This window comes from Metopolophium dirhodum, chromosome 4, assembly GCF_019925205.1.
Source record: "Metopolophium dirhodum isolate CAU chromosome 4, ASM1992520v1, whole genome shotgun sequence".
Classification (NCBI taxonomy): domain Eukaryota; kingdom Metazoa; phylum Arthropoda; class Insecta; order Hemiptera; family Aphididae; genus Metopolophium; species Metopolophium dirhodum.
Genome location: NC_083563.1, coordinates 15,463,782 through 15,607,960, shown reverse-complemented (window position 1 = coordinate 15,607,960; position 144,179 = coordinate 15,463,782). Strand labels below are relative to the sequence as shown.

Here is a 144,179-nt window from a genome sequence, read left to right as displayed (position 1 = left end):
CCAGGTGCAATATATTTGAACAAGTTGACGGTGGACAAGTTTTATTTATTACATGTTAGAATGCGTATAAACTTGAGTGCTCGGCAAAGTTCAGAGAGATAAATAATTGTCATGTGGTGTAGTGGTTACTTGTGTAAGACAACTTTGCTGTATTTGATATTACAGTTTTCGTGAGATTAACAACTCTCGTTACTCGCACCTACTTATATTTTGTTTGATACATTTCACATTTCACGATACAATATAATAGTACGATAACCAAATATTTTAAAAATTCCGGCTTTGACGGTTTTCGTAGTAGATATGTATTACAGTTGATATTAAATTCATTTTATGGCAAAATTTAAAATCATAATAAAAAAAAAACATAAAACAACACAATATAATTTTGGTTCTTTAAAATGTTAAACGTCTACTGATTTACTATATCAAATGCCTTTATGCAACTCCACTAACGTATCGTAATACCGCACCATTCTTGGAGAATTGGATCAAAGACCAATTGAAAACATTCCACTCAAGGCTCAACTCAACTCAACTTTCCAGAATAAAATTGGGTAAAAAAACGAAAAACAGCCGATTGAAACCACACCTCTTTCTAGATATCCTGCGGGTGTCTCTTTTTTAAAATTAATGAATTCATATAAAAGACATTGTAAAAACACAAACATAATAATATGTCGAAACAATTAAAATATTATTTAAAAAAATATAGGAGTGCCCAAGTTGATGCATGATAATAAACAAAGACTTTTGTTTTTAAAAAAAGAAGTAATTTTCGTGTTTACCTACTGTTGTATTTAAAGCAAACCAATTTAAATCGAGTTGACAACTTATGATTTATAAAGTAGGTAGTAAAGTGGTGTAATGCTGCAGTCGGATGTTGAGTATGTCATTGTCAGAAACCTGCAACTAAACAATATTAAGTGTACCATTATATAGTTATGTTACTAGAAATCCGTTTCTGTAGTAATTTACTCTCGCGAAACCAGGTAGGTATGTGTGTAGTTTTATGACGCAAAGAAAAAAAATATATATCGAAACGTTTGCGTACAGCAAGAGGCAGGATTTTAGCGGAAAATTGAAAAATTTGACACTGGAACTCACGGGCTATGGATATTGTTTCGTATACGGTGCCATTCTGGATACGTCTACTCTTACGTACCTATAATATAAAACACGCGCCGAGTCGTATTGTTTTGATTAGACTAATATATCACGTGTCAAAAAAAAATATACATTATAATATATCGTTATGTTTCTCTATTTTGTCGTTCGTTAAACAAAATAAATATTTTTCTCGTTTTCCGAGGTTTGTATTTCTCACGGCCATGTGGTCTAAACGAATAATAATTTCAGTAGAGTAACCAGTTGAATATTATAATGTACTCGGCAGGTACTCTTATTACATTTACAGTTGTACTTGCTCATAATTATATGTCTATATTTAAAAAAAAAAAAAAACTATTTAAACTAATAGAAAATGGAATTATCAAAAAAAAAAATCACGAATTACAAATATTTCGGAAAGAAAATTGTATGCAGTTTGTGAGACTGTTTGGAATACTTGAGTTGAACGTTCAATGCTGGTCAGTGCGTTCATATTTGACAGTATAATTTATAATTTTATATAATTTGTATAATTTTATTTATTAAATAACTCTTTAGTATGCATATATATCTGGGTTGTTCATAAAATAATATTTACTGAGTATAAATATAAAATAATAGTTAATTTTCTAAATATTTATTTCTGAGACGACACAATTATAAAATAAAAATTATCACACAAAACATTGCACAGTTAGATACTGTACATCGAAATTACAAAGTATTGTATCTCAACATATTAACTATATTAGTGGCTACCTACTATTTATTGTATTATTTGGCTGCAAGTCGTGTATACTAACTACAAAAAAAGTTTTGTTTTTTCTATTTGAAATTCTAAAAATAATTAAAAACTATTTCACTTATAACTATGTATAAATGATACTTATATTATAAACTTACCTTTATTATATTCCAGAGTTTATTGAAATGTGAAACATTCTATTTTTGCATATTCTTTGATCCCGATGGCTAAGTTAATTTTCAACGATGGAACATTAAGTCAATTAAAAACTATCATATTAATAAAAATAACAAAATACGTTTTGGATAATACCTACCATTCTACATATTTACGACGAATTAATATTAACCTTACATTTTTTGTGAGCGGGTTACAGGTGGTACCTATATAGAATAGTATGACGTAAGATTTGGCAGGTAAATTAAAAATTTGGTATTTTTTTTAACGTAGATAGGTTTTAGGACAGGATACAATTTTTAAACCGTTTTTGCAACAAAATTTGATTATTGCCATAAAAACGCAAATCAACAATAATAATAATAAAAAAAAATTCAATTCCTAACAAAATGTAGTAGGTATACCACTGGATATTTTTCCTCTACACCATACCCACAAACATATCTACGATTTATCAATTTTCCTTGCTGAAGAAAAATTTCTAGCAGCATGCTACTTATAAAATAATATTAAATAAACGACTTATTTTCTTAATAACACAAATCACAATACTTAATGTTGATTTCCGATGGTTGATTCTTCAAGCCGATGTATAGAAATTATATCAGACGCATTCAAAACTCGTTGAACACGACAATCGTTGATGTCGAGATAGATGATAATCTAATTTTAAGAGATGAAGTGAGGATTTATTTACTTAAGTTTAATTTATTTCTAATCCACCAATATTTTTTAAGTTTTTTTTTTAACAACTCAAAACCTATAATGCATAACGTATAATGCGCACATATGTTTACAGAAGTACGATTTTAAGTCCTGAGGCTGAGAAAAAAGCTATATTGAATTTAAACGATACATTATACTTTCCACAATATTATTTTAATAGGTAATAACCCATTTTTCTGTATGTAAACATTGAGCTCATCTAAACGCCGCCACTGTATAATAGGTAAATAACACACAGTATTTCGGACTTAAGTTAAAATGTAAGTGTATTTATACACGTTAAGAATAACAATTAACAGGAGTGCAATATAATACATTTTAATAGCAAGGACAATTTGTTGTCGGATATAAAAAAATAATTGGATTATATATTAAAGTTATAGGCAATTAATGATACGGTGTATTATAAATATTTATTAGATGAAAATTTCAGAAAAATACAAACATGATTTACTTTAAACCTAATCGTATTTTTATGATTTATAATCATCTAAAATAATAGATCATTAAAAATTTAAAATTTTTATCTTAAAATTAACCAAGAAATTTAAAGTTGATTTTAATTTTTGGAAGACTACTGAAGAAACTAAAACTTGATTTACAGCCACCGCAGCCACCACAGCCACCACAGCATGGCGCCGAAGAAGCCATTTGGACATACATGAATAATATCTAAAATAATTTTAAAAAATAAATTTATTATAAGAACATTAAAAGTATATTTTTTTTATATATTGAAACACAGGGGCAGTGGCTTCGATGATAGAGGGGGTAAAAAACTTTATTTGATTATACCTGACCCCCCCCCCCCCCCCCCAATGTCATAGTCCTGGCTACGCCACTGCTCACTACAAAGTGGTACATGCAACACGCTTTGCTATGTAGTTGGTTGGTATGTAAAGAGTGCAACTAGTCATTAAATTAGTCACTGCAATGGATTAAAATTTGATTCGATTTAATTATTTGATACATCGTTGCAGATACGATAAATGATTCTGAGAAAAAAACAGTTAATTAGCCTATATTCTAAGGATATTTTAGTATATAATTATATTGCTGTAAGTAATTTATTTTTCTATTACTAATATGGCAAGTTTAGTTTGAATCAATTTTTATCGAAAACAAATAGCATAAATTATGTAATAATTATTATAATATTACCGGCTGTTATGAATGTATTAAGTCAATTCAAACGTACCGTAGAACGGGTTTGAAAAGCTTCGTCAAACAATTATTTGCTTATAATGTATCAATTTAATATTTTGAAAATGGTATAATGTATAAAGAAAATAATAACTTATGTATCAAAAGAGTGTTTCATATTTTTTAGTAAAATATTTTTTGAAAAGTAACAACATAATAAAAACTGTTGTTGAATAAAGTTGTTATGCGTTTGGGTGCTTGGACTATTTTTTAATTATTTCCCCCCATTATTATGAAATTTTTTGGGGATTCTATTTCTTTTCGCCTCCATTTACTCCAAATGTACCAACTAGATCCAATTTGATACCAGGACTATACAATTTGAAGCATTTTTCTATGATAAAGCGTTTTAAGACTCACATTTATTTTTGTCTTTTTTTGTGAATCTAAAAATATAAAAAATTCAAGTCAAAATTAAATTAAAAAAATCAAAATCTTTTTCCATTCTTTAACTATTCTTCTATGACATCTACTATAAAGTACTATTTAATACAGTTAGTGGTTAACCAATATGCTGGTGTAATCGTTGAACAATTTATGCCAATAAAATATAACATCCTGTGCTGTTCGTTAAACAATTATTATACAAATCCGTTAACAATAAAATACCACTAAGCCTACACGATCACAAATAACATCTTTACGAACCCATTCTACAATACTAGCGTATAATATTCACACCTGATCTCCAGACCTAACCATTAGTGAACACAATTCCGTGCCTCAGAGGGTTATTGTATATATATATATAGGTAACAGTAATGGCAATCGACGATCTTGACGCAGTCGCGGTGACAAGGCGCGTCATGCGTATAAATACCATACGCAATCGATGTCGACTAATTCCGATCATTACAATCATCATACCGAACAACTGGGTGATTAGTGATAACCATACCGGCAGGAAGTAATGTGCTGACATTGTGTGAAAAGAGATTGTTTTATTACCGTTCTAACGCTAGAAAATTCGTATTCATAACTTTTAATAATTAAGCCAGACAAAAAAAAAATCCAATTCTACAAAAACATCATCAAAAAAATATAAAAATCAGGTCATTAATATTCAACATAATTGTAGTTAGTAAAAATAAAAATAGTCGATTATGTAAAATGTTTTCAAATCTATTATCATAATTCAGTTTGATTATGTAGAGTTTGACCAAGCTCTTGATCAAAGTGTGGTTTTTTTCAGCAACCGCAGCCACCACAACAGCCACAACAGTCACATCCGCAACCATGACCACAGCAGCCGCACCCGCACGGTGCCGACATTGATGTTTGGACGTACATCATTAATATCTAAAACGATAAATAATTGTATATGTACGAATAACGATTCTGAACAGAGACTGTCTGTCTAGAAATCTAAGTGATATTTTATTAAATATTTAGATTGCTTATTAGTAAATTATTGTAATACTAGTAATACGATAGGTTGAACTAATTTAAGACAAACACAAATCCTTTTTGATGAGTGTACTGAAAGATGACACCTCAGAGTGGTCTTTGTGGTATATACAAATATAATAGTAAAATAAAAATTGTACTAGGAGATATGAACGCAAAAATAGGAAAAGAGAGATCATTTAGATTTTAGATCAACTATTTGTATCTACAGTTTACATGACATAATGACAATGGAACAAAAGTAGTAGATTTGACCTTAGGAAAAGATCTTAGAGTTAAAAGAACAATGTTCCCGCATAAGGACGTACATACTAAAATGTGGATGTCACCAGACTGTAGATACTCAAATCAAATAAATCATAATATAATGGTTAGTGAGAGATCCGCTTAAACACAACGAATGTAAAAACATACAGTAGATCTGACTGTTTCTCAGTTTACTTGCTAGTAGTAAGCAACCTCGGGGAAGCTAAAAGCGATGAGTATGAAAGTAAGCCCTGGAATTGTCATATATGATATAGATAAACTCGTGGATAATAGGAAATGTAGAGAATTTCAAGAAAATATGAAGGAAATGACACGAAAAGTACACTCAAATCCCAAAATAATTGATGACTAATAGAAAATAATTAAAGATACCCTTGGAAAGGTGTCAGAGAAAGTGTTAGAAAAAGCCCGTAGAGTTAATAAGCAATGGTTTAAAATACTTAATATGCCAAGAAGCACTAGTTAAAAGAAAAATAGCAAGAAAAAATGGCTAAATGATGATGAAAATGTTTAAAATAAAGAATCAATAGAGTAAAAGAAAAACTCATAACAATATAAGATGCGAAAAGAGAAAGTATATTATTCTATTATAAAATAAGCAGAACAAGCATACAGGTCGCACAAGACGTGACAGCTATACCACAAATTGAATATTTTTAGAGGCAAGATTAATTTCTGAAAAATTATTATGGAAACCTAGTGATGACCCAAGAAAAATAATGAAGAAGTAAGCAGAGTATTTTTAAAATCTATTTTGTGAAGAACAAGTAGATATATTTACATATTATAGATACAACGGAGTACGAACCCAATGATGATCCCTGCCCAGCCCCATCAAAAGAGAAAATTGTGCAACAAATTAAAAAGAAATTCGAAAACAACAAGTCACCAGACGATATTCAAAGGGAAATATTAAAGCCTGCAGATAGCTCCATAATAGAGAGTATCTACTATTAATAAAAGAAGAATGGGGAAAAAAAACATTACAGGTGGTTTGGGGAATGCCATATATATATTATGCCTGGTTCGTAAAAAAGGCGAGAAGAAAGTCTGCAATAACTAAAGAGGAATAGCGCTGCTAGATACAACATTTAAGATACTATTTAAGCAAAACAGATCAATGACGGACCAAATCTTTATAACCAGGGAATTATCCCAGAAGAGTTAGGAATACAATAAGGAACTCCATATTTATAATACATTGTAGATTTTCAAAAGGCGTATGACAATATAGATACAACTAGCATAAGTGAGATACGAAAACATTTTAAATTCCCAAGGGTAATGGTACTTCGTTGTCGAAACCTTAACAGATATTACAAAATAATTATAATTATAATTATTTCACATATTATACCTAATATTGTATAGTGTTATTAAATTATAAGTTAGTACAAATGAACCGTAGAAGGGTATGAATAAGTTTGTAGGATAAATAGCTTAAAATATGAATGTAAATACTTTGAATATTGCGTTGTGTATAGCATATAATATTAAACATGAGCGTGTAAAGTTTCAATCCTACAAATATGGTTTATTAAATAACAAAAAATAATTGAAATCATTATTTTTCCTTTGATATCAAATGTCGACAAAAATGTTATAGGTACATATTCAACATATTTAACATTTATATTTTTGAATTTCATGATTTCTTTCGAAAACATTTTGATTCCAAATGCGTATAAAAATATTGTGCCTATTTATTTTCAGTATTTTTGAATAGTTATAAAAACAACTATTGTGGGATCTTGTACTATATTTTCGAGCATTTTTTCTTATAACATACAAATGTTTATCAACACGTCTTATAAAAACTAAAACAATGCAAAAATGTCAAGGGCCTATAAATAGCTTAAAGTTAGTCTAAATATTTTGAAAATATCATTGTGTACCTATAGAAAATGATAAATAAAGCCAAAGTGAAATGAATCAAGTTTTTACGGTTAATACTTTTGAATAATTACAAAAGAACAAAAACAAACATCATTGTAAATCCAATAAATTCGTCGCTCCTCTTAAAATCTAAAAAAAAATCAAATAGGAAACTATTTTATTATAATAATAAGATGGCTATTGATGGTTATAGAAAATAAATAGGCATATATATGTAGGTTTTAGGTTTAAGATGTCCTGAATCTCAATGAAAGTTTATGCAACAGATTTTAAATATCTTTATTGATAGGTAATATATTTCGGATTGAAAATCTTGACACCGATGAGTTTTGAGTATAACGTAATGATAAACATATTATTTTAGAAAATGTAAAAAAATTGAATGAAAATTAAGTAGGTAATTTTGTAATAAACACTATTATCAAAAATATTTTTTTCTATGCTATTTACTGTTTTAGTGTCGAAGGATAGGTAGACAGAGAAAAGAATAAACAGGACAAATAGATAAACAATCGAAACTACCGGCTTAAAACAATCAACAATATGTGTGAGCGATTATATTATATTATGTGAGCGAGTGATACGACAGGGAAAGAGGGTAGAGTTTGAACCGTGTTCGGTTTTTTATCAGGGTATAAGGGGCAGGGTTAAGTACAACTATGCGTGCATAATGAAGAAATAAATAAACTAACATCGTTGTGAGTTGTGAGTATATTTTACGTGTTCAATGATATTTCGTTCTTCGCGTGAAATGCATTGTTTTGTGGCGCCTTCGTCTGTTCCGTAAGACTTTTCAGTTGTTCTAAATTGTTCAAAATACTATATTATGTATATAATATATTTTATATTATTACCGAATGACACGGGCTACGAAGACGCTATTGGACCTTATCCGCACTGACACCTCCGCCACAGCGTTTTATTGCTTACAACTCGATCATTATATTCAGTGTCAAACATAATATTGTGGAACACGACCGGCGGCGTGTCGCATTAACATTTTCGATTCCTCTGGGACGGCGTCGGGTGCCGGCGGCCGGTCACCGACAAGTCTCCGACACTGGGCGTGCGTGACATATGGGAATAATTCATGAGCCTTTAATTATGTTTTTCCATTAAACAAGCCATTTTATTATTATTTAATTTTTTTCACACGCCACGCACGTAGTATTATTTATATAATAATATAATTTATAGACGGGACGCGCGTGCTCGAATGACCGATGGTCGTCGGCGGATTTATTATAAATGCCCATTAGAACAGAGATTCCCAAACTACGGGTCGCAATTATGTTTGGTGTGCGTCGTGGAAAGCTTTGAAATATACATTTATTTTTATAGCATAACATAGTAATATTTATTATTAGATTACTATAAAATATAATATATTATATAAAAATGTGTGTACAAAATACGAGTATAATATGATACAGTGTTTTCCGTGTATCTGTATCGTGCAGATAAATGTACATTTGTGACTTTGGTCTAAATGCAATTTAGTTCCCATCTGATTATTGAATTGTTTCATCACTATCCGCGAGGATTACGAGTGTACCAGTGACGTGTCACCAAAATGTGGTCATACTAACAGTTATCTCAAACCTAGCGATTATCAATGAAACAACAACAAAAGAATTTTCCATAATGGGTAGTATCATAAAAAGTTTGGGAACCTTGTCGACTAGAATATACTTTGATGCAGTGTGATACCTACCTCACGATTATTTATTTAATTCTATTTCGTTAATTTTTCATTTTTTTCGCAGTTCTGACCTTATTCGTTTTTACTGTTTAGGTAAATTGAATCACGAATAAAAACAATTGTATTATATTTGTTTATCTGAGTTGCTTCGGACTGCGACTGAGACTAGGTTTGCTGCTTTTCGTTTTCGGAATGGTACTCAGTTTACCTACAACTTTACCTAACTCGTAGAAGTTTTCAAAATGTTTCCAAAATATTCCAGAAACATTTCTATAATTTCCCAAATGCGGTCCTGATTGAATATGATTATTTAATGAACAAGTAACGTTTAATAATGTCTTTAAAAATACTGCCTACATTTGATAAATTAATGTTCTGAAATAGAGCCAGCAGATGTATGGTTTATTTTTAAAGTAATATATATTGTACCATATTTTATTAGGCGACAAGTTTCTTGATAATTTTAATTTTACATCCATCAATAATCATAATACGATTTTTAATACACATTTTCATTTTGTATTTTACCCATGTTTTATGTTTGTGGAAGGAGAGATGGGTTCATACTCTTAACTCGTCTAGACTTATGAGAACGCGTGTCTCGGTAAGACGGCCAACAGTATAAGGCTCCAAACAAACAAAATGAACAGATCTGCTAGCAACGGCAAACGGCCACGACTCGCGCCCACCAACGAACACAAACAAACAAACGAACAAACACTAGTTATCGTTAATGTAAATTATATGTTATATGTGTGCGTGCGTGTGTTTGTTATCGTACGCTGCAGAACTCACCAGGGCCGCGGCGACCAGCGTCCACTTCCGGATGTCGGTGACGCCAACGTGTCGGTCCATATCACTTCCGTCCACCACGGTTGCTGTACAGGCTTCGTGTGTGCACACCTTATATCTTACGGGCGCATAAGTATGCGATATGTGCACGGAACAATACAGGTGATGTGCCCGACGACCTTGAGCCACCGGATATGTATAATGTCCCGGAGCGTATGCACGCGCGCGTTTTATACCCGCGACAGATGAACGGGCTTGCGGCGCGTGCATCAACAACACTGTCGCGTCAATAACACCAATGCCAATATTGACGCAATCACTGTAGGCTGTCGAAATCGGATTCGGGTCGCGAAGTGTCACGTCATTATCGACTTTGGGCAGATGGATGGGTTAGGTAGGCCCGGGCGGTGTTCAAATCCCGGACTTAACCCATCGGATCGAAACGTCCGTCTGACATCGGTAAATCCACCGCAACAGATAGGTACAACGAATTATAACATTATGTTAAGTTATGAATGTAGCAGAAATATTCCACGTAGAGTTATTATAATTTTGAATTATTTCAGTACTGAAATCTTCACGGAATTCGAAATATTTAAATTACACTATAATAAAGATATTTTTTATGTATTTTCGTAGCACGTGTATAATCAGTAAAATGTACCTACAATGCATTTTAATAAAGCCCATATATAATATTTTTATGAGGAAAATCAATTCGATTTATATAATATCTATTTATATTTCATGCCTACATAAAATAAAATTATAATAATATATTTTAAATTTATTATTACTATAAATTGTGGAGCGTTATTGTATGAAGGTCACGATATCGGATATCACATACCGTTACACACACATTACACGCATATAAAATCATACCGATTTAAATCCAATGCAAGTGTATAATATTTGCATATAGTTATGACAATGTATTGAGTGTAATATTGTAATTTGGAAACTGTTCAACGTAAAAAATGAATAAAAATATATATAACAACTTATATAAAAGTCAACATTTCAATTCTTAATGGGCTCCTAACTAACCACTACAAATTTTCCATGGGAAATATTTAGCCTCTGGATTAAAACATCGAATATACTTCAACACTATTAGCTTGCTTTTCCATGAGGTGTATACCTACCTATTGTATTATTATTATTTGTTTAATAGTTATTATTTAAAAGAAAAACATCACTGCACACTTGCATACTAATTACAATACATGAACGGAAAAACAGAAAGTTTAACCCAATTTCTATGCATTTTTGGAACATTTGAATTCGTGCGGGTCATTTGTTAGTTTATGTGTTATGATACACTCATAATAACGGTTGTCAAGGAAAAATAATTCTTATATAATTTTAAGTTTTTTTCTTAAATTTAATTCTAATTTAGTTTTAATAATTTATAAATACATATTAGTAATAGGTTAACATTGGTAATCGCTTTAATATTTTAAAACGGGACACTAATGAAACCTTTATATTAGTAAATATAATTAAGTATACCTAATTATTTACGGAAGTCCTAAAGACAAAAGTGTCACAAAATACTACAGGTACGTTCGTAGTATACGGAATGTTGACAAATTAGATTTTATTAGGTTGTTAAAATAATTTGTAACCTTGTTTTTGTCCACCCTGCTGTCCTATCGATTCATTGGATACGTTGGCTACCAGTACAAATATTTATTAAATATTATAATTAGTACAGGTCTAAAGTATTATAATACATAATTCAACATCAAATAAAATTATATTATTTCAGCACCCGGAAATTGGAATCAATTAATATTGATAAGATGAAACAAACAAAATGTACAACAATTGATGACGGTGTACTCGAAAAATAAATTGAATATAAATTGAATAATAATTATACTAATTATTATTATTAGCCAATACCCAGAAACATATTTCTAACCTACATTTTTGATATATCAACACTCAATAATTTAAAAACATCGAACTGAGTATAATTAATTTATAACTAATTTGTTCTAACATTTTTATAAATTTAAGATATAGGTATAAATATAGAGCATAGACAATAGACATAATAATTATGAGACAAATCTACATCATTTTACTTGTAGGTTTATAAATGTTTATTTTTTAGTGTAAAATACATTTTATTTACATTTAACACTCTTATAACTACAACTCCCGTAAGAATATGACTACATAAAGAATTTGATTTTAAGTGTTACTGTCAATAGTTATATTTTATCTAACGTAATGCTTCACAATATATTGATCTAAAGATGTGTACGTTACAATGTATAACTGTTGATACTATTATTATGTTTTAGTAAAACACTTTCGTAAACATTGATTTAACTCGTTTTGTACGAGACAATCATCAAAATAATAATTTTAAATTATCAAAATGACGAATCCAACTTAAATATTCGAAAAAAAAGCGTTTGTCCTTCTCATTGCACTTTAAATGTGCATAATATAAAATATCATCCTAGAGTGACTACCCAAATAAATACACGTACTTCGATTTGATTTCGATATTTACTGTTAAATAATAAATTGATCTCTCAAATTATTGACGAACGATAAACGAAAAACATTAGTCATGCATTTATTCCCCACCTGCGCAATCAGTGGTTTAAATAAACATGTCCGATTGAAACGAACACGTGTGTCGATCCTTTTCGGCGACGGCTCGAAATCATAAAAAAAAAAGCTGTGTGCTCGAGGAGACACAACAGATTTTTTCGATCACAAACAACGAATATATGTAATACAGCCATACAGGTAGTATAGGAATGCCACGATAAATATACGAAATTAAATATTTAAAAAAGCCACGTTTTATTTGTATTTATAATGGAAACTAAAATTACGTAAATGTTGACTTTTGTCGGTGACCTTGTATTTATCACGGGCAAACTTTCCTACAGAAAAAATTGATTCGGGCATGCAAATAATTTCTATAATTTACAGTGTTATGCTATTCTTTGACATGCATTTAACTGTTGACATTTAAGAGTAGATAATACACGAGCTGTGTTGATGTTCTGGTATTAAAAAAAATATATTATAATAATATACTATAAAAATAACACTGAAATACTGCACATAAACCTTTACGATGTAAAAACATTTTCTGAAACGAAAACATCCTCTTTAAAAATTCTTAACGCTATTCGATTTGTTGATCACGTATTCACGTGTAATCGTATTTTAAAACTATGAAAACCAAATAATATTATGATCGTCGCGTTTCCAACTCTGAAGGCACAAATTAATTTTCAATGGAACTCGACATGTTTCGAAACCCGTAAATCACTTATTTTTTATACCATTAACGTGTTTACAGTATCAAAATTTCAACTCGAAGTGTTTTGCTGTGTATGATTGACCTATTTCCGTTACATATAATACCTGAATCACACTTAAGCTTTATGATGAGAAATTTTCTGATTGTTAAGAGTATACCAATATAATATACCTATATAGTATACCCATATACTATGAATACGTCATATTTTGTGGACTAAGAATACAACGTTGTGATGCTCTCCTTTAGATCATTTCAACCAGGGTTAAAATGTTTTTGTATGCATATATTATGGTCACACTAAAATGTCAATGTTATTATATATTTTTTTAAACTTATTTAATTATACTATTGTATGTAGAATAAAGGGGAGTCCTATAGTTGTAGATCTGAATAAACTGAACACGTACGTAACTAATCTGATTTTGTGTGTAAATTTTTTTTTAATTTTTCTGTAGCTGTTATATCAGTCTTCCGTTGGAAAATTTATGTAAAACGATGAAAATGTGTTTTAATTTAGATATAAATAAAACCAACATTGTTGTAATTCAAAAAAAAAAAATTAAAAGATAAATTATTGACGTCATACGAAAACAAAAATAATATATTTTCAAACAAATAACGAAGATCAAAATAAAAGTCGATAGTATATTATAGGTAACCTACAAAAAAATAAATCTATATATCGATATTTTTAATTTACACTGCCTCCGAAAACATCCAGAGGCCATTTGAGCAAAGAAAGTTCACACACCGAGATTTGAGAGGCAATTCGTGTAGGTACACCGTCATGAACATCGTCCGATGTATTCCGATAAACCGAACCTAACAGCAATCATTAACAGAGTTCAAATATTTATAAACATTTTTTTTTATTTTACGACAATTCGATTGATTTTAGCACCGCAGTGGATTTGCCACAATGCAGGTAGTACATCTGTGCGAAATTTCATATTATATACTATTAACGAATTTTAAATAATATAAGTAACTTAACGAATGTATTGACATTTTTGAGTCGTCGCTACAGTATTACGTTATACTATCATCATCGCAACTACGTCGACCTATAAATTATCGTGATCCAATATCGTATTATATACCTATTGGTATACTCTTAACCTCGTACACATGGTGGTGGGAGGTGTGTAGTGTCGAATGTGCTTAAAAACTATAGTTTAATAGTATACGTGTGGGTAGGGGTTTGGTTAATAAAGTCGCCTACAAACGATATCCACCTAACCTTTTTTAATGGTTCCAAACATGCCGTTAACAGATAGTGTACACACACGTAATAATCTACACTGGTATATTATATGACCAGCAAAAATGATATCATTACTAAATAAATATTTTAGTTTCATTTTAACGATATTGGATAAGTGTAAAAATGACGTAATAATAAACGAAAATCTTATCAAACGTGTAAAAACTATTATTAAATGCGCGCACATATGCGTTATTATGAGCATATATTTAATTAACCTTTTATGTACATCAAAACAAACTTTATCGGAGAAATAATAATACGCAATAATCCGACGTTAAATCGCATTAAAAATGTTTTTATCCCTTCATCTGATCGCTCGCGTAAAACCATAAAAGTGTTGAGTACAAATTTCCGGAAAATGTTTACGAATAGTTCGTACAACAATTTATCGCTTACGTCATCAAACAATACCAAAGCTCGTCACGAAAATATTTGAATGACGCAAAATCCCTGTGCTATATATTATTTTATTTTATAGTGTTTATTACTGCGTGTATGGAATCGTTAACATAACCCATCGGCGATCTACAACTCCATGGATACGCACTAATCAGCTCCTTCACACCGTTCATAATTTAATTGTTCAGCGGAGTACAAAGGGGTAGGTGCTGAAGCCTCCACTACCATTGCCCGTATTATTATTACTTTAAAAAAAAAATATTTATCAAGTTTCAACTGTCATCAACTAGTAAACAAGACGTAAATTCATATACGTCTTACCAGAATGAATTCATTTTTGCAAACACAATTGCATAACAATTTTTCTAAAATTATCAGTAATTTGTTGTTAAGAGTATGATCTACTTGTACGTTGTGCGAAAGACCTTGTATTCAATTTTCAAGCTTCAGCTGTTCTTCCCAATTATTTTAAAGAGAATTTCTAATTTTTAATTCTCCTAATTACCAACTATATCCAATTATCTTTCAAAAGGTTCCATCAAAGTTTATGATCAGAGCATTTTTTCTACTAGAAAAGTTGAAGAGTTTAAGTTGAACAAACATTTTTAAATTCTCACCTAAACGTCAGCAATTATTATACTGGACCGAATAAAAATAAAATTGTAACTAATTTTTGAGCCCCCTCCCCTTTCATTGTTTCCGTACACCACTGTAATTGTTCATAAATCATAATACAACCATAAATGTCTAATATCGGATTTAATAACTACTAGTGCGAGTTGTGACATACACACGTTATAGTATTCGTACTTATCAAAATTGGCGTTATCATATGTGTGACCTCAGAGGCCCAATCATCTAAATTTTAAACCAACAAAAAACAAAATGTTCGTTTCAGCAACAAAAAAAAAATTTTTGGTTTTTGAAAATTATTATGATTTTTAAGTACATAATATACATTTGGTCTTAACACAAAATAACTATTAAGTACATTATTTTAATTTTTGTAAAATGAGCCATATTTTCATTTGGAAAACAGTATCGTGATTGATGTATTAGTCTTAACAGGTTTATATTCGAAATTAAAATTAATAAATACATAACAAACTATCATATTTTTATCAAATTTAGTCACAATTTCAATATTTATTTGAAAAATATAAAATTAATCAACGCATAATTCAAAATTATTATTGTTACTCGCCAATACGATACTTTATGGTGCACACAACGCTTATTCCCGATCAAATAGTTTTGAATCAATCGATTTTTAAATAATATTATCATAACAAATTGTTAACAAATTTAAAATATTAGTTTTGATAGAAACAAAAAATTAAACCTTCTAACTTGATATATTGATTTATTGTGTAAACCTCACGTTTGGCGGCGAAGAGGGTTGGTTAGAGTTAGTGAGGGTATATTTAGTCTAGGCCTAACCATTATTGCGGCAATTTAACATTTTTTTTAGATATTATAGGAAGACCTCCTCCATTAATAAATAAAATACCCAAGTAGGTAGCTCCATTGAGAGCCCTCCTACATCGTGCCACTTTTCATGTTATGTAATCCTCTTCATCATTGTTACTTGTTGTGCTTAATTGTATAGTTGTATATTTTCTTATTAAATAAAAAAAAAAAAAAAAGAAAAGATATTATAGGTTTATTCCTCTATTCAATCGAATCCATTGGATCATGTTGAAAAAGATGCATCTAGTAGATGATAAGTTATTACTCAGAATTAAAATATTATTACAATGATCATATTATACTAACCATTCTCCCATTTCTCTGTTCCACGTCTTCCTATTTTCTATTGAGTGATATAGAGGGGGGGGGGGCAAGTGGGTATCCTTGCCCCGGGTGCTGTATTGGTTTAAAGGCGCTCAGTCACTCAGGTGCTCTTAAGCTTATGAAAAATAAAAAAGTTATGAGCATAAAAAAATTTATAAATTATACATATCTCCAAAAAATAATAATACGTATTACATAGTCATTCGTTATTTAACACGTTGAACGCAGATGTCAACTCATAGATGTCACGAGTAACTGAGCGCCCAGAACGGTGTTAACGGTGACGCTTAATTTTCGTCAGGAACAATTAATTCAGGAATTATGATGGATATAATCTGAGTTGTTTTTCTCCAAAAGGCGCTCATTCCAGTTTTTATTCATAAAGGGACGTCCCTTTATGTATTCCTGGAAAAGGAAAGTTTTGTCAAAAGTCACTTTCTTTAAACATAAAAATATACCGGCATTTTAAGAAGAACATTTTCGATACCGGAAATTGATTGATTATTTTTTCTACCTATTTTTAAATGGTATATTACATATTATCTAAATCATTTTAAAAAAAAGAAACAAAAAAAGAGCTGTCCTAAAAAATTAGAAAAATGGAAAAAGTTCGATTTGAATTGAAATCTTTCAATTTATTTTCATAAACAGAAACCAATAGCAAGCAATTTTAATACTTGTCAAATTAAATTATATATTTTTATTTAGATTTAATCAGGGTTAGGATATTTAAAACATTATGTTTTGAACTCTTGGGTTGATATTATAAAAAGGTCATTACTTATTTTTGAAATGTGCAGGTAGTAATTGAGCAAACATTGAGCTTTTTTTTTAACATTGAGTAAAGGAACATAAACAATTACCGAAAATTCATTACTTAGTACATAAATACATCTAGTTTATTCTATTATAATTACTATTCAGAAAAAATAATAACCATGAAAATTTTACCAATATTAATTCACTCGTGGTAATTGTATTGCCATATTTTTTTTCAGTTGCACATAATATTAAAATCCACAAAATCTTATCGGGGAAAATTACAAAGCGAATATATTTTATATTTTTATATGAATTCTTAATACTTTCGAGTAATTTGCATTTATATGTCAATAGTGCCTAGATTCGGCACTGTTCCTATGGACACAATACGTAAATCGGCCTATATGTACAGAATGTAAATTTTACGAATTTAAATTGTTGATTTTGTTCAGAGTACCTATTTAACTTGTTGATTATAAGATCAATTTGTTATTTGTTTAACTCATATCTGTTTGGTCTATTTCATCGTATATAATCGTTCTACCATTGTTTAATATGCAAACAATTTGCTGTTTAGGCGTTAGTAAATAAATAATTATATGATATAAACGATCATTTCAATAACGTGTCCAGTTTTCTATTAATACATTTTTCAATATTTCGACTTCGTTCATATAAATTATACTAAAAAGTATATTAAAATTCAAATATAAAATATTTATATTATGTTATCCATCCTTCTGTTTTCGGAACAAGTTCATAATATTACGTCACAGTCTATACAGGTACCTAGATACCTACCTAGATACCAGTATACTACATACCGATTTTACGTCCTCGAATCACGTTCATATCGAATTAAATAGATAAATAATATTATAATATATTATGATATAACACATATCAAAAAATTATTTTTATCAAATTAAAACTAAAAAATTGTCGGATGTACTAAAAGTCAAGTGGTTTGGGCTAGTTTGTAAGAATTGCAATGCTTTTGTGCAATTAAGCATTATGTGTGTTTTTGAGTGAATCATAAAATAAATATAATTATGATAATTTTGCATTTTCAAAAAAAATAACGTAATTTTGTTTTAATTATTACAATCGAAACGACCGAGATATTATGTTTAAACTGTTTATGGAAAACGATGGTTGAAAAATTAGGTTTTGGCAAATAAATTAGTCTACACATATTGATGTACATGAATCAGAACGCTGCTGAATGATATGGTTAGTGGACATTCGTCTAATAATAGTTTTTATACTAATAAGTAATAACCAATTATATATGCCTATAACAATTTTCGACAATCATAGAAAATCAACAATAAAGACAATAGCTTCTGTAAATAAATCGCACCTATCGTGATTTTCGACTAGCTTAATATTTGCTTTTAAATACATGTTAAAATCAAAAGACAAAATTTACATGATTAAATAAAAATGGAAAAACCCAACCAGAATAAAACATTTGACTGTTAGACTCTTTTTATTTATTTATTCTTCTTTGTGCCGAAATATTTTGCGCCCTTCTATTTACTGTTGTTTATTTATATGGTTTTATTAAAAATAAGTGCTATTAAATTTGTATTGAAATAAAACAAAGGTACACGTTTACATAAAAATAAATATATTTATATTTGATAAGCACTGTCTCATAAATTAGTAAATCAAACCAATTTATTATAATATGTATTTTGGATTTTATTAAGGTGTCAAAAGCGAGTATCTACAAAGCTACTATTATAATGGTTGATTTACAACTTTTGTACTTTGAATATTTAATTTATATATTTTCTGATTTTTCAAAATAAAAGTTTGACACAAAAATTTGCTAAAATATTATGTTTAAGACAAAAATATATTTGCTGGCTAAATTACCATTTTGCTAAAACACTGTACTGATTACTCTTGAAACTTTAACGATAATGCTAAGCTAACTTGACATGTTAGCTACTTAAGTTTTTAGTAAGTATTCTACTGTTATTATTTTAGAGTTACGACGTGTGGCTATAAAAACGAAATTTATGAAAAAAAATCTTAAAAACTATCGATTCACTGAGATTTAAGAAGTAAAAACATTATATTCTACGTAATTAAGTATCCTTACGGATTACGGTGAATCATTAGTTCTTAGACGGCAAGTAAAAACGAATAGTATCTCCATCCTCCAAAATTTGACGCGTAAAAACATTATAAGTAATTTCAGTATCTAAAATGTAACACTGTAACTACCCACTATACAATTCCGATTAAATATACTAAGCCGAGTCCGCCATAAAATATTCGGCTTTTGCCTTTGACCAAGTGGATAAGTACCTATCTAGTCTAAAAGTCTACACGCTTTAGCCGTTATATAGTGGCTGGAACGAAAAATACAAGTACGTCCGACCAAATGTGGCGTCAAACTATAATATTATATTATAGTCAACAATTCGCGTAGGCAGCTGTGTACTTATAATATCTTAATCGCGATATCCTGCAGGGACTACGATATAAATGTTTTCAAAAGAGTGGAGAGCTAAGCAATCTATCCTATTTACCTGGGTATCCCTTCACCGCTAATCAGATGTCCATGATGGTTATTACAATAATATGGTGTATAATACTGGGCCGCCCCACAAGACAAGTGCATCGTCCATCACCTACATATTCATCGGGACATCTTCTCGAATAATAAATTTAAAAAATAATGCACAACGTTTAAGTCGAACATGTAGGTGATGGACAATGCACTTTTCTTGGCATTTTGGCATCGTGGCATTGCACCGGTGCAGCGTTTAAAATAATACCACACTGACTAGTTTGTTTAGTTCAAATGTCTACGACATGACCTAATTTATTAAATACAAATACGAACGTGTGAGTTTCAAAAGGCTCATCTTTTCGAAACGTGTGAAGTGTATGCGCATAATTTGATCGTAAAAAATTCACTGCACAACGATCAATCGCAACGTATTATAGAACGACAATTGATCACAAAGGCCAATTTATCGTAAAATTATTTATCAATTATGGCGTGTCAATGCCAATTTTCAACCAAATATCCTACCGATTGCTTAGAACTAAGGTGAAGACTAAATAAGTAAAAATGTATTAATCACTGTCACTTAATGCATGACCCCGTTTCAAAAAAGAAACCGAAATTAATCCTAAAAAAACCTTTACGTAAAATTAATAGTACGTGTTAAATAAACTTTTCGATGAGGTTTGTTGATTTTTCTTGTCAGCCACATTTACCACGACCTCAGGAAAGTCATCATTATTGACGTTGTCAATTTTTAATTTTGTTTGACTTAATTAATTTCATATGCACGTGTCATTTACACTGTACAATCAATAATTATGCATTTTCTAAGCTTTTAAGTATTGGAGTGAATTATGTCTTTTGTAAATCCGTCAAATTGACATTATATTATATAGCTAATACACAAATATAATATTTTTATTCAAATGTCAAAGTCTTCTTGTTAGTTAAATTCCTCATCGCGAATAATGGGCTGGCGTTTTTTTTTTTCAAATAAATAAATCAACAAAACAAAATGCTGATTATATACATTTTGAAAAGTAAGATTGAATACGACCGAGAATGAAAAACTTACACATTGAGGGTGATTAAAAATGAAATTAATTTAAGTCAAATTGTTATTTATTCGTGAGCTTAATCGATGTGTCGAAACGCCAGTTACTTAAACTGTTTAATCAATCGAAAAATATGGTTAACTTAATTAAACTGATTCGAAATATATATGACACTAATTTACTCAGCCTTGTATAACCTCATAATCTGTATTTTAGTTACCTGGTACCTACTGCAGCTGAATTATATCATATTAAAGGGCGGAATATTATCTGCAATCGTTACGTGGAAATAAATCATTTTTTATTCAGTGGAAATTGATCTGCTTGTGAGTGATTATTTTTCTCGGAACAAAATAATACATATTTTCGAAAACTGCTACCACCCACTGAGCGTGTTCGGTTATTTAACGCGCGTTTCAGAGGCGCGCCCGCGTATTGGAAAAAAAGTCAATTTCTACAACTCGATTTGTATAGGATTCGAATCAGTACGGTATTATATTATATGAAAAATATTACATGTATCTCACTGAGTGGCGTATGGGTACCTACCGATTATTATTCGTCTATAAATCGTACACGTAAGTGCACCCACCGCGTTCAGTGGTGAAATCATATTTTTCCGCAAATTGTCTCCACCCAACGGCTATAATAATATCGATCCCGGTGAATACTGAAATATATGCGTACGCAACCGTATTTTTTTTTTTTTTTTGAGCACATACCTACATAATAGACCTTGATTTCGAAATCCGATTTGGAAACCCTACACTGTTTCGCGCATTGACTCGACGTGATGTTTTCGTTTGTTGTGTAATGTTATGAATTCGAACAGAGATGAAACGCGCACGAATAGCGAAATAATAACTCCGCACTGTTCGTATCTTTAAATTCCCCTCTCGAACCACGTCCGAGCAGAATTTTTTACTTCGTCGAGACTACAACTACGGTCTGTTGACACCCACGCAGCATACTATTCGTCTCGAAAACTCCGCACTAACACTGGTTTGAAATCAAAATATTACCCTTCGTATATACTTACGTATATTATTATACAAGTGATATAACATATTATTTTACTGTCGAACACATTTTATCATACTATGTAGGTTACTAGCGGGCACGGATTTAGAATAATAATATATTTTTTAAAAAAAACCCAAAAATTGTAAATTTATTAATACGGACTATCGTAACCGTGGTCGATATAATATTATTCACAACAAACGCAGACTTCAACGATTAATATTTACTGTCGTCCGTGTGTAAAAGTATAAAAAAAAATTAAAGTGCAAAATATGTAGTTTTATGTACTGTTGGCTGCGCGGACGTGGATTTAAATCGCCACAAATAATTATTAAGCTCGCGATTAAGTATTGTGCATTTCGATGTCGCTGTACTCACATACAAAGCGATAGTTATTATATTTTATTTAATGTTTTTCAGGGGTTAGAGCTTTTTAAAAATATTACATTTTTATATACAAAATGTTTATGATTAATGTTTTGATTAATATTGAAATATGTAAAACAAAACTTAGATCATTTCATTCAAAGTATTTTGAAACGTATTTTTACTATCAGTTATCTAGTTAGTGAGTTTTACTTGATAAAAATAGTAGGTGCCTATGTATTTATTTACATATAAACCATAAATCTAAATCCTTCCTAAAGCGTGTGTCAGCAACATCAGCAGTATACTATTTTGTGTATCATTTTATGGTGTTAAATACGTTTTTATTCGATATAATCGTATTATGATTTTGATTTAAACGAAGTGTAAACCGCTAATCTAAGGAATGGAGTATCTATTAAATCTACGTTTGTGTAAGCTCTTCATCCCATTGCCATTTATTTGAGATATCGGGTGCACACTAGTGGCCTTCTGAAGTCAAAAAGAACGATGATTTGTATGCGAATTGCCCGTTATAACGAGTTTATAAATCCCTCCCGATGTACCTACCCTAAATTTGATCGTAAATGAGAATGATTAATACAATATAGTGTAACACGATTGCGCTCTAAAATTTCTCACGATTGCGCTTATTTTACATTTTTACCTGCAAAAAAACTCAACAAAATTGAGATCCATGAGATGTATTATATGTTATCCTTTTAAAATTGTAACAGTTGTCAATTTTACAATACATCATTTAAATATACAGTTAGACATGGTTAACTAAAAGTTAAAGTTAAAAGTCCAAGATATCGACGATTTTGAGTTAAAAAAATTCTAGTTAACCGAGTTCGACTGTATTGACACGTGACATTATAATCATTTATCACATTTTATTTCGAAAAATATTATTATTAGAAAAAAAATGAATTTGTAGTATTTAATGTCATATATAATTAATAATTTTAAATAGTTTATTGTGTGTACTAAATACTAATAATGTCTTGATATAAAATAATTTTTTACCAAGACAACAATATTTAATTTTGCCGTCAGTCCTTTGTCTGTAAAATTACGAAGTAAAATGTGTTATTGTGAACGTAAAATTTGCCATGTTGTACGTTTTGTAAGACAGAGACAACGAATGCCCGTGGGCCGTATGGCGTCCTCTTAACAATTACATTGTTCTCAATAATTTTGGTATAAAGTTCTTTCTAGATTTAAAACACACCCATGATGTCTACAATAGTAAAATATAAAAAAATATCCATTTAACCTAAAGTTTATCATTAATCATTATTATGTAATATTATATTATGTTAAATACATGTTTACTGTAAACTTATTTTTTTATTAATAATAACACAATATAATATTATGTATATATTTGATTTATTAATTCCATCTATTTACGTAATATATTTTAGTAGCGTTTATGAACCACTACTTAATTACATAATATGGGAGGTAAATCGTGAATGTATAATTATGAAATGCATCTGATCGTCGGTGGCAACTGAAGTACCTGTATTCATTTTAATTACGATAATATAATAGGATGAGAGGCAATTCGTATATTTAAGAAGGCAACTAGTATGCACAGGATTTATCACGCCTCAGAAAATCCATATGTTTTTACACAAATGTCGGAAAAAAAATTGTCCTGCCTTTCGCCTTGGTAATCGAGAATCGTACGGGTAGCAAAAAACTACCATCGGAGTACAATCGGCAACCTCGAGTTTATTGCAGTCAAGATCCTCTGACCGTCAACCTATACGTACGAGTAGGACGACTACGTACCTACCTTCGTGACGTCGTCTATATGAAACTCACTAAATCCAATTTGAACGGTTGAATTGCCACTATTTCGAGTAAGACGTAAAAGTTTTTTTTTTATGGATTTCATCAGCCGGTGCAGGAGGAGTGCAGGCAGAACGAATAAACGACATTAATAATTCGTGGCTGGAACACAAAACTGGTGCGGTGCACGTCTGCAACACAGGTCGTGTTTACAAATCCGTCGCCGACGTCGAATTCCCAATCCCATTCGACGCCTGCAGTCGTAAAACCACAGTGCTGAACACATACTTACTTAAGTATTTTGTTTTTTACTCCGTGATGAGTTACCTACTATTGACGTGCACTTTAACAAGGCTCAAGCGCCGCAAACCGGTCGAACAGTACGAGGAAAAACCGAGGGAAATAACTCATACCACGGTGTTTCGGTTTAAGTTTTTTAATTTATTAAACAAAAAAAAGAACCGTTATCATTCAAACACTTCTAATCATAATTTTATTTATAATATTATGAACCGTAATTATAGGTAGTAAAACTAATAATCCAGATCTACAATGTGCATTTAACTATATAATACCTATAGGGTAGAATTATGATATTCGGACTCGACATCGAGTGTCGAACTGTATATAAACGAAGTATATTTATAGTGTTATTATAGGTACAGCATTAATGGTATTAATCAATAATTATTATGAGTTATAAATTACGATTAAGGTAACTATAGAGTACTCGTGTTATATAGTAATAAAGGCATTTGTTGATGTTTAAAAATTCTAATAAAAAATATTCTGTGTCTCCGTGGTGTGGTGAAATGCTCAACGAGAAAATAAAAATCACTCCTTCTTGCAGTGGTAACATGAACAGCTCAATGCAGATTTGAACACCAGTTTTCTCACGCCCTCCAGACAACGGACGTTGACTTCGACCTGAAATCAAAACGATTGGTTGAAAAATCAATACAATATCATCGGTAAGCAGTATTGATCAGAAGTACAATAATACTGAATTCGTCGCCAGCGGGAGTTGGTGGAGTGATAATTCTGTAGTGATCGTTTCAATCACACGAAAGTTATAAAACAATATTATGGTACAACGTACGTAGGCTATATTTTGAGACTAAAACTATTGATGATGTGTCCTACGAGCAGTTTAAACTAAATGTTTCCGGACACAGTTGTTAACGTCATCAACAATATTATTATTAAATTTGTAACAATTTCAATAAGATATTATTAATGATATCACGGTATTGAACTCATATAATATATGAATATGAATACACTAAACTGGATTATACGTGTATAATATTAATGCTTGGCCAAACTATTATGTCAACGCGTCTGTGTCGGCATTAGTCCAAAGACAAACTTTAGTGATTGAAATTCAATTTCCTCCACTTAGCTCTGTAAACTTTGCTGAAAACGTCTTATAATCCCCTTTAATGTAATATTATGTCGATTAATTACGTAGGTGGTGTCGCCCAGGTAACCATATACCTAAATTTCCATTAGTATTTTTTGTCTGCAAAACAAGTAATTTCATATTTATTTTAATTCGTTTACAGGCTGCCGAGGTTTGTACACAGTGTTATAACTTAAGTAAATATAATATTATGCGCGCCAAGTGAATTTTTGCATCTGATAATGGACATACGACAGCAAAGGAGTGCGATTGTAAAATGCTTTTCGACAACTCTTGATCCACCCCTTCTAGCCATACCTATCGGCTGTTATCACGAAGTTCATATAAATAGAGCACAATTAAAAAGTGGAGCCACGTCAACTAATAACGATTCTCATCGGTTATTGGCTATTGCACGATTGAAATTCTCATTCGTTGAGTTATCATGTTTGTTCGACGTGTATGCGCCGTAACATAAATAATATTTTTAATACACGAATAAAGCATGTAAACATTATGTTTTTTCCGACAGTAAAAATGTTGACTAGATAGCAACAAAGCATTGTTTACAACTTATATTATAGTTTTAAGCGTTAAAAGTGATAAAATTGTCTGTAAAAAGAGCTTTTATAGTAAAGGACACCTTGTGAAATTAATTTCGCTTCAACTCTAAACGTTGAACATCTACAGAGTATAATGTAATATTGATCTGGTTAAACGTAGATATTCTAGTAAAAAATACAAAATTTGAAGTATAGGTTACTTGAATATAGATAATAATTTAATAAACACAAAATCCGTACGACGAGAAATATAAATAAATGTATGTTTTACTACTTCAAATGATATAATAAGTAAAACAATAATTTTATCACAAAAAACGCAGTTGTGTTGAATTTATACGACTAGTTATATTATTATTATACATTTCTGATTTCTACGCTTGCAGTACAAGTATTAGTCCATTATAGAATTATTATGAGCCACAGCTGATAGATTTCCCCAAACTACAACATAATTATAATTTATGATATTATGTACCTATATATACCTATTATTATAAGCATGGCGATCGAACGACAAAAATCAATTTACATGATTAACGAACTAAAATCGGACATGGCTTCAGACCGTACGTATAGTTAAGCGCATTATGTGTGTGTACAAAAGGTGTTGATTCCGCCACTGATCGACGATATAATATGGTTAATAATAATATTATTATTATAATGTGCGGCACGTATGATATTATATTATTATACCTGTGGTGGAGCCCTAATTGAATATTAATCAGATACACTGTGTAAATGGTAATTTAACACCCCAAACGTTCAGTCTAAACACGATTGATATATTATAATAATGCTTTAAAGTATTATATTATTATATTATTATTCTCGCCACCGACTGGTGACTACTATAATACGGTGCTAAATGTTATGGTATAGATTACGCTTATAACGTGCGAATGTATAAAACGACGTAACTATAAATAATTATAAGCGATAATTGCCACATTTATAACTCATTTGAAAATATACTGTACCTAATACTTTTCAGAAATCATTTAATTTTTAAAACAATATTACGTGATTTTAAGGTTTTTAAGTAGGGAAACCTACTCTAAATATTCGACACCTCCAAACAACGAACGAGAGTGTCCGATATTTAGAGGTTTTTACTGCAATAGAATTTTTTTGATTGTTCGTGAAGCTTGATCACGAGTGATTAGGTGTAGTCATAGAAAATAACATACAAATGATTAGTTACCTACTTATAGATGGAAAGGTCTTGTATTAATCTTAAACAATAATTTATAAATTAACAAATTATGACTATAACATCTGATTATCTAAATATAACATTTTCATGAGCTCTTTGAATACATTTAAAGGGTGATTAAAATTAACGATAGTTCGTATGGACCAGCAGTACTGGATGTCGTCCATTTACAGTAGACATAATATTATCCTGTAGTACCTCTCTCGAATGAAACGGATTTTCGACGAAAATAGTCTGTGTTTTAGTATAAGTAAAGGGAACAATGATTTATGTAGCTCTTATATTAAAAGTCAGCCAACTCTTAACATAAACAACTTGACGACAACGAAAAATGTGAATGTATAGTTATCATTTTATAAGAAAAGTCAACTGATACCAAAAGTAATTAACTGAGCAGTAACTCTTATAAAGGTTTTATTGTGATACCTACAAATCATAAACTTGACAAATATCTATGTACACAAAAATAACAATATTTTGAGCTCTTTTAAAATGTAATTATTGTGGTAATGATTTTACAATGTTCTTTTACAACATTTCCATTGTAAAACTACGAACACCATCTAATTATAATTAACAAATAATATTACCTAACCTATCGAAATTATAATGAAACGTCAAGAATTATAGTGCAGCGTACCTGCAGGACAAACATCTTACAAAATGTATACGAACATAGTGCTTACGTTATTATTTGTAGGAAAAAAACAACTTTATAAAACTGATTCTCCAGTAGTGCATGAATAATAATAATTCGATAAGTTTACAAGGGAACAATTGGTGGGGGTCATGTTCACCTTCACCAAAATAAACTATCAATGGTTTCGACGAAAAACATATCCATCGTATTTATCGTAATTCGATTTTCATTTAATACTATAATAATAATATATTATTTATTATCAAATCATTAACTGATAGTTAAAAGGGTAATTTTTTTTTAACTTTTTAAGTTAACTTGTTACTTAATTGTCTAGTCAACTTATGAACTTTTCCAAGTTGATTTAAAAAGAATCCATCAAGTAAAAAATTGTTTTTTTTTTTGGTTGTATATGCAAATAAAAATAAATACAAACCAATACTATAAAAGTACAAACATTTCTGTTATTTTTCTTGATAAAATAATTTTGTATTTAGATATATTTTAGTATATTAGATAGACGTAATACTATATGACTTTAAATTGCGAATTGATATAAAACAATTAATATTTGGTAAATTATTAATAAATTGAGATGTGTGTAGTTTAAATATTTAATAAACATTTAAAAAAAAATAGGTATGTATATTATATGCGCTGAACATTATGACAAAAGTACAATAAAATTGTTTATTATAATATTTTATAAAAATTAGAAAGAATGCAGTCACTCTTTATGGGGTCCATATACCTAATAATTAAAAAAAGTAGATTAATTTATTTTAAACTGAGTTAAGTTAATATTTACATCTAAACTTCTAACTCATCGATTTAAAAGTATGATTTTTAATCTGTTTACTTCTAGCTTATCGATTTTGTGTAGGTATTTTCATAAGCCATATTTGTATATTATATCACTTGAATGTTGTGGTATGGAAAATAACAAGTGCTTACAGCGTAATATTCGGTCTACCACTAGTGCAACGACATTGACACATTGATGTAAAGAAATAAGGGTTAGGTTAGGTTAGGTTAGGTTAGGTTTTAAATTATTTCTAAATTATTATTTAATATTTTTCATGGTCAATCTGCCGGAAGCGACAACTGTATCTTATAAAAACCATAATATTTATTGGTTTTTATTAATTGTCACTAATTTTCATCCGTAGAATTCGAGACGCGTACAAATGTCGTTTAACCGTAGAAGACAATACCGCAAACAAATATTTGCCGGTTGTACAATGCGAGTCCTTAAGCGCACTTTATACGTTACGAGTTTGTGGCACTTAAAGTATCAATTACGGACTAAGATGTAATAAAGGACCGCACGCGAAATTCGTATTAAATGTTTTGGAAGACATATTAATAATAATATGTGTTTAGGTTAAATATATCTTTTTTCAACCCTACCGCAGTACCGCCTAATCGTCTCTTAGCTGTGTTCCCAGTTTCCCACTTGAGTTCAACAGTGCATAGTGGCTAATTTGTGTATACAATATAATATACAGGGTGATTTTTTTAAGCATGATCGCCCTTTTGTATGCTTAAAATAAGAATTTATTCAAATTATGATTTTTGGAATTTTTAATTACACTTTAAAACAATACAAAAAAAATCGGAAATTTTAAAATATGGTCTTTAGATATACTTTATAAGTCTAAAAATCAGAATTTGAATAAACGTAGAATTAAAAGGAACAATGGAGGTGAGCATGTTTAAACAATTTCCTTGTACAATATCTTATTAGTTATTAATCGTGTTTATATTTGTAAATTTTTTTAACACAATCTAATATTTTATAATTTCTTAATTGTTTTATTTAATAACATTTCAAATACTCATCTAGATATCTAATTTATTTTTTTATGAAATTTCCTTGCATAATGTTGTAGCGTAATTGGAAATTTTTTACTAAAAATAACTAACTTTTCTATAATATTTATATTGTATGTACCATATAAGAATATACCAACGTGTATGCCATTGTATAAGCCATAAGGTATATTTTAAAATTCAGGAAACTTTTTAAAGTTATCTATATAAAATTGTGTATTATGTTTGGGTTTTGTTTTAAAATTACTTATTAAACTTTCTGTAAAATATTTGCTCTTAAAAATGTCTCAAAAAATAAAAATAATAATATCTGAAATTTAACTTCACTGTAATATTATGAACCTGCACGGTGTGCCTGTTATGTGCCCTATTATGTGCATTTGCCATTTATGCATTAAGCGCCTTTGCGATGACATCAATCATTTCGTTCCCAATCGTACAGATAACAGTATATCAAAGTTTGTATTATATAATGTGTTTTTATTTTTTTGTTCTGGGTTGCCAAAATAAATTATGTTTGTCGAAAAAAATTAATATTTTACTACTCTTTTCATGTCTTTTCTTTAGATATGAGTATGGATTACAAAATAAATATTTTTTAGTAATTTACAGTCTATATGCATTAATACGTAATACATCAACATTTTAATATAAGTAGGTATATTTATATTTAATAACATACTGTCAAAGTATATATTTTACAAGTAAAAAAAAGGTTTTTTTAGTTTTTTATGTTTTATATTTCTTATGTTTAGTAATGACAAACATTAACCATCGGATTATACATTTTTCTAACATAAAATATTTCATTATCTAAGAAATGTTTCCATTTAACATGGGATTAAACGTTTCGACCATATTTCAATTGGTGTACACGACGAATATCTATATTACAATAATATTATATTCCTTGGCACTTAATATTATTATATCGAAAATCAAATCTCCATCCAAGGTAACGTAATCTCATATAATAATTTTAATCGATAAGCCCTAAAGGGCCTAAAGTATACCTACTCACTGATGTACCCACTCAAAAATGGCTTACCCGAAAATGAGAAAATACGCTATAGGATTATGATACTATTTTGGTAACGTATTAGTGAGGCGCTGAGGCGGTATTATAACTCAAAATACTAGTACTATCTATAATAATATCATCTGAGAAAACACTGTGATTAATGTCGACCCGTATACAGGACGGTTCATCAAAATTATCACTCGCTTATATTCTTCATATGTGCGTCTTTTTATATAGTCAGGTTTTGAATTTTCAAAAATCCTTTATTTTTTTTTTATTTTTATTATAAAGTATTCCTGATAAGGCCATCTAAACATATTGATAAAATAATTACAGAATTAACAGAATTAACAATTGATAATGCATAATAGTTTACAAACAATTTACAACAAATTACAAGAATTTACATCGATAGATATATATAATGGTACAAATAGAATAAAAAATAGAATTAATTATTTAGGTAAATTTAAAAATTATTAATTGGTGTTGGGAGAGAGCATCATGAGGACGTCCACGCTTGAGCCGTCGGAGGGTAGGCTGGTCACTGATATTGAAGTATTTTGCGCTTTTAGCATTGTTTAGTTGACCGAAAAAGTTGATTGTGAGATTTCGTATATAGGCTTTAATTGTTGGGAGTTTGAAGTCAGTGTGAAGTGTTTCGTTTCTGATGAACCAGGGTGCGTTGGATATTATATGTAATACCTTGAATTGGAAGATTTGGATTTTATTAATGTGGGTTTTAGCGCAGTTTCCCCAGATAGGGGTGGCATAGAGTATTAATGGTCGTAGAATTCGCTTGTAAAGGAGCAGGGACAAAATATATCCTTTTAAAACATAATATAATATAACAATGTATTTAAAAAATTATTTAAATCTATTATGCCTGAACGTATGTTACTGCAGGCCTGTAACTTTAATATACAAACTCCTCTTTTCAACAAAAAAATTGTATTTCTTTTGTACCGTTATAATGAAGGAGAAGATTATTTTGAAAATCATTGTAAACAACATTAATTTATTATAGTTCTAAAATTGTAAAAATTTTCCAAATATAATAAGAAAGTGGGATTACATGTAAATGAAGGAAATCTGAATACATGGTCATGGGGAGAAGAGATAGCGCGGCCGCTTTTCCATACCTGAAAGTTGGAAAGTATGAGTTCAATAAGGTTATCTTGAGGAAGATTTCGGACCAGCGGAGGACGAAGAAACAAGGGGGGGGGGGGGTGGAGAGTAAAGCAAAATGATGAACCAGAAAGTCTATTCCGGAAAGAAAATATATCAAGCATAATCAGAAACCGAACACTTCAGTGGGCTGGACATGCGTGCGAAGCCGGAATCAACTCATAAGGTTAGTCATGGACGAGAACCCTGTTGAGAAAATACCACTTAGGAGACCCAGATTGATGTGGGAAGGTGTTATAACGAAAGACGTGGAGGACTTGATTGGAAAGCACTAGCAGCTGATAGAGAAGGCCGAAGAATTGTCATATGTGGCGGGATAGTATTGATGGCCGACAAACCCAAGAAGAAGAAGATAATAATAAGAACTAGACTAAAATTTGTGTACGTCTATTTTGTATTTTATGATTAACCAGAGCACTTAAATAATATATTCTAAACCTATTGTTAGTAAGAAGGTTCTTCATAAAATTTAATAACTCCAAAATTACTCGTTTGAATTTTATTTTATTTATTATAATATCATCGTTTTTAAAAACCTCGTCTTCTTAAAAAATTTCAAGTAAAATAAGGTCTTAATGGTCTCTTGAAATTAAAGTCGTATGTGGAGGAGACGGAGCACGAAATCGCACACGTGAATATACGGATGCGGTGGTATAATATTAATACACAATTATGATTCCATTGTATTTACCGCAGCGGGCTGTCGTCATCGATAACATATTATAAACTATCACGTACCATCGGAAATAATATTATTTATAATATATTAATATTGCCATTTATCCATAGAATTATTGCATTATTTATTGGAGGGATTCGATACAAATACTTACAAAAGGCATTATAACGATATGATCTATATAAGGTACATCAAGTTGATATGTGATCAACACGCGCTGGACGGTATACGTATACGTACTATATTTAGGTTACTAGTTGAAAATGATTTGAGAATGCGCCGCCTTCCCACTATATAATAATATTATTATTATTGCTACAAAATCTTTCATTCCGGCAGTAACACGTGACGTAAATATTCGGACAAAAATACGAAATCGATTCGCACAGTGTCCATTTGATATGTGTTCCTAACCTATAAAATAGGTATAACATATATAGGCAGCGTAGAGGGGCGATATTATACCTGAACAATAAATGTAGCACGTATATCAAATACCAACGATTCGTTATACAGTCGAATTATATTAAGTTAGATATTATTAATTTTAATTGATATCTATTATCTATTCGTGTAGTATAATATTTTTTCGTTGCGTGTAAATATTGAAGTTAAATTAAAGGAAAATGTCCAAAGATGTATTCCGATATCGTATAGTTTACATAATATCTACATGTTATTCTGTGGGTTATTCAAACCATCAAACCATAGTCATTATTGTAATATTGATGCTACATTTCCTGTGTAAAACGCAAAGGGTTGATAAAAAAATAAAAATAAATAAACACAAATGTATTATTCTACCTAATATCAGTTGTAAAAGTTTAAAAGTTATAAGCTTAAATCAACTGGATGTATTTTCTTATTATTACGCGAGTAGCCGCGAGTAGATGATGTATCTTTTTTAATTTAAATATGATTTGAGTTATAGTTATACATTAATATTTTGTATCTATACGCACTAATAACATACTAAATAATATGAAATGTAATGAAACCGTTAAGGCAAGGTAGAGTAAGTTAACTCACTAAAGAATTTAAGCGAAACGAGATCACATTTTAAAGAAAACCAAGTACGAACCTACAAACTGAGTATTTCTCGGTTATCCTCATATATTTTTATGAATTATTTCATATTTTAAACAAACTTACCGAGGTAATAATTTAGCGTAGTATACTATTATAGGGACTGCGGTATAGGATATAAGTATGTTGGATTTGTATTCAAAATAATAATATCATTAATTATTATAAGTTACTATAACATAATAATATAATACACAGCATTTCAATGCGTTATATTTAGTGTGGTTTGTATGGTATCATAATATTATTGTGAGTATTCGTAACGAACGGACGGTATACCAGGAATTCGTCCTTCCCTCGACGAGTGGGTGGGCCCCGTTACCGTGGAGTGGTGGGTGATGGGGTCGGCCGTTAACGAGGTATAGCCAGCGCACGTGTCTTGATTTACTTGGAGCTATAAGTGCGATTGACGCGTGCAACGATGATAGTAATAATATTCGCCGAGGAGAAAAAATGCATACATCATATTATTATGATAAAATATAATACAGATATTGGTACCATGGTAATATATATGTACCTACCATGTCGACCAAAAAAGTGTTATGTGATTAATGTGACCTATACAGTAAACATATATTATGTATAATATAATATTTTGTTTTATTTTTCGTGACAAAATATTTCCACGTGAGAAATAACTCAATAAACTTTGACATCTCACATTATACACGTGCGCAGTTACAACAGCAGCAGGTCTTACTTATCGTGTATGAAAATAATGTTTTTGCATTTAAATTCGTTTAAATTTTTTTTTGGAACTACCTTTACTTGTAAAGAAAAAAATATTTAACGAAAACCCAAATATACTTTAGCGCTAAGTTTCCCTTTTTTATTATTATTATTGTATACGTTTATTATACTTTACTATGATATTAATTTAATTTTTTTTGATTTTTTAAATCCATTTTAATTTTTTCAATATATATATATAATTTAATAGAACGATTTATATTATAAGGGCATATAAGATAATACAATGAACTCTGCATCGAATTCCAACAGCAGTGAGTGATTGGAGGATAACCGATAACTGCAGATAAGTACGAAGTACCACTTTAAGTACCTATTATATTGCAAAAATAATTTAAGCAATTTGAAATATGTATTATATATATATAATATTTTCATGATCTCGGCGTATCATCGAGTGTACGCACAATGGACAAATAATATTTAATACATCGGAAACTTATCGATTTACGCGACGCTGCGTGTGGTCTTACATAAGTACAACAAAACTTTCGATTTTGAACGGAGAAAAATAATATTCAGATATCTGAAATATCCAAGACGTGTACTCACAAATTCATATTTTATTCCTAGCTCAATAAAATAAATCGTACACGGTACTATTAATTAATAATTATTTTAATTTAACCCAGAGTGTAAGGAACGCATCTATGTATTTTAGTGAAAGTCACTAGCTTTTATCCAACAGAATGTGAACGTGAATGAAATCCATGTTTTAAATTGGACGATTGTCAGCTTTTTCAAATTAAATACATTTTTAGTTTTTAGTATTTTTACTATAGCATGAGAAATAGGTATATGTGAAAATATTGTCTAACCAAAATACGAACTACATCCAAGTTCAAACACTAATCTTCAGTCAATTTTATTGAAACACTGTTCAGCGTATTTCTCAAATTGTCATTAGACGACTTGGTGATGACATGTTTGAATGTTTAAAATCAATTTTTTTAATGAACTTTAACGTGAACGTGTTGATTCGAAAAACCCTTGAAAAGTCTCATTTCACCCGAGATCCGGAGAATACATAAATGATATCAAAATATTTGAAAAAATTATACAAACAATACTATATTACTTACTCATAATATGGTTATAACATGTCATTTAATTTTTAAAAAACCTGCAAGCGAAAATCCGAATAGGAAGTCCACTAATTTCAAATTGAAACATTCGAATTACTATTCAGTAATAACGTTATGTCAAATTTATTATCGACTAGTCAGCGGTGGGGTGACAAACCGGAAAACGGTCGTGGGACTGACATAATAATATTATTATATTGCGCACATCCAATGGGCTGCAGGCTTTTAATTTATTACGTAAAACGACGCCAACGTCGTTTGTTATTATTTTTTTTTTCATCTACTCTTCTCGATGTCGTAAAACATTTTTTTTTTTTACGAGGCACGTTTAAGCGACCGATTATTATTTATCTCTTGACGAGGTGTCTGTCGCCAGCGCACGTTGTAACTGAATCGCGGCACCTGTTATAAATTAAATCTCTACCGTCTAACGACAATACGCGGACGACGGCCACGATAAGCGTACGAAAAACGTTTCCAGTAAAAGAACGTATACACGGTGTTTCGGGATTTATAAAAAAATAAGCTCCAAAACCAAACTCAACAGCGATTATTATTATTATTACTACCTGACGGTGGTCGTCATCTGGTATTATAGTAACATACGTGTGTGTGTGTGTGTGTGGGTGGGTGGGTGTCCGTGTATTTGTCAATTCGTAAAATATTATATTTGTTTGAACAAACGGCCCTCGGGAAATCACCCATGCGAGTTATTTCGGGTCTCTCTATCTCCCTCTCGCTCTTTTCGCATCCTTCGGCGTACCCTCGACGACGACGCTTCGGTGACCACAATGGTATATATATATAATATATATAAATGTTATTTAGTATATTTTGGCACCCACGCTTATAACTGGATCTGAAACAACAAACTGCAGCTGCACGTACGGGCTGATCGAAAAATTCACGTTACCGACCTTTGACACGTCGTAAAAATTATAGTGAATTTCCGAATCACTCTATATGATATATAACGATATTACGATATTACTGAGAGGTGTATTATCTGCGCGAGAGTTCAAAGTCTTTCGGCGTCAACGGCATAAACGAGTTAACTCCACTGGCGAACCACAATATACTCGTAGTCATGACGTAAACAGCTAGTGTTCTTTGCCGTTGGCGTTTTCTGTTCGCTAGTCTTCTTCACCATATTTTTTCGCGGCTTTACGATACAGAACAAACAAAAAAAAGGTTCCTGTAACAACGCACGAATTCTTTATTTCGCTGTATATCACAAATAGGTACTACTAGTTTGAAGTTTGGGATGTACAAGTTTACGACAAAAATATTGTCATGTCGCGCGTAATTGATGATTGTACCAGGGCATGTTTATTATAAGTCTAGAAACTAAAGGGGACATTATGCGTTAAAAGAGTACAATAATTTATGCCAAACTGCCCAAGTGACAATAATAATACTATTATTTCTTTATACAATAATATTCAATCAAATGAAAGTGCTAATGTATCTATTTTGCATATACAATGCGCCGTGTTACACATTATATGTTAATATAACCCTATTGACAAGAAAAGTCATATTATGCAAATGAATCTGAGCGGATACCTAGGTAATATTATTATAATAGTGTTTATGTGAAAGTTTGGTTTCTTAAATAAGAGTATAAGACATTATTAATATTTGTAACTGACCATAAAAATTTAAAAAATGTATCAATATTTTCACTATTTTATGTATTATAATCAAACATAAATGGTGAAATTGCAGTTCTATTGGGTCGTTAATATTTTAAATCACAACCAAACAGTTTTTGTTAAAAACTTTACTGAATAATGTAGATACGTATTGTAAATTAAATATATTTACAATATTGATCAATAGTGTCTCTTCAAGCCGTGCAAGCATTGAGAAAATTCTAAAAATGCCCATTCGTTTTAAATTAAACACTACACACAAAGGGTACATAGTGTTTTACATTTTAGAAAAGATATAGGTATTTCTTCATGCATAAAAAGTAGAGATGTAAACATTTTTTATGGGTCTTCCGAATTGAACGAATAAAAGTTTTTCATTTGATTGAAATTATTATTGTTCGCTTCATTCATAATATGTAATGTAGGTAAATCGTTTGATATAAAATTTTGCATGCGGATAATATTTTAACACTGCATATGAGGAAATTACTAAATCTCTTATCAACATTTTTATGTCTTTAGCATTCGTATTCTATTAAATATGTAATAATATATTTTACTCTCACGTCTAGAATAAAAAAATATAACATATATTTGGATGTATTTATACGACACTCGTACTTTTGAATTAAAATGTAATTATCATTATATTATATTATAAACTGACACTTTCTACCCACCTACATTTTACGTAGTAAATAGATTAGAACGTAAATGTATGAACCGATAATTTTATATGAAAAAAATATGCTCACCAACTATAATGATTTGTAACAATACAACTATATTCATATATAAAATATTATTTACCTATGATTTTGTATTACTTATTCCGTGTGTGTATGCTATACATGATACAAAACAGGAAACGCATATTAGCAAAGTTTAAGATTTGAAAAAAAACATATATGCTAAACACAATACATATATTTTTAAATCAAACGTTTATTACCGAATGCTGAAGCGTGTAATGATGCCAAATAGTTTATAATCTTTATGGCTATCGTTTCTTGTGTAAAGCGCACATACATTTTTCCAATTCAATCCGATAAAGCTGTTCACATACCGACGTATACTTACTTTGGTGTTTTATATTATAATACATCAACTTAAGTTCATGTTTATACATATGTAGATGTGCGTTTAAGCCAGTGATACCAGCAATGAAAGAGATCTTTCCCATTTATATTCATGAAACATCAAACATCATTTAACTCGATTTCCATCGAGATGACATATACTACGTTTGCATTTCAGAAACATTATAAAATGTTTTTATTTTTTGTTTGGGTACTTCAACGTGAACATTAAATTTCATGGTAATTGTACACTTGATCTGTTATTATGTAAGTCGATTTTTAAGAAAAACAAAAATTTCACAATAAATATAAATGTAAATTATTCAATATGCAAAATAAAAACTGGAAAATCGTGTATTATATTATAAGCACATAAATAGTATAACTTATAATTCTTAATAATATAGAAGCTCTAACTTATTCGTATACTTAAGTACCTATTTAATGTCATTTTTTATTCGGTTTATTAACAGAAATAAACTATTCGTTGACACTGAACACAATTTATAGAACATTTAATTTTAGAAGCTAATATACATAATAAAACAAATATAAACGTGTATTTTTTTTTCTATTGTTTGTATTCAACTAAAATATGGAATACAAAATATAAATTAAAAACTAGATAAATATTATATCACGTCCATTTGATCTACTGCGGTTAATTAACCTTATGCTTTGCTTAAAAATAAATTAACCTAACCTAACCTTAGTATAATATTATTATGTACTCGTATTTTCCAGACACTTTTTTCCTTTTCTCTGCGCCAATAATGATTCTTCTTAATTTATTGCAGTACGTAACTATCCAGCTCTAGTGAGTCACTTATGACACAGAATAAGCAAATGACGCGTAGAAATGTGCAAATGTGCGTTTGTAAATAAATAATTTTCGACGGTGGGAAAAATCGCAATTTTGTTTTTAAATTAATATTTTTTTGTAAGACTCGTCGTTGAATGTATGAAAACTCAAAAGTCATCAAAATCCTCACTGTCCGGTATGTACCGCGTTTCAAACATTAAATATGCACCTAATTTCGAATTCACAGCTACGTCGTCTGTCGACAAGATAAAATCACGTTGTGATTGGATTTTACTTTTTTGGCACCATGAAATAACCAAGTTGCGACCGAGTATAATATACCAAGAATTACCTAAAGCTCAACTTTTAAACCGATATGGTTACCAGTTTTAAACATAGTTACCACGCCCTCGAACCACAAGACACACAGTGAATCCGACCTATAAGTCTCAAGACGGAGCCGGCGTGGCCTGACGGTGCTTTAACGTTACGCTTCACGTACCTACGATGCGCATTGGATCCGCGCACGTTATTGTCATATTATTACAAGGTGACCATTATTATAATATTGTAAATTACTTACGTTCTCAGTATCCATGATGTTGCAGCACTGGCCAACGGACGTGATACGCTGGTGCGGGTTGATCATTACCGTGTCCGCCGGTGACGGCACCGCCCATGATTCGCAATACCCTCTGCACGCGTTGGTCGTGATGGGAAATTCCACGCAGTTGGGTATGCTGATCTTCCTCGTGTGACCTGTCGACGAGATGACAAAATATAATAACAATAATATAGCGATACGATGACATTTTACGTCATGTTTGTAATATTATAGTATACATTTCGGTGACCACGACTGGTTGGCATGATGGACCACCTTGGTCAGGTTGGTCGGCAAAGATTGGGCGGAGTTGTGTGAGGATATTATTATGATGATTTCAGAATTACAATGACCGTCCGGGACTATTATATTGAAAAGAATCGAATTTTGTGTTTTTATAATGTAATGTATATTTAATTATATTGTCCGCAATTTAACTTTTAATTCACGAAATGGTTCTTTCTATCGTCCGACTAGACGCTTTGGTGATGTCTTGGCACTTTAGCGTATTCTCTTAAAATCCGTTGTTTTTTTTTTTAACAACATACCGTAATACAAACAAAATATGGTATTTAATTGAATTTTAACTTCTAGTTATAAGTTTTTAACCAACACTATGAAAATTTAAAACCGTTTTATCAACGCATTAGTAAATAATTTCAACTATATAATATAACAGATTAGGTGTTATGTCGTTTACATTCACTTGATAATGACAAAGAAAAAAGTGTCCTAAACCAATTTTCTTAAAAACTATAAGACTGAATATAACTTCATCACTTTTTGTTTCCATTCACCACACTACTGTTTCTATTCACCCCATTCGACGGAATCAAAATTTATTTCCTACACTGTATACCTATTATTATGTGTTAATGCATTAAATCGAAACTTGATTTTCCGTGCTGCTCGATATCGGGGGTCGTGAAAATGAATAAACAATAATAATGGTAAGCGGTAGGTCAAAAATGGAGGATTTAAATTAACAGCGGTTAGGTCAGCGCATAAACGCCAGCGGGGAACCCCGATTAAAGATTGTTAAACCTAACAATAATATTATAATACTCGTGAATTTTAATGAAGTATATACATAATGGTTAGGCGTTAGTTAATCAGACACGCCACTAGCAAAATCCACTAGATTTTCCTATACCATTGTTGTGTTTAACTCTTAAACCCACTACACGACACACTTCGGACGGTGGTCGTGGCGGTGGTGATGGCGATGGTGGTGGAGATGAGAGGTTGGGGTTATGATGGTGGTGGTGCGTTGATATAGTCTTACGATATTTTTCAAAAGCGCACATATCATATATATATTTATTTGTATAAATATGATAATGTTGTAAATGATAGACGTCGTCGTTTATCAAACAACACGATAGTAATATTATCATATCACGTTAATGGTCCGTATACCATTTACATGATATTTGATAGTATTACATATTATTATTATCTTGATATGATCTATACGAATGCGTTTCCGAAAAAAATATTTAAAAAAATAAACCATCGTAATTTATAGCTACCGCGTATTTTTGAAAGATGGAATAAAATTTAACACACACGCTATAATAATTTTCGGTGCGTCTAAATATGATTATTTAATACAACCATTAAAATTATAAATTGTATTATTGTTTATACAACGAATTGATATAATATTTATATATCGTCTGTCGATGTTCATGTAATCGTAACACAATACATCACAGTTTTAAAATGAAACGGTTCTAAGACAAAACAATATTGTACCAATTTTCTATATATAAAAAAAAAACATTTTAAGCTTCGTTAATTTTACTCTACTGGCGAAACTGGTCATAATAATATGATGGTTTAACACCAAACAATTCTACGATATTTTCATTAATTATTTGACTTACATATTATTATAAAACATGACTATTTCTTGGTCAATCAACTAAAAATAATTAAATCTCTAAGTAACAAAAATTCTAAATGTTATGTATTATATTTAACGTAACGAAAAAAAATGAATGCGTTTCGTCTACCCGTGTTAGAACTGTGCCATTAAATTTACATGGCGAACGCTGTAGAAAAGTCGTGAAAGTGTCGTGGACACCTGTGGCAGTTACGAGGACGGCGTGCAAATGATGTTTGTCCCAGATGGTTTGAAAAAAAAACACTTATACTGCACGTGGGCGAGCTATCATTCGGATATGAGACTGATAAAAAGAAACGGAAGCAATAAATTCAAAAATTGATTGTTACAATAATATTAAGTAAGTAACTATAAAGTATTATACGAAAAAAATACACAGTTGTGAGTTGATACAGTTATAAAAGAGTAAAAAGAAACAAGAACGAATGCTAAACAGACAAGTCGTATTTATGGCGTCAACCGGCGACCCGGTCACAGGATTAAGCGTCGCGTTTAGAATAAACAAAATTAACGAGCGAGGAGGACCACGGCCGAGAGAATGACAGAAAAATGTCCACAGTTTCGCTGTTTTCGTTTCAATCACACCATTGACTATTGAGTGTATAATATTATATTGTATTACACTCAATGATCACACACTTTAATATATTATAATATTATATTTTATGCATGTGTTAGTTGGATAATTTTATTTTTAATATTTTTTTGGATATGATCTATTCTCCGTCGATAAATAAAACACATCCATCAACTTTTGATTATTAAACTGCAAAAACCTGTATTTTTAATTTACTAGTATAAACATTGAACATTGTTCTAAAAATGTATTCGAATAATTTGAAAACAATATTATTCGAATATTATTTTTTATAATTATTCGAATATATTTATAGCTATTTATATTTATTTTCATTTTTGTTAAAATTATTTATTTAGATTTTTGTTATTATTGTTTACTACTATTTATGATTGTTGTAATATTGTTACGAACTATTATCATCAAATATTATTCATATTATAATAGTATTAAATTATTATTAAAAATATATATCTATTTTTTTATTTTCTTCTATAGATCTATATTTGTTTTAAATTAAATAATATTTTTACATTTTGCCGAATAAAATGAAATTTACGATTATGTAACTTCAAATACAATGCCAACTATTGTTTATAATATGTGCCTATTTTAAATTACCAACTCTATGTTTACCCAAACAAAATGAACGAAAATTATTCGGATAATTTTTTACTCGAATAATTTTTAATTCGTATAATAATGCTTGAAAAAATCATCTGAATAATAATTTATTCGAATAAAATCCTATCTAAATAATCATCTAAATAAAATTTTATTCGAATAACTCTGCCGTGTACTAACCTACTTTGTGGCAACCTGGTTTCTGCCAAGTATTAGAACCAGTCGCCAACGGAGACGGCAGGACCGCCAAGATGAATATCAAGATCATCGCTGCGCTTTTCCACCACCGAAACTTGTCCATATCGCCGAAGTTAGACATCAGACTCGATCTGAAAACGAATAATTGTTAATCTATGTTTAATGAATTCTGAAATTTTAAAATACAAACAATTTATATAATATTTTTAAATAAATTTAAAATATTTTCTGATACGTTTCGATGAGTTTGATGACACGGGGACGTGTAATTATTATTAATAATGCAATTAATAATTACATTATCACGGTAGAATGGTAGAGTGATACAACTTTTCTGTGAATGTAATTTTTTTTTATAGATGTATGTATTATGTACCTATTTAGTTCGGTTGTTGAAGTATACATCAGAGTGTACTTCAAAAGTAGACTAGATATTCTGTGAACGTAAACCAAGAGGAAACGATTATACATGTTTTTGATAACTAGATACTATATTCTATACTTTTAAGGTACTATATTTAGTATTTACTGCGGACATGGTAACCATGAGAGAAGTCACTCAACAAAAAAGCACGGGACGTATTTTGAGTTATTCTCTTTTTAGTTTTTGTTTTCATTCATAATCAAATCAAATTATCTATAATAAAACATATAATGGCGAATCCTGCCTAAAATATACGTGATGTACGTCTAAAATATGTCTACGCCACACGGCGTTCGGGCAATTGAGAAACAGATGCATTTACACACTTCACTATAGGTTCTGACTTACACGACGACAGTAATACGAACATATTATAATATAATTGAGTATATTATCATTATTGTTTATAATATTATATACTCAATGATCACACGTATAATCATTAATCCGTGCACTCATTAATTTCCCACTATACTAATTTTTGTTTCAAACGCTCTAAATGTGAGCACTAAATTATTCAAAAATAAAAAATTAATTGCGTGGTGAAAATTAAAACGCTAGTTCTTAAAATTACATTTCTTTTTACGATAAAATCGCACTTTAATACTTTTACCGTTAAAAGTTTTAATTATGTACTCTGAAACTTCAATTCTCTTAATGGATCCTATGAAAACTAATACAAACGATAATACATCACACAATTCTAAACCAGTAAACCATAAACTGTTAAAACTAGCGCGCGCGCGCGCGCGCGTGTTTGTGTGTGTGTGTGTGTGTGTGTGTGTGTGTGTGTGTGTGTGTGTGTGTGTGTTTATAAATATGAATATTATAAATTAAATTGTCACGCTTTACGTTTTGTAACATTTCACTACGTTTTGTGTCATTCGTAAGGAACAAATTATACACTTTAAGATTCGTGATTTGTCCGTCACGTACACACGCTAAATTTAGTGCTTTGAGCAACATCATAATTCTAAAGATCACACAACAGGTAAATGAAGGGAATGGTAATAAATCACATGTTCTTTTAAAAAATTAGTATGGTAAAAATACGTAAGTTTTTAATATTTTTTCTCAATATTTAGTGCATAGATTATTGCTTATTTTATTACTTATAATTATATAACGTATTACGCCAACCATTCGTACAATAACAATACGAGTAAGTATGTAAGTCGTAAGATGATTATATGTTTACTAGAATGAGAACCAATTAATAGTATAGTCACAGCTCACTGGCTTATAGAACCGTTTGTTTATTAGAATCACAAAATAATAATGAGGAAAAACCTAAGTCAATAATATAATAGTAATGCTAAATTTACTGTATTACCGATTTGATCACATTAAGTAAAACTCACTATACCTATAGTATGTTCCATGATTATGTTAATTAAACCGTGGGCATACAATTCACCATAGCAGTATAGTCAACTGTTGAGGATATAATATAGTGACTATAGTGTACTAGAAAGGCAAATATATGGTTATTATAGCATAATCCTATATTTAATAAGCATAATATATTGTATATTCATGAAAATATCTAAAAAGTTAATATCTATTCATTATTTATTAGTCTAGGGGTTTTAACACCAAAAAACGTACTCGTTGGCGCTAACTAAAAACGTTACTAAATCGCGTGCATCATAAAAAGCATCAGCAACTAACCGAGAATACAAAATTTTATGATTACGTCGTATACTCAAAATAATTTGTAATTTTTTTATACAAATTAGAATATTTTATGACATTATATAATTGATTTTAGGTATAGTATCACCAATTTTATAATTGGTTTCCGGGCTGCAGGATGCTTAACTTTAAACTTATGTACTAGTATAATACAATTTAAGTAGATATTTCATCATTTTGAAAATTTACGTTGAGTTGATAAAAAAAAAATGTACTAGTTTCGATACAAATATTGAAATATTGAAGAAAATACCTAAACATTACAATTACACAAACAAAAAGATCATATTATTATTAGGCGTGAAATAAAAATAATCACCATATTTGTATACTTGGATTGTTTCTAGAGAACCCAAACATAAAATTTAAATTTAACAACTCCTGGAGACTTATCGTATTATATTATCTATATATATATGTATTTTCTTCATTCGTAATAAAGTTTTTTTTTTTCTTTATGGTTATTTACATGTATAAATTTAAATTTATTTCTCATTATTCCTGTTTTTTTTCATCGTCTATATAGTAGTAAAATATAAAAATAATGGTCGTCCGCCTCCGCAGTCTGTAGTCGGTTAAGGAACTTTTGTTATTTAACATCGGGAATCAAGAATTTAAATTGCAGTCACTTTAGAAGACCCTCGGACCTACCCACTCAATGGAATATAATAGTCCGGTACCTTAAAGAGTTATATAAACCATAGCGTTATGATGTAAAAAAAATATAAACATAAAAGTCTAACAAAAAAAAAAATTTGAATACAAAAAGAACTCAGAATTTTATTCAGATCATTACAGACGTGTCGAGCTGCTTATATACGATCACGCGTCCAACTACATAATCGAGCAAAATAAAAACCAAGTTCGTCCGGACTAGTTTCGACGAAATTATTATAAAACGCCATCGCTGTTGTATGGGTGCTGTCCTTTAACAGATTACTCTGTCTCGTTCGTGCCCAGCGGTGTTATCCGAAAATTACACAGACATCTAATACCCGACCAATCGTACCGAAAATAGTGTGGTTTTGTGTTAACTCCGTTTAGTGACGACAATCCACAGAACCGCACCGACCCGAGTCGGGAAGTGCGCGAGACTCCCACGATAACGCCCGAGGAAAATAAAAATCGATGCCGCACGAGTATGCCAAATATCAAATAGAAACACAGTCGAGTATCAAATTCCGCGTATTTAATTATCATCGAAAATTTGACGGCATACCTACCAATGGGTAATACGAATCGGTCTCTCAAACCCCGGTAGCGGTTGCCATAATATTATTATAATATAATATAATATCACTGCACGTGTAGGTTATATGTATATTATTATTTTGCATTGTGCACGCAAACAATATCGCCACCGCCGATGAGACGTGAAAACTTTGACGGTGCGGTGAGCTTACAATACGAGACTGCATTGCAATGCAATGCACGCACGGTATGGCTGGTTCATTTGTACAGTGCATATTATTATTATTATATTACCTGCTTCATAGACGAAACTGTAACTCTTGTATTTTTCAATGTAGGGGAATTTTCCAGCGATGAAAAATAATTTATATAGTAATATATCATACCACTATTCAGGTACTTCATTTTAATGATATTACACATTATCAAAAATTATTCCGATGAAAATTTTATTGGAGACGTGAAAGATAATATGAAGATAACTTAAGCGATCCGGAACTATGGGATAGTATCTCATTCAAGTTTTGAGTCTTCTCCTCGTCGCATTAAAAGATCGCTTATTACCTGCGTTAATAATGCGATGGAAAAAAATTCGACAATCGGATCGTCTGCATTTTAAAACGAAAAAAATATGTAAGTTCTTTTCGAATTTAATTTATTACGTTTCAACGTGTTAAGCTGCTAGCTGCTACACTGTTATTATACTATCATGATAAACTTTTTGACGAAGAAAAATACTATGTCTTTATTGGGGTTTATTTATCCACCAAAGAGCTGTATTAAAAATCATACGAAACGAACATTTTATGGAAGGCTAAATCCACAATTCACAACACGATGATTAATGACCACGTGAGTAATATATATTTCTGAATAACATGAAACACTTATAATTCGAATTCTTTTAAACTAGTGCCGTTCGTTTTGGCCCCAAAAAAAGATTTTGAAAACGTTTTAAACAATAGAAAATGACATAACATGTCTTTAGAATGAAACTCCCCAACTCCCCATTAGTAAGCTGAAAACTATAATATAAGAACCATGATTAATTATTATTCATGATAATATTCCGGAAAAAACTGAGCGTTATTATTCTTAACCTATATATTACGTAATAATCTTAACTAAAAAGTATTGTGTTCAGGATTAATTAAATATTTTGGTTTAACTGATATAATAATTCCATGCAGCTGATAAATTATTATTATTACCATCATTATTATTATTACATTTAATATTATACATGAAATATTTAAGTATACAAATAGTTTGAAATGTTGCAAATAAACAATCCTCATTTTAAAGTAGCATAATTATTCATTTTCATTTTAAAATTTTCTAATATTTACAAAATGTGAAAGACTTTAAAAAGTGTAATGGTGTTACTAAATATTCAAAAGTAGGAAATAAAAAATGTTATAAGATCTCCATTAAAAATATAATTAAAACATGCATCAAAGAGCAAACATATATAGGTAGTCTATTTATGAAGGTTTTGATGATGAAAACCGAAAATCTAAAATTTTAATTTTAAATTTACATGTATACCAATTAAATTAAGAGAACGCAAAACCCACCTGACGTGTTGTTTCTGTCTTCAAAGTACAATATAACACATATTTGAATCAATTTTGTGTTGTAAGCTTTATTAAATAGAGTTGACATATTAGTTATATGAAATCTAATTACGAAACATTGGTTTTCCCGAACACAAATTATCAATGTTCAACGTTTGTAACACTATTATAAGACGGAAGTAACACTGTGGATGTGACGTCACTTTAATGAAAATAGTTTCACATAGAAGATTAAAATAGTATATTATGTGGCAAGGGCGGGAAGTGAGCTATTTCAGTCGCAGGTGAGGGCCGCATTTCGCCCAAGACTGAAATTGCCTTCCCGCACGAGCCACACATACTATTTTTGGTCACGCCTCTGCATTCATCGATCACGGCAAAGGTAATGCAGGGATCTATGCAACAACCAGCTTATTCTACGAAAACAATTTCATAAAAGAAACGATATGGTTGTATTTATTTCAAGCATAGAGGTCATGATATGAATATAAAACGTAATCAAAAGTCTATGTTTTGTAAAGACCGCGGTATAGATTTCATTGCATGGTTGTGCAGGGGATTCGCGTGATATGCGCGCCCAGCACTTTTTGGGGATTTCCGTTTTCTCGCCCGGCACATTTTAGGATTTTCACTTTACCGCCGGCTGGACGGGAAAAGGTCGCTTTCCAATGTTTTAACGGTCATCAAAAACTAAACTCTCGGTGCATGTAGTAGAGTCTACTGCATGCGCAGTAGGGTTTCGGATTAAAAATTAAAACGATGAAACAAAACGGAACGAAACGGAACGAAAGCCCCACCGAGCATTCGCCTGCAGACTAGGTAATTATTAACTGCCGCTAAGGAATCTTCAAGTGAACTTGTTATGTAACTTATTACCAATGCGCAGCCATCCGCGAACTTTGAAATTGTTAGAAACGTATGGACGGTCAGCGACGTTTTGAGACCACTTCACCTGCAAATCCTATACATCCAAAAAATATCCTGTTATCGTTATAGATATTGACGTATCAATACTGTAGTATGTTAGTATATTATTCGTATAGCTGACTAATTAAAATTAATTAAAAATTTGCAAGAGAAACATCGGAGTGTAGAAAAACTCTTGTTAGTTGATAGTTCTATTAAAACACTGTGATATCATTATTAATAATACCTAATACTTTTAGTACTTTTACTTTTAGTATTACTATTTTGATATTATTATTAAATATAATTTGTTGTTTTTGGTACGATAATAATGTAAAAAATATAATACATATACATTTATATATCTAACTTTTGTATTAGTACTAGCACTACGTTTAAATGTCAAAATCAAATAAAGTTTAAAAAGAAAAAAAAGCAAAAAACAAATTTTTAAATTCGAGATTTAAATCCTTATTTGACCTATAACCTTATATTAATTGACCTGTAAAAACATTAAACTATCGTTGTAAATTTTACCACCACGTTTTTTTAATATATCTATACTGATATTATAAAGCTGAACATTTTATTATTTTAAACGCGCTAATTTCAGGAACTACTGGTTCGGATTAATAAATTATTTTTGTTTTAGATAGTCCATTTATCGAAGAAGACTATAGGCTATACATCATCATGCTACGACCAATAGGAGCGGAGCATCAATGAAAAATGATACATAAAAAATATTTTGAGATTTACTTTTTTGGTTTATAAATGGTTGCTATTGGTTTTAATATCAATAATAATTATAATTTGTGTATTTTAGTACAGAATTTGAACCAAGGTTTCAATGGATCAATTTTTTGAATTTTGTTGATACTTAAGAGTTAAGTTATACACTTACGTACAATCCACACAGTGTCCACGGTCTACCACAGGTAGATTGCCTACCTGATAATATACCTACTGCTCGTGAATCTCACGGACAACGCCGGTCGGATGGCTATAAATAAAATATAATATAATCCATATTATATATGTATATAATTTACACTTAAAAGACATTGATTCCCCAGCATGTTACACCCAAAAGGAGTCGAACAATCACAAAAACCTATCAAAGCATTGCCGTATCAGCTAGTATTTATGTATACATACAAACATCCAATCATCCAATCATTGTAAAAATATTTTCATAACTAAATATGTTTAACATTAAAGATGAATATTTTTTTTAAACTATGCCATTATCCATTATCAGTATACTATTATACTACTGGTACTGGACTCTATATTCTACGGAGTAGGTGGTGTCCGAGGGTCATCTAGGAAAACTGTATTTTTCATTCTTAATTCCTGATATTATTATTTCAATAATAAAAGTCCCATACACAATTACAAACTGCGAAGGCGAACAACCATTATATTCATATTTTTCCACAATAGACGCTGAAACAATCACATTGACAAATAAATTTGAATTTATACAAATGTAAATAACCATAAAGCAAAAACTTCATTCTGAACGAAGAAAATACAACTATATAGGTATAATACGATAATTCCATGGCTCAAATTCTCAGAACATTTTAAATTTACATTTTGTTTTTGTGTAATCTTGGATCGATCCAATACAAATGTCATTCTTATTTTTGTATCACGTCTAATAAGAATTTTTTTGGTAACAATGAAATTATTGTTTTTAAGTATGTTTAGGTAGGTATATTTTATTCCGTATATTACTGTGAAAATATGTAGACAGTAGACTGTAGAGAAGAGAAAAATATATATTGAAAAATAGTTTTTGTCCTTACAACTCCACAGTGTCTGATACGAGAGTGACTGATAGGGTCATCCCACCTTGGGCTATATTCTTTTACATAATTCTAATAAATTTAAATTATTGTTTATATGATTGCAATATTAAGTATCATAAGCTAGACATGTTTTCTAGCAATAGAATTTCACATAATATACATATCCCTCGAAAATATAATATATTGCTGATGTAGGTATCATAAAAATATTTTATGAACCTCCCCCCTCCCATCCCCTCAAACAGCATATCTGGATCCGCTACTTCTTTACGGCGAGTTGTAGATGAAATGGTAAAAAAAAAGTGACAATCGTAACCGACCGTGACGATATATAATATGGCTAATATTATACATGCTAGGCTGTTCAAAATATGGAGGAAAAAATATCCACGGTGGCTTACTCTTACCCCAGCCACAACTTTACAATTGTTTGCCCAGATATGGCCATATAGAAATGATACAATACGCGTGTAAAGATTATAATAAAATACCTGCGAAACGTACGAATATCCGAACGAGCGCGCAACAGGTTATCGGAGGCGTTATTTAGTTGTGACATCGCAAAATATTGTGAACCGTGCCAACTTTTTCCCAAAACGTGATGACGTAACTATATACAGTGGCGCCGACTTATAGTAACAATGATGATATTATTAAATAAAAATATTATATTATATTATTTAATATTATTTAATACATAAACGTATGTACGAAAAGTGTAAAATGTTAATAACAAACGGCTGCACGGTTCTCTAGAAGTTGCACGAATATTAAATACAAATCTCGGGTTACTAAATTAGGTGTGTTGGTACGCTCAGACTCGACAATCCAAGAAAACGCATTTTCCTTTGTAATATTATTCGTCAAACATGACTTTCATAAACTTTCAGATTAAAGTAAATATATTTTTAATTCTTATTGAAGTATGAAACAATATCGGTGCACATAACTGTTTGCCTAGTAGACTTCAATAATTTAGGGATAATTTAAAACGAATTTTTTAATAGGAATAATATAATATTAATGTATATCGATTATATTAATACCATCTACTTAAAAGCATACAAGGCCATAGCCTGAACAAATAATCAGGAGGGGTTTAAAACCATTTTATATATTTTTATAAGACAATTGAACCTCCAAAATCCCTAAATACGATCTTGCTTTAAAGTAAATAAATATATAATATTTTATGCGATTACTGGACATTACAGTGTCTACTACATACCCACATCGAAAGAAATTTGACAATAAATTATTAAAAAATAAAAAATTTCTTTAATATATAAGTTGTATATGTAAGTATGTATATTTTTCCGCGAATTAACAAAAATATTTAGTCATTGCCCGTAAAACACACGTCTAAGATTATTAAAACTTTTACCTTTTCAGAATTCGCAAGATTACGAAAATGAAAAACAATGTTAGGATTACATTTTACTGTTGAAAATATTAATACATTGCAGATTAATACTGAAATGAAAATAAATTGTTCTGGTTAAAAGCAATTAATATTTAGTATTTCATAGAGCGTTTAAGTTTTTAAATAAATAAATAGGTATAATATCACAGAACTTGTTCTGTGATAATATTGTGATTTTATACGATTTTTTAGGACAAACCACAAACACGAGGATTCGGACTAAACAATAATTAATATGTAATTTAATACAGCACGTGTCTCCCCACTTATTACTACACTGACAAAATACTTCAGAGTTCAGACTTAAGAACGAAAAAACTACAAATTTTCATTCATTCTTCTAAACATTTTGTTATTTCAAAACTATTCTTAATAAACAGGATGATACGGAAAACGAAACCCATTGTTAAAACTACTGAATTTATACGAATATAGTTACACGTTTAATGAATATTTCGAATTAAATGAAATCCAAATTACTTTCGTGTTCGGTCTAACGTGAAGAAATGTTTATCAATAATCATGTCTAGACTACTTTCACGTAATCACGTCTATATAATTTCCGTTGCGTTATTCGTATCTAAAGCATTTTCGTGAGAAAATAATACTTATGTTCAAAAATGCTGGACAAGATTTTTATTTTTTCCTTTCGAGTGAAATAAAGTATCGTTAATAAGCACATAATATTGGAAGCAATTATACAACACCGAGTATTTTTAGACTTTCATATTAAGTTACCTCTTTAAATACGAAGTCCGAAAAACATAGATTTTTACCTACCATCAGACAACGTCGAAAGCGCTAGTTTTCTAATTATTATTTTAATATTTCGTCACCGACATAATACAATATAATATTTAGATAGTACCGTAATGTTATATTAGTATAATATCGCTGATCATCGTATTATATTAAAAATTGGTATTGATTTACACTTTTGAAATTTATATTAATTTGTTAACTTATAATAATTATAATATTAATTCACTTGATACGGTTTTGTTTCATTACCGTCTGGTTTCTACGTATATTTGAAAATAAAACAATCCTTTCCATTTTATGCTTGATGATGACTTATGTGAAGTTCTGTGGTCCAATATAGGCACGTGAAGATTAGTATTCATGAAAATCTTAAGCATATTATTACCTTTATTTTGATATGACGTTTCCTAATGAAAGATACGTTCTACTCCTCAAATCGAAAAAGCGTAGTCTGTTTCAGAGGTTACGATCTTATAACACCTAAACACCTTATACATTTCACGTTAGGTAACTATATTAATAAATTAAACGTAAAAATAGCTAGAACCGATATTATAGTTTAACACTGTACGCGAATGCTTTGATACGAACTTGCGTAGGTAATAATTTATTATTTTATCTAAATATTTAATTTGTCGTGAATACTTTCAATTATTAATCTTAAAAGAAGTGGAAACAAAAGTATAAGACGTTCTTATTATTTTAAACTCTTGTATTATTTTATTTAACGACGATTTGATGTAACAAAATAGAAATAAATCCACAAGACAAATAAAGTTAAAATTAATGATTGTTGTCCATTAATAATGCTATTGTTAATGTTATCGTAAGTATATATTTATTGCATTTTTATATATTTACATATATATATATATAAAGTTGTATAAATATCGTGGGAGTTGTGTTAAAAGTTACTAAGTGACTTTTCCTCGATGTTACTATAATAAGCTGCAGAGACAAAATGTAATAATACATTCTTCATAAGACTTATGGAAATCAACGCACAACAAATGGTGCTGTGTGGTTTGTTGTGTACGAACAACTTTGGTCATACCGTTTTATTTATAAATCGTTCACCATTGTAATTTTATGTTGGAAGCTAATATATTGTGTAAACAAATTTCATTTTCAAGGACAACCAAATAACTGTTATTGCACTTCGTCCGCATATTTCAATCGAATTCACCGTTAGGTTTATTTTGCTTACTGAGGTTATGGGTACCTGATGATCTACGACTAAATAGAGCCCCACAAAGTCATACCACCATGCCGGTTTTAACATAAAACGGTTGACAACAGCTGCATACAGATAGTCGGTGGTCATGGCTAATTATGACTTCTATCTACTGCATAATATGTTACCATGATGTGCAACAATAATGGTTATAACTGTGTGGGTACTGGGTACTTACCCCGTTCCAGCTACAATATAACTACCACACGAAAAGCTAATAAATATAATATATATATTTTTTCAAAATGTACCCCGTTGAACTGTAATTATATTCGTCGAAGGAAAAACAAAGACCACAGAGTACGTTTCGAAATCGGATAAGATGCAGGAGACCCGACTACCATTTCTGTAATATTGTATTCGACGAACATTATTCCATAAATTATTATGTTCTATTCCTATTACAATAGTATATATAATATTACAACGGGTTGGCAATCTCCGAGATTCGGTCGATCGACATTCGAGTTCGTCGACACGTCGAGTATATATACGCGCCGGACGACATGTCGAATTGGATAATATTATAATAATATACGGGAAGGAAATAAAATGTCACCGTTAAAATATAGTAGGTACCTATGCGAACTGCTAAACGAAAAACGGCGGAGTTGAGGGAATATTATATCCCTAGACGTGCCACATGTGTATAATAACATGTATATTAAAATATTATTATATTATATGGTGGCATAAAAACCGCTTGACATCAACCCCGAGCACTTTGTTCGAAGGATCATTTCAATTTTTGATATGTGTTTGAGTCTGCATGCGCGATATATTTGACGAAAATATGTTATGGAAATGATTATTGTTTACTTTGAATTCAATGCACACGCCTAAAATACTATGTGTTAAATATATTAAGTATAAGTATATTGTAAAAAAGATGATGACGCTATAAGAAGTATACACAGCTATATATTATAATATTTTATACTGTGATTTGTAAAAATTCAAAAACCGCCGAAAATGGTCGAAACGGTTTTCAATGATTCGTCTGTTTTCGTGAAAACTTCATTATACCACAACTTCATTAAATTATTTTACATTTCAAGCAATAATTTTTTCAACAGTTAACATCATTTCTATTTCGATATGTGTTTGAGTCTGCGTATGGGATATTTGACTAAAATATGTTATGAAAATATAATAAACCATAGATTTTTCTCCAACAAATTGGTTACAATTATTAAAGAGTCGTGTACACCTATGATGAAAAGTCGGTGCACCCAGTTAAGCCGTTGGGACGCTTTTTGTTTACTTTGCATTCAATACATACGCGTACAATAATATGTATTAAATATAAGTATAACGACTGTAAACAAAGACGATGACGTTTTAGCGGGGGCTGTGAGCCCGCTTGTCCAGCGCTATATGAAGTATACACAACCATATATTTTATATTGTGATTTGTGACGCGCGGAAAATTCGAAAAACGCCGAAGAACGGCCGAAACAGTTTTCACCGAAAACAAACATTCATCTGTGTTTGTGCCAACTTCATTTCACCGCAAGTTTTTAAATTACTTTACATTTCGTGCAATAATTTTTGCAACAGTTAACTGTATTTATTTCAAATTTATGCGTAAACACTTTCAAGGCATGAATATATAATGCCATCATGGCGGCTAGCTCGGGTCATATTTTAATTTTACATGCCTATATTTTCCGATGTATATTATTATTCACATTTTAATTTTCTTGCATTTGTTGCAGTCATTAAAATATAGCTGTGACAATTTATATTATCATTGTTGATTAAAGTTTATAACAAAAATATTTTCAACTAAATAATAATATGTTTACATAAAATATCCAATTAGAGTCGGAAAGTATTGAAAAGAAGAATTCAAAGATGCTTATGTTAACACTTACTTTGAACTCGATGGAAATAAAAAAATAATGAGTTAGCGTATTGAATATTTTATAAGACAAAAGCCATACCAAACGAGTAAATTGTGCGATAAAAATGAAGACCAAACACATTCTAAATTTCCCGTACGTTAAATTAGTTTTGTTACATAAAACAAATTCAAAATAAAATAATTTAATGTAACAAGAGCGCAAAGAATAAGAGAGGTAATAGAAATGTTTTTACACAATCGTCGTACTTAAATTACATTTTATTGACATTCTGCGGATTAACTGAATACAAAAACGTATAAATATTAAATAGTCATGGAAAGTTGATACTGCTGAGTTTGAAGGCAAACGTTCTGCTTTACTCACTTCTCAGCACTCGGCATAATAGACAGTATAAATTCTTTGGCTGCTTCTCAAATAATTCGAAAGCTAAGATTTCAAGTATTGGGAAACATTTTTAAAAAGGGAATGGGTAGAAATAATTGCCAAAGATTTGATTTCACCACACAAGAAAAAACCTACAGTGGATCTTACCGAATTGAGGTTAATTTTGACATTCGTTAAAATATCGAAAATCATTTAAATTACTTATACCAGTTAGCAATATTATAATAATTATGATAAGTCATATAAAAATTGTCCATATGCACACAGCACGTCATGTAAGTTGAAACAAACAATACTTTTCTTATTATTAAAATATTGTATTTATTTGGTATTCAACGAATAACAAATATTGTTATTACTTTATGTTAAAAATATGATTTGAATTTTTAACTAGACGAATAAAATAAGTATACAACTAATAAAATTGTGTTTTATATTAGCGTATAACATACCTATATATATATTTTTTTAATCATACAATCTATACAATTATGGTACAACAAGATTATATTATAATTATATATATTACATTATATGCTTAGGTTATGAGCGATACCTCGAAGATACTCTAAACATTTTTTACTTGTGTTTTCGGGAATAATTTATTTTTATTTTTCGAAAACATTACATTTTTTTAAACGTATAATGTATACTAATATAGCTATAATAATGTAGCTTTGTATGTCAAAGTCCAACATAATATATGATTGGTTCCATTATGCGTTGGGTAATAAAAATATAATGCTAGTCATATAATAATTGTCATACTTATAAAATATAAAATATGTTTACATACATAACTTTACTCTCGCGTGTCTTGTGTGCACATATCTACTTTGGGTATATTAATATTGATAATTTCGATATTTATTGGCATTCGTCTATTTCAAATTTAGACGTGACATATTATTATATTTTTATTTTTAGTCGTTTTATTTCTCATAACACCGCAACTATATGCGCTTCTTTGCCAACATGCTTTAAACTGTCAAATAGTATTATTTGCCTTGTTTTCCATGACGATCTCTTCTATTATAATATTATGAGAGAGTTTTATGATCGCAGCGTATAAAACATTTCATCACATTTTATCGTATATGATGGGCGTAGGCGTCTACTATATTTATTTCGTTGCCAATTTATCTTAATAAATGCATTTGGTATTACGCCGAATGTTTTTTTATTCATCAAAATAATTTTATGATTTTATCACACTCATAATTTAAATCATTAGAAGAGATTAAATCGTTTTTAGATTTTGATATTGTATTATCGTGGTAATTATAAAAATTCCGTCAGTAGGGAAAAATAAAGGTAAAACTTCAACACGAATTCGAAGTATAATAAAACACAAGAACCGTTTAAATTTAAAATTAACACGTCATGTATCATATAATAGATTGTTCACTGTTTTTGTAGGTACAGTAAAATTGTCATTGTGTAGGTGTTTATTCGGTCGTATCTGGGCTTCAGACGACAACATCATTTCACTAGCCCCAAAAAGTATAATATACATGAAAAATAAAACACAACATCAAAAGGCGAGCAAAAAAATATGTCTTTTACGAATCGCTTACTTTTAACTCTTGTAGAGTACCCACAATGCACTTCAACACCCTGTGATTATTAGATCATCTGATCATGCTAAGCCCAACTGGACTACCTGTTCATATTTTTTTTTGGTTCCGGAAATGCAGATATTTACTACCTAAGCTTATATTTTATAGTTAAATTTATATGAATTCGTTAATGCGAATTCGAGTTAATTTTATTTCAATATTTCATCAGTCGTATTAAATAATAATTAATGAACGTTTCTACATCAACTCAATGCGAATTAAAAATTTCGATTGAATGATTGGTTCACTCCTAAATTATCTTATTCTAATCATGTGTATAACGAATGACGATTTCACATGGTACTATATTGTTTATCCACTACTACATTCATATATTCATATATAATGTTAGTTATAATTCGAAAAATCTGAATTCTTCATTAGACATACTAATTTATATATTATATACTATTACATAAAAATTTAAAAAAAAAAATTTGTTTTCCAAATATGAAAAAAAAAATAATATCTCTTAAGTTTAAAAATCGTCGCGATTATAGTAAAGTTATTTAAAATACAATGTAATTTGGTTCATATGTTAAACCGATATAATACGATAATGTACCTAATTTAAATTTTTAAGCAATACTGTTTATTATGTCATCAAAACACGCGAAAACGAATATTTACTATTACATATTACCATTGATGGACTTAATTATAGTAACGTAGTATCGAAAGTAACGCATTACTGTTCATCGTCACAATTCAATTTCAATGTTTTTGGAAAACGTTATAATAACTTGCACTGTACTTTATTTAATTAACTTTTCTTGAAATGAATTTTTTTCTTTTTCACATCTTAATTTATTTGACTATATTTGAGTGACACGTAAAGTTCTTTATTACATTTTTATTTAAGGAACGAGTAAAGTAACTGTATTACTTTTAATTATAAGTAACGAGTACTTAACGTAATTTAATTACCTACATGTTTTCAAAAGTAACATAGATGCCCACACTAGCTATCAGTTATCACCTATCATAATACATATTGAAATATGCATTTATTTACAATATGAATAGACAATCGCTATTTATATTTATAATTATGCACTTTTTTACATACAATTTATTTCATAATAATATAATAAGTTTTCGTCTTGTCGTCTTGATCACGACACCAAATTATCGTGTAGAACGTGTGTCCGAACAAAAACATACATCGAAATGTCCGTGAACTTCAACGTGGTTCTTCGTACCCGGTTATAATCTCAATTTGTAATATTTAATTTTTATTCGCTAGGTTATAGATGTAGAACATGATGGGCATTGAAGTTTCACCGGGACCAACATAGAAGTGGTTCATAATATTACTTACTGATATGTATGTACCTTTAACGGATTCAAACGGTAATATTTCGAACTAGCATTATAAACCATTAGTGTTATGAGAATATTTATTTCTATCCAGAATCACTAAAGCCGAGATGAGAAAATAATTAGCGTCCATAGCGTTAAAAGCATAACGTAAAATTGTACATGTGAGAAAATAGTAGATTTTTCGAAGTTACGACGATTATTACTATTTTATTTTTAATAATTTATATGAGCGAGTACGATTTTAATCTACAGAGAGTCTGAAGTACCTAACTACACACGCTGTTGAGTGAATGGCCAACGATGTGAGATCCGTCATCGTACCTCGCTGTCTAAGGTTCGCCCCACATTTTTTTTTTTTATTTAGTTCTACTCCATTTTGTGTTTTATGAACAAGTAAGTTACGGAAGCGTGAGTTGAACCACCTGCGTGTCACGATGTAATATTATATTCCAAATAACAATGTATCTATTATACGATTAAAAGCCATTTTTTCTTTTATTTTTATTCCGCATTATGTATGTAATATTACCATACTTGTTGCAACAATAACTAACCATTAATCAACGAAATAAATAATAACATACTATAGGAATTTTCTCCAAGGCTGAAGTCTAAAAAATTAATATCGCCATTCATGTTGATTTTAAACGTTAAACTTTCCTCGTCATATTATTATACTTAATGTTTTTCTTTTGATCACGTCGTCACAGCCAAGTCGGTGAATTCGATTTTTACTTTTTTAATTTTATCCGCTTAAATATTTTTTTATTTCCCTCTTCGCCTTTAATATTCATGTTATGCAAACGACACGAATTATGCGTTGATTGGTTTTTGAAAATTCTTGCGAATTGATTTCACCACAATGTTGTTAAATTTTAAAAATAAAATTCAAATGCGTATTAATTAGTTTCAAACTACCTATATTCAAATATATACTTCCCGGTTGAGGGTAAATATTATGCTATCATAAATAATTAATATAGGCCATGGGCGGTACTTTTTTTCGCAAGTAGGCTAAAATAGTTCGCCCTTCAATTTCCTGCAAGTTATATGGGTGGTTGGTCATGCTGTAATAATCCTATTAATATCAAAGTTTCACATATAATTTATACAAGGGTGGCTGTAAAACTCGTGTTATGTATAGAAATTTAAAAAAAAGTATCTTACTCACGTCAAATCGTTAAAAATCTAAACTGTCGACAATTTAAAATCATATATCCATACAAATGCCAATTAACAAACACCACACGTACCCATGTGCTGATATAGATTCCAATCACCAACCAAATAATTAAATGATAATTATTGGATTTTATTTCTGGTAACACGTTTATCAATTTATAATAATTTGGGTAGAATTGTGTTCCATTTTTGTTGAAATAAAACATAGATACGTTTAACACAATTAACGATGTATTACAGAGTTCCATTTTTTTAGATTTTTCCTAATATTTTTTACACTGCCAACAAGGCAATAACTATCGAAACCTGGTTCCCACAAAATTGATTTTGGTATTTTATCGTGATATATACTCGGAAAATAGTTAATAGCTATATCCATCAAATGGAAACCAAGTCTAATTGGTACTCTTAGGAAATCGTATACTTATATTCAGTAGTTTTCTTAAGCGTAATGAAAAACTATCAAAAGGCGAAAACTGTTGACAGCAAACATAACATTTTGACGAATCTAACCACTTGTTAGATTTCTAAACATAACTTTTTATTTTTTCCACCTTACATCCCCCGTTGTGTTCATCAGAACATGGTTATCACGGACCATGTCCTACATGGTTAAGATTGTTTGTTTGTATTAAGATTTTATAACCACAGCTCTGTAAAATTTAAATTCAAACTATAGCTAATATTGAAAAATATCAAAATATAAGTATTTCATATAGGTTCAAAGCAGCCAATATTAAAAAAATATGTACTAAAATACAAAAGTTACCAAAAAATTATTTTTAGATTGTATAATAATATGGAATTATAGTTTATTGCATTGCATAGAAATACTTTTAAAAACCACAAATTTAACATGCTCGTAGAGTGAGCTTTCCTTACTAGTTTTTCTAATATAATGATTTATTATTGTTATAAATGTATATTTATATAAATAATAAATCACTATCATGCGTCTAGGTAAGTGAAACAAAAGAAGTGCGTAACATCCCCTATTTCTATTATTAATTTTAAATTGGATTTTCCTACCAAATAATTGGTTCACAAAAAAAATGATTTCGGTTAAAGGTTTTCATCACTAATAAAAATACCATATAAATAATAAATTAATTAACTAGTGTATGCCTAGTTATGTAAAATATTATTATAAATTAAAAATGAAACACAAATTTAAGCCTATAATTGAAAATAATTTATGCATAGGCTTCGTAATTATTATTTTGCTTAAAAAATTAAAACATAATGAAACATATTTTATTCTTTAATTAGATATAAAAGTAAAATTGCATTATACTAATGACGACTGAGTCTAATTACAGTTTCCTATTACATAGTCATATTTCCAACGGTCGGACGAGATAAATCATAGTTATAACTAAAAAAATGTATTACTTGATGAAATATATACGCCGTGAACAAAATTATTTCGAAATTTGAAACTGAAACTACTAAAATTGGAATTTCTTAGTAACATTTATTAATTAAAACCATTAATATTGACGCTCGCATGTTTAGTTGTGTATAGGTATCAATATTAAAGTACTGAATTGTTTTGTTGTATAATAAATTAGCGTCAAAACTAAACATTCAACTTCACGAATGTGTTCAACGAGTATATAAGCGTCTTATCAACGCCTAACGATACCTTATAGCTTGAGCATTATTTATGCGATAACTGTTCAATTATTTCAATAGGACTACAATATTTTTTATGGCTTACAGGTTAAGAAGATACTCTTGACGAAAGCTATTATAGATACGTACAAAACAGTAATATTATTGCTGTTGATAAATTCATAAAAGATTAAAGATATTTATGAATATTTAATATATTCAGCCATTCATGTAGCGTAATTTGTATTGAATGAATATGAACGGTGATGATAAATTATAAGTTTTCTTATGTTTCTCCGAATAAAATTGATCACATTATAAACCGTAAATACATCCGTACACAAAAAAAATAAATCCCAAAGATATTCCTATACTTTAAATTGGCTTTACTCCAAGCTGCAATAAAATAAAATAATTTTATATGGTATTATTCATAGATAGAATATTATAAAAGTCGGATTGATCAAGTGTATTACTTAGAAGTTATTTCCGAGTATAACAGTTTATAGGACTCAATAACCCATTTTATATGACGTGGTTGTATATATATATGTTACTTTTAGTTCTTTTCATTAAATATATTTTTTTTTTACTACAGAGGTTATAAGCTTAAATTAGGTTGACATTGTATTAATATTAAGTATAATAATAATAAACAGTCTGTAATCCGTACTCGTATACAATAATTTATTGTACGTATTTACGACGAGTGAGACAAAATATCGACTTAATCAAGAAGTATAAACTTTGTTAAAAAAACCTCTCCACAAAGTATATTATAAAAAATAAAAACTAATTTGACTTAAAACTAACACGGATAAATACTTCTGTTCACATTATTATGAAACTGTAAATATTGATTAATTTAGTTAAGAGTGTTCGTCCTACTACAATATTGAATAAAGTTAACTCCCAAGTACAATAAGTACATTATGTGTTAAACAATTCGATAACTAAATAATATGACTTGGCCTTGTAAAAAAGTTTATAGGTCAATACAAACTTATTTAATTTATAAATATTTAAAAATATATAATCTACTTTTTTATTTGGTCATAACTAGCCAAAACAAGGGCATGGATGTGGGGCCCGCATAGGTCTTTTTTTAAATTTTATAAAATAGTGTTCTTAGTGTTAGAACGTTACGAGGAAACATAAAAAAATGCATAGGGTTTTTGTAAATTTGTATTTCGTCACATCCAATAGACGCACTAAATGGCATACTATTTCACTAATGAATCAGCAATCAATAATCTTACATTAATTTCATAAATATAATTATTACAAGAATAAAATTTAACCAACTGACCGTTCCGATAACAACACAGCAACGATAACGCCCGCTTGCCAGTGTGTCTAATAGTACATTTTACTACATTAGAAAAAGTTTTGAGAAATAATAATATAATGCACGGGTCGGTTTTATACTAAAATACTATCAATTTTTTTTTTTTTTTATTGAACTTAATTTTGGTGACTGTGGCCATTAGCTGTTGTAGGGGATTATGAACCATGGTTGGTAAGGTTGGTAAGGTAAGGCGTTGTTACGGTAGGTAAACAAACACGTGTATGTCGGATAAGGTTTTTGCTTCTACGAACCCGAGTGGTCAACCATCCAGGAGGCTTATTTACGGATACTATCAGTCGTATTCCGCGACTGGTAGCAGCCAACTCGCCAAGCCAAGCCACGTTTTCAATTTTGTATTACCGTGGACAATGGATATACCTATCAAATACATATTCCTTTTAGTGCTGAAGAAGTAGTTGACGAAGTAACTATAAGAAAAAAGAAAATTATATTTTGTATTATAATTGTTTAATCTTTGATTGTTTGAGGTTTTGAAATAAAATGTTATATTATATTACCAATATTTTATTATTTATTCTTTTAATGTGCAGGTACTTAAGTTTACAACTTTTTTTTCTTACCCCCAATACAAAAATAAATTATGTATACATACCCTACTGGCTAAAAATAAATTTTCATGTGACATTAAAAATGATTAATTTATTGGAAATTTTATGATCCACTATTATTAATTTCTGTTGTACTTTTAAATTTATTTGTAATTGATATCTGAAGTTTTTACTTTATACCTATTTAAAACGTCGTCGCAAATATTTGCATGCCCTCAAATTATGGATAATTTTATAGTACCTGTACTAAATACTCTACAATGATGAAGTTAATATACCTGTGTCAATTGTTTGTTCATTTCCATGGTTTAAACACATCAAACGGTGTTATAAAGTTGTTATCCATCTATCTAGTTACATTATTATGACTATTTTAGATGTGTTTAATGGGATAACACAGAGTTATTTTTTGATACGTTACTATCGTTGGTTATTTATCAATATATTACTTATAATGCCATAGGTATGAATTCCTTGGATTTGTAACAAAGGTGGCAAATCTGTTCTTTACTTTCGATGAAGTATCGTTTGCCGCCGATGTTCCAAGTCACACGTTGGTCACGACACAAAGCCTCAATTTTTTTAAGAGTCCGTTGAGCGGACCTGCGATGTCGATATAACCATTACGAGTGATGAATGAGAAATGGTTCGCCAGTAACAACTTCCGGTGAAAAAGCGGGGAGGGATAGAAATCGTAGGTGAACACAGTTGATTTGCCGAAAGTGATAAAATCGGAAGACCACCGACTTATCCTCCGTTAGTCTTCAGCTGTTTGGTCATCGGTATCAGCAATTACGCCAAAACAGAGTAATACGATTAATCATCAGGTTTGAGATCGGTCGACAAGACGTTATGAATCTGTTATACTAACTGTAACGAACATGGGTGATAAGGATATGTTATTAATCCCGAACCTGTTTGGCTCTAAACAAATATGTTTTAATATAATATTATACTTAATGGGGAAAATTTGATTTTTAATTTATTGCCATTTACTATTTTTCTGAATGAAATTGTACCTATTGAGAAATAAATATTAATACAATATTAAATAATCATTGTACAAAATAGTATTATAGTATATCATTTATATGGCATTAAAAATAAAATAATAATAAATTGTTTAGTAAGAAATAAAAAAAAATACAAGCCAATATTAATTTACCTAGTCTTAAATACTAATATATATATAACTGTGAATTTATTTATACAATGTTAAATTAATTGTTTAAATTCTATTTCAAACATATTATTATTCATGTGCTTATATTATCGTTAAAATAATATATAAATGGATTCTAAAAATATGAAAATAAAAATAACTAAATAATAATTTTAATTTGTCATTAATATTATTTTGAGCTCTTATTTTGGATATATAAAAATAGGAGGTCCAAGTCCCACAACGCCCACTCTTAGATTAAGGCGCTCAACGTAAAAGTTTAAGATTTTTAATAATTAAAAAAAAACAAACTACTTCTATATAGTAATAGAATAATAATAAAATACAGATAATTGAAGGGTCCAGTGCAACAACCTGGTATGTCCACTTTTGGAAATTTTTCAGGAGAAAAAATAAACGTTTAAATTCTTTCATATTTGTCATACATTTTATGTTTATATAGAAAACATGTAACAGTCTATTTTCTTTATTGATATTATGTATTCAAATTACAATTATGATAACACAAAAAATGTTATGATCTATAAATAGGATAAATTGATGGACTTACCAGATTTCTTGCTCATAAAGTTGATTTTTATAATTTTTAGTCAAATTAGTTTCGGGGCAAAAACCTTGTATGTCCAGACAATAAGGACATACTAGGTTCTTCCACTGAATGTAATAACAAGGTAAGTCCATTTTTGCTTATATCTCCGTATCTAATAATCGGACATACCAGTTTGTTACACCAAAATGTGTAGCTTTATTTCCTCATTAGAAAACCACAATAAAAACTTTTTTGAGAAAGTGGACATACCCGGTTGTTGCACTGGACCCTTATGTAGTACAAAAAAAATCAATTTATTATCACAAGTTACGATTAAAAATTAAACTCGGCCATTCCACCCTCCCTGTAGTTGTTATTATAAGTATAATGAATTTCTAATTACTAAAATATAGATGAACATTTTATATTTTTCTTACCTATAAAATTATGTTTTGTTTTAAATTTTATCGAGCTACAAACTTAAAATAACCCCAATAATGTACTTGATAAAAAAAAATAGTCTAATTCGATTTTCGATAAATTGTATCAAATATAATAAATAAAATTTAATTAGTTGCCGCGTTAAAATAAAAACAAGCAAACAAGTCAATAATATTTCTATGGACCGTTTCGGCTGGTCACGCAAACACGCATGTAGTGATATTGCATAACCAACGCGCCGTCATACATTTTAAGACCCTCGAGGACAATAAAAATATAATAATATATACCTGCTGCCACTAATATATATATAGACTGCCCCACACTAATATTGATAGTGTAAAGGCAAGGACAGCATAAAAAGGCACATCGAAACTTAGTATACAAACAGATTTTTTAATTTCGACAGAAACTTTGATTTAAAACTTAACGCAAACGACGACAACATTAATTGTCAAGCGTTGTAAACAAAAATACATCCTAAACGATGTATTTGTAATAAAAGCGCCAACACCAAAATCAATTTGCTTCGCTAAAGAAATTAATTCTCATTTAATCAAAACGATATGGATTATGGAAATGTTAATTAAGATTCGATTTCACTAGTAATCAAATAGCGCAAATGACAATCAAACCTAACTGTAATCCCACTAGCTATTCATGTAAAAATAAAGCATTAATATTAGTGTTATGATTAGAGCGTTGTGAACACGTGCCGCTTGCATATAATATCATTAATGTAATTCACAAATAACCTTCTCAATAATGTTAGGACCGGTACCTATCATTACTTTCAATTGTTACTCCGAGATAGTTATGACTTATGAGTATTTATAACGTCAATGGTGGTATATACAAAAGGACTTACATTGTACGTTAAGATTACCCATCGTTCACAAAACGTCACAACACTGTATAATCAGTCCTTGATACAATTCAATTGTATGTCGCATGTATATCATTATAGTTGTATTAAAGTTTTGTTATAATCATAAATTTCCATGATATTATCTATTACCTATACTAAAGGGTAAATACTTAAATCTTAAGTCTATTTAAGTTTCGATTTTTACAATAAATATGACTATCTTTCATGTTACGTTTTTACGTCGAATATTCAAACCGATATCTTCAATTTTTGGTATCATGAACTATGATATAATGTCAGGGGTTATGTGATTACCAGGGCCATATTTGTGTAAGGACATAATAATACGTATTTGTCCCAATCAAAAAAGGGGCCCACCGATAACAGGCAAACTAAATTAGTTGTATACTTATTCATCGTAATTTGGAGAGAAACAACATTTTGGGCGATAACAAAAATGAGATTAAAATGTTATAATAAACATTAAATTCATATTTTATTATTTATTTATTTATTTGTTCGGCTAATATAATTAAAGTCCATAGAAATAAGATACTGAAATTAAATACTAAACGCACATTTTATCATGTTTCAATGATACGAATTGGTTCATTAGATGTTTAAAATAATAACAACATCGACGGTATAGTGATTAGCAGTGGGTTTCCTTGCGGTAGTTATTTTTAGAAAAATGGTAAATAATATTTGAATAAATATTATGTTTCTTTTGTAAAATTATGTTTACAGCGTTATCTATGGGTGTGTCGTAAATTCGAATGTATAAAATCGAAAGAAAACATCGTGACTTATATAGCTATAATATGTCCCATGGTCATAATATGTATATGTGTATCTATATTATAGAACATTATATTTTATTTTATTCCTTACTAAATACGTGTACAAAGACAGCGGACTTAAAAGTCCCATTGGTCGGCAAAAAGTATTGTTGAATTTAGTTGTCCCCGTGTAATTGGGAGAGTTACTTGAACTTGTTCATAATGACGTATATGACGGTTTAATGTATTTTCCTGTTCTCCTGTCTATTATTTCTGTAGCATTGGTTAAGTGATTTTTTATGGATTTAACTAGAATTTGTATTGTATTAAATTATATTGTACATCATCATATTACCATGAATGTAAAAGCATTTTTTGTATCCGATAAATCTTAATCAGATGGTATAAATATGTGCCTAATACGGTGTCTACGAAAAACGATAACGTCGATAACCACTGATTAGAATTCACGTGGTATGGTATATTTGGATTTTGCTTGGCTTTATAGGTAAATTATGAATTACAATGCTTTTTCCCCGAATTATAACTATGTCCATACATTACCCATAACTCAAGTCAGAACATAATAAAATATTGTATCAATAAGCTATTGTCTTACGTGGTGCACTGACGTATATATACCGCGAGGCATGAGTCAGTGAGTCATATTATACTAACATCTATTTGTCAGTTTAATCATAATTTAAAATATCAGAATAATGTTTGACTGATTCAAAAAAAAAATATTTAAAAAAAAAACGTGTCGACGGCATAACTACTTGGTAGTTTACATACATTTATGGTTATAACTAATTCATCTACAAGCGCACAATCGCCAATTAGTAATTATAAACTTTTAATAACAATTTATTACAAATTATTTCAAAAATGATGACTAGAGGTCGAGAGATATGCGTATTTGTTCAGAAATTAAATAGAATAAATCATTTTAGTAAATGGATTAAGATTTAAGAAGAAAAGCGCATATTTTGATTTTTTTTTTTAAATACACAACAAGTTGCTGAAAGTCATTGAAACTGTAAAATTTGTTGAATTCTATGATAATATAATAATGTTGATGCAAAATGTGCCATTGATAATACAAATGTGACTGTTGGAACTAAGGTAGGTATAGGTATGTTCGATTGATAAAAATGACATACTCAACCCAGGTTAGCCACCAAACTTAAATACATTAAAGATATGCAAATGTCACATGCGTTTCAAAATGTGAAAACATGTATACACGTTTTTCTTCAATGCCCGTCACAAACTACAACTCCATAGTGAAAGGTAATTTTCATCGTTGAAAAGAATAAAAATAATAAATTTAGATCAACAGTGAGCCGAAAATGATAATACAGCAAACCTAGCTGACTTTTGACGATATTATTGATAAGTTTTCAGAACAGAAAGCGAGAAAAATTTTGTGAACACCGCGGATTGAGGTATAATGGACTGGAAACGAGCAGCTTATCAGTGGCCACGAATATATGTACAAAAGACAAAGTGTGTGTGTGTGGGGGGGGGGGGGGGGGGGGGGTCGCAATTGGGACCCAGAGTTAACAACGCCATCTGTAAAACACGGACATAAGATACAAAATGTGAAGCCAAATAAAACCACCGGTAGCGCTGAAAACATTGGGTCCCCCCGGTGTTCTTATCTCGCGTGGAACCTTTTAGTGGCCGTCCCCCGACCCCCGCCGACCATGTCGTTTCCAGACCATTATATCTTAGTCCATGGTGAACACTGCAATACAATTTGACTTGAAAACTTTTACTTTTATAATACAAGTATTATTAAAATTAAAATATAGATTGTTTTTTTTTTTTTTTTAAAACTTGAACTTTTTAGTATGTATAATTTTATAAAATAAATAATATTTTGTTATAAAGCGTACTTAAAAATATGCCCTTGTATATTAAATAATTATATTGTTAACAATACAGTTGTATTTAATGATTCAGGGACACAACATTTAATTTGCACTTGGTAAATCAGTTATTATTCCCAACAGACATATGCGTCTTAGATCATCCACCCCACAAGTCAAACTTATATAATGTCGATTCAAAATGTAAAAAGTCGTAAGTTATAAATTATAATATATCATAGCTGAGATGTGCATATTATAGTAATATAGGATGACAGCGGCCAAATAACTGGTAGAGTTCTTTTTGGTTCTATCGTTGCGGTCGGTTAATTAAAGCTCAACGTAAACATTTACTGTTAAAACCATTCTTATACGAATAATAAGACGTGTCCAACCAAGCGTATGATAAGTAGGTACAGAAAAATTTCGGGAATATTATATCTGTATTAAAATATATAAGGGCAAAGATCGTTTTGACCGGTCGGAAAAAAATCTATATTATTTCAAAGTATACAACACGCTTGAACCAATTATTATTTAAGTAGGAAAATTATCAATCTATTTTAATAATTTTAATTATTGGATAATTGGTTTGGCACAACAACCAATTAATTATTTCGTCCATTGTTAGAAAGAGAATATGATTCAATATGATTTTTCAACATTCCAAACGGATAGGAACTCCAATATTAAGTTTAGGATAATCATTTTTGTTTATACATAATTATATTATTAAATGTTTAAACGCATGCCAATATGCGCACATTACATCAATCGATTTTACTGAAAAACGTCCTGCCTTATGGACAAGATTATAAAAATGTATAATATTATAATAATAAAATTATATTAATCCTCTCTGGTATTGAAAATTGATTTGAATATTTTTCATGGATTAGCCTCTATATATACCACCATCTAAAACTGACTATGGATTTACTCTGTTAATAATTTCGATTTCCCCGTACACTTTTCCAGTTCTGCGATTCACATATTTTCTATCCTCCAGTCTCCACTATAACTGCAAGGCAACAAATTAAGAAAATCATCCTATTCACCACTCACCACGAACAATAGAAATGGATAGGTATAGGTTCAATAAACGGTCATGTCTTGTCCAAACGATTCACGATATTGTATTCATAAAGTAATTAAGTAATTATATATATAATGGTATAATAATATAATATAATGATTAAGCCTTCAAAATCGGTTCGAATCGGCTGTAGTTTATTTTAATCAGCCAAAATAATTGGTCCTGCACTGTGATTAAAATTCTTTGCGATTCCGATAATCGTTTCTAGTGATATAATTAATACATGTACAAAGTGACACGTGAGACAACCAGCGTACGTTTAAATAATCGAAGAATAATCCATTTAATTGTTATAATGTTCGAAGTCTCGTGTGGTAATAATATAACAGAGCGTATGAGCACAGGGTGGCAGCAGCCCCCCCCCCCTCCTGCATGCGTCTCCCACAGCGCTCCGATCCGCCCACCGACCAATGGACAAAAACTTACGGAGTGATGCGTAGGTAGTATAACTCTGTATACGCGCACTGAACCGACGGGCGTATTAAATTATATATATTATGATCGTTTAGTGATATCTTCATCGTGTACGAATCTTTTAGTTTATTTTCCATGCTATTTAAATAATTTTATGACATCCATATGATATGTAAAAATGCATAACGATGTCGTCCGGTCGTATTACAGCATAGTTGTCTATGGTCCGGTCGGCTACCAACACCATACTCGATATTATCATGTTATTATATTAGAATGCTACGTATAGACGAAAGCTATAATATATACGTAGATATATATATGTAGATGGGTAAATTACAATATACGTCATACGACGATACAACTATACATATTATCATAACAATAACAATTACAACGTGTACAACAACAACAATATAACAGTGACGAAAAATGACTACTGTCACTATGTCGATTATATATATATATATATATATATATATTTCATGATAAGTACCTATACAATATTATTATCGTATCTGCATGATAACCACTTTGGTACCTAACTAATCGAAATCGTACTGTCACGAGACAATACAACAGGTTGCGAAGATTCGTGTATTTTTGATACGGAATTCCAAGCCGACCACCACTTCCGCATAGTAATACAATAAAATATTAATCAAAATGTATAATGTGGTATGCGTTTATGATTGTAACCTAATATCAAATATTATATTATAATATCTTTATAACCGCGTGTTGACATCACTCACCTCTCGTGCCCGGCGACCACTTACCGACCGACGAATTCGATTAATAAGCGAGTGGCACGTGCTTGTAGACGACGACGACGATGACGACGACTGTACCAGCGACACACTGACTGGCGTTCCCCCCGCGCTGAACACGGCACTGAACGACCCCGTGGCGAACGCGGCGTGTGGACGATCTTTCCGCCACCCGCGCCGCCCCTCCAGACATCGGTCGGTGGTTTTTTTCCGCGCCGCCTGGCGAGACAATCGCTCCAGCGTTCTTATGCGATAACAGTATCCTTGCGAGAAATAATTTTATTGCCAAACATACACAGGTAATAATACAATTACTGTGCCCGTAACAGGTACCTATTATAATAATAATATATTATAGTGTCTGTTATGTAGTGTTAATATGCTAAGCCGCTGTAGAGACCGGATCTGTTATACGTGATTATATTACGTTACCTACATTATAGTTCTTTGATATTTATAACATAAATAATATAACATGATCAGAGCTAGGATTATAAATTAGTAGAATATGGATTTAATTTTCTACAAAATAGGTATGCGATAAAAAATATAGTAAAATATATACATACAATTTTAAATAAATCGAATAAATTTATTTTTATATTTTATACACCAAAGCCAAATCGTTTTTTGTTAGTCTTACTTTTCAATAAATGTATAGCATTATTATCAATACGTTTTTACATTGTTTTTTCGTCAAAACAAAGTCACTGATTTTATGGAATTGAGAGAGTACGAAACCTGACGTGGTATTTAGCTTTTTATACTACTTTCGTTTAAATATATCATAAAATATAAATTTTATGTGTTTATACTTAAAATATGCAATAATAGGTTTGCATCATAAAAAAAATATGTAAAATAAAATATAGATGTGTAAAGAGGCGATTTCACAGCTAATTTATGAACATTGCTAACCAAATCTGTAAAGGCGCTCTTAAAAAAAATAACTGATACACATAAATCCTAGCCCTAAATATGACCTATAGAAATTCTGATTAAAAATGTTGGTTGAAAAAAAATTATCGCATATTTGATAAAATAATTTAAAACTAGATTTGCTATATTATATTGTAAGACCATAATTCAATTTTTAACTACTTATCTACTATTATCTCTTAAACATGGAGACTTGTTATACATAATATAATGCAGGTATATAAATCAAATTACCTTCAGAGGACCAGGTGTTGATGAAATTATTGGTCTCTATTTGAATGGTTCCCTTGATGGTTTAGATTCACAATTGGACCCGGTAGGTCCAACCCGGGGAGTTGCTCAAACAGGGATTTTGAGATTTCTGCTATTTGTTATAGGAGAAATAATTAGTAGAAATTAATTTTTTTTTTTTTTGTATATTGGTTGCCACTTGTAATCGGGCATATCAGGTACAAGCATGCATCAAATCGAATTTTCGTATACTACCTACCAAGGTGACTGAGTTGCACTTATATAGCCACTCATCGGAGTGTTCGCGATCCACCGCGGGTATAAATTGCCTACTTGATATGCTGTCGCACGTTGTACGTTTGTCGGATTGCCTACAAGGGTGGCTGAATTGAACTTACTGCAGCGAGTTACACACAAAAGGAGTTGAACAATCGCAATTTTTAAGAATTGTCATTTTTTACGAGCAATGACGTGCGTGAGATCAGCAATGTGTAAATAAAACTTCATTGTACAAAAAATTTGTATAGGTACTTAATCGTGAGATTATCAGTATTACATAAATACACAATATATAAATAAAACAAACATCTTTATAAAAATAAATAATAATATCTCTTAGTATACACATTAGTCATTACATAAATTCAACATATGCCGCAATATTAGAATGACAACTAAACCCATATGACTGTTTTATTATTTTGAAACTATAATAAATCGTATGGGCAATGCCCATTGGGCATAGGAAACTATGATGAAAAAAAATAACGAAACTTTAACCTCCGTATGCAGTTACTGGCTGAATATAAATAATATGAACCTAGCAAACTATGATCATAGGCTCTTGGATCATTCAAACATTTATATATTATGATTTCAGACATTTCACCCTCCCCCTCCCCCTGATGTCTCCCTGGAAGACGGGAGACTGGAGAACGGTCTTCCATGACATGGATTTTTTACTTTTTTTCTTGCATTTTAATAATACAGTTAAGATGACACGGCGTTCTGGATAGGCTATTTAGCTACATTCCACCCACCGTCGCTGACAGATGTGTACATTTTCGACTTCGCATAACTGCAGTCATATAACTCAATCATTAATTAGTGCAGACAAAATTACGAGTTACGCGCTGAGTTCTTGCATGTGTGGATTATTTGTCGTCGAAAAAAAATTTGTCCGATCGCGTAAAACTATATTGGGTATCCAGAGGTACATAAGGCCTAAACGAGCGGGACCCATGCACCGGACCCCGCGTATTGGACTCCTCGTTTGAACCCTGCACTCATGCAATTGAAAAATCCTAATTTTTCTTTAAATACAGCGATTTACCTTCATAATATACTACGAAAATAGTTTTAATTTTTATTTGACAATATTATATTATTAATTAAATGTAATCAAATTAAATTAATGTACAATTATACGAAATACTTGTACAGTCGTACAGTATACACTATGGTAATTAAAGTGAATAGTCTTCTATAGTATAGCGTACTAAGAAAATAAAACGCTGGGAGCAACAACAAGACATTTCCAATTTATAAAAATTTTCTGTTCGTATAAGTATAGTACCTAGCCACTATATAGCCAATGGCAAATAGTTAAAATCAAATTTGTATGATTTCAAAACCAAAAATAAAACTTTGAGATGTCTAATTACTTATAATATATTATATAGGTAGTACATAGTATAATATATTATATAATTGTATTAAATTACAATATCTCTGATTTTTCTGGTTTGTAGCTGTTGCACCAAACAACGCAGTTTTTTTTCTTAATAATGTGCAATTAAAAACTGATTTTTTCCAAAATATGGTGATGTCTTGTCGTTGCTCCGAGGTCTTCAAATTATATAATATAGTTATCATGACGTGAAACGATTAGGTGAGGTACCTACTTACAGTGGTAAAGGTAATAGATAAAAATATTTTACTTATGTTTACATTTTTTTTTATAGGCCCTACAAAAAGAGTTACGCCCTGGGCCCCGAAAATTTTAGGGACGGCCATGTGGGTACCATTAAAATAGACAGGTGCGACTGGGCGTTCTAAGCGTAGGTACGTGTTACGTGATATACTAATATTATACACTTACACTGTTATAATAATAACAGTTATATTAAATAAACGACGATAACAATATACATTATAATATTGTATCGTAAGAGGTAGCAGCCGTAATGAGATGTGGATACGGTATATAATGTGTATATCGTATAATATAATACAGTGTGCCAGAATCCCTAGGAGAGAATCCCACGGAAGTGTGCAGATGGATATAATATTATTATATTGTATTCACTGTGCGAATTTTACCGTCATGATTATTACACAATTATATTATTATGGCAAAATGCGCATTGTTTCGTAAAGCCAGTCTTCGAATTTATGTATATATATATTATACGCTTTAAAAGTCGATTCCAGCGATATGATGCTATTATGGAAATACAGAGTGGCTCAAAATTCGGTTTATTATTATAATATTATTGCATATTACATCGTATTGCCGAATAACGACGACGTACAATTATTATTATACGTCACGGCCGTGAAACGTGCGATTTCCGCGATGGCCCGATCGTTCGTCGCGGCACTTTAGAGATCGGATGTAACTATGTAAGCCGTATAGTCACGTGTGCGGTGCGAAATCGGTTCTTTGCAGCGATCGATGGGCGGAAGAATGGCTTTTATAATAATATTACATAGGTATGTACTTATCTCCTACCGCAGGAGTCCTACGCGTCGTACGTCATGATGTATACTTTATATGTTATGGTCGTCGACGGGACCCGCAGGCCGCGGCACACCAATTTCCGCACCAGACGAAAAACCGGAAACGCGGAACTACCTGTCATCGCGTAAAAGTATATATTATTATACACGCAGCTTCAGGTACAGTGTGTCGCAGCTATATCCGCCTATAGGGCTGTATATAACCACGCTGTGATTATTATAATATTACGAATGATAATGTATCAGCAGTCCGTTTTTAAAAATAAGGTCTTAGTGAATTTATTTTTTGATACGTAATATTATTTTAATTACATACTGTACGTACGTACATATTATAAACCTACCTATATAATATGCAACGTAACATTGCAATCTTATATTATTATATAAGCAATTATAGGCGCCATTGTTTTCCGTCGTCTCACTTATACTTGAATTTACGTATATAATGATAATGTGATACTTCAGCTAGGTACGTAGTCGTGTGCTATTCTTTTATTCATTTATCCTTTGTCGTCGTAAGTACACTATCAATCATTCAAGCACATCTAAAGAAAAACTATACGAACATTATATATTTATATAATACCTATATCAATGTGTTTTTATTAAATCTGTATTGTACAACTGTCAATTTATTTAAAATACATTTTTACGCAGTGCACAACGATAGATATTTTTAACAGAACTAGTACTAACCTAAAAATAATCAAAAGTAAGAAACACAGCTATCTCGTTATAGACTTTTCGAGAAAACACAAAAAGGGTGAGGGGCACATTTTCTTCTTCAGATCTTCTAGATTATCTGCATATCTACGAATCCTATGCACATTTCAATAATAATCCTTAAGACCTTACTAGTATTTCTTAGTCCTTACATGGGTAAACTAAATATAACAAAGAGCACTCAATCTATAACACGCTCGTCATTTTATGAATAATCATTACCTATCGTTATTGGTATAACTGATTTATATTACCTATACAATTTATATGAATCAATATAAAAAAAACTGATGAAATATTACGTTTTTTAGTTTTAACATAAATTAAATATATATTAAAATATAATATTATTATACTATTATTATAATTAAATATATATCAACCTACCTACGATTATTATTTTAATTAGATAATTATTGTTAATAAAATGCACGTTGTTATTTATTCAATACCTATTTGAGATTAAAGTAGATACGTCCTATATATATGTATACACATTTATATACTATATGTATAGATATCTAAATTAGAAATCAGAAATTGTACTGCTGCATAAAAAACTTAGTTTATAAGTAGTAATGTAGTATGTATTAGTAACTATAGACTATAGTAGTACTAACCTACGGTAGTAGGTAGTGTACTAGTGTTAGACCTTAGACGTTAGCACGATTTAAGATATACAGGTTAAACATCGACCTATAACGAATAGTGCTTTACGGTGACTGGTGAACCAACTATCTGAAACAGCTAAGGGCCCAGAATCACTAGCGCTCGTTGTGGTTTAAATATGTTAAATATATATATAATATCATGACGATATAAACCACTTACCACGGTTATCTGCTTTTGATACCAATAATACCTATATTATACAGTATTATTGAATCTTTAAATTTGTCCTCAGGCTGTGCTAGTAGTACTGGGAACAGCTGTTTCAGATAGTTCACCGATCAAATTATGGGAGTTCGATACGCAACCTGTATATCTTAAATCGTGGACGTTAGTAATAGTATTGTCGTATATACATATATCACATATAGTAATATAATATCTACTGTAGTGAGTACCTAGAAACAATCAGTAAATAGTAAATACTCATAAAAAATATAATGGCCTGCAAGTTACAACCAATAATACAGCTGAAATATGCGTTATCTGGTGGAGGGGAGCAAAGGGGAGAGAGGAAACTGTTCTTTTAGATGTTTTACTGAGGGGGAAATAGTGTCTTTTTACCTTAGGTAGGTACAGACTTTTAGTTTTACCACAGACTGCCCCCCCCCCCAATTTAACCCAGATTACGCCTATGGGCCTCAACTTGATCATACTTAATGTCATCATTTTGTACCTAGTACCTACTGTAATATAATCAATTTGATGTACAATATTATTGATCAATCATATTTTAGATTTTGAGCGGAGCGATGAATGTATTGATTTTACATGGTGTTTTTTTTCAATTTTCATTTTTTATCTATCATTGCCATTTGGGGCATTAAAACTGCTTTGGTTTTCTTCAAAAGTTCTTGTATTCTTGTACGATAGGAAAGTGAAACTAGCTGGTGCATTCGGGAGGTGAAAATTTCAAATTTCTAATAGTTTTCAAAAGCGTCAGGCAAAACAATTGATATTGGTTTTTGGTGTAACTCGAGACAAATGAATGAACATTATACATGAAATTTTCACTGAATGTTTTTATTAGCATTTTCTATACAGGATAAAAATGTTTGACTTGTTCTGAGCCGTTTATACGGACAAATTCAGTTTCCAATTTTTTTAGTTTTTTTTCTATAAATCAAGTGAATATCCAAAGCTTAAAAATTTAACACAAGACTTCTAATATATTGTTACAATAACAGTTGAAAAATATTAAAAATTCATAGTTAAAATTTTTTTTTAAGCATTTAAAGTTCGAGTTTTGACAAAAATGTTCACAAAAATGTGCAAATTATTTTGAGTAAGAAATTCCTTAAAATGTTTCTTTTAAAATGTAATACGAGATTCCTAATAAAGTTATCTACCTTAATCAGAAAAAAAATGTCTATAAGAAAGTCAAATTAAATTTTTATAAGCGTCTGAAGTTCAAATTTTTACAACATTGGATATTCATTCGATTTCTCATGTAGCAATTTATTCTCTTATTTTGTTGTAATTCAAAAACAAATAATCGTAGACACTTAAGATTACAGACACTCGTATCATGTTTATTTTATCAATTCCTATGCTTGATAAAATTTTCAAAATATTTTGACTTGTTTTGAGCTGTTAACGGACAATTTCAAATTTAATTTTTTTAAATTGTATTTATTGGGCCGAACAGCGTCAAAATTTAATACAAGGCTCCTGATAGAATGCTTAAAAAGCAGTTGAAAAATTTTAAAAATACATAGGCAGGCACAATTTTTTTTTATAAGCATATAAAGCAATGGCCCAATGATCAAGAGTGTTTGGTCTACAATTCACAGGGGCCCCCGTTTTTTGGGGGCCCCGAGATCTCATATATACGATATTTCTACTTTAATGTGTAATATACAAAATAATATCATAATAATTAAATATTAATTCAATTAACTAGCTGATCCCGCTGGCACTTCGTTGCCCGTTAAATGTAGGGGGCCCCGAGATCTCATATATACGATATTCCTACTTTAATGTGTAATATACAAAATAATATCATAATAATTAAATATTAATTCAATTAACTAGCTGATCCCGCTGGCACTTCGTTGCCCGTTAAATAACCAATTCTATATGACTCAAACTTTGTTCAATTCGTTATTTAATATTCGGTGTATGGTGTATGGTGTTCAAAATGTATCTTAACTTATCTGTTGCTCGGAATAAAAATTCTGATTCGCAGCAGTATATTATCAGGTAGGCAATCTACCTGCGGTAGATCGCAGACCCCGTGCTGTTTGTACGAAAGTGTATGATTTAACTCTAAAGTATCAAAATTGTACCAAGTTTGTCATTTTTACTTAATTCCACCTACGGAGGATTAATATAATCAATTAATACAAAAGCCTAACGCAACCATACTAAAATCCGATGAATAAAAAAAAACAAATTTAACACTTTTTAAATTAGCCTATCTTCTTTCCAGAGGTCTAATCTACACACAAACATTCATTTTTATATATAGGTACTAATATATAAAATGATAGCGTTTGTTTGTATGTTCAGAATAAACTCCGAAACTACAGAACCGATTTCGAAAATTCTTTCACCAATACAAAGCCACATTCTTTGTGAGTGTCATAGGCTAATTTAAAAAGAGAAGTGATCATCCCCGGTAGGTGCTCAAACAGGAATTTTGAGATTTACGATTTTTAATGGTTGCTATGGGTTATATGTATAGATAAAAATAATTGTATAGACGTTGTTGTTGTTTTTGGCCATGTGGTGTGCACTTGAGAGGCCATAACTCCGGAACCACTTATCCATCCCACAGCGTACAAACTTCACAGAAACCATCTACATATCAATCTTAATATGTCCTGAAATTTTTATCGAAAATGGTTTAGTGGATCTTGAGTTATAAAATGTATTCAAAATGTACACTTATTTTTTTTTTTTTTTTATTTTATAAGAAAATATACAAATATACAATTAAGCACAACAAGTAATAATGATGAAGAGGATTACATAACATGAAAAATGGCACGATGTAGGAGGGCTACCTACTTGGGTATCTTATAAATTAATGGAGGACGTCTCTAACCCATTTTCGTTTGAGTCTTCGTGGGGGGTTGTCAGGGATGTGTTGAGAAGCAAAATAACTAATGTTAGGGTTACTATGGGAGCTAAATTTTTTGTGGGGTTTTTGGTAAGCAGTTTTAGTGACTTGGATTACGTAATTTATTCTCAGGTCAGAGTGAAGGGTTTTGTTACTTACATACCAGGAGGATTTTGTAATAGTGCGAAGGCAGATGTATTGGAATGATTGTATTTTTTGAATTTTACTTGGGGCGGCGCTGCCCCATATTTGAATACCATAATACCATAGAGGAAAAATCAACATTTTGTAGATAAGGATTTTGAGTTTAAGGTTTAAATTTGATCGTAAGAGAGGACGTAGTAGATGTAATCTGGAGTTTAGTTTCTTTCTTTTGTCGAATATGTGGTCTTTCCAAGTTAACCTTTTGTCGAAAATGAGTCCTAAGTATTTAACTTGGTTGGTTTGGGGTATTATTTTTATATAAATAGATATAATAAAATCTATATATGCATTATAAAAAAAGAACCCCTTTTTTGTATGGACTAGCATATCTCAAAAAGAACTCTAATACATAATACATATTTTCACTAATACATCGGTCGAGTCAAGGGGAAGGTTTTACTAATTCTCCTCGGTAAAATTAAATGGGTGGACAAAAATAATAACAATCTATGTCTAATGTCTATATATATACAAATAAACGTTTGTCTGTATATCATTCATTGATCTCCTCCTAAAACACTAGACATTTATGGATGGTTTAGATTCATAATTAGACCCAGTTGGTTCAAAGGTTCAACCCGGAGAGGTGGTCAAACAGGTATTTTGAGTTTTCCGTTACAAATTTTTGTTTGTAAATAGTTGTTATTGTTTACCTATAGAAGAAATAATTATTAAACATTAGTATTTTAAATGTTTGCAGTTCCATTAAAGAAAGATTATTCAAAAGGTACCAGATTGTCAATGTTTAAAAAATTTGGCTACAGATTAAATCCTAAAAAAAAAATTGAAGGAGGGTGTTGGCGCCCGCAGGCAAATGCATTTTAGGAAACCAAAAAAAAATTTTGAATTAATTTAACTGTAGGAATACACATTACAAAATACAAACTAAAATGCCCAGAATCTTAAACAGAAAAAACTATTTAAAATATTTATTTAAAAATTGAAGGTGGGTGTTGGCGCCCGCAGGCAAATGCATTTTAAGAAACAAAAAAAAAATTTGAAAAAATTTAACTGTAGGAATACACATTACAAAGTACAAAATCAAATGCCCAGAAAATTAAACAGAAAAAACTATTTATAATATTTATATCATTAAACAAGAATTATTCAAGGGTACCCGATTGTCAATGTTTAAAAAATTTGGCTAGAGGTAAAGTCATAAAAAAAAATTGAAGGAGGGTGTTGGCGCCCGCAGGCAAATGCATTTTAGGAAACCAAAAAAAAATTTTGAAAAAATTTAACTGTAGGAATACACATTACAAAGTACAAACTAAAATGCCCAGAATCTTAAACAGAAAAAACTATTCAAAATATTTTGTTCATTAAAGAATGTTTATTCAAGGGTACCCGATTGTCAATGTTTAAAAAATTTGGCTAGAGGTAAAATCATAAAAAAAAATTGAAGGAGGGTGTTGGCGCCCGCAGGCAAATGCATTTTAGGAAACCAAAAAAAAATTTTAAAAAAATTTAACTGTAGGAATACACATTACAAAGTACAAACTAAAATGCCTAGAATCTTAAACAGAAAAAACTATTCAAAATATTTAGTTCATTAAATAATGATTATTCAAGGGTACCCGATTGTCAATGTTTAAAAAATTTTGCTAGAGGTTAAATCATAAAAAAAAATGAAGGAGGGTGTTGGTGCCTGCGGGCAAAAGCATTTTAGGAAACCAAAAAAGGAATTTTGAAAAAATTTAACTGTAGGAATACACATTATAAAGTACAAACTAAAATGCCCAGAATCTCAAACAGAAAAAACTATTCAAAATATTTAGTTCATTAAATAATGATTATTCAAGGGTACCAAGTTCTCAATTTTCAAGTTAATACAAAATATTCAACTTGAGTTACATTCCTAAAAAAAAAATTGAAGGAGAGTGTTGGCGCCTGCAGGCAAATGCATATTAGGAAACCAAAGAAAAAATTTGAAAAAATTAAACTTTAGGAATACACATTACAAAGTACAAACTAAAATAACCAGATTCTTAGACAAAAAGAACTATTTAAAATATTTAGTTCATTAAAGATAAGGATTATTCAAGAGGTACCAGATTGTCAATGTTTAAAAAATTTGGCTAGAGGTTAAATCCTAAAAAAAAAATTGAAGGAGGGTGTTGGCGCCCGCAGGCAAATGCATTATAGGAAACCAAAAAAAAAATTATGAATACATTTAATTGTAGGAATACACATAACAAAGTACAAACTAAAATGCCCAGAATATTAAACAGAAAAAACTATTCAAAATATTTAGTTCATTAAAGAATGATTATTCAAGGGTACCCGATTGTCACTGTTTAAATAATTTGGCTAGAGGTAAAATCATAAAAAAAAATTGAAGGAGGGTGTTGGCGCCCGCAGGCAAATGCATTTTAGGAAACCAAAAAAAAATTTTAAAAAAATTTAACTGTAGGAATACACATTACAAAGTACAAACTAAAATGCCTAGAATCTTAAACAGAAAAAATTGATTTGAGAAAACAAAAAAAAATATTTTGAAAATAATTTACAGTAGAAACACACATTACGAAGTTCAAACTAAAATGTCCCGAAACATAAACAGAAAAAAATAATCAAAATATTTAGTTCATTAAAGAATTCATTGGGGACCAAGTTATCAATTTTCAAGTCAATACATAATATTCATCTAGAGTTACAGTACTAAAAAAAAAAAAAATTGAAGGGAGATGTTGGCGCCCGCAGGCAAATAGATTTGAAAAAACAAAAAAAAAATTTGGAAAAAAGTTTAGAAAAAACTATTCAAAATATTTAGTTCATTAAAGAATTATTCAAAGGGTACCAGATTGTCAATGTTTAAAAAATTTGGCTAGAGTTAAAATAATAAAAAAAAATTTGAAGGGAGGTGTTAGCGCCTGCAGGCAAATCGATTTTAGAAAACAAAAAAAACTTAAACAGAAAAAACTATTCAAAATATTAAGTTCATTAAAGAATGATTATTCTGGGGCACCAAATTTATCAATTTTCAAGTCAATACAAAATATTCAACAAGAGTTACAGTACTAAAAAAAAAAAATTGAAGGGAGGTGTTGGCGCCCGCAGGCAAATAGATTTTTGAAAACAAAAAAAAATTTGGAGAAAATTTGACAGTATGAATACACATTACAAAGTTCAAACTAAAATGTCCCGAAACTTAAACAGAAGAAACTATCAAAATATTTAGTTCATAAAAGAATGATTATTCATGGGCACCAGATTGTCAATGTTTAAAAAGTTTGGCTAGAGTTAAAAACATAAAAAAAAAAAAATTGAAGGGAGGTGTTGGCGCCCGCAGGCAAATAGATTTTAAAAAACAAAAAAAAAATTCGGAAAAAAATTTAGAAAAAACTATTCAAAATATTTAGTTCATTAAACAATGATTATTCATGGGGCTCCAAGTTATCAATTTTCAAGTCAATACAAAATATTCAACTAGTTACAGTACTAAAAAAAAAAAATTGAAGGAGGGTGTTGGCGCCCGCAGGCAAATGCATTTTAGGAAACCAAAAAAAAATTTTGAAAAAATTTAACTGTAGGAATACACATTACAAAGTACAAACTAAAATGCCCAGAATCTTAAACAGAAAAAACTATTCAAAATATTTTGTTCATTAAAGAATGTTTATTCAAGGGTACCCGATTGTCAATGTTTAAAAAATTTGGCTAGAGGTAAAATCATAAAAAAAAATTGAAGGAGGGTGTTGGCGCCCGCAGGCAAATGCATTTTAGGAAACCAAAAAAAAATTTAAAAAAAATTTAACTGTAGGAATACACATTACAAAGTACAAACTAAAATGCCTAGAATCTTAAACAGAAAAAACTATTCAAAATATTTAGTTCATTAAATAATGATTATTCAAGGGTACCCGATTGTCAATGTTTAAAAAATTTTGCTAGAGGTTAAATCATAAAAAAAAATGAAGGAGGGTGTTGGTGCCTGCGGGCAAAAGCATTTTAGGAAACCAAAAAAGGAATTTTGAAAAAATTTAACTGTAGGAATACACATTATAAAGTACAAACTAAAATGCCCAGAATCTCAAACAGAAAAAACTATTCAAAATATTTAGTTCATTAAATAATGATTATTCAAGGGTACCAAGTTCTCAATTTTCAAGTTAATACAAAATATTCAACTTGAGTTACATTCCTAAAAAAAAAATTGAAGGAGAGTGTTGGCGCCTGCAGGCAAATGCATATTAGGAAACCAAAGAAAAAATTTGAAAAAATTAAACTTTAGGAATACACATTACAAAGTACAAACTAAAATAACCAGATTCTTAGACAAAAAGAACTATTTAAAATATTTAGTTCATTAAAGATAAGGATTATTCAAGAGGTACCAGATTGTCAATGTTTAAAAAATTTGGCTAGAGGTTAAATCCTAAAAAAAAAATTGAAGGAGGGTGTTGGCGCCCGCAGGCAAATGCATTATAGGAAACCAAAAAAAAAATTATGAATACATTTAATTGTAGGAATACACATAACAAAGTACAAACTAAAATGCCCAGAATATTAAACAGAAAAAACTATTCAAAATATTTAGTTCATTAAAGAATGATTATTCAAGGGTACCCGATTGTCACTGTTTAAATAATTTGGCTAGAGGTAAAATCATAAAAAAAAATTGAAGGAGGGTGTTGGCGCCTGCAGGCAAATGCATTTTAGGAAACCAAAGAAAAAATTTGAAAAAATTAAACTGTAGGAATACACATTACAAAGTACAAACTAAAATGCCTAGAATCTTAAACAGAAAAAACTATTCAAAATATTAAGTTCATTAAATAATGATTATTCAAGGGTACCCATTTGTCAATGTTTAAAAAATTTGGCTAGAGGTTAAATCCTAAAAAAAAAAATTGAAGGAGGGTGTTGGCGCCTGCAGAAGAAAAATACATTTCAAAGTACAAACTAAAATGCCCAGAATATTAAACAGAAAAAAATATTCAAAATATTTAGTTCATTAAAGAATTCATGGGGCACCAAGTTATCAATTTTCAAGTCAATACAAAATATTCATCTAGAGTTACAGCACTAAAAAAAAAAAAATTGAAGGGATATGTTGGCGCCCGCAGGCAAATTGATTTGAGAAAACAAAAAAAAATATTTTGAAAATAATTTACAGTAGAAACACACATTACGAAGTTCAAACTAAAATGTCCCGAAACATAAACAGAAAAAAATAATCAAAATATTTAGTTCATTAAAGAATTCATTGGGGACCAAGTTATCAATTTTCAAGTCAATACATAATATTCATCTAGAGTTACAGTACTAAAAAAAAAAAAATTGAAGGGAGATGTTGGCGCCCGCAGGCAAATAGATTTGAAAAAACAAAAAAAAAATTTGGAAAAAAGTTTAGAAAAAACTATTCAAAATATTTAGTTCATTAAAGAATTATTCAAAGGGTACCAGATTGTCAATGTTTAAAAAATTTGGCTAGAGTTAAAATAATAAAAAAAAATTTGAAGGGAGGTGTTAGCGCCTGCAGGCAAATCGATTTTAGAAAACAAAAAAAACTTAAACAGAAAAAACTATTCAAAATATTAAGTTCATTAAAGAATGATTATTCTGGGGCACCAAATTTATCAATTTTCAAGTCAATACAAAATATTCAACAAGAGTTACAGTACTAAAAAAAAAAAATTGAAGGGAGGTGTTGGCGCCCGCAGGCAAATAGATTTTTGAAAACAAAAAAAAATTTGGAGAAAATTTGACAGTATGAATACACATTACAAAGTTCAAACTAAAATGTCCCGAAACTTAAACAGAAGAAACTATCAAAATATTTAGTTCATAAAAGAATGATTATTCATGGGCACCAGATTGTCAATGTTTAAAAAGTTTGGCTAGAGTTAAAAACATAAAAAAAAAAAAATTGAAGGGAGGTGTTGGCGCCCGCAGGCAAATAGATTTTAAAAAACAAAAAAAAAATTCGGAAAAAAATTTAGAAAAAACTATTCAAAATATTTAGTTCATTAAACAATGATTATTCATGGGGCTCCAAGTTATCAATTTTCAAGTCAATACAAAATATTCAACTAGTTACAGTACTAAAAAAAAAAAATTGAAGGAGGGTGTTGGCGCCCGCAGGCAAATGCATTTTAGGAAACCAAAAAAAAATTTTGAAAAAATTTAACTGTAGGAATACACATTACAAAGTACAAACTAAAATGCCCAGAATCTTAAACAGAAAAAACTATTCAAAATATTTTGTTCATTAAAGAATGTTTATTCAAGGGTACCCGATTGTCAATGTTTAAAAAATTTGGCTAGAGGTAAAATCATAAAAAAAAATTGAAGGAGGGTGTTGGCGCCCGCAGGCAAATGCATTTTAGGAAACCAAAAAAAAATTTTAAAAAAATTTAACTGTAGGAATACACATTACAAAGTACAAACTAAAATGCCTAGAATCTTAAACAGAAAAAACTATTCAAAATATTTAGTTCATTAAATAATGATTATTCAAGGGTACCCGATTGTCAATGTTTAAAAAATTTTGCTAGAGGTTAAATCATAAAAAAAAATGAAGGAGGGTGTTGGTGCCTGCGGGCAAAAGCATTTTAGGAAACCAAAAAAGGAATTTTGAAAAAATTTAACTGTAGGAATACACATTATAAAGTACAAACTAAAATGCCCAGAATCTCAAACAGAAAAAACTATTCAAAATATTTAGTTCATTAAATAATGATTATTCAAGGGTACCAAGTTCTCAATTTTCAAGTTAATACAAAATATTCAACTTGAGTTACATTCCTAAAAAAAAAATTGAAGGAGAGTGTTGGCGCCTGCAGGCAAATGCATATTAGGAAACCAAAGAAAAAATTTGAAAAAATTAAACTTTAGGAATACACATTACAAAGTACAAACTAAAATAACCAGATTCTTAGACAAAAAGAACTATTTAAAATATTTAGTTCATTAAAGATAAGGATTATTCAAGAGGTACCAGATTGTCAATGTTTAAAAAATTTGGCTAGAGGTTAAATCCTAAAAAAAAAATTGAAGGAGGGTGTTGGCGCCCGCAGGCAAATGCATTATAGGAAACCAAAAAAAAAATTATGAATACATTTAATTGTAGGAATACACATAACAAAGTACAAACTAAAATGCCCAGAATATTAAACAGAAAAAACTATTCAAAATATTTAGTTCATTAAAGAATGATTATTCAAGGGTACCCGATTGTCACTGTTTAAATAATTTGGCTAGAGGTAAAATCATAAAAAAAAATTGAAGGAGGGTGTTGGCGCCTGCAGGCAAATGCATTTTAGGAAACCAAAGAAAAAATTTGAAAAAATTAAACTGTAGGAATACACATTACAAAGTACAAACTAAAATGCCTAGAATCTTAAACAGAAAAAACTATTCAAAATATTAAGTTCATTAAATAATGATTATTCAAGGGTACCCATTTGTCAATGTTTAAAAAATTTGGCTAGAGGTTAAATCCTAAAAAAAAAAATTGAAGGAGGGTGTTGGCGCCTGCAGAAGAAAAATACATTTCAAAGTACAAACTAAAATGCCCAGAATATTAAACAGAAAAAAATATTCAAAATATTTAGTTCATTAAAGAATTCATGGGGCACCAAGTTATCAATTTTCAAGTCAATACAAAATATTCATCTAGAGTTACAGCACTAAAAAAAAAAAAATTGAAGGGATATGTTGGCGCCCGCAGGCAAATTGATTTGAGAAAACAAAAAAAAATATTTTGAAAATAATTTACAGTAGAAACACACATTACGAAGTTCAAACTAAAATGTCCCGAAACATAAACAGAAAAAAATAATCAAAATATTTAGTTCATTAAAGAATTCATTGGGGACCAAGTTATCAATTTTCAAGTCAATACATAATATTCATCTAGAGTTACAGTACTAAAAAAAAAAAAATTGAAGGGAGATGTTGGCGCCCGCAGGCAAATAGATTTGAAAAAACAAAAAAAAAATTTGGAAAAAAGTTTAGAAAAAACTATTCAAAATATTTAGTTCATTAAAGAATTATTCAAAGGGTACCAGATTGTCAATGTTTAAAAAATTTGGCTAGAGTTAAAATAATAAAAAAAAATTTGAAGGGAGGTGTTAGCGCCTGCAGGCAAATCGATTTTAGAAAACAAAAAAAACTTAAACAGAAAAAACTATTCAAAATATTAAGTTCATTAAAGAATGATTATTCTGGGGCACCAAATTTATCAATTTTCAAGTCAATACAAAATATTCAACAAGAGTTACAGTACTAAAAAAAAAAAATTGAAGGGAGGTGTTGGCGCCCGCAGGCAAATAGATTTTTGAAAACAAAAAAAAATTTGGAGAAAATTTGACAGTATGAATACACATTACAAAGTTCAAACTAAAATGTCCCGAAACTTAAACAGAAGAAACTATCAAAATATTTAGTTCATAAAAGAATGATTATTCATGGGCACCAGATTGTCAATGTTTAAAAAGTTTGGCTAGAGTTAAAAACATAAAAAAAAAAAAATTGAAGGGAGGTGTTGGCGCCCGCAGGCAAATAGATTTTAAAAAACAAAAAAAAAATTCGGAAAAAAATTTAGAAAAAACTATTCAAAATATTTAGTTCATTAAACAATGATTATTCATGGGGCTCCAAGTTATCAATTTTCAAGTCAATACAAAATATTCAACTAGTTACAGTACTAAAAAAAAAAAATTGAAGGAGGGTGTTGGCGCCCGCAGGCAAATGCATTTTAGGAAACCAAAAAAAAATTTTGAAAAAATTTAACTGTAGGAATACACATTACAAAGTACAAACTAAAATGCCCAGAATCTTAAACAGAAAAAACTATTCAAAATATTTTGTTCATTAAAGAATGTTTATTCAAGGGTACCCGATTGTCAATGTTTAAAAAATTTGGCTAGAGGTAAAATCATAAAAAAAAATTGAAGGAGGGTGTTGGCGCCCGCAGGCAAATGCATTTTAGGAAACCAAAAAAAAATTTTAAAAAAATTTAACTGTAGGAATACACATTACAAAGTACAAACTAAAATGCCTAGAATCTTAAACAGAAAAAACTATTCAAAATATTTAGTTCATTAAATAATGATTATTCAAGGGTACCCGATTGTCAATGTTTAAAAAATTTTGCTAGAGGTTAAATCATAAAAAAAAATGAAGGAGGGTGTTGGTGCCTGCGGGCAAAAGCATTTTAGGAAACCAAAAAAGGAATTTTGAAAAAATTTAACTGTAGGAATACACATTATAAAGTACAAACTAAAATGCCCAGAATCTCAAACAGAAAAAACTATTCAAAATATTTAGTTCATTAAATAATGATTATTCAAGGGTACCAAGTTCTCAATTTTCAAGTTAATACAAAATATTCAACTTGAGTTACATTCCTAAAAAAAAAATTGAAGGAGAGTGTTGGCGCCTGCAGGCAAATGCATATTAGGAAACCAAAGAAAAAATTTGAAAAAATTAAACTTTAGGAATACACATTACAAAGTACAAACTAAAATAACCAGATTCTTAGACAAAAAGAACTATTTAAAATATTTAGTTCATTAAAGATAAGGATTATTCAAGAGGTACCAGATTGTCAATGTTTAAAAAATTTGGCTAGAGGTTAAATCCTAAAAAAAAAATTGAAGGAGGGTGTTGGCGCCCGCAGGCAAATGCATTATAGGAAACCAAAAAAAAAATTATGAATACATTTAATTGTAGGAATACACATAACAAAGTACAAACTAAAATGCCCAGAATATTAAACAGAAAAAACTATTCAAAATATTTAGTTCATTAAAGAATGATTATTCAAGGGTACCCGATTGTCACTGTTTAAATAATTTGGCTAGAGGTAAAATCATAAAAAAAAATTGAAGGAGGGTGTTGGCGCCTGCAGGCAAATGCATTTTAGGAAACCAAAGAAAAAATTTGAAAAAATTAAACTGTAGGAATACACATTACAAAGTACAAACTAAAATGCCTAGAATCTTAAACAGAAAAAACTATTCAAAATATTAAGTTCATTAAATAATGATTATTCAAGGGTACCCATTTGTCAATGTTTAAAAAATTTGGCTAGAGGTTAAATCCTAAAAAAAAAAATTGAAGGAGGGTGTTGGCGCCTGCAGAAGAAAAATACATTTCAAAGTACAAACTAAAATGCCCAGAATATTAAACAGAAAAAAATATTCAAAATATTTAGTTCATTAAAGAATTCATGGGGCACCAAGTTATCAATTTTCAAGTCAATACAAAATATTCATCTAGAGTTACAGCACTAAAAAAAAAAAAATTGAAGGGATATGTTGGCGCCCGCAGGCAAATTGATTTGAGAAAACAAAAAAAAATATTTTGAAAATAATTTACAGTAGAAACACACATTACGAAGTTCAAACTAAAATGTCCCGAAACATAAACAGAAAAAAATAATCAAAATATTTAGTTCATTAAAGAATTCATTGGGGACCAAGTTATCAATTTTCAAGTCAATACATAATATTCATCTAGAGTTACAGTACTAAAAAAAAAAAAATTGAAGGGAGATGTTGGCGCCCGCAGGCAAATAGATTTGAAAAAACAAAAAAAAAATTTGGAAAAAAGTTTAGAAAAAACTATTCAAAATATTTAGTTCATTAAAGAATTATTCAAAGGGTACCAGATTGTCAATGTTTAAAAAATTTGGCTAGAGTTAAAATAATAAAAAAAAATTTGAAGGGAGGTGTTAGCGCCTGCAGGCAAATCGATTTTAGAAAACAAAAAAAACTTAAACAGAAAAAACTATTCAAAATATTAAGTTCATTAAAGAATGATTATTCTGGGGCACCAAATTTATCAATTTTCAAGTCAATACAAAATATTCAACAAGAGTTACAGTACTAAAAAAAAAAAATTGAAGGGAGGTGTTGGCGCCCGCAGGCAAATAGATTTTTGAAAACAAAAAAAAATTTGGAGAAAATTTGACAGTATGAATACACATTACAAAGTTCAAACTAAAATGTCCCGAAACTTAAACAGAAGAAACTATCAAAATATTTAGTTCATAAAAGAATGATTATTCATGGGCACCAGATTGTCAATGTTTAAAAAGTTTGGCTAGAGTTAAAAACATAAAAAAAAAAAAATTGAAGGGAGGTGTTGGCGCCCGCAGGCAAATAGATTTTAAAAAACAAAAAAAAAATTCGGAAAAAAATTTAGAAAAAACTATTCAAAATATTTAGTTCATTAAACAATGATTATTCATGGGGCTCCAAGTTATCAATTTTCAAGTCAATACAAAATATTCAACTAGTTACAGTACTAAAAAAAAAAAATTGAAGGGAGGTGTTGGCGCCCGCAGGCAAATAGATTTAAAGAAAACAAAAAAAAATATTTTGAAAAAAATTTACAGTAGAAACACACATTACGAAGTTCAAACTAAAATTCCCCGAAACTTAAACAGAAAAAACTATTCAAAATATTTAGTTCATTAAACAATGATTATTCATGGGGCTCCAAGTTATCAATTTTCAAGTCAATACAAAATATTCAACTAGAGTTACAGTACTAAAAAAAAAAATTGAAGGGAAGTGTTGGCGCCCGCAGGCAAATAGATTTTAGAAAACAAAAAAAAATTTGGAAAAAATTTGACAGTATGAATACACATTACAAAATTCAAACTAAAATGTCCCGAAACTTAAACAGAAGAAACTATCAAAATATTTAGTACATTAAAGAATGATTTTTCATGGGGCTCAAAGTTATCAATTTTCAAGTCAATACAAAATATTCAACTAGAGTTATAGTACTAAAAAAAAAAATTGAAGGGAGGTGTTGGTGCCTGCAGGCTAATTAATATTAGAAAACAAAAAAAAAAGTTTGGAAAATTTTACTTTAACACGCTTTGTGTACTCCACACGGGTACTCAGCGTACTCCCAGGTATAGCCGGTTAATCTTGAAAAATATTTATATAAAAAAATCTACTAGAGTTCAATGAATTGAAAAAAAAATTGTTTGAGAAATCTGTGTGAAATAACACTAAACAAAAGAATACGCTGGAAGCTAAATACTGCAATACATAACTAGGTATTGTTTACATTATAATTATACGAACAGTTATTATGATCAGAGGTGTATCACCGTAATATATGTATTAGAAAATGTTTAAAAACGAATGTAATTTATTTATAAAGGATGCATAAAAATTAAATCAGAAAAAGGTCCTGCACGGACTCTATTATGTGATTGTAATTTATGAAGGACATAAAATAATGTTTAATTTAAAATAATATTGTGTTTGGCTGGGTCTACAGTCAATATTAAATAACAAACTATAAAGTCTAAATGCAAATAAAAACATAGTCAGATATCTGTTATAGTCTTTGTAAATATGTGCGGAAAAAAATTAGATTTAGTACAATGTAAAAAAATGTGGAAAGAAAACCCTGAGAATTCTTTGACAGTAGGATAATAAAACACAATACTATATATTAAATTAAAACTATTGATTTTATACATTTTCTATTTACAAAAGCTCATAAGTATTGAAAACCTTATAAAATCCTAAAAAAATTTTATTTTGTTATATTTTAAAATACATTTTATAATTTGTTGTGTTAAAAAAATCATTATTTAATGTTGGCTGTATTTAAGTTTTTAATAACTATACTGGTACAACTCTAGCTGACAGTCTTTAAGACCGTGTTAAAAACTATAATAATTAGTTAACGTCTAATTTACTGTCCTATCCTAACCTAACCTAACATAACCAAATTAATAATATTTAAATATTTTCTTTCATTGTTATGTTTACAATATCGAATACCTTTATAGTTAGTAGGAAAAGATCATCGCAAAGCTCACGACCAGTGATTGTAGTCGTCTATCATTACCATAGCTTCAACTAACCTTAGGTTTCCCAAACTAGCTTCTTATGACTAATTACATTAGGACACTTTGAATAAAAAGTTCCTGAGTTGCAGGTTGCGGAACTTATAAGTGATTGATTATCAAGTTGATCCTTAGATTGTCGACACCTTAGTTCCCCTCGAAGACCGCTGGTAAGACTATTACCATATACTATTATGTCCTATCCATTATGTTATATCTATATTATCTATGATGGAGCCATACCCAGCTCACTCGTGTAAACAATTTGAAGCACATAAAAGCGATTAACGAGTCTGTATTAATGATAATATGAAATCCCAGACCTGTCCCCCATACTCTGATATTAAGAGCCCAGCCCACCTTCATATTCTCTATGCAAAAAGTAAATTTAAGACAAATTTGTAAATCAATGCACAGTCTCTCTATTGTACTAATATTTGTGATTTCATTAATTTTCAGTATTTTGTATAATTAGTAATAATTAGTAAACCTAACCTACTGAGGCAACCTTGAGGCATTTCCTTTTAGGAAATTAATTAAATCCTCAAACATAACTCTTAATTCAAGAGTTTGTAACTAATACAATCATAATATAATATGAGTATAGTACATTACGTAATATTTTTTTATAATATTTACTGTTAGTGGAATATTAAGTTTGTATTTCTAATATAATATATGTTATGATATTTATGGACGACACTTGCACCATGGCCCCTCGATATAGTAATGTGGCGACCCGGCACATCTCTTTTAGATAAATGATTAAATACTTAATCAAGTCTTCCAATTTACTAAACATTTATGTTTTGTAGATAATTTGAAGAAAAATTTAAAATTGAAGAGAGACTGTGTGAATTAACAAAATTTGTGGTATGAAATGTTTATTTGAACACCTGTTATAATGTATTATATTGAACTTAAGTTAATTTTTTATAATGTACTATAGTAAACATTTGAACGTTTATTACAATATACGTATATTATACATAGATTTCAAGTATGATTTTTTTTAGTTTTTTTTTTGATAGTTACCTACCTCCTACAATACTAGACACTTTATTTTTATATTTTGAAGCAATATTATATGTTTTGGATTATTTAGATCTATATAAACTAAATTTCAGACCCATAGTTTAGTATTTAAAGTTTGTATGATCAAAGTCGTGGAACCAAATTTTATCAGACTCTACTAGAATGTTGTAGTTAAATTAAACTATAATATAGGTATGTGGAATAACAGTACCTAACCTTCTATTATAATTTGTTATGAATATAATATTTTAAGTAATAACTCAAATTTAGCACTTTTACGGAACTTAATACATTTTCCTAATATTTTAACAGAAATTATGAAGCTAAAAATATAGAAATACCTATATTATGTGACGGTCCATAGTTGATAGTTTTGTTTCATTTATAATAATAATGCTTTTTAATAAACTTTTTCATAAATTAATATTTATTACAGTTGGTTTTTATGATTTGTTTGAACTATTAGTACGTATTTTTTTGGGGAGATCCCTATTATTACAACACCGTTACCAATATGCGTTTTTTTTCTGGTTAGTTATAATATAATTGCATGTTTTCATGATTTCTTCGTATTTATGCTTATTTTCTTAAAATGTTTTTATATTTTCGGTTAGGTTAGGATGTCAGATTTTTAGCGCACCATTTATTTCTCTCTCCGACCCACGCACAATCATTTTAGTGTTTTCTTAATCGTACATTTGGTATGCTACGCGTGGATCAAAGATGGAAAACAAATAGTGCGCTGACATCCCAACCAGCAACAAGTTTACACGAGTGAGCTGGGTATGGCTCCATCATAGATAATAAAGATATGGATAGGACATAATATCAGCGGTCTTCGTCCTTCGAGGGGAACAATTGAGGCCAAATAAAGTATACTCATATCGAGTATCGACTATCAATATAAAGGAGCCTCAATTGCCTTCCCCTCCGGGAACGCGGCCTCAAATGTATTTAACATAGGCGTGGACTATCCATGGTGTCAACAATCAGAGGATCAACTTGATAATCAAACACTTAAGTTCGGCAACCTAGCTGCAGCAACTCAGGATCTTTTTATTCTGAAAAGTGTCCTAATGAGTCATAAGAAGGTTAGTTAGGTAAACCTATGGTTAATTGAAGCTAGTGGCCTTTGCAATTCAAGATCTTTTCCTACGTATTCGGCATTGTTAACATAACTATTCTACCTTTACACTTTTTCTTCCCCCGTCTCTCACAGCTATATACAGGATCAGCCACTCTCATTCCACACCTCCATATGATCGGTATTCTGTCTATCCATCTCTTCTTCAGTCTTCTCGCCCCTCATTTCCCACCTAAATTAACTAACTTCTATAGCCACTCTCACTATCTCTTATCATACAGTGACCGAACCACCTAAACATATTCTCTCTTGTTTTCACTACAATATGTACACTAACCTACACTACCCTTAATTAATTAATTCCTTATTCTATCCTCTTTTGTACCTTAACACCTAACTTATTATTCTCATATCTGCTACCCTCACTCCACTTACCTACCCTAACCTTACATTTCTTTTTCATCTTTCCCTTTCATACACCAAACATTCTGAAATCCTGTTGACCCATTTCCTTATCTTCGCCATATTACACACTACCTAATTCCTATTCACCCAGTCTCTAGTTACCTACAAGTAATCGTACTTGATTATCGGTGAAAATATTTAAATATCATTGAGCAAATTCCCTACTCGAAAGAATTACTTAAAAAAATATCATACCTCCCAATTTTCTAATTTTTAACACGACTTTATTGATAGCCGGAATAGTGTTATACCAGTATAATTACAATACAAATATTGAAAAATTTCGGGCAATACATCCTTTGATCAATTAACAATAATAAAAAAAAACCTACTGAGAAATAAGAAAATACATACCCCGTGACGGAATCAAAATCTGCTACGAAACTTAGTCTTCGAAGCACTGAAACGTTCACACATTTCAATCTGCTTATGATATAATATTATTCCCAGTTTGAAAATTTTCACTGACGAATACCATTTTGAAATAACACGCATCTTATGCAGTAAAATTGTCTACAATATTCTAATGACCTATGCGTTACAGTCTACAGATATTATATAAACCTACCAATAAATACCTAATATTAATTTTTATTACACAGGTCACAGAGTTTGTATTTTTAAATGTTGTATTCAAGGATTTATTAGTTTTATTTTTATACCTAACAAAAATTACATTTATTCACAAGTCAGTTTAACTCGACTACCAGAATTTAAATTAAAGAATGTGATATACCTAGGTAACCTATCGATCGATTCTAAAACAGAAACTTAACCTAGGTACAAATAATATAATAATATCAAATAGTGAAATGTGAAAATTTGAAGAAAATTTCCTATAGGTATATCCCGTAAAACCCCCAAAATAAAACGTACGTTTGAGGTGTTCTCTTAAAACCCAAATGTTTAATACCCGTATCCCGTATGCGTAGAAAATGTATGTTTCACATTTAACGAAAACTAAAACTATCGTGACGGAACGGAATTACGAAGAACGTATAAGACAAAAATAATCGTCACCAAGTGGTAGGTATAATCTGCTATGTACTTACAAATCATATTAAATAACATTAATCATTATGTATTTTCTTATTTTATTAGGTAGGTATAAAAACCTACCTTATTCCTACTTATAAAAGCATTGCCTAATCATTGATTTCAAATTTTAAAAATTATTCTACTATAACAATAAATTAACAGTTGTAGACAAAGTATTATAATTTAAGGTATTTTTCATAATATCCTAATTTTTGTACACCTATAACAACTGGATTTTAAAAACTATTCTACGTCTAGCGGGTATATAAGTTTGTCTGACAATAAATATTTACATTAGGTCTACCGCGTCAACAGAGTAGTAGGACAAAACTTACGTAATTATTTATTCTTCCGGCAAAACGCGGTCCCTTTGAGTGTATAATATTGTCTAGTGTCAGAGCTGTGCGTCTCCGCCAAGCAAAATGCAGCGCGCGTCTTCATAATATCTCCGATCCAAAAGTTCAGTCTGGAAGTATTGAGATTAATGACATTTATAAAAATAGGCACCTAGCTTAATAACCAGAATGGAACGAAATATGTGAGTACGTATAGGAATCGCTGTTCGTCTCAAACGATTGTCATTTGCCATAGATTATTTATAATTATAACCTAACCGTCCCAATCATAGAAAAAATATATATGGTCCTAACCGATGGATGATGGATATTTTTACATTATCTTCAAAAAAACATTTATTTGTTTCTACTAGACGCGAATGCGGTAAATTGAATTCAAATTTATAATATAGATAATGGTTTTTTTACTTGGTAACCATTTATTTATTACTTGGTTTATAAACAAATTCTAAATGATATAAAATAGTAATTATATAAAAATAGTTTTATTGATCCCAATATTTAAAAATAATGTTTCAAATAAAATAATAAAAAAAATTTAAGAAATACCTATTAATTAATATGTATTACCTAAATAACAAAATAACTAAAAAAATTCGTGTTTTTTTTAAAACATTTCACGTCCCCCCCCCCCCCCTTACGAAATTGTGTCACTCCTCCTTAGAGTGGTGCGCCCCTCAGGTTAAGAGCCCTTGAAATAGTGCATGTTAAAAAATCAGCCATATCCTCCCGCCCTCCCCCACCCATTGACAAAATCATTTGACTCATTTAGCTACTTTATGAATTAAGAACGATACATTGAACGTACAAAACTGTACCTACCTACATAATAGTTATCAACCTATTAACCCATCAATAATATTATATTTTTTATTGTGTACACTAATCAATTATATTTTGAGTTTCATTATAGCACATCAGTCGATCAGATGCTATTTAATATTTTAAAATAAAAAAATTCGACAGTAATTCCATATTGGCAAGTGTTGTTTTCTATAACTGAAGACTGAAGTTATAGTATCGAACATAATAGGTACGTAAAAAAATAGAAATATAAGAAAAAAATTACCTTTATTTAATTGTATTTAATTTTTTTCTAATAAGTTTTTATAAAATTGACTTTATCCCATATAAATGTTCTAATTTCATTTTTCAATTCGTTGATAATATATGAAACGAATTCTTTGCTTTGAAAGCAATGTTTTAGAAAATTCAGAAAATGCAGTTTATATTTTAATATTATAAATAATAATTTCTGATGCATTGATGCTGAAGAGTGAGGGGGTGGACAATCAGCCGAACCGAAATCTTAAACACTTAATATAAACAATTTTTCACACACGCGTCATGGTATGTAAATAAAAAAATATTTATAATTCATATTTATACCGATTTTTTACCGAAAAAATAAATTACTTTAATCTCAATATTATTTATTAGTTAACGATATCTTTGCTCAGAATCGTTTTTCGTTTGTTCGTATTGTATTTTAATAATTTATACGTGGATATATTATTATTACTAATAATTATAGTAGTTGTGTTTGTTTTATTTCATTAATTTATTTAGTACTATACCAATAAATTATATATTAATTAATAATTTTTAAAACATTGTGTTCAAAAAAAAAAAAAAAAAATGTGATTTCAATATTAGACTCTTGTAATGTACCTACCTATATTTAAAAAATAAATAAATATAATAATAACTGTTGAACTTTTAGGGACATAATAGGTAACACATTCGTGTATGTAGTATTACACTATTTATATAGGTATATTTATATACCTATACGAGTATATGAGTAGGTATATTATTCATAAGTGCGCACACGTCAGGATAGACAGTTGACCATTCCGTGAATATATTTTTATGTGTACATGGTTATACATCCCTAATCCCTATGATATAGAATATAGATATTAGGTGAACAATAGAAGTTAAGTATGTGACACTAAATTAATAGTTCCTTATAACTTATAACGTTGTATTTGGAAAAAAAATTACCAGTTATTAATTAAAATTGTATCTTATGACTATTATCAGTTATAAGTCATAACATATATTTCTATAAATTAAACCAAAATATTTATATATTCATATTAAGTACCCTGTATAGGTATGCACCTATTAATTATAATTATTCTACAAACAGGGACTGGAAAAACGACGACGGCGTTTATATCTCGCGTATTTTATACATTTCTAGTCCGGAACTAAAATATGCGCCTATAACACTTGGATAGCACATTTTTCGTGACATTAAATATTTGTTTTAAGTCTTAAAAGTAAATTTAAGCCCCAAAAGAATATAAAAACAAACTTACTTTAATTATCGACTCCTTCGGCGGAATCCGTGACGTGTGTGAACTGCGACGCCCGTGAGGAAACGCTCCAGAATACAGCCAGAACTTAGAATATTGTGATTTATGAAAAATAAAATTATACGAAACGCAGTAAGTTTTTTGCTCATATCTTCTTTGCTTATTGAAATTTTAGAATTTTTAATCGACTGTGTCTTCTGCAACGACTTTGAGATTTGCCATAGATTAAATAAATAAATGATAGGTACGTCAATATGATGAATCCACGGATATAATATAATGCAACTTTTTTATATCAAAGAGTTCCGTGTTAAGGAACAATTTGTTCATTGAAATTTGATATGACAATAAACCAAAATAGTTTATAATTTTGAATTTGAATTATAATAATATGATATAGGTATTATTTAAATTATTATTTTCGTTTATCAATTTAATTATTGATTAAGGTGGTGAATAGATATCAGAAGCACAAGAATATTTTTATAAGAGCATACCTATTGTATTTTATGAATAATTAAATAAAAATGTGATTACTGGATTTTAGAGTTAACATAAAGCCATAAACGTACACAGTAAATTCATCAAATATTATAATACCAACTATATTTTCACAATGATGTGTGTTTTTTTTTTTTAATATTTTTATTATTTTTTCTTGTGGTCTGTGTAAACGATAAGTATTCGTAATAAAGATTCAATTTTCATATATAATATTATATTATAGGCACTCAGTATGTAATTATATGTTTATTTTTAGTTTAATTTAATTGTAGGTATTTAGTAAATAATAATAGGTATACGAAATTGTGTTTTCGAATAGCAATTTATTGTTTGTATTAATACCTAGGTACACCATCATAGGGAACTAAAATTTTGTAAATGATGTACAAATGTATTTTTGGTGTTTTAGTAGGTTGCTGTAAGATCAGTTTGTGAGAATCCTTGCATTAAATTGTTAGGATTATTTGATATGAATAATTATTTTATTACATATAGGTTTATTACATATTGGTAAGTCGATCAGAAACTATATTTACACTGAATATTAATAGTAAAAAGCTATTAAAATATCTATTATTTGTATTTATTTGTTAATTATAATTAAGACTAAAATTTTAGCAGTAATCCTGTTCCTTTCACAAAATGTTTTTTTAATTATTTTTAATTTAAATTACATTTATCCCAAAGTGATCTCTGAATAATCATTCAATGATGAATTTAATAGTTACATTCTCGGTTACATTAATTGGATTATAAATTAAAATAAACTACAGTTTCCAGCTTCTACTACAACATTATTTTATATTTTATGTTTTTAATTTTTTAAACGCAGTCTGCACCTTGTGTTGGTGATTTTACACGTAATATAATAAAATTGATACTAGTGATGAGTAGGTAAGTACCTTATTGTTTAATCAAATTATTTACACGATTATTAACTAAAAAAATATCTATGAAGTATAAACATCCGCATTTCCATTAACTATAAATTCATAATTGTATAAGCTATACATGTTACATACATTTTTCGAAAAAACTATTTAAAAAAACAAGAATAATTCCTATTTGATGTCACACGGGTTGATCTAGCAACTGACTGCTACGACAACAGTGCAATTTTTTTTAAGCATAATACCTTTTGAAAACGTCCAGAAAAGAGTTTGTTTTAAGACTGTCTGTCTTGATAACAACTAATTTAATTTAGAGTGTATTGTTATATTATATTATAATGAAATTAATAATTATAGTAAAATAAATAATTGCAAGACATTTAATACCTATATCTATAGCCATCCAGGGTATAAACTACACTAAAAAAGGTGTAAGTATGCTAATAAAATATATGAGGTGTATAATGTATTTATGTATATAAAAATATAAAATATAAAGATTAATAACATTATATTGTTTTAAATACTTCGCGCAAACCTAAGGTGATACCCGGCGTATAGTATAACATGCAAAAAGGTGCGTACTAAACTTGGCGTGGTGAAACGAAGACGGTCTCGCGTATTTTATACATTGCGCTATTGGGATTAAACTTATAAATGCTTCTACGTCACCTAGTTAACAGATTGTCCGTGGCAATAAATATTTAATTTAAGTCTAAAAAGTAAATGTAAAATAGTAGGTAATAATATGAAAACAAACTTACTCGTAAACATCTACTCTTCCGGTGAAACGTAGCTAGAGTGCCGCCATCGCCGAAGAAACAGCTATCTTCATCCATCTTCATCTAATCATCTCACTCCGATGAGCTGAAACTTGAAAGTATCGAAATATTTTATGAAAATAACCTGATCAAACGAAATTTGCGAGTTTGTGTTACAACTTATCCGGTTTAACGCGAACTGTCCGTTTATATCTGTGGCCTATTATTTTTTTGTTCACTTAAATCAAAATATACAATATATTATATTTATAATACAATAGTATTGCTGAAATTATTAGAATTGTTAACCGTCGCCGACGAATTTCGACAATTGACGATTGCCATAGATATCATAAAATATATTATTTACTATGATAAATCCAAAGAACTTATATATTATTATATAAGTACTCAGTAAACCTATACGGTATATTTATAAATCGTATGTTCTTTTACAGAAATCTTTGTGATCTGCAATGCACCTATTTTGGTTTTCTATTTCAATTATAGTTTGCATGCCAACTTTAACTATACAAACTGGTCCGCAAGTTTATAGACATTCTAATACATTCTCCCGCCAGTGCCAATAGACAAAGTGTTTGAGAAGTTATATTTTTTTGGTACCTAATTAATTTACAATATGAATTATTATAAGTTACCTATGTAGGTACTTGTCCAAAACTCGACTACCTGCAAATCATTGGTTTTTATGGTATAGCCTCACGATTTTCGGTGTTTTACGCACCCGTACAACGCTTAAAGTTTACCGAGCTTAAGTATTACAAATTCATCACCTTTTAGGACAGTAAAAGTGCTTGAATTTTCTTTAACAGTAACTTTTCTGATAGGAAAGTGAATCTAGTTGGTACTATGGGGGGGTCAAAAGTAAAATTTTCCCAGTAGTTTTCAAAAGCGACGTGAAAAACAAAGGAAAAACGGGAATTTTTTACGCAAAGTGATAATAATTATAACTTAATTTTGACCCATATAAATCAAAGTGTACTGCATCGATGTAACTAAGGTTAAAATTCTCGGGAAAGGCTACAGCTCACCTAACAAAACTATTAATTAAATATAACTCATAGGGGGCTTATATCCCAATCAATATGGGATATTTGTTGGGGAGTTATATAATAATAGTTAGGGGGAGATTATCTTCTTCCCCCACCCAAAGTTGCGGCATAGGTGTGCTGAACTGCTAGAACTGTCAACTTCTTATAGGACTGTGTAACCATGTAAATTGTTTAAACATTTTATTTTTATTGTATTAGATTCTGAGCGGAGCAATATAAATGTACCTATATTGATTATACAATAATGTTTTTTTTATTTGTACCTATTTACACGATAATTAATCAAAATAATGCTTCGATTTTCACCTTCAGTATCTTGTTCGATAGGAATATGAATCTACCTAATAGGTGCGTTGGGGAGGTCAAAAATATTTTTTATGCAAAATCGGTTTTTGACAAAATCTGTTTTTGGTGTAACTATATTGTTACAATGACATTTGAAAAATATTAAAAATCCATTATAGTCACAATTTGTTTTATAAGCAATTTAAGTTCAAATGTTGACAATAAGACACATAAAACTCACGAAAATCCGGGAATGTGCAAATTATTTTGAGTTAGAAATTTATAAAAATTTTCTTTTTAAATCTAAGATTTGAAAATGTAATACAAGATTCCTTGTAAGTTTATCTACATTTATCAAAAAAAATGTCTAAAAGCAAATCAAATTAAATTTTTATGAGCATTTGAGGTTCATATTTTTATAATGGATATTCACTCGCTTTCTCAAGTATATGACGAGTAGTATATACCATATACGACAGTATATAATATAATGCATATTGGTATATAAATCCTCGTTAAAATATTATTATACAATTATAGTATACCTCTGAGTAAGTATAAAGTATAATAGTTGGTATACCAATAATAATAATAATAATAATAATGACGTTTGGAAAAATAAACGGGCCCGAAATCCAGCTGATGCCGGTCGATTATTAATGTAGTGATGGCTCGCTGGCTACTAATAAACGATGTTTGTTTTAAATCATCGTCGACGGCCCTAGGAAGAAATTCGGAATCGGCACATTTGCAATTTTATTCTGACACCTTTACGCGGACAAAAATCCTGTAAAAAATGGCTGCATCGCATAATAACGAAATGACAATCGATACAACCATCAAGCACATCTTGGGCAAGATCATCAGCAACGTCGAATACGAAATGATGGAAGAAGAACTGAGCAGATTCGACGACATCGACCAGGAACCGACCATCGGGGATCTAGAGGGACTTTTGTTCTATGCGACACGCTTCGCGGGCGACGACTACGTTCCGTACAACGTCATTCAACCGGCAGACAATTCTTGCAAAGCTGCAGGACCGGTTGAAACGATCGGGGACGATGACGTGGTGGTCGCGCCGACGGCGCAGGAAACCGCTGAAAAGGAGCGAAGTGGCGATGCGGGGGACGCCACGCCGGCCAGAGGACTTGAAGTCAGAAATAGTTTTGGGAACTTGATCGGTTGGCTGGACCCGGGGGTCAAAACAGAAACACGCGCAGCTCCGCGCAGTGGAACGGCGAGAGTTGTGTCCTCTGCGTGGAGAGGTATAACGAGAGCCGCACGCGTGTTTTGTTGTTGTCCCCCGAAGTGAAACCGTCCGAAAGTTTCCCCCCTGGCTGAGGGCAGCGGACAAGGCGAGGCGACGTGGGGTCGAGGTAATAGGTAACGTGACAGTGCACATTTAGGTGGTGATCGGCGGTAAGTCACCGAAACACGTTCTCCGGCCATCCTGCGGTAGCGCAACGGGATCGCGGACGTTGCGCGCTCGAGGTCGCCGAGACATGCGAGACCCTCTGGCGGCGCGGCGGACGCCCGGCTGCTTCGGTCCGGGAACGACGACGACACGACGACGGAGGCTAGCGGTACCGACGCCGACAACGACGCCATCCCCGACGGTACCTGCGTAGTGACGAATGCAGTGCTGTACGAAGACGACTCGTGACGGCGGCGACGGAGACCTCAGAGCTCACGGCGGGTGAGTGACGGATGACTATAATTACAGGGTAGCCAGGAACACCACGGACGTCAGCAGCGCCGGGCTCGAGGAAACGAAACGTTTCGTTGGGTTCGGCGGTGCGCGACTCCGTGGCCATCGGCTGCGGCAAACACCGCGGTGCCGACGGAGACGCCAGGGCGAAAACCACGGATAGTATCAGGACAGCGGCGATGCTGTCCACAGATTCCCCTCCCCTTTTCGCCCAGTGGTCTGATCCCGCGCCGGCCGAGTCGCAATGCCGCAGATTCCACAGCTGCACCGAGATTATAGTCTTCGTCGCTCGCTCCGAGCTCTGCAGGTCACCGTCGTCGCCGGCACAACAGTCGTCTTCAGCACCTGCAGCACCGTCAAGCAGCGCACGACATCGCGCACTAGCCTCTCGTCGCCAACCGTCGTCGCTCTCGCAGCCGTCGTGGCCGGGCTTCGCCCGCTGCTATGGTCGTCTTAGCGTCTCGAGCAAACGCGCCCGCCACCCTCGTCCGCCCCGCAGGACCATCTGTGAGAACAGTGTAGAGGTGACCAGTGGCCATATATATACTAGTTACCAATACATCATCAGCACCACCAACTCGCCATCACGTACCCCCCACATCGCCTCGTCTGGTCCGATGCCTTTTTTTTCATTTAAATTATTATTTTTTGTTTTTTGCTACTTTTTTTGTATCACATAATGTATTTCATTTTTCGGCGTTCAAAATTTTAAAGCACTAAGCATTCATTTTCTATCTTTTATGTGATTATCTAATAAAATTATTTCTTCTATACACAGTGACATGTTGTTCCTTATTTTTCGTATTAAAATAGTACGATTTTATTTATTTCAACAGAATAATGGCCCCGCTGAACATGATCGTGTTCACGTGGGACCCACAAAGAACATTAACCAAACATTTTTTTGTTACGTACCAAATCTCAATGAAATGCATTGAAGGAATTGGCCACGTGAGAGTATAAGTTTACCGGAGTGTGACATTTTTCTGCCCCAAAATGTGATAAGAGAAGAAAATTGAATTTAAGAAAATACGCACACATTATTATAAAATCAATCCATTCATCGCTCGGCTCAGAATTTAAACAATAATAATATTAACTAGGTATAGTTTTTGTTATTGTTGGTGTATGAACACCACATTTTTTTTTTGTAATACTAGGTAGGTTATACTGCGCCGACTCGTCGAAATGATTTTCGAATGAAAATACAATTTGGTATTAAAGAATCATACGGATATGGTTCAACATTTTAAAAAGAATTAATGATGTTATTAATTCGGACTTTCCACAACAAATATTAACTTAAAAAACAGTTATAAAAGACGAAAACTAAAAATAATAAAATATCTGGGTAGTTGGGTAGCTTTAGTATAAATAACGATTTATTGAGTACCTACGTAGTTTTCCAGGCGTTTTAAGAGCTTGCATCATTTTTCATATAATGCCAGCAATCGCTGTGGCAGGGGAGCAAAACAATCATTTTCCAAACTAAAACTAATAAAAAATTACTTAAGAAACGCATGTGGACGAGTGCGTTTATTGCTAGTATAGAAATTTCAAATATAGAAAAAGAACGAACTAAAAATCTAAATATTGAGAAAATAATTGACAATTTTGCCAAAGCAGTTTACCAAAAAGAGAAAAGATATTTCTTATAATAGAATATCTTAGATATTTTTGTAATAATTTTGATAGATAAATTATTTAAGATTACTTAAATGTTGTATTACTTATATGTTTAAAAAAGTGTCATTTAAACGGTTCTCAGTGTGCAATAATATAGGTAAGAAATTATTTATAGTAAAAAATTATTACTAATAATCACGTACCTATCTATTTACATTACTTAGGTAGGGCACTATAGATACTATATGTAAAGCCTTACCTAGGTACCTACTCGGTGTGAGCTTCAATACTTTTCACAATTTTCGTATCATATTTACAATATCTCATAGTCTTATGCAGTTTTATGCAAATACATTATATTATATTATTATACATTATATTATTAGCATATAATACGATAATCACAAAAAATATGCCAATGCATACAAATCTGCTAACTATTATAGGTAATAAGTGGTTATTTATTTGTATGCATTAAACAAAATAAAACAATAATTTTAATGGGAACCGATTTAAATTGGTTTGTTTGGTGGTTTTATAATTTTTTCTTCATAACTCCAATTAATGATTGACCAATATACAACTGCAAACAGTATTCAGACATTTTTAAATGTAATGTAGATTTACTTCTATAAAATATTGCTTTCAAAGTTTTAAATTCATAATAAGTAAAACAAAAAATACACCACTCTCCATTATACAGCCAAGCAAAATGAAGTAATTGAGACAATAGTAAACACAATTTTGAATTTTATTTAACTCGTATAACCAACAATTAAGTGTTTTAAATACTCAAATAATAAACTCATTATTAAACTATTTATTGTAATTCAAAACATTAAAATATTAATTGTAAAGTAGCATAATATCATTAAAAAATATAAAAATAAACTTAAATTAAATCATATAACTATATAAGTATAAATGTTCAACCTACATGAATTTACATAAGTATTCGATAGTATACAAATTATTAATTTTATTTTTGGATATAATTGCTTTTAATAGACTGCATATTTTGTAATAGCTGGTCACTGAGAGTCTGTAAATTGATCATGAAATAAAATAGCACAATATTAATATATTTAATACAAATATTCATAAAAGGTGGTACCATTTATTAAAAAATTGATTACATGATTATCTGAACCCTTGACAAATTTGTTAAGTTTGCTATTCTTTACTATAAGTTTATCAATGTTTTTAATTATAATATTTCAACTTGTGAAAACAATAATAATAATAATAATAATAATAATAAAAATCATTTAACTAACCAAACAAAGATATAACAATGATAATAATATTATTTTTTGTTCACTAAAACTATTTGTTGGACACCAGTACTTGCTTATTTAAAATGTTGTAAAGACTTTGTTAAATTAATGTTTTTTCAGATCAATATTTTTTCTATACTTTCCCAATTGGTATCTGTGATAAATTAACCCTTATCTAACTATTACAACAATCTATGTGCAATACTCACACTAAATAGGTCGGCATTTAAGGAGCACATAATCTATGGTCAACTTTTTACTCATTTTTTTATTATGACGTTATAATGGTTTGTACCAAAATGTAGTTTAATGGGAATTCTTAACAAGATAAAGCCTAATTTTTGTCTAATTTGACTGGGCTATGAATTAATTTTATACATAGAAATTATATTAAAACCATCAGTCTATGAATTCTTTCTTCCATTAAAACTTTAATCTAACAACAATGTAACTATAATATTATAGCTACAATATTATGACGGTAAAAAAATCAAATTAAATGCAGACCCGCTTAGATTGAATACTGAACATAGATTGTTGTAATAGTTAGAGAGGGTTAATTAATCACAGGTACCAATTAAGAAAATATAGAAAAAATTGAACTGAAATAAAAATCATTAATTTAACAAAGTCTTTACAACATTTTAAATAGGAAAGTACCTAGTAGTGTCCAACAAATAGATTTTGCATACAAAAAATAATATTATTATTATTTTAATTTGTATACTAAAAATAATCATACAATAAGAAAAATATTGCAGAGTTCATTGATAATTAAGTTAGTGAAACCACGTGAATTATTAATAAATAGTAAATACCGTATACCTTAACAAACTCTTTTGTTTCTTCAATGAGTTCTGCATGTTTTTTCAAAGAGTTAAAGGCTCTTGTAAAGATGTAATTCTTTTCCTCCTCCATTTCACTAATCCTGAAAAAAAATATAAAATAAGTTAAATGATATTATTATTTATTATAAACATATAGTTGGGCATTTTAAACAATCAAACTACCATACTTACTGCTGACATAAATTATTTTTTTCTTCCATTTTTATTTTAACCTTAGTATTATCGAGATTAATACTTTTCATTTCAGCTTGAATCTCATACAACCTATTTTCGTGCTCTTGTTTTTCCTAAAATAATCATTGGATAATATAATAAACTTAATTATAAAATTAATAAATATGTATAATTATAAATGGAGTTAATGTAGTAGCTAGTAACTACCAATATAATGTGACAGCCAAATAATTAGAATTATTATGCATAACCAAATAGTTTTTCAAATAATCAAATAAACCTAATACTGTTTCAAATTATCTACACAAGGTTGAATAGTTCAAATGTGATTGGACCAATTATATCGAGTTATTCAATAGTCACGGTTTTAAAGTTATTATGACTAATATATATCATCTACATTATTTTCATTAAAAAGTATGTGGTTCTTCTTCTATGCATATATAATTATTAATTGCATACATAAAATATATCTATTAAATAGGAGTACTGGGTGATCAAGGTTAGCTCAGGTTGTTTCTCAAAAATGTTAAATTTGTTTGACAATTTTATTGTATTCTAGCTAATTCTTTAATTTCTTTCCGATTGTGGATGGATTTCTAATAAATTACTCGGAGAACCTAGACAACGGACTGAGGCCATGGCATCTTCAAAGAATTCAGTATGTATAATATCGAGTATGATTTTATGGAGTAGGTAATATAAGCATTTCCCCAACAATGGCAATTTATTAGAATTAAACTTGATTGTTTATAAAGTTGATAACTAAAGTGTAATTATCGGCCATAATAATTTTTTTTGAATAGTCTTAATCTACTCAATTTGATATTTTATAACTATTATTATTTTTATAGTAGTATCAACAAGGTACTGTTGAAATAAGCATTGAAAAGTAGGAGTTGTAGATAATAACTTTCTATAGAATTTCCGAATTAAATAAATTGAGCGTGTTGTGCCTTATAAGTTAAAAACAATTTTATATTGAGCTAATTATTGGATCCTGACGATGACTCACATAAGTATTTTTTAATGGAATATTCATCAATTATCTAAAAATTCTTTGAGGACAAAATATTGTGTAAATAAATGGCTCAACTTGTTTGTTTCAGAAATTAATAAATTTATCCTTGAGCATATTAGTCGTTATACCTAACCTAGAGACTAGAAGGATTTATATGATTGTAAAATATTTAAGTTTTGCCTTCCTGCCAGTAAAGGTTTAAACACACCTATACCGCATAAGAAGATCAAAATAATAATTACCTCAAATTGACGATCAGTGATTTCTAACAAACGTTTTTTATCAGCATCACGTTCAGGATCTAATTTTTCAGCGATTTTCTTTAATTTGTTATACTCCAGCTCTGCCTAAAATCACAATATGTTTCATAGCCCATAGGTACGCGTAACAATTTTTTACCAGTATACTTATTTGTATTCAATGCATTACTTACTGAATCTAGTTCTATTCGTATAGACGCCATTTTGTGTTCAACTTCTTTCAGTTTTTCAACACTTTTGTTTTTTAAACTTTTCAGTAATTCATCAACTTCTTTTAAAGATTCTCTTATGTGCAAAGCAAGTACATTCTTATCTGCTATTGCGTTTTCAAGTTCAGGTAATACAACCATATTTTCTGCACACAGTTTATTGTACTGTACGAATAATTTGTCCAGCTAAACAATACAAAGTTAAAAGTTTATGATCAAGGAAATTACAGTAATTACATCTTAGTTGTTAGTAAACCGCATTCCATAGATGATAAAATATAAACCAGTTAATAGAAAATACAAACATTGATAAAACATAAATATAACATAATATGTTCACGAAAATAAGTATTTTCAAGTAAACAAAATATATTGTGTTTAATTATAAATTCTGAGTAAAATAAAATAGTTGCAACTAACAATTATTAAAACACAATACCAATCAGTAGCTATCATAATATAGGCAATACTTTTTGGGAAAGGTAAGTTTATTAATTTATACTAACTTTTAATCTAACATCAACAACATTTAAATCTTCAGAGTACACAATATTTGAGTATTCTTCTAAACAATTTGTTTCATAGTGTATGTCTTGTTTTAGACTAATTATATCTTCTTCAATATTTTTTTTATCATCTTGAGTAATCTGTTGACCATTAATGCAACTGTTGACCGCATTCAATTCCCTTTGTAAGTTTTCAATATCTTTTTCTAAACAATATTTCAAATAATAATATAAGTATAAAAAATATGAGTTAACAGGTTATAGTTTATTGGTCTACAACTGACATCAGTTATCATACAAATCTAAATTTATCATGGTCAACATAGAAAAGAAAACTACACTCTGACTCATATAATCGTAGGTGGCTACCAATTGTTGTCTGGTTTTGTCAGGTTAGACCTCTCAATTAAATTGGTTTTTATTGGCAGCTTTCATTTCCGACAATCAGCCGCAACTTTTCACGTGTTCATCTTAGCAAAATGTGAGATATGCCTTTGTTGAATAATAAAGTGACCCTTCCAAGAGCATGACACATTAGCCACATCCATTACCATTGCCATGCACAAAAGTCCATTGCCTGAGGTTACTCTTATATGAGACATGACATAGTATATAAATGTATTATAAGTGTATCAATAATAATAAATGAATAACTTGTAATTATTTTATTAATACACTAACTTTTTATAGTCAAACTTTAGAATAATCAAACCAAACATAAAATTGAAATACAATAAATTTGAATGTATATTTAAAGTATATTAATATATTATATATGTTTAAGCTATAAGATAATTTATTAGGTAAATACAACATTATGAATTACAACAATTAGGTTAAAAATAATTACATATTTATAAAAATATAAAACAAAAATTGAATGTGTTGCTACTATACTCAGTATCATAGATAAATAGGTTAATAGGATTGAATTTAATACCTTGAAAAATACGTTCATCTTTTTTCTTTGAAATATATTCCTGGACTTCTCCATGACAAGTTTGTAAATCTTTGATATATTTTTTTGAGTTCACAATATCTTTTTGTAATGCAGTTTTCATAGCTTTTATTTCCTAAAAACAAACATATTCAAATTATTAGATATTCCTTGAACATTTAAAAAAAATTTATATAATTTCACAAATACAGCTTATATTTTATAGTTGAATGTTTACACCTTACATCAGTATCTTCTATTAAAAATTAATATGATAATAAAAATGTAATAATACCTAATAGTTAGGTAATTGACCTTCTACCATATGTGCAGTTTCTGTATTACAAGTATGACATGCATAAAAATTTGCAGGATTCAAATTATTTAATGTGTATTGTTAAATTTGAGTTTTTTTAAGTATTATAGTAAAGTTATACTCAAAATGTTGATACTAAATTTAAAAATTAGATAAGTTAAAAATAATAACAATAACCAACCATAATATGTTGTAAAAGGTTAATAAATATGTTAAAACATTAAATTTATAATTATAATATCAATGTAACCTACTTTTTGTCACTTTAATTTTTAAATACCTTTACTTTTTATAAATATCTCTTCATTCAAATTTACTCATAGAAACAGTTTTCTTATTTTTCAAACAGCCATTTGTCAAATTCTCAATTTATGATTTTAAGCTATCTTTTACTAAAATTTAAAATGTCAATAATAATACATTTACATTTGACTTATTTATTCATCACTAATACCAATAATATACATTATCCATCTTATCCATACCTTATCGTGTTCACAAACACACAATGTTATACATTTTCTCCAAAACCATATAATTTAAATTTTGTTACATCTATATAATATAAACGTTGCCACACACTGGAGCGGTGCCAGTAAAATGAATCTAGACACAATTTATTACCACCGTCAAGACAAAATAGTTTTACTGCCACTGCTGCAGTGTGTGGCGACCTTAATAATTACTCAATGTATATTTTATAATTTAAATATTCTCCAATTTTTTATTTTTTAAGAAGTTAAGGTTGATTCACTAATTTTACTTTTGAGTTAATTTTAAAAAAAGTTGACAATATAAATATATTAAAATTGTAAATTTAAAAAAAGTTTGATGAGATTACAATTTGCAATTTTGTTTAGGAAGCTTATAATTTATTTTCCCTTACTTTCCTAGTCTGGCAATCTTTCTGGCATGGAAAACAAGAATTCAAAAAAACAATACATCAATCATGAGTTACCTAAGCTAATAAAGTTACCTCAGCTTTTTTTAGTTGTCCCTGACAAAAAAAATAAGATACAAAACTACAAGTGCATGGTTTGGTGTACCTACCTACTAAATACTTATATAACATTAACATTATTATGCCATTTCAAGTTGTATTATTGTTATAAATATTTTTTTTTAAATGAAATCTATTATTTCATCTTTTATTCATTCCATAATATTTAAGCAGTATTTACCAGCTAGACTAACACTAACTTGCCAGTTATAGCTACATACTTACTAAAAACCCTAGGAAGATTGAAAAAAACCCTATTCTCAACGACAAATTCTACTAATTTGATAGTTCTTACATCAAAGTGTGGTTAATTACCAACTATACCAAAAACAATATAATTAAAAAAACAATAAACGGAAAAAATCAAATAACGTTTGAAAGTACAACAATGATAAACATTAAAATTGTATAACGTTTAAATATCCGAAAACATAAAAACAATATATTTAATTTAAATTTAAGCCCTGAAGCAAGTCCCTTGATTTTCTATTTAATAAAATGAAGAGGTTTTTTTTTGAGTACAATAAAGTAGGTAACTGAATTATTTTCATAATATTAATGTTGTTTATTTAACTATACCTCCAATTTTTGTTCTTCAGTAAGGTCATTTAGTAAATCTAGCTCCTCTTTATAACTATTAACTTCTGCTTCTAGTTTAATCAATGCTTCCTCATCAATACCAAGTGTCTTTTCTGAATAAAATAATAAACAATATAGTATTACAATTAAAACAAAAAAAGATAAAATAACATTAACAAACTATAATTGTCCAGCAAGAGCTCTTCTTGTTTCTTCAGGAATTCTTGATCTGTTGGTTTACTAGATCCTCTACTCTCAACTTGATATGAATTTAATAAAAACGGTAAGTACATCTATAAACATAATTTGTATTTATTAAATACAAGCTAATTAAAAATGTATTGTTGTAATATATAAAATGAGCAATAAATGTTTTTTATAAAACTTGAATTATCTAAGCATTTTATCATTAAAATAAATAATAAAAAACAATTTTAGTTATATACTTACATACATTCCATTTTAAATTAATTTTAAATATTAAGTTTACTTTTAAAACTTAAAATAAGATTGTAGTAAGTACCTTAAATTCCACTGTTTGTTCATAATCTTCGTCTTCAATCTCATCCGGATCAAGGATTGTTGGGTACAATGTATCCATTACATTGAACCGATTTTGAGTTTCACATAATTCTACTAACCAAAGAAGTAAACCAACTACTTGTGGAAAGGAATGGCTAGCATTTACTATACAGACGTTAATAAAATAAAAATAAATCATTAGTATGCACCTATTTACATTTAAAGGTTCAACAAAAGAAATGAGTGGTATACCAATCATGATTAAATTATGGTTTAAACTTTAAACTTAAAAATCATAGCCATAATTAATCAAGTCCCTATTATGACTATGTACTGTGTCATTATATTTAACCAATATAAAATTACTCAAACACTGAACAAAATCATAACTTGGTAGTGTTAATTAAATAAAAATTTTATAAATAATATTTTTTTCCTTCTAAAATTAGATACCTAACGTTGAAGTATATAAGGTAAATCGTAAATGTAAATAATTAATTCATTGCATTGCTACGAGCCACCACTACTCACTCCTGCTTCAGTTATACTACATGTCTACATACAACTTTTATCTGAATAAATAGTGTATTTATAAGTTTCAATCTGTTATTGTTTTAATGGACACTTACAGCAATGGGAATAGAGTATCTATTAAACTTATGATAAAAAAATTTTAAATTTTAACATAAATTAATAACAAATATTAAGTCTATAAGCATAATAAACATTACCAGTAATAAGCCACGATTTATCCACTTTTCCTTTATAATAGTACTTTTTCATTATTTTGGGTAATTCTTCCATGTATTTGCTTTTATTTAATACTTGATTTCGGTCTAGCTTATGTAATAAATACTCGCACATATCAGTAAACATAGTAGTTGTCATTGGCTTCATACTACCATTGTTCAGAATGTGACTTGCGTTAGGAGCAGTCAAAAAATAGTTTTGAATCTACAAAATAAATAGTTAAATAGTATTAAATAAAGCTTATTTTGATTATATTTTATATAGTACTTTTAGAACTTTATAATGCCAAAGCGTATCTTAAATTTGACTCGCCGTAAAAAAAGGTCTATGGTGTATTTTTAAATATTTGAATTTTCAAGCAGTACAGATACTATATATAAGTATATAAAATATTAAAAATTTAAAAATGCTTCTCTTAAAAATTTACTAACAAAAATAACACCTCCAACACTCAACGGAAAATTGTTTTATCTTTAGATTTAATAATAGGTCAATGCATTCTAGTATTCTACTATTAAAACAAAGCTAAATGTGAACTGCTGAGCATTCTTTGCTATGTTATGTACTTGTAAGACGGAGACAATAAATGTCGTCCTCTAAAAACTTTATCTTACACTTATTTAAAGTTAGATTTTAGCACTTACAATGCCATTAGTTCAATACTTATTCAAAATATGCAAATAAGTACAGTTATCTTATGAGACAGAATAAAATGAAATATTTAATTAGTACTTTATGTATAGCTGTTTGTTGAAAGTCTTTTTCAGTCAATGGTCGCACTTCTTTTCTATTCTTAAGTACACCGCCATAGTTACTATAACGTGATTCCGAGCTTAACCTTCGATTCCTGGAAAAATATTAATTTATATTGTACGATAGGTATATTTATTAATTTAAATTTAAAACTCAGTAAATAATATAGTTACTTGTAACTAGAATTTATTCCAGGTAAATTTGGATTAAGCCCAGGTGTAACACATGGTGTAGACGCAACTAAATTAATACCAGTAATATTCATGTTAGTAGTTGAACGAATTAAAGTATTCCTCTGCTGGTTGGCTGGTTTCTTCACTGTTGATGACCATTGTTTTGGATCATGTGCGGATAAATTGTCTGATGATGCAGATCTTTTTTTTGCTGAGAATCCAGGTTTCAAGAGCATTGATTTTTTTTCCATACCTCGACTTTCTCGACGACTCAATCTATTTTTAAAACAAATTAGTCATTGTCATAATAAATTTGCTTCACAAACATGTATTGTAAAATAGTTATATTAATTAAATCAATGAATACCTTATATCATTGCCGTCAAATGAATTCTGTCGTCCAAATGTACCAAAAGTGTTTCGTCCAGCTGCTGACGAACGTCTTCCAAAAGATGCCTTCTTCATGATTTTATGTTTTTAATTCTTTGAATGTGTTCAAATCTATGGTAATACAAACAAAGAAATATAGACATTTTTATAACTTATAGTAACAATTATAACTTAATATATTACATTCTCAATAAGTATTTTATAAACAACAACATATTAAGTAAATTAATATGATAACAATAATAATAACAAATCATTTTAAAAACTGAAATGTCAATAACTATTGTATTGTAAACTATAAAATACAACTTACATCATTACAAGCTAGGTTCATAAATCATAAATACATAAATTCAAAATTGTACTACCTTTTGAACAAGATTAAAATATTCACAAATGGTAAATAGTAAATACGCAATAAATGTTGACAATACTTTTGTACATTTGAATTTTGTACTGAGTGACCATGTATTATGTAAGTATCGTCTAAACGATAAACGACTTTAAACTCTGAAATCTAAATATCTAATGGTAATCTAAACTTTGAACATCGAAGACTTGATATTTCAAAATAACCGAAAAGGTATAACCACTAACCGCAGGGCAGACAAAAAAAACGGTTATACTTTATCACATTATTATTATCACCATAACGTCCATAACTAGAAAACAAACGGTTAATAATTTAATATCAGTATAACATGGAAGAAAAATATTATATGCGTTTACGTCACGGACCAGGATATATCCATCTAGATGATTGTTGTGCCTGAAAATGGAAATTGGAATACTGAAATAACTATGAACTTTACGTACATAATTAATTGTAATTAGAATATAGAATAATATTGATCGTTAATTATTACTTAATTAATCATTAATGTTTATCATTCATCATCATTTATCAATTATTATATCAATATTTGCCCCACACCATCGAGATGTATATACTTGTGTAGTATATACATTAATTTAAATCGTGATTTCGATGGATATAATATCTTAGTCAGTGGATTACATATTACGGCCATTATAGATAATATAAGAATTAATTCTTATATTATCTATGAGATAAAACCATGGCTAAATATATTTAGCCATGGATAAAACAATTCAAAATTCAAAATTATACATGACAAAGTATCTATATGACTACCACGGACTAAGATATAAATGTATTGAATTTTGGCTTCAGTGAATAATGGATAAATTAAAATAAGTAAATTGCTATAAAGTAAATATGGCTCTCTTGCTTTGAAAATTAGCTTCAAATGTAATAATTAAATACTGTCATACTGACACATCTTTTTAGTGACTAAATGAAAAATTATATTGAATGTGGCATTCTTGGATTTTATAGAGCTATTTTGTCATTATTCAAAAGTATTAAGTAGTCATAACTCAAAATTGATTAATTTAAGTTTTTTAGAAATTTAGTTTAGCGCCCAAAATAATTTTTCAATTTTTTTTCGGAAACCTATGTATTACGAGTTGAAAACGATGGTGCAATAAGGAATTAGCGGAAATCATTAGTTTTTTAAGTTATAGCCGTACAAAGTTAAAGATTTGCGGTACACTCATTCGTACAACGCTCATTTTACTGCGCGTTGGAAACTTCTCTGTTTCACTGAAGACTGAATATCCTTTTTTTTCAATTTGGTTTTGTTTTAATGTAAATATGTAGTTTTAAGCATACTTAAAACGTCGGGAAGTCTAAATTTGGCGGTCAGACTTATTTTAAACTTGTAGCTAATTAAAATTTTTGGTATTTTCGTGTACACCCGGACCCAGCATGGCCACTCGGCCGCTGCGCTCGCTCAGATAATCAAAATCGAAAACATCCCTCAATAAGGGTCTCAGAATTATTTTTTAACCTTAATTTTTAAAACGTTGATTTAACTACCTAGGGTTTAAAAAAAAAAATTTTTAATTCTTTATAAGTGCGGTAAACAATAGGCGTTGTGCGTGTCCGTAAAACACCGAAAATAGTGAACTTCGTAAGGCTATACCATAAAAACTAATGATTTCCGGAAATTAAATTTTGCACCGTCGTTCTTGATTGGTAATACATAGGTTTCCGAAAATAAAAATTGAAAAATTCGCGTGGGTGCTAAGCACGATTTTTTTTCAGTGAGGCCCAGTAATTTTTCGATATTAATTTAAATAAAAAATATAATAAAAAAATACCGATAAATTTAACAAATATTTTTTTTTTGAAAATCCAAAATTTCTGGTCACGCCTCCAAAAAGGAGGCACTGTTTCCGTCTTACAAACTTGTAGCATGGCAAATTGTACGTTCTGAATAATCCATTTAACTCAGGTATGTATAATATAAGAGCAAATTCACCTACTACCAAATTTAAAAGGAAGAATATTATCCTTAGTGAACCTCGTTGGTTTTTTTTTAAATTTAAATTTTAAATAAGCTACCTATGAGTATTTTATAATGTCCAAATAATTTATAATTTTAAAATACTAATAGATTTTTTTTTAATTAAAATATAAAAACCAACAAGGTTCACTAGATATTATTCTTACATTTAAATTTTATAATAGGTGAATTCGCTCCAGGACCAATATTAATCATAGATTCATGACAGAGTTGAATGGATTATTCGGAACGTACAATACTAAAATTTGCCATGTTACACGTTTGTAAGACGGAGACAGCGCATGCGGGTGTGGCGCCCTCTTAAGAACTCAACAACTTCAAAACAAGCATCTGTTTTAAAGTCTACATATGGCCACACACTGCAGTGTTGATGGAAAAATTCTTTTGTCTTGGCAGTGCCAGTGCCACACTTTGGATTCATTTTACAGTCACAGTCACATTTAAGAAGGTGTGACAATTATTATTATATGTATTTAATTGTAATTGTTTCGTGTTTATTTGAAAATTCCATATAATTTAAATTGCCCATAACAATAATTATAATTTAGAAAATAATTAAATCCAATGCTTAGTATGAAACTTGAGTAAAAAATGTAAATCACTGTGTTAGTTTATAACATTGAACAATAAACAATGATTAAGTAACACAATTAATTTAATTGATGAGAATACATTTTCAATTAACTTAAGTAGTGGATAAAAATTACACCATCTTATTGATGAGTTAGCTTGAGGGGACTTGCTGAACATGACCATCATTTTGATGACCAGTTCACCTCAAAAACTTATAAGAAACACTAAAAAATCACTGACTCCATTCATCTGCTGGTACACATTCCCTAATCGGTCAGGTTGTATCTTCTCATTTGTATCTGCACGTACCATCTCTAATCTAGTAAAGTAAACAGTTAAATATATTAGTTTATCGCAATTGAAACAAATTATGTTCAAAAAAAAAAATCAAGAAATTACCAAGAGATCATATTTTATGAACTGTGGAAATTTTACTAAGTGATTATGAACAATAATCAATTGTCTGTAAAAAAAAAAAATTCATATAATAAGATTTTAAATTACAATATATAAATAAAAATAAAAAATTACAATATAAAAACAATTATACAAAAATTATAAAACAAATTATTTTTTTCATTCCAAAGTTACTCTTTAAGTGATATTGAACAATAAGCATGACGCATACCATTAAGAGGATGCTACCCATGCATTTGTTGTCTCCGTCTTACACTCGCACAATATAGCAAATTGTCGTTCACTAGTTTCAATAGTGTGCTGTTAGTTTTAATATTAGAGTGATTTGACCTATAATAATTGTTTTAGATAATAACATTATTTGTGCATAAGCATTGCCGATATTTCATTTTCAAGCCAGGTATGGGTATTTGAAATATCAAAAAATAAAAATGCTTATATCTCACTCGAAAATTAAAATATCGAATAAAAGCCAACGCTTATGAACAAATAATGTTCTTACCTAAAAGTTTTATAATAGGTCAATTCACTCTAGTATCAAAACTAACAGCACACTATTGAAACTAGTGAATGATAATTTACTATATTGTGCATGTGTAAGACGGAGACAACAAATGAATGGGTAGCGTCCTCTTAATAAAGTATACCTTTTAACCATTGAAGTATAAAATCAAGATTTACAATGATAAATTTAAACACACAACAGAATATTAGTATTTTAAGTAATAACTACTGTATACCAAGCAGTGCTTGAATTGGGGAAAAAATAGAAGGGGGATACAAAAGTTTAAAAAAAATTGCATATCTGAGTATTTAAAATATGTCTTATTGATTAAATATTCTAAATAGAAAATATAAGAAGGACTCTATTCCCCTTCAATTCAAGCACTGACACTGAGGAAATTATTTCAACTATACAACGGTTATCAGTTAGTATGGTATGTCAAAAGGCCATAGATAGACCAAGGAAATAAATCAATTATTTGTTTATAAAAAAACAAAGACGTTAATATGGGAAATGACGACATTGGCCGAAAAACTCGAAAATCCTAGTACAAAATGTGTTTTTTTACTATTTCCTTACATGATTGTGGGTATTGACAAAATTCCAATTCAATAACTTAATAGGCGCAACTAGCGTTAAAATTATGGAAGGGGGCTAACTCCTGGTAGCGCCACTGAATGGTATTCTTTCCAAATTATCGTCTTTCCTGTTAAAATATATTATTAACATAACTTACTAATCGCCGTAATCGTAATCTTCTCATTCTTTTTACTCTTGCTTGTGTTTGTTTAAATGTATAATTTTTAGCCGCTTCTTGATGCCTGCCAAAATAATAACAAATAAAAAGATATTTTAAAGTGTAAGACAATATGATATTAAAAATTGTCAATTAGAGACACGCACAACATAGACAAAACGCATCAACGCAGAATCATTTTTTCTTTGTTTATAAGTAATCTTAGAGTAAAATCACCCATTACAAAAAAGATAGAGAATAATATTTTTGAGGGAATGACATATTGATTTTATATTTTATTTTTATTTGACTTTGTATTCAACTTTTAAAATAAACAAAAAAATGTTGTAAATTTAAATTATGTTTAAATTGTTTTGAGACAATATTTAGATGATTCGATATGTCATTCCCTCAAAAATATTATTCTCTATCTTTTTTGTAATAGTTGATTTTACACTAAGATTACTTAAAAACCTAGAAAAAATGATTCTGCGTAAATGCGTTTTGTCTATGTTGCGCTTGGGCCAGAGAGAGAAAACAAATAGTGTGCTGACATCCTCTTAAAAAGAAACAATAAAATTATTCTTGCCATAGCTTGCCATAGCTATAAAATGTTTGAATAAAATATTCTGACTAATATCATTCAATAACCTATATACAAATAAAAATTCAAAATTAGGTAAAAATGCATGTTACCCAAACGATTATTCAATATTTTTATTTAGCCAAATTAAGTTGTGAACCAATTTGAAGTAGAGGTGGGAGGTAGAGGTCAAACTGTTTAAAGATCAAAAAATCAAACAAATCTAAGGTGTTTGGTTTGAATTCAAAAAAAAAACAAACCTAGTTTTTTAAAAACCAAACCAAACCAAACTTGAACAAAAAATTAAACAAACTTTGAAAAATTGTTTACCTAGTGGCCAACTATATTATTAACTAATGAAAATGAAATTACCTAATTATTTCGCTGTTATAAATACTCCGAACAGACTCTGTTCTAATTGGATCAAGACATCTTTCACCGAGAGCGTCTCTCAATAATGGTACATTCAAGTCAATTACTGGAGGATTGTGATTATGAGGAGTTCCAATTGAAATTTGTTTATCTGTCTCATCTTTATTAATTGATGCAGTACCATGACACATCCGGCGACTTGGATTTCTTTGTCGCTCACATATTAATGTTACTTTATTGACAAGTAACTTTTTTTTATAATATTTATATCCAAAATCATCTACATATATTTTTGTATTGCGTTGAATGCCGGGGAGAATTCTGTATATTATTGGTTTATTAGCAATGACTGGTAAGGTATAGTTATGGTCAACGAACGGGTATGGAACATCGTCTCTTTCTTCATCAGGCTGAATGTAATTGTGGTCAATTAAATGCTGATTTTGACTATCCATATGTATGTAACTATTTAACTTATAACCTAAACACTAAACAAATTTGAAAAATTATTAAATAAAAACATGAGTATAAAATATAATTAAATAAAAACATGAATATAAAATATTTTTTAATTCGAAGATAAAATTGATTAGTAAGATGAATTCTGAATTCTGAAGTCAAAATATTGAAATCCTATGACGGCCTACCAAACAGTATAAAAAAAAATAAAAAAATAATAAAGCAATTACTAATTGAATACCTAACAATATTTGGTTTCATACATAAACTCGGCTGAGTCAAATTTTAAATCTTAAAACTTTAACTTGGATATAATTTAATTTAAATCAATGCAAAACAAGATTTAGAAGTCTACTGTCTAGTATGATTGATTCTTAAAATCTTCTATTATCAATTAATTAATATAGATATATACCAATTATGTACCTGATGAATTAGTTTGAAGAATTATGCTATCATCCTAATAAGTACTTCATTTATGTCAGGCAAATATGTAATTCATTGTGTTTTTATATTTAATATTGTGTTTACCATTTAAAATGGGTTACAACACTAAAGTGCAAATTATTCCTTCAAAACTATCATAACCGATGCGTGATAACCAATCACATCACAACATCTGAAACAAATTTAATATAAGTTAAGTACCAAAAATTAAATATATAAATATATAAAATGAACATAATATAATAATATATAAGGTCTTTCTATGGTTTTTACTTTTTAGGCATAGAGAATTGAGGGATTGTTATTAGATAAATAATAGGTGATATGTTCACTATAATTGAGAACTTTTAAGGTGTTTTAAAATTATACTGTTTAGTATTAATGTCACAGCAAAATACTTTTAGTACATGGTTAACACTTAATTCTTACAACATAAAATCATAATACTGAAGTATAGTATACAAAAACTTTTATAATAAATTCTGAAATAAAATCAGTTGAATTTAATTTAATTTAGTAGGAATATTACTTACCATATTATGGTGAATGTGTACTTTTACTTTGAACAAAATTTGTATGATCTCGATCAAAGTTATATTAAGTACAACATATTAGACCAGACAATTTATTTTAATTGAATTTGTAGGTTTTCAATTTTCATAGCAGCAAAATACAAAAAAACAATGCATCTACATTCTACCTATCACAAACATAAATTAACTATTAGTTATTTCAAATGAGAAGGTAAGTCATCACCACCATCGGTATTTTGTGACACAAAATCAAATATAAACAATATAAAGCCTACACATTTATGTCATAAATTATGTTTTATATACTACAAAATACAAACAATTGTCACCTAAAATTATTAAAATGGTTAGTACTATAAATATATATTTAAAACTAGAGTTCTGACAATGAACAGATTATTATAATAACTGCTTAAATACTATTCTGTTCATATTTTAGTTATTTTACACTTAACAGACCACAAAAAGTCTAATGTCCGATGTCGTATGCAACCGTGCTTCTGACTACTTGATTGCTCTTATCAGCTATAACTGTTACCAGGGGCAGATCTGAAAATATCACCACAGAATAATATAATCGCGTTCATCAAATTTTATGTTGGCAGCACGAATTAAGTAAATCTTAATTCGGGGTTGGCAGAAAATTTTACGCGGCCATTTTTCGGCCTTAAATCGTAATAATTAACATTGATTATTGAACATTAGACCATTAGAGTAATTTTCTATAAATGTGTTATATTATATTTTATATATTGTATATTATTATAAATATGTTCATGACAATATTGTACTATGATCTAATCTTTCGACTCGGATACTTAGCATTTTTTTTTACTAGGTACATCGTACCTAAACTCTGGCCCACGGCGAGAGTTCGACCGTAAACCGACTGCAAAAACACGTCTGTCGCCTTTTATTACGTGGTTTATAAACAATAACATAAAAGGTAAGTACGATAAGTAAATTCTTATTTCACCAACACGTTGATCATAAAAATACTATAGATTTCCAAAAAGAAAATTCCAAAAAATCGTTTGGGAAGTAAACTACATTCGTTCCTAAAGTTTTAATGCGTATATATCACTACATAGAATTATTTAAAGAATCGGCCTCCTTAGTGCTCCTGGCGAACAATTCCCGTATTAAATACCGTCAAAATTCGACTCACTTTTCGGCGCCGAGTGTCTATAACTTATTGCTTACACCGTATTATCTACATCGTTGGCCGGTGTGTACTGGCGTACTGCCCCCACACATAAAATAAGTCAATTTCCAAAAATATCCTGTGTAAACACTAGCAGTGTTTTTTCTTATATTTGATAATTAAATTTGACTCCGTGTTCCTATACAGGCTACCTATAATAATTTATACCACTGCAGTCAACAAGATAGATGAAATTTCATTTATTCTGTAGTATTGCCAAAGACCGTCACGCAACCATATAGTATATTAGTCACATGACAACGGCTGTAGATCTATACGACTAACGAGTACAACAAAATTCATTTCAAATTTTCATTCTTTCGAAATTCGTTGTGTCTAGTGATTTATGGCCGTATTATTTTTAGTTTTTTATTACCCCAGTCGGTTACTTATTTACCTACTAGGACACTAGGTACCTATGTATTTTGTTAGTAAATAATAAATAATAATAATATATTTTATCATCATATATAAGTATATAAGAAAGAAAATAATACATATTATACAAATTAATTTTACATATGATAAAAAACTTACCAAAAAGCAAAGCTTATGCTTATTGGAGTAGGTGAGTTCATAACAATGAAAAAGTAAATTAGTGTTATACAATATATGCCTAATTACAATTAATTAAAATATAATATTTAGGTACCTATAATGCATACATGGATAATATATGTATACAAAATAATACCTACCTACTTATTATTATCCTGCAGCGCCACAGTCATGGTGCGAGCTAAGTAAAAAAAAAAATATAGCGGCTGCACGACAATGTGAATATTATCTTAAAGCAGAAGTTGCCCATTTAAACTTACTTAAAAATTGTAAATTTTGGTGTTTTTTTTAACCAGACCTAACTAATTACCTATCTACTGAGTCAATATTAATACCTAATAAATTGGAAAAAATCTAAAATATTGTGCATATGATCCTTTTGCAAAAATCATCAAAATCGTACTGTTAGAAATTAAGTTATTAAAGGAAACGTGCAAACTTTTTAATGAGAAATTGTAATGAAATCTGGAATCACGGCGGCCGCATCTCGCGTTGTGGTGCTGACTAGTTCCTCACTTCATTTCGTGTACCTATGCGACGCATTTCGTTATTGCTAGCCAAGTGTCGTAACTATGTTGTGGATTAAAAGACGATAGATCAACTTTTGACATATATGATATAGGTATATAAGAATAAGATTACATGTTTATAGAAAAGAGCAATTAAAAACATTAAAATCAATAGGTAAATAAACTTTCCGATATAAAGATTGCAGAATACCAGCATCAAAATCTTTAAAAGTTGGTTTTAATTTTGTAGTCATATGGTATCCAAATCTGGGGCCAAGCCAAACCAACCAATATAAGACCCATACAAGCTTTCCAGTCTATAAGATGTCTTAGACAAATAACTGGAGCCCCATGGTATATTACCAACGACGCATTACATAAAGATCTCCAAATCCCAACACTGCATAGGCGCAAATAGGGGGGGGGCTTTAGGGGCTAAGCCCCCCAAACACTTCAATAGCCCTCCCAAACATTTCCTACATTTTTTTTAAGCTTTATCATGGATTATGATGCAAAATTCGTGTTCGTATTTTTAAGATTACCTCGTAAATGAACAAATTTTATTTATCGTGGTATTATTTTTATTATTATTGTACATTGAAGACTTGTAGCCATAAACCATAATACCTACCAAGAACTAAGGATAATAAGTAATAAGGAATAACTAATAAGCATTCTTATTTCTTATTACGGAGTCTGTTGTTGCAGCTCATATTGATATACCATTTGGCTGTTATACTTATACGTAATATTTTATACGCCTATACGGGCTATACTAAAATAGTATCGATTTTCACAGGAGAGTTTAAACATTGCAACAGCAGTTGATGAACTATTTAAATTACATTTTCAACAATCATCTTTTCTTATTGATTATTATAAAGTACGTTGTAACTTGTATTTGAGCAATATTTATAATTATGAATTCCATTTGACAAATACTTTTTTTAAACTATTTTGTTTTGCTTGTACATTTTTGTACAGGATACTTTTGATATCAATTTTTCAAACTTGAAATGTGAAATGAATGTAATGAAAAACATGATGAACGAAGTTAATTTTGAAAATATCAAAAAACATCTAAATGAAGAAGTATTTCCTAATTTATTTAAAATTATGCAAGTGGCAATGACATTACCAGTGAGCTCGGCCACTTGTGAAAGGTCCTTTTCAACTATGAGAAGGATCAACACATATGTCCGAGCTAATATGACTCAGGGCTGATTTAGTAACTTAGCAATATTGAATATCGAAAAAGATATTAAAGTAGATACTGAAACAATATTAAACACGTTTGCTAAATCTAACCGAAGAATACAGCTCTAAAAATGTATAAGGTACATTTTTAAAATAAAAATGTGTTCTATAATTATATTATTTTGTTGTTAATTGTTGCTCTAAAGCCATACTTACAGTAATAATTCCTATTGTTTTCCTAAAATTTATGTGGTGTATAATGTATATTATATATTATAAATATAATTTTGACAACTATATTATAAGTACCTACATGAAATAGCACATTTAAAAAAAATGTTTAGTAAGTGGTATTTTCTGTCAATATTGTAATTAAGTAAGCAGTATACAATATACCTATATGTTGTATTAAACATTTTTTTGGTGTTAATTACTTGAATAAATGCTTCAATGCTTCATTTAGTAGCTAGGGCTTCAGCCCCCCCCCCCAAATCTCAAACGCTATTTGCGCCTATGCTCAACAGTCAACGAAATAGCAACTCGTCATTACAAAAAGTTTCATTCCAAACTGCACTCGAACCAAAACCCTCTAATTTCCCGCATGTCCTCTATAACCATCCCCAACAATCCTCCGAGGAGGTTAAAAAGAAAATGGCCAAGAGACGCTCTTGCCTAACGGTCTCCATATTATATGAACCCATCAAATTAAATAGTAGGTACTGTTGGACGGTTTTCCCCCCTCAAGACATTCAAGTCATTTTAATATTACCCATGTTATCAAATTTACTTATTGTACAAATTGTATAGATTGTAAATATTATGCTTAAAAAAAAAAAAAAAATTTGTAGTAATGTGAAAATAGGATGCGCTCTGCAATATATACGTATTTACAATATATATTCACTTATATAATATGATTTACTATTTGTATATATTGCGTACACATTCTAAATTACTACTTTATTATATGCATATATGTACACACACATAAGTGCATATACATATAAGGATTTAATTATATATAGTAAATTAAATAATTAGATCAGGACTTATTAAGAGGACAGATATTTGTTGTCTCCGTCTTAAAAGTGCGTAACATACGAACATACCAAAGAGGTATCAGAAGTAGTTCAGAAGTTTAAAAATTAGAGTGAATCGATTATTATGAAACTTGATGGTATTGAACATTATCTGTGTTTGCATATTGCATGTAGGTTTTTTTATGATAACTCAGTTTTTAAGTGAGTTATGAGCATTTTAAATTTACGCTTTAATACATATAGCATAACTTTTAAAAAAATTGAACTATTGTAAAAAACCCACATACAAACATAGATAATGTTCTTAACATCAAGATTCAAAATAGGTCGATTCACTTAAATTTTTAAACTAACGGAGCTAAACGTGATCTGCTGAGCATAAATTTGCGATGTTATACGCACTTGTAAGACGGAGACAACAAATGGCCATGTAGCGTCACACCCGCATGTGTTGTCTCCGTTTTACAAATGTACAACATAGCAAAAACTGTTTCGCGCGGGACAACTTTTCTCTCACCATATTTGTTGTAGAACTACCAAATTTTCATAACACGTAAAGAAGAACTTTATCTGTACAACAGCGTGCGTATTTTTTTAATAGCACTATCTAATCATTTTTTATAAGCAAATGAAATAAAAACAAATGTTTAGAAGCAAATAACTTTTATTGTATTTATGTTATCTAAAATATAGGCACGCTGTTGCATAGATAATTTTCTACATCTACACTATATTTTCAGAAATTTTGGAGTCACTACTACAAACACAGAAAGATAAAAATTATCCCGCGCAAAACAGTTTTTGGTATGTTGTACATTTGTAAGACGGAAACAACACATGCGGGTGTGACGTTCTCTTAAATCATACTTCTTTTTCAAAGAATAATTCTAGTTAAAAACTTTTTTTGAAAATTAAGAATTACATAATTGATATATAGAAAATTAATATGGTTTGGGTATCTGACAATAGTCAATAGCATAATTTTGACAGATTTTGACAGATTTGGAGTTTGGATTAACAATGATGAATTGTTATAACTTATAACTTATAATGTTATTTAAATTATTAAGACAACTACTGGGAATTAATTACTTTTTATCCCCCCCTCCCGCTCTGATATACTGTTGAAACATAGTTGAGAGTATCGAGTGTACTTTGTAAATTGTAATTGAGTAATGTATGTGTTAAATACGAATTCAATGATAAATTGATAAATCATTCATTGCATATGAAAAATAATTCTATAAGCGTAAACGGTCTGCCAGCCTAGAAAATTTTGTATTATATTTAATATATTGCTATTATTGTAATTTATTAGGTATAGTCCATAGTGGTTTTCATCCGGTGTGTCACGAATTACCATGATGTGTTACCAAAGAAATTGTTTATTTGTATTGTATGTATTCAAACTTCAAAGTATAAAATATATATGATATTTTGGCGTTATGGCGTGATGGTAAAAACTACATATAAGAAAAAACAATTTTCAAAGATTGTTTCATTGTGAATTTACATTTAGGTTTATAATTATTATAGTGTTGCTTTTTCAAAAATTACTTATTTTAAGCGTATCGCTTTTTTTATGGGTCTAAATTAGGGTGTTGTCGTAAAAATAAGGTTGTGAAACTGCACTGGTATACTATTAGTAATAGGTAGGTTAAATTAATTAATGCCAAAAATATTACATTTATCATTATCATAATCTAATATTTAATAATTATAATAAACAATAGTATATTATATTTATGTTATATTATATTATTATTTAGTATTTATTATAATACTCTTATTATTTATTAACTTTTGAGTCAATATCGACTTACCGAAGGACAAAGTAAATAGGTTCGTGAATCGTGATAAAAAAAAAGTATTTTTGGTCCTTGGATTACAACTTTATTCATCTAAAATCGTTATATCTTTTGTTTAATTATCTGATTTCGTCCAAATTTGTAATTCAAATAGATAATTATAAAAAAAAATCGTGCCTTAAATTAGTTAAATTGTATTTAAATTATAAAAATCTATAGAATTCATTGTTCAATACTATTCATACCCCTTAAATCAGGGCCTAGCACCCGAATTAACTGGATTCCCTAACACCCTTAAAAATCCCTGAAAAATCATAATATATACCCAAAACCCATATAACCCGAATAACTTTGTTTTCAAAACACCCGAATCAACCAAAATTCGAATAAAACTTTCTGGTTAACCCAGAACCCGAATAATTTTGTTTTTACAATCTTTATGTAGGTAATATCATGGCTTAAGTATATTTAAGCCTTGGGTAATATATCATTTTGTACGTATTTCGTGTGGCGAGTTCGATTCTGTAGTCAGTTGATGAATAATAATAATAAATGAACAGGATTACAGGAACAATTTTGACAATCAATCATAGGTATAAATTCAACAATTATTTTCTTGAAAATAAAATCCAATAAAATCATTAATTTATTCTCAAAAGCCCCCTTAGCCCTATCGGTATGCCACTGATTTCAGGGTATTGATTATTGAGTATTGACGTATTGTGGGCAAGTACCTATAATATTATGTATTTTTTCTCCTCGTTTACTTCTTTGTCCTTTTCGAGTTTTTCGTCTCTGTTTTGATTGTTGGATCGAGTATTAGTCCTTTATACATTTAGTAATATTTGGGTGGCAATATCCGGAAATAGAGTATAGACGTCGGTCGGCAATAATATTATACTAATATCTTCAAAATATTAATACGCGCGTGTCCGACTATAAAACGATAACGATAACGCATATAATCGCAGCTATTATTTATACTGAAGCCATGATAATATACAACTTAGTTATATCATGACTGAAACGTGATGATCGTCATTCATACAATCATACCTATACGGTAGTTGGTATAAGTATAATACATAATATATTGGTCCGGCCGTCCGCGCAACCGCAGTGGGTGTCTGCCGCGGCGCTAGTAGTTATTTTGCTGCACACACCGGCACACCGCTGCTGTGTTGATTTTTTTTAAAAAAAGTATATATTATCTTTATAGGTATACCACGACACTGTTCGGTAACAATTCAGTACACCCGAGGGCGGCGCGTGACAACAGCTGTTCGGCGTTTACATAATAATATTATTATTGTTGTTGTTGGTGTTGTTGCTGAGTCCGGCGCGAGGACCGATCTCGTTCTACTCGCACTTTGTAGACCGCACTACCGCAGTCTCACCGTGTTCGTGCAGTCCGCCCCGTGCGCCCGTCGATGCGTTATTGCATGATATAATACGGTGCATTATACCTACGTGTTTTTGGCACGTCCACCGGCAAACGTAAGTTTTTGTTTTTAATAATTAACTGCAGTACTTGCACATGAGTTTATCTGTACATGTTTATTATTGTGAATTCGTTTATAAATATTGTAGGTAATAAATTTGTGCTTTTCGTTTTTATTTGCTTGTACTTCGGCGCTCGGCAAAGAGATTAGGTACTCGAGAATCGAGATTATCATTATCGTACCACGTACGTTATTGAAATAAATTTGTATATTTTTCTCTGTCAATACTATACACTTTAAGTATGGTTTAGGTACTAGCTTGTATGCATTTTCAATTAACTAGTCATAAACTTCTGCTTACTGGTTATTTCAGTGTTTTTATATGTATACGTAATTTAAGGTGTACGAGTTTATAATATGTGACATCGGTTTTCGTTCGACCATTGAGAACCAATATCCAAGAAGTAAAAAGTAAGTATAATCAGTGGCATCACGAACATATTTTTTGGCGCCAATTGCCCCAAACAATTTTAGGGTGTAAACATATTTCTATATTTAATTAGCATTGTATTGAATAAGTAATAATGTTGGTTTTAATTCGGTGCGGTAAATTAGCATTATACAATAGGTATATTTTACTGATTTACTCTTGGAGTCGGTAAATAGGTATAAAAACGCATGCTGTATCGTTGAGTGTAACACCAGGCGTGGATACAAACCTCTCCCCCCCGTATAGGTCATAGGAGGGCTGAAGCCAAGGCCTAAGCCTTAGGTGCTTAATATATTTCAAATATTCAGTTTATTCTCGGAGCAATACTATACTTAAAACATATACTTAAAACATATATTATATTGCTTATTGACATTTAGAAGTGATTTATAATCATAAATGTTTTCATCTAACTACCCCACCCCTTTTTAATTTCTAGATCGTGCCAACTTGGAACTAGGAAAATAAAACTTGGAAGATACATAAATAATATTATACCTTACAATAATAAATACCCTATTTATAGGTTACATTAATGTTAATTGATATTGCAAAATAATATCAATATTTAATTCAAAATTAAAAAATATATATACTTACCTACTTCGGAAAGTTTTAATGTTATGTGTGGGTATGGACTATGGGTAGCTCATCTTGGTATCTACAATATATTTTGCTCTAAAGGATAACTATGTTCGTAACGTATAACAAGTCGTCGCTGATTATATTAGTACTTAATTGTTGTAGTTGCTATAAGTACTTAAAATGTTCACAAGTTAAATTATTAACCTTGATTACGATTACCCACCTACTTAATACCAAAACAGTGAAGCACCAAGCACCAATCTGAGGAATATGTTGTGTTCCGTGTATGAGTATCAGAATATAATTGCAATTTTCAAACAAACATATTAAAAAATTAATTTTTTACTTTTTATTTAGACCACGAAATGAGTTTTTTTAATTCAGTTGATTTTGAGCAGTTAAATTTGATAGGAGAAAATATGTTTGATCAACATTATACAACGTTATGATGTGAAGCTTGGATACTAATACATTAACTCTTAAGATTTTAGTGTATACTTAACGTAAATTAATTATTATTTATGGACAATCTATAGTAATTTTAAAATATTTAAATTTTAAGCGTTCCTAAAAAACTTTAAATGTTTGAACTACCCATATTTAAATATTAATTTCGAAAGGACGTCATATGTAGTCCTGCTTCCAATATACGTGAATGGTTTTATTAAACTTTTAGAACATTCCTTTTAGTTTCTACCAGTAATTGCGCATGGAAGAAAATAACGTTCATTTTAAACCCCTAAAAATCCCTCCACCCTCGTGTTCACCCAGAATTTAAAAAGGTACGTGTTTTCGCATCAAAATTATAGTAATAAAAGTTATAAAATATTATTACCCACCAAACTATACACACAATGGAAATATGCAATGACTAAACACTTTAATCTAATTTTCTATATTGTTATTTTTTTTTAAATATACCTATATGTTATATATTTTTAATCTGACTATTGACTAAATACCTAATAAATGATACAGTTTTCCATAGTAATATTATTTATTTAATAGTCTCCAATCCATTATGGATTATTGTTTATTCGGTAGATTCAAACTTTTTAACTAAGAGATTACATTTTAACAAATAATAGGAAGTACCTAATAATTTATAGGTAGGATTATATATACAAAAAAAAAAGTGAAAGTATCGGTAACCAATGTAGTCGTAGCAGTATAATATATTATACTCAACGAGGAAACAGTTTTAAAATATTGTTAGTTGCACACGCCGGAAAGGAAAGTAAAAGTGTTAGCCACGTCTTTTATACGTTGTAATATAATATTTGGAAGAAATTGACCTACCTAATATAGGTATCTATTGTAAGATATAAATAAAATATATATATTTATAGTGATTAGCGACAAACTGCAGACGATAAAAAACGAATACCCAACCGATATTCCCATCCATCATAAATCGTCTCTAACCTACCTGTAGGTTCACCCGCGATCTTCGTTTTCTAGCCCTCTAAGCTTCTAAGTTTTTAGACTAGGTGTATATAAGTCATTATTTTAATTAATTAAATCGAACGATGTAGAGGCCATTTGATTAAGAGTATAAAAACAGATAGAATAAATTAGATTATACAATGTAGGTACCTAATCGGTATTATTACTATAATTGTTTATGTTTATTTACACTTTAGACTGCTTACTGATGATAATAAATATGATAGTAATTTTTATCATTCAAATTATTTTTCGATAAATAATTATTAATCATTATTAATTTAAGACTGCACGTACAAATAATAATTTCATACCATGCTAATTTAATAACGATGATTTATTTGTATACTAACTTGGTCCGTACTTATATAATATTATTGCTGAATAACTTTGTCGGTTTGATACTTTCTGTAATCATTGCATATATGGGATTGATACTTGATGTCCGGTGTAGTTTTTCCTTATCCCGATGATATTATTGTATTTGATTTATGCGGTATACAAAAATTTTTTTTGTAGTTTTTTCTTTTATGAAGAGTGTTTTAAAAGTAATAAGTATAACCCAGTTGTTGATTAAACATGTTCTCGTGTTTTACCTTTTTAGTTTTTTATTAGCTACCCTTACAAATGTTATGAAACACTATACAAATAATACAAACATGCTATAATATATATGCTATATTTATGCAGTATACAACAATTTTTTTTGTAGTTTTTTCTTTTATGAAGAGTGTTTTAAAAGTAATAAGTATAATCCAGTTGTTGATTAAACATGTTCTAGTGTTCATACCTTTTTTTATTAGCTACCCTTACAAATGTTATGAAACACTATATAAATAATACAAACATGCTATAATATTCAGCATGACTCAATGTATTAAAAATCAATTTTGGTTAGGTATTTTTGTAACTAATTATAAAAATAAAAATGGTGGGCAAATGGATGTCGCTCTGCAGTACCTACAGTAGGTTACAAGCGGGTCACTTTAATGGATGGTGTTAAATTCTAATTCAATGATAAACGATTCTGAGCGAAGATGGTCAGTCAGCCTATGATATATTACTAAGTACCTATAGTGTATGATATTATTGTGAATACAGTTATTAATTTACTTATTTACGTGGAGCTTTGTTTTACATATTTAATCCTTAGCTATCAAAGTTGAACATTTTATAAATTTTTAGTTACTAAATAGTTTGTAAATTTTCAATTCGTTAAAATTTGAACTTTAAATGATTTAAAAAAAAACGTGCCTGTGTATTTTTTAAATATTTTTCATCTGCTATCGTAACAATATATCAGGAGCCTTGTATTAATTTTGTACAATTTTTGCCCAAACAAATACAATTATATTGATATTTATGGAAAAATTAAATATTAAATTGTCCGTAAACAGCTCAAAACGAGTCATAATATTTTCAAAACTTTATGGTCTATAGAAAATAAAAATATAAATATTCAGTGAAATGTTCATATATTTACAATTTTTCGTTTTTGAATTACAACAAAATGAGAAAATCGCTATATGAGAAATCGAGTGAATATCCAATTAAATTTAAAAAGAAAATTTTTTATGAATTTTCAACTCAAAATAGTTTGCACATTTTCGTGATTTTTCAAACTGTAAGTGCTTATAAAAAAAATTTATGATTATAGATTTTTAATATTTTTCTAATATTATATATTGTAACAATATATTAGAAATTTTGTATTTAATTTTCAAGCTTTTTTATCCAACAAATAAAATTTTATGGACATTCATAGAATAAAAAAACTAAACAAATTGGAAACAGTATTTTTAAATATTTATAATAAAGTAATTTAATTATTAATTCAATATTTTGAAGATTTTTACTGAAGCATTTTTACTATCCTAAAGGATAAGAAATACGGTAGATCCGTTTTTAAAACATTGACAATTTTGGGTGAACCTAATCAGAAAGGTTCTATAAATTAGATAATTTATCACGTCTAATCTTCGTGACTTTAACATAGCCGATTGTTAATTTGCAGGCATAAATAAGTCTTATCTAGAAAACGAATAGGTACTGTTAATTATTGTAAAATATTTAGTCAGTTCTAAATTTTAAAAGTTTGAAAAATATTTTTGGCTCTATTCCTTAAAACATAGCATGTTAGGTTAGCGAACTCATTTAACTCGCAAATTGGCAAATCAATTATTATCATAATAATATACAGAAACTGATAAGTGGTAACTACATTGCATGTTCAGAGTGTGCATTTCGGACTTCCTTACTCGTCCATGCAATTATGTACAACACGTCTGCAGACTTTCGTACAAATGTATCCGGAATTCACATTTCGCGTAAAGCAGCTCGATCTCTCTATGTTGGGGAGAGAACTCTGCGATCGACAAAATATAATCATGTTTTTTCGGTACAAATAACGCGCACCTATATTATAATATAGTTAGGTACGATTGTACGAAAAATTTCAATATGCTGGTTAAATTATATATAGTTTGGTATATATTAGAATAATTTAGTCCTCCCGAGTATTTGTCGTATTGTAATATAAGTATTGTATTATATTACCGCCACATAACAATGATAATATTAAACAGTAAAACACTAGGTTTATGCCTACTATATACATATACCTACCTATTATATATTATAAAGGTACAGTTAACTATATAGCTGTAGTTAATGGATGAATGTGTTTGAACTTTAAACCACACATCCGACACCGCAAACCGCGAGTCGTATGGCCGTTTATCCGTCGATCGCGAGTGTATGTTATCTATATTAAAAACCGGAAGTTTTCCGACGACAACAATAGAGCGTACACACAAACACATTGATGTTCACAAATGATATCGTTATACATTTATACTTACATACATATATTATATTATGTACGGACACCCATGACAATAATATTTGTATATATATTATATTATATTATATGTGTGTGTTGTCGCGTGAACTGCAGGATTGGTTTAATGAAAATGAGGAAACGTACGAGTGAATGGACGCGTGTTAATATATTTTGTATGCGATGGGTGTAAAAAAATTAATTTAAAGAACGCTTTTATCTATTTTACCTGTAACGCCTATAAAAACTTATTTTTTTTTTTGAAAGATATAAATAGATTTTCGTTTGCGCTTTGTTGAAATGCAAAACCGTATTTTCGATTTCCATTATTGCAGCCTACTGTAGGTGTCACTCTATATGTGTAACTAAAAATATAGGAATACATTATATTAACTATATTATCCGTTCACCTAAAATAAACTTTAGTGTAGGTACCTACTATGAATAATAATAATAATAGAATCTTCATGGTTATAGTATATAATATATTATATAGAAATATAATGTGTAGAATATCGATCGAACCATCGATAATCGTTTTTTAGGCACACACCTTGTTGCGCCTCGTGCACTGATAATCTATGTGATATTATATAGATATACCAATATTATTTTCTGTAGGAAACCCAATATCACAAATTCACAAAACCAGTCATTACTCACTGGCAGGCTGTAGTTGCGTGTCATAACTCATAAACCGACAGTCGTCATAATATTGAACACCGTCGTAATTATTGATTTCAGACCAATCAGATCTCGTATCGTCGTGTAGTTCTACACAACTGCCCGACATATTTTAGAGTGTCAAACGTTCATCATGTGAGTATAATATTATTTAATAAATAGCAATCCTCAGTACTCTTATAAGTATATAAATACATATATAATATATAACTGCTGTCTGTTTAAAAATATTACGTCGACCCACCTTGTAAGTTAATAACCTACGAGTGACAATAATTGCAAAAAAAAACCCGTATTAATTACAAATAACTGTTATTCATTTTAAATTTATTGTTTATTTGTTATACATTATTTTGTAAGAACGCTCTCGTATATTTTAATTCTGACTATAGGCACATTGAATAGTATTTAATGACGTTCTTATTTAATTATCAATATGCAGCTAATTTTTTTACCACATATACCTAATCATTTTATAAACAGTTTTTTTTTTGGAAATTTTAAAATTATTTTGAAATTGTCAAGACTAAAGACCAGTGGCGTGACCAGTTTATTCCCTCTCCCCCCTCCCCCCATTATCCAATAAATCCCCTTATTTGTGTCTTTGGTATTACCACCATAATTCATTTTAATGTATTATTATAGTTATAACATCCCCCATTTGAAAATGTCTGGGCACGCCACTGCCAAAGATTGAATTCCTTTAGCGGCTAATCTCCCCTAATTCTTCTCTTATATTACGTGGTTATTTTATTACGTAGTTTTAAACACACGTAATTTTCTCCCTCGCAGGACCAATCAAATGGATAAAATGAAGTGGTCCAGCATCTTCGTGGAACTGGTGCTGCTGTTGGTTAAAAGCGTTTACTACATTGGCGAGACCATTTATTACATGTTCGTACCGTTGCCCGAAAAATCATTGGCTGACGATATCGTTTTGGTAAGTGCAGATCAGATATCCACTTGGTATTAAAAAATAACCAACAATAATCTTTGCAGGGTTTCAATAATTTTGACGTACCCAATAATCATTGAAATATTAGTTTTGAATATTTTTCTTGTTATTGTTTATTTGTTTCGTGCTCTGCATTTTTTACTGTAGTATTTATATAATATGAGTATACGACAGTTGGACTATTATAGAGCAATGGTAATGACTAATGAGTAATGACTATGATTACAATAATGTTGACTATAAAATAACGATTAAAGACTTCCTCCTACGTAACGGTATAACGTACGAGTAGGTATAATATAGATCACATTTTATTTAATACTTGAACTCTAGTACAAAATACATTTAATATTTCAAAATAAATTAATTTAATTAGCCACAATCAGTTACTGTCCAAGTGTCCAGTACAATAATATGAAGAAACAACTAAAAATCATAATAATAATTGATAACATATTACAGGATAAACTATATATTGAGTTCTAAAAAAATTTCAGGTTAAAATATAAGACTTAAAAAAATTCACTTACATTGTTGCATTGTAACATTTTTAAAAATATGTATCTTAGTATACCTAATTGTAAATAACACTTTTTTAAGATTTGTATTACCTAAACGATAAATTAAATATATACATATCATTATTTTTTTTATAATAATTATATATTTTTAGAAAAATATATAATTTAAACACAAATAATATTTTATTACAATTGTTTAAGAAGTTGCTTTGTTGCATTTTTCAATGCCTTACTCATTTACGTAATAATATGTATTTGTATGTACATAGATCACAGGCACAGGACATGGAATAGGGAAATGTTTGGCGATGCAGTTCGCCGACGTGTCCGCCAAAGTGGTGTGCGTCGACATCAACGCACAGTCGAACGCGGAGACCGCAAAGGAAATCAACGCCAAGTGGAAAGGAAAAGCTTTCGCTTACACGTGAGTGTACAATGTATACATATAGTGTTTACTGATTGTAATATTTTATAAATTATATTATGGTGTCCAGATTTCTGCAGAGATAAGTATGGCTTTACTGGCGTAGCTAGAGATGGCCGGCGTTTGAGATTGCATTCTTTGGGGGTATTATAGCTAAACATAACAAGAATAATATTGTTCAAAAACTAGTTAACATAACTAATGAGTAGTGACGAAATCTCGAGGGTGGTATAGACCAGGCGTTTTCAAACATGGTCGCGGCCCAAATACGAATAATTATGATCATATATTTATGAATTATAAATGTGTCGCCAAAAAATTAGTTGTAAAAATGTTATTAATATAAGTAATATGACTTATGAGAACACATGACAATGAATATTAATGAACATTAATAGTTTCTTTTAATTTTAGTAATTTAAAAAAAATTACGTTGGGGGCGGGTGGGTATAGCTCCTTATTATTTTCAAAAATGTCACACGAAAATTGGGTAAATAGTAAATACCCTGGGTTGCCAACACACGCAAAGGTTAAGAACTACTGGTATAGACCACCTTACCCCTTGTGTTGACGCCACTGTCTGATAAGGTACTTACGCGCTTACCCTGTAGCGTCTAGAACTCGAGACGCGTCGATTAGCGTCGATCTACTATAGGTTCAGACATGGTCGGCGTCTAGACGTCATGACGCTGTGCTGTTCCACCGTTCGACGCTGCAGGGAAAACCTACCTTAAGGTACTTCTACACAGTGCACACGTCTTACGTGTAATATTTAACATCATATCAATACATCAATTTTTTATATTGCCCTATAATATAATTAATTTAATATATTTAAACAAAACAGAACACGTGTATGGATTCAAATGTCATTCAATAATATAATATTATTATATCAACAAAATTCAAAAATCGATGGTTAATATAACAAACATACTTATATTGTTTATATTTTATAGTTTTTTTTTTTTTTTTATTTGCTTTCGGTATAAACCATTACAGCACAACAATTAATATATAATACATATTTTATAGTTTATTCGTATCTTACTAAATGTGTGAATACTGGTTCAGTGGTTCTATATTATATTATATGCGTGTCGCGTGCGCACGGGGTATGTAGATGCACTTGTTTTAGAGGGCACATAAATAGTCTCAGACAACACTTGACTCTCAGTTCATAATTTTGATTGGTGGTACATGATATAGCGATATGATTTGGGTCATATGGACTTGTTTTTAAATTTACTGTGAGTGGCTCTTAGTAATTTAAGGCCTTGGGACCACCGCGGGACCTTTGTTGTAAGAAAGAGATAGCTAATAGTTTGGGATACCCATATCTTTATAGGTCATCTAAGATGCATTGATGCCTCATAGACCATTGATATACACGGGAAGCACAGGGGCATAAAACCAACCTGAGTAGATAGCTATGGTTAACAGTGATAAATTTATAAAAAAAACATCTTTACCATGAGTTAGTAATCAAGTTACTTATCTATAGTTATCCTACCGCAGTTGTTATTTCTGCGTAGTGCGCGAAGTAAAGAAAAATAAATCCAGCATAATATTATGTATTTATATGCTATGGTCATTGTTAGGGTCAATGCCTCATTGCCTCAATCTTTTACTGTGAAAAAAAAATAAAAAAAACTAATTATTTTCTAATAATAAGTAATAACTATATGTGATATGTTTATAATCTAATACCATGTACGAGGGGGTGAATCCAGAAATGTTTTATTGGCGGGTGGGGAGGGCGAAAAATTGTCTTTATACTTACGACTAAGCTGCATAAATTGTATTATAATAATAATATTACATAAAAACTTAAATCAACAAAATGTATGCTGGGCACCAGAAATTCATAAAATAAAAATTGGATCCATAATATTATATACATATTATACATAAATATATAATACAATCCTATTTTTAGTGATTTGGTATGGTGGTGGGGGGAGGTTGCCCTCCTCCCTTTGTATCCGAGCCTGCCATGTACATTAATTTTAAGAGTATTTATATAATGGGGCACATTAAATCAGCCGCATACCCTGCGAACAAAGTCTGTGCACCGTGCACGCCTATGTAGTATAATATATAGGTATAAATGTTTATACTACAATAATATTATAATATTATCATGTGTCAGAGTCAGACGTCAGACGTGTCAGACGACAGTATCTATATTAAAATATTGTAAGTATTGTGAGATTAAGACATGACATGAGTGAAATCTGTTTAGTTCTATAATTATCGAATAACAATCTTTTGATTCAATAATAGATTGCCTGATAGCGGAACTTCAAGAGTTTATATGTTATTCATGCGTAATATAAGTATATGACTCACCTTAGGTACTATAATAAACGTTATTTTCTTACATCTACGAATAATGGTTCCAAAGCGGCCTTTTATTATCACGTAAAATAAATAATATTTCATTAGTCTTATTAATGTGATTAATTATTGTTTTTTATTATACTCTAATATTTCAAATACTTTCGTCCTTCGTCAGTCGTCATACTGTAGTGTTGGTTTTACGATTTACGATATAAAAGTACAATGACTATAATAGTAGGTACCTATGTAATATGTATAATATATATAATACATACACAATACATAGTAATACGTCTGTCATCTGTGTATTATTCAAGTATAAGTGTATAACAAAGGGGTTGCTAATAAATAATTATAACTGACAGTGAAAACTAATACCCACCTGGCACCTGATAAAATTAAGACTTATATTAAACAATTTGTTATTTGTATTGTTTTGAGAGGGCGCGGGGCGCCCCGTCTCTGTTTATTTGAAAACCGTTTCTGAAGAGACTTTTGAGTACTTTTGGTGTCCTCTAGCTTCATCTGCGCAAGTGTTGACTATAATGTTTCTTCAAACAAATTATTATTATTTATTAAAGACTTTCTGGTATAATTATTTAGTAAATACTAAATATTATTTTGCAACTGGATTTTCAGATGCGACGTGTCGACGTTGGAAAAAGTCAGAGAGTTGGGCGAAAGGGTCAAGAGCGAAGTAGGCACTGTTACCATTCTGGTCAACAACGCAGGGATAATGCCATGTAAACCTCTCGAAGCTCACGACGAAGCCACAATAAGGAAAATATTCGATATCAACGTGTTTGCTCATTTCTGGGTAAGTGCCTCGAACTCGTCGGGGAAAAAAAAATAAAATAATAAAAAAAAATTAACGTCAAATATTCCTATGTCTGAATGGACATTATCTCTTTACCGACTGAGATAAATATATTTTTAATTCTAACAAATAATGCATCTAAATCACGTTTAGTATTACGCACTAAAAATTGATAGAATACATTAATTCCTATACATGATATTATAACAATATTACATATTATCAGTGGCGTAGCCAGGGGAGTTTGGGTGTTTGACCCCCCTCCAATTGACATTTTTCACATAATAAATGAATGATTTATACACGAAAACTGTAAAAAACTTGATTTAATTTATAATATACCTACTCCCCCCCCCCCATATCAAAATCCTGGCTACACCACTGCATTTTATTATCATTAACCGTTAATAGTTTATTTTTAAATTTAACGAAATTAATTTTAAATGATTAAAAAACAATACCCACCACAAAACACTAAATACACACGTGCCACAAAAAAATGTATAGCAGGTATAAGAAACTTTGTATAATATTGTATGTGTGTGTATTTTTATTAAAGCAGTTCAGCGAGTAATATAATATTCGATCCATAATAGTTATATTCCAGTAATACCGGTAATTACTGAGTAATTATATAATAAATACAAGATTGTCCAATGGGTGAAGAATTAACTTTATTTCATTAACTCGGGATTGGGAAGTATCATTTTAAAATCTTGATGATGTGTATAAAATTACAGACTTTGAGTACCTGCAGTCTGTATAGTTTTATACGGAAGTCGTGGTTCTTAAAACATTATATTAGCGATAATCAGACTGGATTTTATTATTGTCATTTTTTATTTACAGGACGTTATGTTAGACGTAGATTTTTTTGTCACGTTTTTCGTTATATATTAAACCTAGTTTTGTTTAAAATAAATAATTTAATAATTGGAATAATAGTTGATAAACCTACCCAAAGATAAAATATTATACAATTTGTAATATATATTATACATTATAAAATACTATACATACACAACAAAATATACAGCAGTAAATACTGACTATTGAGTGTTTGATAATATTAAGATTTGAGATTTGAGTGATATATGAATCCCGTGATTCCAATGTAGAACAGGAACATAACACTTGCGATTAATTATAATGAATAGTATGTATACCAATTACCAGCTAATACCTATATGTAATATGTACAATTTACATATATTGTTTATTGCTATATATATAATTAGTAATCACCTATTCACCTATTATAGACCATATTAGTATTTACATGAACTTTGAACACATTAAAACTTTCTGTTAGTAAACGTAAACAGAATTAACAGATATCGTATGCCGACATGCCCTAATTGCATATAACTAATAATTAATAATAATGATAGTCGTAATGTTACACAATAAAATATTGAAGTCAGAGTCGTGAGTACCCCCTACCGAAGATTCTGACTTATATTTGTAACACACGGGGGTGTATCCCTCAAAATAAAAATAATCAACTATGTTTGCCAAGTCCAGGTGCCAACTATTTTTTAGGCATTTACCCCAAAATTGAATACATCTTTATGTGGAGTGTGTCATTAGTTTACCGATTTAAGTATAAAAGATATAAAATTGCATTAAAAGATAGTAAGAAAAAATTATTTAGCTCTACAGTAAATTAAATGTTTACCAATTATTTCAATTAAAAGTATTAATGCATTTACTAAACTTAAGAGAATCGTATAGTTAATATATAATAAACGATTGAACCAAAATTAATAATCTGGCTATCAACATTTTCAGAAAAAAAAACCGTACAAGAATCCATTCAAAAATATATTTATAATCATTTGAAAAAATAAAATTAATTTTGCTGTTGGCACAACTGCGTGCTTAAAATTTTTA

At 29.8% G+C, this 144,179-nt stretch overlaps 4 protein-coding genes and 2 pseudogenes across 9 annotated transcripts in view; 2 read left to right on the top strand and 4 right to left on the bottom strand.

Moving 5' to 3' along the window:
• Positions 1-3,149: 3,149 nt before the first annotated feature.
• LOC132943556 (uncharacterized) lies at positions 3,150-18,403 on the bottom strand (annotated as a pseudogene).
• Positions 18,404-24,748: 6,345 nt separating this feature from the next.
• Positions 24,749-72,259, bottom strand: LOC132943117 (thyrostimulin alpha-2 subunit). Its single transcript, XM_061011941.1, has 4 exons — positions 72,121-72,259; positions 43,228-43,376; positions 39,917-40,092; positions 24,749-25,255 (listed from the first exon to the last, which is right to left on the bottom strand). Exons 2-4 carry the CDS (start codon positions 43,364-43,366, stop codon positions 25,163-25,165), a joined length of 408 nt encoding a protein of 135 aa, XP_060867924.1. The 5' UTR covers positions 43,367-43,376; positions 72,121-72,259; the 3' UTR covers positions 24,749-25,162.
• A 35,232-nt stretch (positions 72,260-107,491) lies between these two features.
• On the bottom strand, positions 107,492-117,146 carry LOC132943012 (kinetochore protein NDC80 homolog). Of its 2 annotated transcripts, none has more exons than XM_061011771.1 (15): positions 116,720-117,146; positions 116,384-116,517; positions 116,017-116,292; positions 115,823-115,937; positions 115,072-115,294; positions 114,342-114,505; positions 114,000-114,111; positions 113,819-113,931; positions 111,927-112,059; positions 110,987-111,192; positions 110,445-110,666; positions 110,254-110,358; positions 108,988-109,103; positions 108,794-108,896; positions 107,492-107,733 (listed from the first exon to the last, which is right to left on the bottom strand). In XM_061011771.1, the coding sequence occupies exons 2-15, from the start codon at positions 116,479-116,481 to the stop codon at positions 107,671-107,673; spliced, it is 2,049 nt and encodes a 682-aa protein (XP_060867754.1). In that variant the 5' UTR covers positions 116,482-116,517; positions 116,720-117,146; the 3' UTR covers positions 107,492-107,670. The 2 variants fall into 2 exon arrangements, with proteins under 2 accessions (XP_060867754.1, XP_060867753.1); XM_061011770.1 differs by having other exon boundaries at positions 116,775-117,142.
• Positions 117,147-119,435: 2,289 nt separating this feature from the next.
• LOC132943013 (uncharacterized) lies at positions 119,436-123,936 on the bottom strand. 3 transcript variants are annotated; one of them, XM_061011772.1, is made up of 7 exons: positions 123,754-123,936; positions 123,425-123,591; positions 122,976-123,063; positions 121,986-122,473; positions 121,031-121,115; positions 119,772-119,835; positions 119,436-119,691 (listed from the first exon to the last, which is right to left on the bottom strand). In XM_061011772.1, the coding sequence occupies exons 3-6, from the start codon at positions 122,976-122,978 to the stop codon at positions 119,815-119,817; spliced, it is 597 nt and encodes a 198-aa protein (XP_060867755.1). In that variant the 5' UTR covers positions 122,979-123,063; positions 123,425-123,591; positions 123,754-123,936; the 3' UTR covers positions 119,436-119,691; positions 119,772-119,814. The 3 variants fall into 3 exon arrangements, with proteins under 3 accessions (XP_060867755.1, XP_060867757.1, XP_060867758.1); XM_061011774.1 differs by having other exon boundaries at positions 123,425-123,587; XM_061011775.1 differs by having other exon boundaries at positions 122,871-123,063; positions 123,425-123,936.
• Positions 123,937-126,194: 2,258 nt separating this feature from the next.
• LOC132943555 (uncharacterized) lies at positions 126,195-127,021 on the top strand (annotated as a pseudogene).
• A 3,880-nt stretch (positions 127,022-130,901) lies between these two features.
• Positions 130,902-144,179, top strand: part of LOC132943145 (short-chain dehydrogenase/reductase family 16C member 6-like) — a 20,068-nt gene continuing 6,790 nt past the window's right edge. Inside the window, exons 1-6 of one of the 3 annotated variants that reach the window (XM_061011986.1) lie at positions 130,902-131,237; positions 131,583-131,653; positions 137,287-137,361; positions 138,019-138,166; positions 138,972-139,126; positions 142,109-142,286. In XM_061011986.1, the coding sequence (XP_060867969.1) occupies positions 137,360-137,361; positions 138,019-138,166; positions 138,972-139,126; positions 142,109-142,286 (483 nt within the window). In that variant the 5' untranslated portion in view covers positions 130,902-131,237; positions 131,583-131,653; positions 137,287-137,359. Of the gene's footprint in view, positions 131,238-131,582; positions 131,654-137,163; positions 137,362-138,018; positions 138,167-138,971; positions 139,127-142,108; positions 142,287-144,179 lie in introns of all 3 variants that reach the window. The other 2 variants (XM_061011985.1, XM_061011987.1) reach the window with 2 other exon arrangements.

Excerpts from the sequence above, each read along its gene's own strand:
- LOC132943013 (XM_061011772.1), bottom strand. Across the intron at positions 121,116-121,985 it reads TATAACAGCGAAATAATTAG|GCATCAAGAAGCGGCTAAAA; the intron begins GTAATTTCATTT and ends TTATTTTGGCAG. Across the intron at positions 119,836-121,030 it reads GATTACGATTACGGCGATTA|ACAATTGATTATTGTTCATA; the intron begins GTAAGTTATGTT and ends TTTTTTTTACAG.
- LOC132943012 (XM_061011771.1), bottom strand. The coding sequence starts at position 116,481 with ATGAAGAAGGCATCTTTTGGAAGACGTTCGTCAGCAGCTGGACGAAAC. Across the intron at positions 115,938-116,016 it reads GGAATAAATTCTAGTTACAA|GAATCGAAGGTTAAGCTCGG; the intron begins GTAACTATATTA and ends ATATTTTTCCAG. Across the intron at positions 114,506-115,071 it reads TAAATCGTGGCTTATTACTG|TAAATGCTAGCCATTCCTTT; the intron begins GTAATGTTTATT and ends ACGTCTGTATAG.
- LOC132943117 (XM_061011941.1), bottom strand. The coding sequence starts at position 43,366 with ATGTCTAACTTCGGCGATATGGACAAGTTTCGGTGGTGGAAAAGCGCA. Across the intron at positions 40,093-43,227 it reads ACCAGGTTGCCACAAAGTAG|GTCACACGAGGAAGATCAGC; the intron begins GTTAGTACACGG and ends TCTCGTCGACAG. Across the intron at positions 25,256-39,916 it reads ACATCATGGATACTGAGAAC|GTCGAAGTCAACGTCCGTTG; the intron begins GTAAGTAATTTA and ends TTTTGATTTCAG.